This window comes from Cyrtonyx montezumae, unplaced genomic scaffold, assembly GCF_038088225.1.
Source record: "Cyrtonyx montezumae isolate F1298 unplaced genomic scaffold, pur_monq_1.0 scaffold_8, whole genome shotgun sequence".
In the NCBI taxonomy this organism is placed as follows: domain Eukaryota; kingdom Metazoa; phylum Chordata; class Aves; order Galliformes; family Odontophoridae; genus Cyrtonyx; species Cyrtonyx montezumae.
Genome location: NW_027072089.1, coordinates 28,671,964 through 28,816,142, shown reverse-complemented (window position 1 = coordinate 28,816,142; position 144,179 = coordinate 28,671,964). Strand labels below are relative to the sequence as shown.

At 37.0% G+C, this 144,179-nt stretch overlaps 1 protein-coding gene across 3 annotated transcripts; it reads left to right on the top strand.

Moving 5' to 3' along the window:
• Positions 1 to 61,423: 61,423 nt before the first annotated feature.
• HNF4G (hepatocyte nuclear factor 4 gamma) lies at positions 61,424 to 124,084 on the top strand. Of its 3 annotated transcripts, XM_065752168.1 has the most exons (11): positions 61,424 to 61,530; positions 88,604 to 88,708; positions 106,406 to 106,574; positions 108,576 to 108,670; positions 112,042 to 112,148; positions 115,719 to 115,874; positions 119,832 to 119,919; positions 121,930 to 122,082; positions 122,284 to 122,520; positions 122,997 to 123,119; positions 123,489 to 124,084. In XM_065752168.1, the coding sequence occupies exons 3-11, from the start codon at positions 106,429 to 106,431 to the stop codon at positions 123,605 to 123,607; spliced, it is 1,224 nt and encodes a 407-aa protein (XP_065608240.1). In that variant the 5' UTR covers positions 61,424 to 61,530; positions 88,604 to 88,708; positions 106,406 to 106,428; the 3' UTR covers positions 123,608 to 124,084. The 3 variants fall into 3 exon arrangements, with proteins under 3 accessions (XP_065608240.1, XP_065608239.1, XP_065608241.1); XM_065752167.1 differs by lacking the exons at positions 61,424 to 61,530; positions 88,604 to 88,708 and adding an exon at positions 103,043 to 103,500; XM_065752169.1 differs by lacking the exons at positions 61,424 to 61,530; positions 88,604 to 88,708; positions 115,719 to 115,874 and adding an exon at positions 103,043 to 103,500.
• Positions 124,085 to 144,179: the final 20,095 nt, after the last annotated feature.

The window sequence follows — 144,179 nt, the reverse complement described above, 5'->3', positions numbered from 1 at the left end:
TTCAACAAGACAATGGACAGGAACAATGGAATCTGTACTTCTGAACAAGCAGCATATAGCATGTCTCCATTCAGACTATCTACCATGGCATTATTTAAGCCACAAGATGAGGGGAAACTTGCACTATAGATAAGAGAGGAATCTGAAGAGGATTGAATTTTATAAAAGCTATTAAAATAGTCAAAAAGTGAGGTAACTTAATAGTTTAAATATGATAAATATTTTATTATTAATTAATTGCAAAGTAGAGATACCTAAAATTAATAAATGAGACTACCCTCAAATTTATCTAACAGCCTGAGATAAATGACAGTAATAGCACAACTAATAATTACCATCTCAACTGACACACAATGGATTGAAATGGGGATCTATGGAGCTTGAAACAAATTATCATTTACACCACTAAGCTCTACTCAGCTCCAAATAGAAGCCATGTTACCTCTGACACTCTTGAACATAGTGTTACATTAATTCTGATAAACTCTAAAGATTTATTAGTTTTGGGTTGTGAGACAGTATTACAGTATTGGTCACTTCAGAACAAATCCAATTCTACACTTTATATTTACCTGTGTGAGAAGTGTCCAGGGAAGTGACTTGTTAAACAAACAAGCAAAACCAAACAAAAAAACATAGTCACCATCAAAAATAAACAGCAAATAAATAAAACTCTTTCTTCCTTAAAGTGATTGGTTCTTTTGGCCAAGATTTTATAGATGTGGCACATTTCTGTCTGCATTCCAAACCCCAGTTCTCCTGTATTCAGTTTTCACATGGCATGGTGTCTACCTCCAGTTTGTAGGATGTATGGGAAGGCTTGAATGTTTTCACGGAATAGAAATGAATTCTGTTAGGACTACAGAAAAATTTCCAAAATTCAGTAGAATTTTTCTTGATCCTATTGCTGTTTTTAATATTTAATCAATGATACTGTGTAGACCTGTCCTTTTTCTGAAGGATATTGTTAAAATACAAGTAAAATAGCAAAAAGAATAAAACAAAAACTTTTCCGCAATAAACCACATTTATGTAAAACTTTGTATCTGATTATCATATGTTCCAATTTGTATTCTGTATTACAATATTGCAATATAGAACTAAATCCTTTTTGTGTGAACATTCTTGCTGTGAAATTTTTAGAAATGTTCCAATTAATATTGCATAAGTATATGAGGATGTGTCAGCAGAATCAGAATCTGTATTTGGTCTAGAATCTGTATCTCAACAAAAAGACATAGCTACCTTGTATGGATAATAAAGTCAATGCACATTCAAAAGCTTTTATATTTATTTTTCAGATTCTGTCAGCTGCAATAAATTAAAAAGAGGGAATCTGATATTTTTCTTCACCTGAACTAAAATGATGGCTTGGATTAGCAATGGCATTCACTCCAATTTTGAGTAGTTTCCCTGGCAACATTACTACTTAGTGAAGGCAGATTCAGTATAGTTTTCTTGGATTTGATATGCTTTTTTATATAAGCATGTGTACTAATCTGTCAAGTAAACACGGAGCATATGCTTGTTTGGCCAGGATCTGGCACTCTTTGAGCTTAATCCATGTCAGCCCGCTGTTTCTATTTCCATGAGACTGCTGAGAACTCAGCAAATATGTTCAAGTGCAATTTTTTTTTAAAGTTGTATTTTTCATGCTAACCTAATTAGCAGTAAGTGATGTCAGCAACCTGAGAAGATTGTAAAAGTGACTCACTTGTAATTATTCATGCTTGTAATGGAGAAAAAATAATTCTTCCAGTATGTTTTCTGGTCTCATGTGTCTGGTTCAATGTGCTCTATTCCACTATTCAATAAAGTAAAGTAGAATAATTTCCTCACTCCATTTACCCTCTTGAGAAGTCTGTGGGTCATGACTGCACTGTACATTTGGCCCAGAACCAAGTCTATGGCCTTACCTTGGAAAGCTTCTGGTCCTCATGTCTACATGCCTGAGTACTAAGGGCCTGCTGCATCCTTGTCCATACAGAAACAGCCTCAGGCTATTGAGTTCTTATATTGCTACAGGTCTTGAAACACCCTTCTCATTAGACAAAGATAACTTCACTGCATTGTCAGGCACACACTAGTAACTGCAGAATTGCCTGAGATGGCTGACCCTTCATTTTTCAGCTGATGCTTACTGTGGTTATGGAGATATCAGAGATATCGCTGGCTCAAAGAGCCAAATGCTGCCTGATTACTGTTAGCTGTGTGAAGCCACTTCCACTGAAATGGAACAAGGGGTGCTTATCCACAGCCATGATGAAACATACTACAAAAATAAATAAAGAAAAAATTAGAAAAAGTTTTGAAAATTTCAAAATCTTCTATTCTCTACCTACAGATACCTCAACATGAACGTTAGTATTTTGAATAAAGCATTGGGGAATAATAGATATTTCCTATTTACATTATTTCATGACTGTGTGAATGACAAAGATTTTGCTTTCCGAATCTGCTTGTGGAATGTTGTCCTCTACTACTGTTAACTCGACTGGAAACTGTGCAGATTCAATTCATGATTTTGAGATTGTAAATCATAATTGAATTAGTTCCCTGTTCATAGGTATATGGGACTCACAAACTAATCTAAAGTTCAGCTCTGCATTTATTCCTTACACAAGATTGCTATGTGGGTGACCTGCCAACAAGCACATTCAGTGATGAATGCCAGCTTGTGTTTGTATGAGGGCTGCTCCAAAAGTATTCTCTACCATATATTTCCATGTAAACTACAACAGATACAAAGAGCATAATAACACTATTTGATAGCACAGATTCTCAGCTAAAAATACCTATTTCTCAATGCAGTCACTGCCATTAGCTATGCTGAAACATCCCACCCACCACCTCACTGTGCTCACATCCACTGATAGGAGGAATTCCATGTCAGATACCATTTTGTCAGACTGCTCCTCTGCTGTCATCTCTCACACACCAATGAAATGCAACAAAGATCATTGGGAAGGTTCAGCCTCTACTACCATCCCACCAACATTCAGTTCTTATGCTGTAGGTCAACATAATAAAAGAGACATTATTTTTGGAGCAGCAGTTGTTCAGGAGCTAGCATTCATCACTGAATGTGCTTATTGATAGTCACACATATAAATGCATATATCCTTACATAAATATAGTGCTGAGCATTGGACATCATAATTATATTTTTACTTTTATATTTCATAGTAAATTAAGTCTCACTTGGAATATTTTGGCACATTTTATCTTACTGTCTTATAAAGTCATTGTAAAAAAGTCACTGCAGAATCATTGTGCAACTGTGTTGCATTCTACACCAGAAAAAAAGATTTATGCATTTCAAATAGGAAGTATATTTTCTACTTTCATCCAAAACTCTTATACTTTTTGACACAGTAAAAACGTTTTAGACCCCAAGAGTGGTGAGCAGTAGGTCTATATTTCCTAGAGATAATTGAAATGTGTTTGGTAAAATTTTAATTCAGTGAAATACACTATTATGTCAAAACTAAAAGTGTTTCAGAAGAAGTCATGACTTTTGAAACAGATAACACTGGGAGGGAAGAAATGAAGAGATCCATTCTCCAGCACTGAAAATGTTGGATGATCAGGCAGAAAAACCTTTGAACACTATTCCTGTGACCACCTGCCCTCCCAATTCTGAAGCAAGAATTTATGTTTCTGCTTGAAGAGTGATAATTCCACACCATCCAAGTGATAGAAAATATATCCAAAAGCTTTTGTTTTCATACCAGTATAAAACAAAATAACAATTGCATTGTGAACAGGCTGTCCACCCAATGATGTTGGTTTCTGCTCCATTCAGAGCTTCAGTGTGGTTTAACAAGGTTTTAATTAAAAAAAAAAAATTAAAGACTCTTGTGAAACATTTACTTGAAATATCATGGTGTGGCAGACAGCACTGACTTAAGATGTAAAACAGAACTGTGTGGATGCAGTGCTCTTCATGAAGGCTGTATGTTGTGGGGGGAAAAATATTACTCCTTGTAAACAACAATACTCTGCAGAGAAAAAGGAAAAGTGAAAGAGGAAATAAAAGAATGACAGAAGTGCAATAAAATTTAAAAGCTGACTTTTAATCTAGTTTAACTTCATTTTCAAAGGAGAAAATGCTGTTATCCAGGACTTAATTCGTCCTCTGGTTCATATAGGTAGGACAAATGAGCCTGTGACTGAGTTAAGTGTAATGAATCAGTGGAAGCAGAACTACATAAGTTTGCCCCAGCCAAAGATTTCTATGTGAATTCATTACACTGAAAAATTACTGAAACTCATGTACTGATTTTACTAAATGTATTAATTTTAGTATCAGTGCATATAGAGTTTTTAAACTTTGTCTGCGATAAAATCTTTGTTTTGTTTTCACTTTATATGTGCTCTGTGTAGATGTAGTAGTTTCTATGGAAGGAAAATTTGTACATGCACATAATATATTAAAAATATATAAATATTGTTTTATTTATGTATAAACAATGAATAATTATGTATAAACAAATAAATAATCTATAGAGTACAACAGCATGAGAGTAGCCTCATCATTGAGTTCACCTGCTCATAACTGTGGCCTGTGTGAGTCTGGCAAGAAAAACAATATTTCAAATTTCTATAAGAAGAAGCAGGTATAAACATAGCTAAGTGACCTGTATCATGGAGTATGTCATTCTGTCCTTTCAAGGGGAAATAGTTTACGTTTTCCTGCTCTACAATCTCATGGCAAAACTCTGGTTTTATGCTTTTTTTCTCTTTTATTTTCCTTCAAGGAATAGTTCTTTATGTGAGATACAGTTGGCTATTTACTGTTCTTTTTTCTACATTTTTTTCCTGCCAATCAACACCCCTTTGTAATGGTTCGTGTGTTCTAGTGAAACTACATGGGGCTCTTTTATCTGATTAATGTTTTTTCTGCAGATGCAGTAAAGGAAGTAAAATATAACTCACTGGATAATTAAACATCAAGGAAGAAAACCTGAGAGAAATAGAAAAATAATTTCCATTATCAGTTGAAATATAAGTTCCACATGGAAGAAAAACTATGGTGTTTATTGCCTGAACTGTGCTGACAGATCACATAGAAAGTAAGCAGAAAAGGTGATGAGAACCTCATGGTTTCGTTTTAATTTTGTTCTCCTAGGCTCAAATAACACAAGTGTTTCAGTGAAGTTTGACTTCCTCACAAAGCAAAAAAACATAGCAGTCCTAAAGATTTCTCCCTAAAAGCTACAGAGCAATGAAAGCAGGCACTAGAGAAAACTACATGAAAGAATATGATGGCATTATGGAAGAGAATTCAGAGGTAAAGCTGATTTCCCCTGTGTTCTCACTGTATTTTCACTGTAGTATTAATGTGTTTAGTACAGAAGGACAAAGTGGGAGCTGAGACAGAAAACTGCAAAAATAGTCATTATATATGTGCAGCCCAACTCATTCCTGCAACTCCCTTTCAGTGTTGCAGCACTGGAGGGAACACAAGGGCACTGCACAGCTCCAGGAGAGAGCTCACCTTGTGACTGACTACAAGGATATCTTTGCCAACCAATTATTACCTAGGCATCTATTATAGCAACACCTACTCTGTCATATCAATGATTTTCAATTAGTTTTCAGAAGTCTGTGCATTACTTTTATTAAGAAAATGTGAATATCTTAGTAGAGATTACACTGTATCATCGTTTGACAATATATAGGGTAGACCTGAGGCTGCAAACCTACTCCATGTGAAAGAGTTGATTTAGCAATGGAAAATAGTTTATGCAAAAAACAGTTTTAAAAAAAATAAAAAAAGAACTGCATCTAAACTTCATCCTGGATGAATGGAAACTACAGAACTCAGACATGGATTTACTATATTTTCTAGCAAAGATTTTAGTCTTCTGTATCAATACTATGTATGTTTGTCCACGTGAGCTACTGAAGAGCCTGTAAACATCAGCAGTGCAGAGGCTTGCAGACAAGACATATTTGTTTTCAGTCTACTGCACATCTTCCAGAAGTTACCCTGACAATTCCCTGGAAATGCATAGCTGTTTTAAGGTAAACTAGCTATATTCTGTCTTCTTTTTAGTAAAGCCATCTTAATTTCTTGATGTCCTCTCGATGATTACTTTCTGGTTTAGCCCTACAACTGATCTCACATCTAGAATCCTTGTATTGCCAAAAATGAACAGTAGCAAGTATTCAATTTGATTTCCAGCTTTTGAGATTTTATTTATTTCACATGTGGTGAAACCTTCTATGTGTTACAATACTCACAATTGCACTCCTACAAGTGAATTAAGTACAAAATTTTAAGGGAAGTTCATCACTGGATTCTTAATTGCCATAGACTTTCCATCTTCTTTTTCATATTTGAAAAACAAGTTAGAAATTGTATGAATAAAAACTGGGTAAAAAAATATATAGTATAATTGTTTGCATTTTCTATCCCCTTCAGACAAGCATGATGAGCAAAGAGAACAGTAGAGTCTTCAGCTATTGGCAGTTAGTCTCTGCCCTGCCATTTACTCTCTTGACAGAAATCCTCCAGGAGAGGGAAATATTACATCATGTAGTGGAATATGTAGAGTGAGCACCTTCTAAAAAGAAATGAGTATCACAATTATCTTTAACAGTCCTTTAGCTGACAATAGAAACTGCCTTCACCTCCCTGTTGCTGATGTATTTTTTCTATATATGTTATTATCAGTCAGGAGAAAAATAATGCTGAGTACTCTGAGGTATCAGCATTGCAGTCTGCACTTTTCACATAGATTTTGTTGCTATTTGTTTTTATTCTGAATTTCCTGTTCAATTTAGTGCTTTGGCATCTTAGCACATCGAACCCTAGGGTGCCTTCAGGCTATATCCTTAGCCCATTCTGCACAAGAAATTAAATGAAATGAAGAAAATGATTTCTCTCAGCCAGCTTGTGCTATCTGTGAAATGGGATTTCCACCACCCTGCTGGTATGAAAGATGAAAACAAAAGGTTGACCAATATGAAAGCTAAAGCTTGAATAAATTTTCAGTTCAACTCTTTTTTTGGGGGAACAAAATGTTCTTTTAAGATTTTTTCTACATATTGACTTATCTGAGTAAACAGCCCTTAGTTAATAATGCAGAACACATGGTCCTGTTTTGATAAGCACATCCCCAGGGATTTGTGCCATTCAGTTTGAACACAGCTACTACTCATATATTTTTGTACCAAAACCAGGGCAGCTGATGTTAATTTATGGTCAACAAAAGCTTTTTTTGAGCCCCTTGCTCATCACTATTGAAATAAACTGCAAAGTGAAGTGATTTTAAGTTCTATATATGATCTGCTCTATCAGATAATGTCTAAATCTGTCATTCAGATTTGGGAATAGAAATAAGAAAGTCACAAGAGCAATGTTTTTGATCACATTTAGGTAGGAGGACAGAGAGTACTGCATTCATTTCAATTTCATGCTCTTTTGCACCAAGATACAGATCGGTGTGTCTCAGTCTTGAGAGTCACTATTTCTTTGAACACAAAAAGAGATGGTAGCTATACAACAAATCTTGGACTGGTAAAAAGTGGAAATAAAGGGTGTGGCTGTAGTGAAATACCCAACAATGTTAAAAAAGCAATAGCATATATTAACATGTGAAATGAGTTGTAGCTAATTCAGTCTATTATGTGTACCTACCTGAAATCATCCAAGATTTCACAGCTGATAGGCAGTGCACGGCCACTGTGTCATTGCAAATTATGGCCTTGGAGGTGTGATTAAAGGTTTGTTTGTTTGTTTGTTTGTTTGTTTTTAATAAAAATGAAAATTCTAAGAGAAAATGTTAGAGATGAAGTATTCTAAGCCAAATAAATATTAAAATTGCTTCTGCTGGCCAAGGACGTAAGAGTACACATGCTGTATCACAGTGTGTCAGCACACTACTACACATTTCAATATGAACTGCTTTCTTTATGCAAGCTTTTGTCTAAGTGACACTAAAGAAAATAGGAATATGAATTTGTCTAGCTTGACTTTTCGTTCTGACAATTCTTTTTCTTCATTCTGATAAATGAGAACAGAAAACAAAACAAACAAACAAACAAACAAAAAAACTCCATGAGCTGGTGATGAAATTGAGTGAAATTGAGTGGAGGTGTCAATTTAAAAATAAAAATAAAATGGGACCATGTGGAGAGCGACAAAGGCAACAATTATTCATAAAACAGAGCTTATATATCTTGCTGTGCAGGAATATGAGGTTTCAGAATCTTTCCATCAAGAGAGGAAAACCTCACATGAGTGTAATTTTAATGGTCATCATTGTTAAATTAAACAAAATATCATTGTCTATATATTCATTTCATTTTATTTATTTGTCATTACTTTTCTTTACTTTTTCTTATTCATAACTGACAAGTTTTTAATGAAAATATCCACTGAATTCGTAGCATTAAATTCTAAAATACTTGCTCCTGCTCATCTGGAAAAACTGAACTGTTAATAAACATCAGGAAAAATAGCAGAGCAGTTTGTAACCTTCAGATTTTCATTTGTTGTTAGTTTAGTGTAATATTAAGGGTTTTTTTTGTTTGTTTTTGTTTTTTCCCCTTATCAGTTGGATAGGGGAAAAAACAGCTTACCAACAGCTTTATTTTGAATTTTGGGGGTTTGATTAGTTCTTAGCTCTGGTAGAAGAAATGGTTTTTTAATATGCACAGAATTGTGAGAAATTTTTTTGCAGTTACTACAGCTTCATTGAATTAGAAGTAATTTGGAAGTAAAATACATCAAATTACCTGTGTTAGGAAAAAGAAATAAATTCCTATGCTTGTAACATTAATAGTAGCCAAAAAGTATAATATGATGGCAAGGACATTTCAGTTGAAGAATTCAAACTTTCACACTAGCCTCCTTGTTCTTGGTTCACAGCAGTTTTAATAAACAGTTTTCTTCCTTATGCTGTGCTCTTCTATACCTACTGTGAGAGACAATAGACATTTGGGACTAAAATGAAAACTAAGCTGCAGGTCAGCTTGTATATGCTGATTCTTAGGATTATAACAAGAACTATTCCTGAATTTCAGATTGAAATACCCACTGAGTTCTCATAAAGAACTATTTAAAGGCTCCACAATAACTTTGCAGCAAAAAAGGTCAAATAAGAATTGCAAGCAGAGAAGCTGCTGGAGATCAGCAATGAGATTGAAAGTAAGGAAACTGAAACAAGCCATACACAACAAGCATGTTATCAACCTCCCATATACTCTGAGGAACCTGATAACAACTTTGAAGGTCCTCTGGTTAGCATGTAATTCTGTCTCTTAGCTTGGATATATAGGTTGTACATGCTTATATGATCATCTTTAAGGTTAAAGCAAGCACTCTGCAAAGAAAATAGAATTGCTGTTGCTTTTGGTACACAAAATGATTTCTAACTGATAACACTAAGTTTCATAATCTCTGCTCACAGAATCACCCCACAAGCAGATTTGATTAAAAACTCAGTCTGCTTACGGAGTCTTTCACTCTCCTTCCTTCATTCTTCTAAGAATGCACCAATCTATCCTCCCTTCTGCTGCCTCTTTGTACAGACTCTGTTCTGCCTGTTCCCAAAGAAGCTGCTACTTTAACTCCATGGTAAGTGAGCTATGACACAAATGCAGACATGCAAAGGCAAACAATAAAGGCTAGTGGTCCTTATGAACAAACAAGGAGTTACTGTGAATTCTTAGGGAGATATACAAAAATCCATGCCTGAGTGCCAAGCTGATGCAGCCCTTGCTTTACAAAATTCTGTGATTCAGCAGTGGATCCATTCTCTGCTAGGATATGATTTCTTTATGAGAGATTAGTAAATTTTGCTCTAGGAAAGAGTGAAGAGCTGCCTAAGCTGCAAGGACTAGAAATCACATATATTGAATGGAAGAGTGCTATTGATGCAAAAAATAAAAATAAAAAAAATCAGACTTCTGAGCTATTATTTCTGCTTTTCAGAACTCATGCTGACATACAGCCAATTTAATTTTAGATAAAACCAAATAATAGAGATGAATTTTCCTTAGTAATTTCAGTTCCCTTAATTCATTAGTTTAGTATGTATTTGTCTGGCTTTCTTCTATCCTGTTCAGTGTATTTGTATGCGCATGATTATAATGCTTTAACTTGCCTATTAACATTTAGTGCTGAGCAAGCCTTTAACCTGGAGAGGCACAACTCATGATGTTTCTTGCAATAACCAAAAAAAAGAAAAAAGCAAATTCATCTAGATTTGATTAAGGATACAAAGAGGAGTGTTAGTAGTATCTTTAGTAACTCAATAAACAGTAATTTCTTTTTGATGTTCCATTAAGACAACATGCAAAAATTCAAAGAGGAGAAAAATACAGCGTTTCATGTAAGACTTTAACAGCAAAGCTTCTTTCAAAAGCAATAACTCTAATGCAATTTTACTAGAATCCAGTAGGCCATGCTCGTGGTCTGATTTTCCAGCTGAGATGCACCTGGTCATCATTTGCTCTCCATGCAAGCTTGTGGCTTCCTTTGTTTCAATGATTCAGACAGCTCTATTCAGCTTATCTCCACAATAGGAAACACTCACATGTCCCAGAGAACTCATTTCATAACATTTATTTCTAACAGTTCCTGACATCCATTTTCCTAGAAACAGTGACTGAAAAGTGCCGTGTCCTAGCTGAGTATTATAATGTACATAATTATTGCTGGGATACTAAAAGCAAGCTGGCTTCCTCCTTTTGGATTGTCCAAACAAGTATATTCTCCTTGGTCAGGATAATTAAATTGTCTGTCATTCTTATCACCTGAATGACAGACTCTCCTCATTTCAGTCAGTGCTTGTTAAGGGAGGTAGGAATTTCTAGGAACAGAAGCCTTGTGAGCAAATGTAGATCATAATTTATACTTCAGTGTCATTTTCTGAATAAATAGCAATCAATTTTAGTGTAAGTTCTTCTGTACAATGAGATCACTGAAGAAAATTAAAACAATTCACCTAAGGATTTTATTTTCCATGCATGCATTTTTAAATGTTTTAAATAGGATGGGGACTGATTCAAGTGAGAAGTAACTAGAAGCTGGAGAGATCTGATGACAGTTTACTTATGGATGCAAATGCTTGTGTAGTTTTAATATCTTTTAATTTAACTTCACATTACCATGCAATTTACATCAACTTCCTTGTTATCTTACTTTGCTTTCTGTCCTCATTGATAAGAAACTCAGACTCATACCCGTGAATGGGTTGGTGGAATCTCTTCCATAATGTTTTATTCTTCTGCAACAGGCTTTCAGATTACAGATATCCTAAGGGAGAAGGCAATACCTATCTGCTCTGAGAAGGGCATTTGATTGAATTTCCACCTGCCAGATTCACTCTTTACCGTCATGGGAAAGAACTAGGGAATGTCTTTCTATCAGACTTTAAAGGAAATATCAGAAATTATATTAATATGGCTATTATATTAATATGGCTATTTTATGGCTGCACAGAAGGATGAGATGGTCTTCCAGCTTATCTTCAAGCAGTTGACTGCTTAACGATTAAAGAAAATAAGAGCAAAAGCTGAAGTTTCATTAACCTTGTGCAGGACATCTTCCTTAGATGTCTTGAAGTACATAACACAAGGACACTGTTGTGATGTAAAATGCCAAACATCAGATTTACTAGATGCCATTTCTACTGCTGGACTGGTAATGCAATGCCCCAAAACATCCTGCACATCTCTCTCTGGTACCACCTTTCACCTCTGTGCTTTCTGATTACCAGAAATGGGACCAAATATGCAGTGCAACAGAAGAGGATCTGAAGGGTGAGCAATACATCCATCCTTATCCCTGTCACATCTCTTCCCACACTTACACAAGAAGCCAGAGCAGATCTCTTGTACTAGTGAAATTTGATTAAGTGTAGAGTTGTGACAGGGGATTGCACATGCCAATGGATGGAGGGGGTGTTCTAGTGTGGTTAACACTCACCTCCCAGACAGGTCCCAGCCCTCCTGTACCATTTATTTGCTTGTCTTGGCTAAGGGCCAAAACATTTGATGATAAAACAGTCTGGGACACATAACATGAAGGACACTAATGGCATTCCTTATCACTGGTTTAAAGAAGGAAAATGGAGATGGGCAAACAGCTCTGATCTCCCGATCTATGGAAGTTGAGGGGAAGTGAAGTAGGGAGGAAACAAAGGATGTGAGGTCAGTCCAACACCAGCACAAGCTTCATCTGTCACTGGTAATGATCAAATGGCAGAAGATTTTCCTCCAGGTTTGAGGAAAGTGTCAGGTGAAAGAAGAGCACACATTGGCCTTCTGGCAGAGTATCAAAGCTGAGCTCTGCAAAAGCACAGACCAGCAGCACACCTTTCCTCACATCATGAGATGACTTCATAGGGTACCTTGAAGAACTTGACTCACTAATTATTTACTGCTATGTAAAGAATAGAAAGGATTTCTGTCAGCATGTGCAGGGCTGCCTGCCACAGGTCTTAGACTGAGGCTAACCTGTGTTTATATTCCACAGGGGAACAGATCTTGGTGTGAGGGGAATTCCAACTTGTCTCGCTCCAGGGAGCTGAGACAGTCCAAAAACATTACATAATCTCTCTTGGTTGTAGTCAGCTGTAAGTACAGCACTGTCTTTGTGATGTATCTGGTTGCAGATTTATATTAAATGCATAATTTAAGGGGAAGAACAAGGCTAAATAAATGAAGAATGCACAGAAAGTTGAAGCTGAGCAAGTAGTTTCTTGAAACGCCTTCCCAATGAACCAGTAGCATGGCTCAATCAGTACCTTCCCATGCAACACTATCTAATATCTAGGTAAAAGGTTTCAAATAACAGAGTGCTGGCAGAATGCTACTGACTGTCACTGCACAAAAATCTGTGCTCATATCAGAACAAGCCACAAAACACTGAGGAAATCAATAGCTCAGTTACACATCTTCAGGGCCAGTGATATTGCAAGAGACACACTGAACTGGTAATTATTAACCAGGCTAATTTAAAAACTTACTGGAGTTCAACCCTTTTTGGTGCACCATGGGAGTGAGATAAACCTATCCAAGGAAATGAGTTTATAGCAATTTAAGGATTTGCAGTTGTCCTTTTACTTATCTGAAGCTGATGTTTCTGATAACAGGCAGAAGAAAAAAGAACCGGAGATCATTGTTAGTTTGCTTATCATAAGAAGAAATTTACAACATTTTACTGTTTGTTAATTATATTAAATGTCCTACATATTTATGGATCAGTAAAAACTAAAGATTTGTAATTAAATAAGACTATAGAAAATGAAAGAGATGACAATGCCAAAAATCTTACAGATCCAGAAGTCCTGTCTGTCACGTTTATGGAGGAGAATGGATATGAGTTCAAAGTGTTGGACTGGAATTACAAATATGTCAGTAAAATTACTGTATGTAGAAAGTTACAAGCTTCTCATCATATTTAACAAATTTATGCAAATTCTTAAGAGTGTCTCCCATACTTAATACACAGAAACACTATTCATACATTGCGACATTCAGCTCTACATCATGTTCTAATCCAGTAAACTAACTTCCTAGTTATAGCCACCCAGTAAATAATTTGTAATAAACTACCCCTCTCCAGCTGTCCAGGAACCTAAGAAGCATTAGTGCTATGACCAGAAAGAGCTGATGAACTACACTTGGGCACAATAAAAGCAATATTGATAGGCAGAGGAAAGCATTTTGGACAAGTAACCAACTCTGTAATAAAATTTTTGCTTGAGGGACAGCTGTTCTCATTTCTCATTTCTTAAGATGGCAGGCAGCTCAGCATCTTTCTGCATTTCTCATTACACCATAAGACAAAAACTGCCAAAAATATCTTTCATTTATGGCCAGCTGTAAGACTGGACCTTTTCCTGTTAGAATCTGACCTGTCCACAGTTATTAAAACTTCTGTGGCTTGCTTTGAATTCCTCTGGATTTGAATTTACTGCACTGAAATGAATGTGGTGGGCTTCAGACTACTGTATTTGGCTACATACAAAGTTCTATATGAAATCAGAGTGATACTTAAAATTACTTGGTGGTGTTTTTGTTTCATGAAATTATCCAAATGCTTCTTCAATCTGCTCCAATTTTTGGCATCCATAGTGCCTTACAGTAAGAAGTTCCACAGTTTGAATGAGTGTTATTAGAAGTCTTAACATTTTCCTTATTTCAAATCTGCCTTGTATTGTTAATTTTTAATCTCCTTGTTTTTATACTGTAAGACAGTAATCATTTGCCCGTTCACCTTTTTAACAATACTCAGGATTGTAACAGAACTGTGCCAGATCTCCTTCAAGTCTTCTCAGGCTGAAGAGATAAAATACACTTATTGACCCTTTTTATGGAAAACATTACATAATTTTTATCATCCTTTTTCCTTTTTTTTTTCTATACCTGCTCCAGTTCTACTATTTTCTTTTCCAACAGCATGACTGGAATTGTACCTGTTATTCAAGATGTGAGCACTCCATGGATTGATACACTGTTTTGATAATGTTCTGTTTTATTCTCTATTGTTTTCTCTAATAATTCTCAGCATTCTATTTGCTTCTTCACAGCTTCTGAGCACTGAACTGATGATTTCCTAGAAATATCTATTATGACCACAACATCTCTTTCCTAAATGGTAATGATCAGTGCAGAGCATATCAAAGGGAATTTGTATTTTTGTGAAGTTTTTGTTCCATATCTTTAAATGTTGGGAACAGTTGGACTGGGGACATTCATTTTTTAAATTCCACTTTTTAAGTGAAAACATCTTTGGTTTTGATTTAGTGGAAATATGTAAGTAGGATTTCTGGTCCCCTATTAAAAAAAAATAATAATCCACGGTCAAATATAAAGAAAGGAAGCCATACAAGATCTGTGAATGCAGTTTCTTCTCAGTTCAGGGGCTGTGTTTCAGAATAGTAGAACTGAAAACTGGATTTCCAACTACTCACAGAGATAAACTAAGTTGCTGGGTGAGCTGTAACAGCTACTCATCCTTGCCATGTCGGCTTGATGTTCATAGTGAAGTCTACATTATTAAGAAAAAAAAAAAAAAAAGGACAATTGTATCCTGGATTGCACCAAGAGAAGCATGACCGGAAGGTGGAAGAAGGTGATTCTGCCCATCTACTCTGCTCTTGAGAGATCGTACCTGGACTACTGAATTGAATTCTGGGAACTAGATGATCTTAAATCTTCCAACCCTCCCTTCCAACCCAAACCATTCCATGGTTCCACGATTCTAAGAAATAAGATTTCAGTGGATTAACTGTTAGCATCTACTGACCTGCTCTTCAGAAGCAAAACATCACTATGACAGTCTCTAGAGAAAACCTTTGGCTCTGGCACCACAAGGATTTCTTGAAAGAAGTCATCTTATTAACTCACAGAGGTTTTGCTCCTACTTTTGCCACTCTATTCAGACCAAGCATCATTAATCAGCTTTCCTTTAATATGGGTGGTGGTATCTTGGCAGCAACATTCAAATTACTCAGGGCTTGTAATTTAGAAATATCCTCATCACTACACTGAGTGGTGATATATCATTACTGCAAGGCAATGTTAATTAGAGTAGAACTATAGGCCTCGCAATATAATCATGTTTTAATGGGATTTTAAATCCTACTAAAAATATTTCCAAAAAATGCTTGTTGAAAGACTGATGTAATTAAACTTATGGCTCAGTTTTTCAGACTTTGAAAGGTAGCCAGTTACAAGCTACCCTTTGATTTCAAAATCAAATCTCATTTTATAACCGTCTGTAATTATGGATGAATAATGGACATCAATACAAGGAGAAGAACAGCAGAAAACGATCCTGGATAAATCATTCATTAGAATAATTTTTCATTTAGAATATAAAAACAAGCAAAAGCTAATTTTCCTTTTGCACATTTTATCAAAAGAAGCCCTTTAACGAAGCTGCAACCTGGAATATATTTTCATAACTGTGACCTGAGATACTGTATTTCTTTAAGTATATATCAATTTCAAACCCAAGCTTTCTCTGCTGGATGAATAGAGCTCTCCTAATAAATCATCCATTCTTTGCATTCATGCATGAAATCATTGTAACATGCATGACAAAAGATAACAGATTATTACACCAAGTTGAAAAAGAATAATGTATGCCTATACCTTTTCAGGCACTATACTCAAGTGATATTGCTGTGTTTGCTTAATTCCTCTCTTTCGTGTGTGCCTGATGATGAAAGTTTTATGAAATAAAACACAGTTTGAGTGAAAGTCTAACCCTTGTTGAAATGCTATTTACTCTGTCATCATAGCTGGCATAAAATAAATGCTATGGTTGCCAGTTTGCTTGTCTACCAAGTTCTGAAAAATAAGAAGGGAGAAAATGAAAGGACAACACTAATTAAAAAGAAAAAAAACAAAACCCAAAAAACAACACAGTGCTTCAAAGGCATTAGAAATAAAAGAGCATTGTACATACAGTACTGTTATTAATTAGAGTCACCCCTGTGTGTTTAATAATTCCTATTTTATGGCACCACGCTGACACCTAGTGGCCCTAGTAGGGCTGTAGTGGTTCCCTTGGGTGGACAGCCAAACAATGCTCATGTCCTCAGGAAGACAAAAGCTATAAATTTTTGAGAAATCTGCTCCAAAATCTTCATGGAAAAATCTTGAGACAGATACAATCTCCATCTGCAGTCATCAGCTGGTGAATTTTCAGAGCAAACACGAAGATGCATTTTCTTATTGAAGAAAATTCACTTGAAACTGGAAGAGAGAATGAGAAAGCTCACCTAGCAGCAAGGAAGAGTGTACACATCAAAATGGTCTCTTTCAGATGTTCATATATTCATGCAGTCAGAGCACACGGTATTTGTTTATCACACTGCTACAAAATTAAGTATCTCTCCAAGGTTCAGCATTACATCTAATAAAAATAAGGAAAAAAACAGACCAAATCCTCAGACATCCCATTAAATTTGAGGTAACTGTCACACAGTTCACTTGTGCTTGATGTGAGCAAAATCTTACTCTTCAGTCATACAAGTCTGCAGAACTTTATACACTGGAACATATCCAGGGGTTTAAATCTGGAGTGTGCTGAGACAGGTGTATTTCAGCTGCATGACAAGTTTAATAGCATCAGCCTTTAATCAGTTTCGAGCATTGAAAAAGATCCTGTGGCTTGTTCTTTCCATTAAATATTCTCAAGTGAATCAACTAATTTACAAGGCATTTTCTGACATGACTTACTGGACAATGAACATTTGGTGAAATTGATAAGTTTGAATTATGGATGGACCTAGTGAATACAAAGGTTATTTCGCCTTTGAGTTAAAGAGGGTCACCTAAACCTTCAGCCTAGCTACCGGACAGGTGCAGTGATGTTATCTGAAATACCTTCATGGAAAACACAGTGAGTCTGATTATAGTTGTTTTACAGGTCTAAATGTTTAGATGTCGAATTCTAAAATTTTGTGTGGCACTCCTCTCTGCAGTCCCCATATGTTACTCAGAATACTATATAAGTTCAGTATGCAGCTCTTATTCAGGCAGGACAGTCCTTAAGTGGACCTCTCTTGACAGTGATGTGTAGGTTTTGAAATCTTCAGTGCCATTAGGCATGCTAAAGAGGGAGGGGAACTCATATCTGCATAAAGTCTGGGTGCATATAAGTTATGCTTTTGTGAGAATTTCTGAACACATTCAGTAATTTCAGACAATTACAGAAGGACTGAGTTGTCCAGAATGCTAATTTCAATTTTTTTTTCTGAAAATTGGAATTTTTTAGTGCACCCTGCAGCTCACCTTAGAGGGAGATGCTGGAACAGTCCTTCCCTGCTTCAGTCTGTCAGACAAATGGCAGGAGGCATTTGTTCCAAAAGGCCACTACGAGGAAAAATGGAGGTAAGCTGGAAAGTATTGGGATGAAGAGGCAAGGAAAAGAGCACAGAGAAACTTCAGGAGTAGAAGTTTATGAGATTAGATACAGTTGTAGAAGTTCAAAGATCCTGAGGAAAATATCTATAAGACCTTTGGTTTATACCTTCCATTGTACCACTCCTGTCTGTTTCTGGATAAGCTTTCTGTCTGTAACTTTGGATATAGAATTTTTAAACCATTAAACAAACAAACAAACATACATACAAAAAAAAGTTAAAAGAAAAGTAACACCTGCAAATTTACTGTGACAAATTCAGCTGTTAGAACTTTTGCTGAACAGAACAGTCAATTTTTAATGGATTACAGGAAAAGAAAGCAACTACCTCATAGGAGCAGAGGTGGGAAACTTTGCGGAAGTACTTTGCTTTCACTGTAGTTAGATTTTAATGGCTGTTAATTCTTTTTTCTTAAAAAAAAAAAAAGATAAGAGATAAGAGATTCATAGGCTGAAATTTTTTAGTATACCGTATTAAGAACAGTGTTCAAATAACTCTTGCAAAATGATAGGCATTTTAGATTTATTTACTGAAAAACTGTTCTCAGTAACAAACAAGCTCTTAGTGTTGATCAAATGTAGTACAAACTTGCTGGTTTAAACTGATGAAAGTACAGTACATATGGAAGTATTTTTAAAATATAAAATGCCACATAAGATTTTAAGGTTTGGTGGTGATTTTTCTTTTTTTTTTTTTTTCTGAAAGGAAAATGTACTTTTAGGATAAAAATCACTTCAGCAGTAAAGATGATAAGAAATTATCTCTAACTGCTGGGAGGTTACAAAAGAAATTACAGAAAGATTTTGTTTTTGAGCTCACAGAGGCTACATTTTGTGAAAAAGAAAAATAGGGTAGAAAGTGAAAGATTTTGATGTAAAGTAAGAATCCTTCCTAGAACACACATTCTGCTTGTTACAGATTCATAGAAATTGTAGCAGGGGAAAAAAAAAAAAAAAAGTATGACAATATTTTCTTGGTTTCCCAATATTGAAATTGCACTTATTTTTTAGCATTTGAATAAAGTCAATAGCAGCTATGTGAATGAACTTACAGCTTGGTAGAATAAGGCTTTATAACTAAAGAATAAATGGTTGATGGTTAGACTTGATGATCTTGAAGGTCATTTTCAACCTAAATGATTCTATGACATTCTATTTGAATAGCACCTATTTTAAAAAACGCTATATTTGCCTTCAATTTTGTTCAAGGTAAATTTAGCACTGTTAATGGAAAGTTATAGCTGTCCTTTAACCAGAGAAGGGACAATTAAAAGTAGCTGTGTTTTTCTTCTGATGATTTCTCTTTTGTTATTGGTCTTTATTAGATGTGCGCGAGGTGAATAGCCTTCTACTGCTTTCATTTCACTAACCTTTGCAAAATCTCCTGAAAGACCAAAGAAGCAAATGCATTGCTTTGTTCACGTACAATTCCAACCAAATGCTCACTGAGATCAGTTGAAAAACTCAGCATTGTACCTATCAGGACAGACTCACTCACAGGTAATTCTGAGATGTGCAGAAAGCATCACCTCACTGTACTGTTTTATTCATATCAAGGTCAAGGTTCTGATATACTGTCTTAGGATATTTTGCCTCTGAAAGCATTTTCTGATTGCATGCAAAATAGCAGTCCTGAAAACCTTTACATCTCTTCAAACACTATATATTTTTTTTTCTTTTTCCCTACCTGATGTCTTTTTGTAGATGCAGCATAATGTATCAGCATGAATTAATGCTTGCCTTGATGCAATGTAGGGGAAAACTGGCATCATTTGTTTGGATGAAGAGATGCTAGAACTGCAGGCCATTCTTCTGCAGATATGGTACAGCCCAGACTCTGTTTAGATATTGAACAAGTATGCAAAGGGTCAGCTACTGTTTTGTGTTTTTCTGTGCTTTATTGTTTTATTTTCCTCAGTTTTGTTTTGCATGTCAGCTTTCTGTTACACACATTTTTACTAATGATTTGGAACTTTGGTGAACATATTAGTGTTAAATACATTGACTAGCAATGGTACTCACTGATCTATTACGGAAAGATTTCTGGTAGTATGCAGACTCATTTTCTTTCAGTTTTCTCTGCTACTTGCTAAACTCTGAATATCTGTCTCAGGCTGCCATTAACCAGTGCTCAGTCAACCTCCTGCTGGGTTTTGCATATTTTTCTGCCAGCAAAGAAGCTCCAGATTTTGTGCCTTGGGCACGAGCATCCAACTACACCACATCTCTACAGACAGCCTATGACAAATGATTTTAAGTTATACTTCAACTAAAGAGTAAATATTTTGGATCTTCTTTCAACAGTCTAGTTACTAAAGCTGAAAACAGTTTCTGAAGCAGCATTTGTAATTGCTTATGGCAATAAGCTGCAGAAACAGTCCCTTTTATGTTTCTATGAATATTTGAATTTTCAAGTGATTCTGCTTTAACTCCTTTCCTAACCCTACAAGACTCACTATTCAGCAGAACCCAAGAACGTAGTTTTACTCTTTGAAATGATAACCAAAACAGATCTTTACAATACATGTTCACAGATCCTGATGAGGCTGATTGTGAATCATTGAGAAAGTAGTAAAAAAAATTAATGCTTTGGGCTGATTTTCAAAAGCAATCAGCTCACATAATGCAAAAAATTAAACTCACAGAAGTGCTTTGTTTACAATAAGGTTCCTAAACAATTTTCAGAACTACGGGTTATTTCCAGTAATTCTTGCTACCAACACCTCTCAATATTAAGTGTAGATCACAACTTTGACACACACAAATGAGAGGTATAACAGCAAGCTATTTATGATCCTGAATAAAAATATGGAATTCCTTTAAATGTGATTTTGTGTAACCTTTCTACTCCAACAGAGAGTATCTGGAGAGCTATAAAGTACCTTTCATGAATAAAGTGTAGAAACTGTTTCAGTTACTCAAGAGAATGTCCTGTGAGAGATAACAAAACATTAATTAAATAAGTAAATAAAATTCCAAATAAAATAATTCAGCTGGGTCCATGAAAAAGTGAATTGCATTTTACAACAAAGTAACTTTATTGCAGTAATACAATGTTTTGCATTGCCAGGTTTTTTATGGTAATATTTATATTAAATGGACATAAATACCTGCAGTTCTGTGGCTCCAGTGGACTTTTTTTCTCCAGTTTCTTCATGTTCATGCTGTCTCAAATACATGACTCATAACTTCCAGGAACTTCAGATTCCTTCCATAGAGTGACTCCATTGGAGCAGGTGTTCCTGTCCTCCATTTCTAATCACATTCAAAGGCAATTTTACATAATTGCATTCAAAATCTGAGAAAAAAAAAAAGATTCTTTCTGGGTTTCCTATAGGCACAAGTTCAACTATCTCTATATTTAACTTAAATATTTAGGCAGCATAAATAAATTCCACCTATTTGTACTCTTTCTGAAACATTTGGACTACTGGTGTACGTTTTCCTTGATTTTCTTTTCTTACTATTATGGCTTGAGGTGTCTGAGAATATTCTGTCTGCATATTCTGCTTGGTGGAATGCTTTTTATGCATTTTCACATCAGATTTACTTTGTTAGACTGCTTCTCCACTGCCATCTGTTGCGCAGCAATAAAATGTAATGGAATTTTGGTGGGAAGGTTTAGCCTCTACTGCCATATCACCAACATCCTCAAATTATTCTGCAGGACCAAGATAATAAATAGGAGGTATTACTTTTGGATCAACCCTTATGTATGAATATATCTTTAAATTCCTATAAAAATCAGAAGATTGCTCAGATGTAATATTTAATCACGTTTATTTATTTTTTTTTATTTTAATTGATTCATGATCCCACATCAATAAATAAAACTTGTCTATAAAGCAGAAAATTAATTCTCCTATCTTCTACACATAAATATCAAGGAAAAAAAATTAGCTACAGAATTTGCATAAAGGACCTCATCACCTGGATGCTTCGTGCTTGGGATGCTTGATATTCTCTGAAGATCTATAGTCCTGAGGTCCTTTCAGAAGGCTGACCTGAATTACTAACTGCAACTTGAACAGCAAGGGAGAAATCGTGGGTCTTTTGAAATTAATAGCAAAACTTCCAGGGTTTCAAGGGAGGTAGGTTTTCTTATCAAATATGTCTAATGTAATAAAATCTAGATCATCAAATCCCTAGTCCTGCTCTTTATGCTCTGGACTTCCTTTTTACATTTACCACTGTCTAGTTTATAATTGTAATGAGAATATTTTTTCCCTCTTGATGTAACATCTCAGGGACCAGCAAATCTAGGTGGTCCTTCCACATTTAAAAGAGCTGAAAAAATTTAATGGAAATTGGAACATAGATGAATGAGCTAACAGCAGGGTTCAGTTTTAATGACAGCAACAAGGAATTCTGTAATTAAGCACATTAAGGCAGAACACCCTCTTTGAATTTCAGAACATCTCTAGTTCATGCTCTAACATCTGTTTTTCTTAGACTGCTTTAATCTGCATCCTCCCTTCAGGCATCTTACATTAAGGGCTTGACAGACTTTCCTAGCTGACAGTAGCTGGCATCCTTTTAATTGACAAGGGAGACCACTGTTGAAAGAGATTGGGAAGAGCATTCTCTTTTCCCTCAAGGTCTAAATGCTCTGCTTTTGCAGAACTCCTGCAGGACCTGCTAGCTACAGACTCAACCTGAAAAGGCAATTTTTGCAGAATCCAATGAAGATCTCAATGAGCTTTGCATTTGTTCCACTCTCTTTTACTTTGGATTTTTGTCAGACATCCCAAGAGAGGAAGTTTGTATTTTATTCTTCACATATATGTTATTCTAACAGAAAATGGGATAATCTCAATTTTAACAAAGTACTGATGCACGTGCTTATGTCTCATTAAAATCAGATACAAATAAGCCTATCTAAAATTATTATATATTGGCTTACAAGTCTGAAACACACTTTTTTTTTTTTTTTTTTTTTGCTGCATTAGGCTGGCTAGATGTACCTTTGTAAAAATATGAAGATGTAGAAAGGCATTACATGTTAAAAACAATAAGCTATCAAATGAAAATGATTTACACCTCATTACACCAAAGGCATTCACAATTTTGCCATCCAGTCACACTGGCTTTCTTAGAGTTTTTATGCACATGATGAGAATTAGTTCATTTAGATTATAAGCTCTTGGTTAAAGAAACTTACCTTTGATAAGTTTGGTGCTTTACGTGCCCATCAGCAAGAGCAGTGGTTTTAATCACTTGTTCTTACAATTATGTAATCCCAGATATTTCACTTGGCCTGCTGTGTATTATTTATGACTCTGAAATGTATTTGCCAAGTTTAATGACCTCTACCTGGTGACCTGCAAAGACAAATAGCATAGATTCTTCCTAAATGCTATTTTATGCGTATGGTCAACTATTGTATTTTTCATTATCTGTTCTCTCATCTGTACACATGGCTAGGTGCCACTGACTGGACCATCCATTATACTCCTACATGGCTTTCAAGAAAAGCTCAACTCCCAGTCAGTAGGCCTACTGCAGTGATGCCACAACAGTCATGATGGAAACTAAGCTGACATATCCATTTTTGCAGCCAGTGTTCCTGGTTTGTATTATTTTAATCTTGCAAAGAATGAAAATGGATTATGCAGATGATTTTTTTAAGATAAAACAATGCTCTAGGTCCATCAATCTCAGCTTTCTTCACTTCTAAAACAAACCGGCACCTCTGGATAAAATTCTAGACAAAATATAACCATCAAAAAAGCAAACTGGTAAAGTCATGCAACATAAATTCATCCTTGCTATTAGTGGATTTTTGAAAACTGAAACCTTGCTGAGAGGTTCAGAAGGCATCCATGGCACATTGTTTCTCACTACTGCCTCAACTTCTGCTTGCTACTCATTTCAAATTAAAATACCTCACTTTATCTAAGGTATGCTTTGAGCTAGGTTAAGATTAGAAATGAAAAACAAGCAAACTTCTGAAATGGCAAGTTACTATTAGTTACACTTCTTGCCTCACTTTACTTCCATGCTTTACTTGTTGGTTACATTTGATGAAAGCATTGCCAAGAAAAATGGCACTTTTCTTTGGAAGGCTATGCTCTCAGACACTGTATACTATTAAGAAGTGGAATCTCTAGGCTTAGTGCCATAGAAAAATACACAACAAACCTAAATAAACAATGCAAATCATTTTCAAGATAAGATGTACCTATCAAAGAACTTGCTCAAATGAAGCCCATTTCCCCTAGTGGCTTACACCAACACTAGCAGACTGGACCCTGAAGCATCCAGCATATGTCTGACTCACCAACCCACAGAAGAGGACTCTCCAGCACTGAGGGATGCTCTGCACTGCATCCCCATCCCCATTCGTATCCGTATCCGCATCCGCATCCGCATCCGCATCCCCATCCCCATCCCCATCCCCCCCAGCATACCCTCAGGACAATATTTATTTCATCAACCTAGAGTAAACTGAATACATAGATAAACCATGCTATTTTGCACACCTCTGTTTTGAAGGGCTGTCCAGGATAAGTAAAGTTGGCTAGTGTTATGAGAGACCCTAATTATTTTTTTCCCTCAGAAACCACATGCAAACTAGTTGGCCCTTGCTGTCTCTTGTCATCTGATGATACAAAGCAATCTACACAGTCTGTAAGCTTCAGAACACATACTGACAAAAGAAGTAGTTTCCCTGGTAACAAGGACCATATGAAAGCTCTCAGAACACTTCCTCCCCAGGAGTTAATTTGTTTCAGATGGGAAAGGTGATTACTTACAAGAAAAAAAGGAAAACAACTGAGCTATTTAAGGATGAAATAGTAAAGAGTAAGCAGTGTTACTTGTTCCCCTTCCACTATTTTCGTTTACATGCATATTTTATATATATATATATATTTATGTAAATATATATAGTTTTGTGTTTTATTAGCATTCATTGCGTAAGTGCTGATAAAATCTTGTAATGGACTTAGCTGCAAAGAACTTCTATGAGGGTTTCATTACATTTCCAAAAAAATGAAAAATAATCTCTCAAATTAAAATTTTAAATATTTCACACAGACTGCAAGCATTTGATGAGAACACTTCAATACTCATGAAAATCGGACTAGCCAAAAGATTAGGAAATGCAGTGCAATTGGGCTGCCAAAATAAATAAACTGCAGAATAAACAATGGGAAAAGTCACAACAAAATTTAAAAATAAAGCTACCTATGAGGATTTTTTATGTTATTAACATAAATATCTGTCAGGAAAAGTTAACTCTTTTTCTTCTAGAATAACCGGAAGTATCATGATGTGAGTGATCCAAACAGTCTTCAAGATGTAGAGTGTCGACTACTAACAATTTATGGCTTAACGTATTCCACAAGCAACTTCTTAGTGACTGTGATTGTAAGGGAAAGTTATCCATGCATTCATGAGCCAGAGAGTAAATGTCATCCACAAATGAGCATGGCATAAGCAAGGTACATTGCAGGAGTCATACGGTTAGATGTGATGAGTGCAATGAGTGCTTGAGGTGACTGCTGATTCGAGAAATATGTATTTCCTGATTTGTTTAATCATGGAGATCCTTTGTTATAACATTTCAGTGAAAAAGGATTCCTGTGTGCTTTAACAAGACCTATCTCTCGGAAAATAAACTAAATGAAAGGCCAAGATATCACTGGGAAAACAAACATCGAAAGATTCAAGTACTTTTAGATGAGAAATGTTGACTACCTAGATGTGATTATTAAGTTTACTTTGTTGGAACTCATAAGTTTTTCATCAGCTTGCATTTTTGTATTTTTAATTTTCATGGGTTGTTTTTTACAGATATATAGGGAAAACTAGTGTAAAGATAGAAATTTGCTTTGGCCTTCACAGTGTACAGAAACCATTAAAGCTTTGGTAAGTTATTTTAAAAAGGTTTAAGTCTCTAGCTGTTCTGGCATAACAATGAGAGACAATAGTAGTAACAGTTATTTCATATTAGTAATTTTTTGTTTTCCCTTTTAGTTCTTAACCTTGTTAATTCATACAATTTATTAAACACAATATAAGCATTCTCCATGTGAAAATTATTACCTAACTGAGAAAGATATATCTAATGTCAATAAACATATTACAAACTGTTTCACTGGAAATTAAAAAAAAGAGAGAGAAAAAGAGAGACACAACAGAGTCTCTTTAATGTCTTTAGTCCCAGAAAAGTCACAAGTCAATTATTCTTACAGTTCAGTCACATATTAAAATTGTCAGAAGGAATTCCTATAAATCTTATTCTTTGCAGTGTTCCATACCTCAATTTGGAAACTTGAACTGAGCTCCAGCAGAAGGTTGTGGTTTTCTTACTGAAGAGTTCTGCTTTCAGGCAGTATGTGTATTCCAGATTTTCCTCTTTCTTTCAAAGTGTTTCTGGTTACAAATCAAGATATTGCTTTTGTTTTTAAAAGACATGACTGACTTGGACCAAACTTCTAGGAATGTGTAAGTGCCTTCAAGGTTAAGACTTGGTTTTAAGAGTGATTTAGGCACACTATCTAAGAATGGATAAGTTCACCAAAAGATTTCCAGTGTGTTCAAGTAGCTTAGTGTTCTCTGTGGGATGGTCTATTACTGTATGGATCTATTCTCAGGATAAACTGTACTATAACCCCACTCTGCTAGATCCTAAAGTGAGTGATGAAATGTCTCAAACTCTTTCTATCACATACTGGTGGAGTCTTACCCACTTATGACTGTGCTTACTTTCATAGTGACCACTGCAGGAAATTTGAAAGTTTGAAGTATTTCCTTACTCCTTTGCTTTGTCTTTTTCCTTAATAGTATTACTTTAATAATAGACAGTAAAAATATTTAGAAAATGTATTTGCTGATGAACACAAAATGAGAGATGCTTTCAGTCTCCTTCTCAGAATCATTTTTCTAGGAAAGACAAAATTTCCCACAGCTTTGTTCTCGTCCTTTAGATTCTGTGTCATTACTAAAAGACAGTGTGTTGAGAAGCCTAGTCCCTTTTATGAAGATAAAAGCACACACTCACACTAACTGTTGAACCTTTCCCTTCAGAACATCTACTCCTTTATTGAGATGACTCTCCTAAAATAATCTGTGACTTCTTGTTTATTTTTTTCTTTTGCTGATTATATGCTAAGTATTAATTGTTATTGTTGTATTTGATAGCTTATTACATCCTATCTATGTATATTTTGGATGTGTTATGTATTTGAAAAGCAACCATATCAATGAATAAAAAGCTAATGTATGCTCTGATATGTAGTAGTAATGAACTCCTCTGGTAAAGAAAATCCTCTATATTAATATCTAAGCATAGCATTATTTATTTTTTCTAAATTGATTCAAGATGCATTTTATCTGCTTTTTTCCAAGGGACAAAACAAGAATACATGCCAGTAGAATAGCTGTTGATACCATAAAGCCATCAAATAAAGCACATAATTTCAAACTAAACACTGGAATCCTGTCACAAACTAAACACTCCATCTGGTGCCATTTAACTGAAATAACTTCTTCAAGGCACCACTCCCATGAAACATACAAACTTCAAACAACATTATTTTACTACAAATGTGGGCTATAAAACTTGATCGAAAAAAAGGAAACCATAAAGTCCTCAAGTTCCCTCTGAGCCTGAGCTAGAATCCAGATATTCCTGAATTAAGTCACTTTCAACATGTTGCAACAGATCTTCAGACGATTAGTGTCCCAGCAGATATAAGTTTTATTTTCATAATTCATCCTCAACTTGGCTAGAAATAAAGTAGCCACCTCCACATTTTTGGCAAGACAATTTTCTTTACTGGAATAAAGGTCTGCCTCTTCAGTGGGATGTTCGGCGAGTAATAAGGAAAACTTAATATCTGATTTCCTTTACACTTGCCTCCCTTTTATTTCTTTCAAGCTTTAGCAAGAAGTCTCTCTTAATTGCTCAGATCCTCCAACCAAAAATGTAACTGCTTTGTTAGCTCCTTTTTGATCCAGTCATGTAGCCAATTTTCTATATCTGCTTTACAAATACTGTATCTTTTTTAATGGCACTAAAACCTGTGAGATTTTGAAACCTCTCTCCCCTCCCCTCCCCTCCCCTCCCCTCCCCTCCCCTCCCCTCCCCTCCCCTCCCCTCCCCTCCCCTCTGTTGTCTAAAAACTCTGTTCTGTCTAAACATCTTTGTTTAGACAAGTCTGAACAAAGATGAGAAATTCTTAAGGACTCAGAGAGCAAAAATCAATAAAACATCAAGTTATTAAAAGAGATGGAAAATTAACTGAACAACAGCTGCCAATAGGCTGCTGTGGCCTCTCAATGGGTGTGTTTTGCTTTGCCTTGGTTGGCTGTGTTGTCCTTGTGTTGCAGTGAAGGCAGAGGCACCTTGATGTGAGAAAGGAGTTTGCTCGATGGGCCGCCTACTTGAAAGCATCGGGGACTCTGTCATTCCAGAAGCACCTTTCTGCCTCTCCAACCTGTAGTTTGCTGGTGGGAACCAATGGCTGGGAATTCAGCTGCTCCTTGTCCCTCTCCCCCTCCCCCTCCCCCTCTCCTCCTTTCTTCTCCTCTTCTCTTCCTTTCCTCTCTTTTCATTAACGTTACTAGAATCTGATATCCCTTTACTTCTAAGAGGATGACTATACCAACATTATAAAACTGTACTTTGTTTTTCAGCATAACCATGAGTTTTCTTCTCTTTCACAGGACTCTAAATATTCTTTTTATGATTTTTACAGGACTCTAAATACAAATAATGAGGTTCTGCTCATTATTAAACTCCTGTCTTTCAAATCTCTTTTCCTTCTACTCTATTTATATACTAATCTACACTCTGGATTTATTGGTCACATTAAACTCATTAGTGCCATCATGATATTCTTAGATGCCCAGGTATTTCTATATCAACATGAAGAAGTGCTAGAATAATTAAGCCATCATAAACTGAACTTGAATGCTAGTTCTGCACTAATCTGAAAGGAAACACTAGAGATTCTGGTGCTAGTTAATAACTAAAAATATACTCTTTGCAAGTTTGGTTTTAGACAACTCTGAACAAAGATGAGAAATTCTTAAGGACTCAGAGAGCAAAACTCACAGCTCAAGAACAAGATCTCTGTAGAATTCTATAAAAAATCATACTGCCATCTGTAACAGATTTCACCTGACACGCATAATCTGCTTAACTCTTTTCTGAAACAGGTATGGCACATAAACCTGATGGAAATTCTGTCTTAGGAGTAAACTAATGAGTTTATGGTCTGCTTGTAGTGTGGATGAAGCCATATTTTACCTGAAGTTCATGAAAGATAGCAGACTTAAGGAGGAAAAAATTACATGCTGTATTGGAAATCTACATGCTTTGGAGATAAACAAGTAGCTGCTACTTTCACATAGCACTGCTATCCATGACATTAAAGCTAGAGTGGTTATAAATATGCATTTGTTAAATACAATACAAACCATGAACTTAAATAAAAATAGCAACAAAAGTCACATAGAAAGCTGTAACCAGATGAACTGAGATTTACATTATTTTGCTGCTCAACTTTATCCCATACAACCTATAATAGAGTAAATGTGCTATTAGGCATCTCCATGGTGCTACAGGGGAATTATATATAATAAAAATCTAATAGAAATTTTAATAGTGGTGATGTACCAAGGCCAATTTTAAAATGCTTATAACTTTATTTTAAATTCCATGGTACTTTCAGGGATATATCTAAGGTTTAAGTGGAATGAGATACTGTGGTAATCTCTCAAGGGTTCCTGGAAGTGACTTGTTAAAATTCTTTCCCCAAATTGAAGGGAAGTTGAGGATAATTTTAAAGCCTCTAATGCAATTTCTACTTTCTCTGAGTAGAAAAAAACATCCTCATTTCATATGAGTGGTCCCTGGTAGTCATGAAAACAACTAACAAAGAGTAATTTATTTTGCTTTTCGAATGCACAGCACCAGTCCCAATTATATTATTAAAAAATGTCTTGGGGCAGTATAACCCAGACACCTAAAAGGTTTTTTTTCCTTTTTTTACCCCCACTCCATTTTCAATTACATGAGCTAAAGTTTGAACAGTGCTATCACTAGGCTGCATATGTTTTTGCTTCCATGGTCCTAAGACTTCTGAGTTTTTGGCTTATTTGCTTTTGATGAATAAGCATATCAATAGATTTTCTGATCTAGGAATTTTCTCAAAGTGCAAGAATGGTGGGTAATAATTTTAACATGAACTATGGGAGAAAATGTATGTTGATGCCTGAAGGCAGTTGAGAAGAATGAATGCATTATAGCATTGTCTCCTGGATGTACCTGAATACACATATGATTTTAAAGATTTTTTGATTGACTTTGAAATAACTTTGTTCTTTCATTCCATTTTATTCTGTATTCTGTTGTGCCTTTTATCAACACAGAAAGACTCGAGTCCTATAAATACACAAGCACTTATAACAGTCAAATAGTCCCATTAGTTTCTGGGGGACCATTCATTTATTTGAATTGAAGCATTCACATCCACATTTACAAGAAAGGAGTTTTCTAACTACTGTTGTATATGTAGATTATAGTTATAAAGGAATTTCTGTTTCACAAATAAGGCTGACATCCTACTCCTTCTATAGTAGTGGCTGCATCCTAAGAGGAGTGGCCAGCAGGGAGAGGGAGGTGATTGACCCTCTCTACTCTGCCCTGACGAGTCCCCAGCTGCAGTGGTGGGTTCATGTGTGGGGCCCCCAGGGAAGATGTAGAGCTTTTTGGGAGGGTCCAGAGAACAACAAAGATGATCAACGGGCTGGAGCACCTCTCCTATGAAGATAGGCTATAAGGACTGGGCTTGTTCAGATGGGGAAGGAGAGAGCAGCAGGGACACCTAATTGCGTCCTTCCAATATTTAAAGGGAGTTTATAAAATTGAGGGAAATCAACTTTTTACATAGGTAGCTAGTGCTAGAACAATAGGGAATGGTTTTAAATTAAAGGAAGGGAAATTTAGATTAGATGTCAGGGGGAAGTTTTTTAAGTTGAGGATGCCCAGAGAAGCTGTGAATGCCCTTACCCTGGAAGTGTTAAAGGCCGGGTGGGATTAGCCTCTGGGCAATCTGATCTAGTACTAATGTAATGGCTGGCTACCCTGCCTGTGGCAGAAGGGTTGGAACTTGACAATACTTGAGGTCTCTTCTGACCCAAGCCATTCTATGAATCTATGATAGGTTCAGGGATTTGGGCTTGTTGAGCTAGGAAAAGAGCAGACTCAGGGAAGATCATTTTGTGGGCCTTCCAGTACTTGAAGGGAGCTTGTAAACAGAAGGGAGATCAACTTTTTACAGTGATAGGACAAGGTGGAATGTCTTTAAACTAAAAGAGGGGAGATTTAGGTTAGATGTTATGACATTTAGATGTTAGATGTTAAGACAATTTTTACTCAGAGGATGATGAGAATCAAGAGAGATTGTTGATGCCCCAACTCTGGGGGCATTCAAGGACAGGTTGCCTGGAGCCCTGGGCAAACTCACCTAGTGGCTGGCAGCCTTGTCCATGGCAGGGGGACTGAAACTAGATGATCTTTAAGGTCCCCTCCAACCTAAGATATTCTATGATTTTATGATATGATATGATCAAAACATGCTTTTAACTTTGCTTGCCATTTATTCTCAGTAGCCATATAACAAATTCTAGCTATTGGAAGGCCTCCTACAACCCCTAGGATACCCTAGGATACCTCCGAAGATACATATGACACAACTTATTGACTACAAAAGGAAGGCAAACTTTTTGAATTAATACTTTCAGATGAAACAACATTTTTTTCTCTGCAAGGAATACACAGAAATACTTCACATAGAATTTCAGTGGCGACATATTTCAATACATGCACTTTGTGAAGGAACTCTTTCAATTTGGGTAATTTTCACACAGATGTTGTAAATTATCAGATTTACTTCAAAGTTCAGTTTTCTCCACATTGAATATCAATAATAATCTTGATGTTGGTTTTAATAGCATCTAATCAAACATAGAGTCATAGAATTATAGAATGTTTTGAATTGAAAGTGGCCTTTAAAGACCATCTAGTCCAACTCCCCTGCAATGAAAGCTGGCCAGCCTTAAAGCTCTATAATTATGTATCTGCATTAAAATGTTCTGTACATAACTAATTTGTACATAAAACTGAAATTTCCAAAAGCCAGGTCTAAATTTGCAGACATTAAAATCAGTAAGACCTCTATAACTGTAGATTTAAATGGAAAATGTTATGTATTTTTCACTATCCCACCTCTAGTTCTGCAAGTATTTTAGTTGCACAGCTGATGCGTTATGTCTCAGTGAATTCACATTTCTTTTAAGCATTCTTTTCATGCTCGAAAGGATTGACATCATTCTTTCCAAATAAAATAACATGTAGAAGGGAATGAAATTGTAGGAAGTTTTATTCAGTTACGTTTTCAACTGATAGCATGGTGCCATGAATGACCACAATATCTCTCTGTCTCTCCTGGTTTAAAGAAAGCTAAATTGTATAATCAGAGTTCAGATGTTCACCATATGTAAAAAGCACTTCAAGGTGATGTCACTCCTAAAGAAAACATAATTTGTAAACATCAGTTGGAAAGAACAAGTTTTAATTTTACCGCTTAAGGTAGCTATGACAACAGAAACACAAGACAGTGTTTGTTGTGCATACTCTCTACAGGCTTCAAAATCATAAAATAAAATAAAATAAAACCTCTTGGAGTTATATTTTTGACAGACATACAGAGGTATCCTTGCCTTTGGCTGGCAAAAAAAAAAAAAAAGTCAATTTCTTTTTTATATCTTCACATTTAATTACAAAACAGGCCACAAGTTTATAACCTTCTTAAGGAAATTTCACATTAGGAAAGTATTTCATCAACTAGACCGATGGACTGATACAACTGGTTTTACGAGCAGTTGATAAACACTACTAGACTGCAAATATATATCTTGCTACAAGCTACAGTGAAATGCAGTTTTCTACATAACATCTATGCTATTTGACCACAGATCACATCAAGGAGCCTGATTTATGGCAACAAAGTTGTAAGATATAAACATGCTTTCTCCAAAAGCAGAGGTAGAATACTGGTGCACTGAAAAAGCCAACTTAACAATCTTAGTAATAGTCATTCTCAATAAGAAAAATAAAAATGAGCTTACCATAGGAAAGTACTAAAACTACCCTAGTATCCTGTAGTTTAAAACTCTTGAAGAGTGATCTGATAAAAAAAAAATGAAAATCTGGACTAGCTCCTTTGATTCTATTTGGCTCAGAAATCATGCCTGATTCATCATAACATAACTAAGGTTATTTCCTTCATCTGAAAATTTAAGGCTGTTCTACAGCTGAAGTTATGAAAGTACTAGAAATTAGCCTCAAAATTGGAATGTAAATTTAGAATTACAAAATTAATATCTCTTTTACATTTAAAATTTATGTCTTTATACAATTGAGATTCAAAATAGTTGTTTGACAAATCGTGGACAAAAATATGATTCTGTTGGATACTGATGGTAAGATGCTTTTGATCTTTAGAATTGACAAAATACACTTTGATTTACCCTTTGGAACATATGTGATGGTGTTAGTCCATGTGGCCCCAAGCAACCACTGAGAGATTTGTTATTTCACTTTAGGTTATATTTATTTATTTGCTTATTTATGTGGAGATTGAATTTTAAAAATGAAAATATAATAGTTTAAGGACAAAGGTTCAATGTGAACATCCGGTTTCTTTGTGGGTTTCAGTTAAATTGCTTTTGAGATCTTGATCCTAAAAATGAAATGGATTGTAACACAGCAGGCTTTGGGTAATAAAATACTGACATTCAAAAACAATTCAAGTGGCCCCAACTCTATTAATATCCAGGGAATATTCTGTTTTCTAAAACAGATGCTTTAGTTATACCACAGAAATTTAATACAACAGTTGCTATAGAATTGAGCCATAAAGTTCAATAGAGTTATCGATCATTAATTCTCTTAAATAAATTTGATTTGACCATTCAGTCACAATACTTTAAAAACTAGGTAAATTATTTAAGCCAGACATGTGTGATAATAACTAATATAAATAATAACTAAATAGTGCCCCCAGCATGGGAAAGACACAGAGCTTTTGGAACAGGTCCAGAAAAGGGCCACTCACGTAGGAGAGGCTAGAGCATCTCTCCTATGAATAATGGATGAGGGTACTGTACTTGTTTAGCTTGGGAAGAGAAGGCTCCAGGGAGACCTCATTGTGGCCTTCCAGTCCTTGAAGGGAGCATATAAACAGGAGGAGGAATGACTGTTTACATGGGTTGATAGCGATAGGACAAGCAGGAATGGTATTAAACTAAGACAGGATTTAGGTTAGATGTTAGGAGGAAGTTTTTCACTCAGACGGTAATGATACACTGGAACAGGTTGGCCAGAGAGGTTGTGGATGCTCCATCCCAGAAAGCATTCAAGGCAAGGCTGGATGTGGCTCTGGGCAGCCTGGTATAGAAGTTGGTGGCCCTGCTCATGGCAGAGGAGTTTTAAACTAAATGATCTTAATGGTCATTTTTAACCCAGGCCATTCTGTGATTCTATGATTCTACGATACTTATTGGTACAAGTCTGATAAATAAATATTTTAATTGGAAGAGTAGTTTTATCTCATGTACCAAAATGATAAATGAACTTACACTAGTTTAAGGCACAACTGTCAAGACATCTGGGGATAGAACACATCACACACCAGGACAACATTATGTGATGGGAGCCTACAAAAAGAAATAAACAAAACAAAACAAAATTCCTTTTTTTTAATTTTTATATTGTTTAAGCAAGATGTGGTTGGAAGTTAGAATTCCTGGCATGTTTCCCTAGATACATTCTGCAAATATATTTCTACTTTGCTGAAAGCCCATTTCACCTACTAACTTAACCATAACTACATTCTATTGTGCTGTCATGCTTCCTTAGAACATTTGGTATTTTCAAGAGATAATCAAAAAGTTCTGGTAGTTCTGCTAGCACTTTATTTAAAATATCTCCTTGACAATCTGTGCAGAAGTTTAAGTTGCACAAAATCTGATCCCCTCCCCTCCCGATTGTCTTTTTGTCTTTCAAATCAAGACTGACCTTAAGTCCTTGAATTCTTTTTTGTCATCTCATTATTGCCTGTGTCAGCTTTTAGGTTCTTTCTGCATAGCTTTTAAATATCTGCTTGTTGGGATGATGATTGCCATTTGTATTAATTAAAATACATTTAAATTGATTTCTTCTGTTCATTAATGTCAATTTTTTTCAATAAGGATATTATCTACTCAAATAAAAACATTGCAACATACTCCTGCATGTTTCTGACACAGAACTTCCTATGCATTTTGGGATGGATTTATCTAGTCTGTATATTTAGACGAATATCATTAGATAATAATATATCATTACAATAACATTGTAATATCATTACAATAACAGCGAGATTCTTCCTCCTTGATACTTGGGCTTTTTTATTGCTTAGGGCTGTTCAAGATAATAAATATAATTACAACTACAAGTATTTGGAAAATTTATATGCAATTTTTTAATTTATTCTACAGCATATGATGATTTTTCAGCACTTCAGCACTGAGACACTTTTTTTCAACCTAATTCTCTGTGGATATCTATATTAAAAAACATTAATTCTTTTCCCTATTTCAGTATTAATGCATGATATAACTCAATCTTTTAAGACTTGCCCTGAAAAATATTCCTTGTACCAGCACAGTAAACGCACAATATCTGAGGATAAGTTGCTTGTCTGGCATTTCAGCTTTGTACTTTGTGAGGGAGATTTTGCTGTTTCCCTCTGACAGGACTCAAGGTCCTTTGTGGCAGCCCAGAATCTGCTTAGCAGAGAATCCACACTGTGAGGCATGTGCTGGGACACTTCTCATGTGAATGATGCCATTTGTTGGAAGAGGTTAGACTGCCATCACCAAAAGTAGTGGTAAAATAAAACACTACTTTGACTGTTGTACCAAGGATTTTGTCAACATTCATTTTGCTTTTTTAAAATGATGGTTGGTGAAACAGCATGCTAAAAGTTCCTTCCTAAATATTCTACATTATTGCTCCAGATGATAGTAATAATCACAAAAAGCCTAGAGCTATCAACCACCATTATTATCATCTCAGTATTTCATTAAGTTTCATTATGAGTGATTTAATAAAATGAAGTCTCTCAGAAGTATTTTTTTAAGGAAAAATTTGTCCAGACACTTCTTTCCAGATATTTTGTTCAATATACATACACACTGTTCCTACTTGATCATAAAAGGATTTTTTTGTACAATTAAATTGCTAGAGTTAGCTGCTATAGTTATTTGTATATATTTTATCTTTCATACATATGTATTTATATATTTATAAATGTATATTTGATAGATTTGAAGCATAAACTGATAAATATTTCTGCTCACTGAGGAAGGAAAATAATTTACACAGGAAGCTGTGCAGTATTAATTAAAGCACTAAAATAAGAGTACCTGGGCTTATTCACAAATATGTGAAGGATGGTCCTGAAAATTCAACTTATTAAGTGGAACTACTAAAGGCATTGAAAATTCTGTTCATTTTTTGCTGTGCTTTTCACAGTATCTTTAACTATTCAAACACTTTATTCTAAGACCAATAATGAAATAATTACAATAAAATGCATGCTTTAGTTTTTTACACTGAGTTAATAGACTGATATGTGACTAAGTAAAAAAAGAATTATTCAGAATGGCTTACTAAACATTTCTAAGCTGTGATCGTTTCTTCTGTTTATATCCAAAATTGCATACCTCTAATCACTCCCAGTGCTGGAACCTGATTATGAACATTAAGGATATCCAATGGATTTTTGATCAGGCCTGACAACCAAATCAATATTCAGAGAACTGACACACAGACCACGTTAAATTATTATTTGTCATAATTCCTTGTATTAAAATACTGAATAAGTATCTTAAAACACTGACTTATTTATCTGAAGTTCTAACTGTTGGCCTATTACCGAGACTTCTGACATCCAAGTCAAGAAGCCAAAACAAGGGTGAGTAAAATGATATGGGCTGTCAAGTACAGATTGGACTAGCCAGCATTCTAATCTTTCTGACCTTAGATTACACAGGCACTTTAAAAACAGAAGGTGTACTGCCTTGTTCCTGAGTGTTCTGAGGGGAGTCAAGTTCTATACAAAGAAAATGGAACAGCTCCAGTATTGAAAGATTTTGTTTTTGCAAATATTACTAATTTCAGTGGAAATCTCATGTAGAGAGAGGCTACATCAGGCCTTGAATGAGGTGAAACAGTGAGAAATTAGAAATGGAAGATTATGAGATTATGAGAATTAGAAATAGAAGAGAATGAATGGAAAGAGCAGAAAGAAAAGACTGAAGTTAAAAAACGAGTGGAGAAAGATATGTTAGGAAGAACACAATTTGCAAAATATTACTTTTTTAAAAAATCATACTCAGCAAATTAAAGGATTTGTCACTACAGGATGAAAGGTAATAAGCAGGACTTTTGAGAAGTGAGCTGATATTGCAGGAGTTTGAATGACGCCCTAAGGGAAAATCGACCTCTGCTTAGTAGAAGGTAATGCAAGCCAAACATAAAATCACAGAATCATAGGAGTTGTAAGGGACCTTTGGAAATCATCAAGTCCAACCCCCCTGCTAATGTAGGTTCTTCTACCTCATGTTTGCATAGAACTTCCTATGTACAAATTTTTCCCCATTGCCCTTAGACCTGTTGCTGGACACTCCTGAAAAATGAGGTGAACAGAGTCCAAATCATAAAAAAAGAGAAGTAACAGAAAGGAAGAATGAAAGTGTTACAAGAATGGTTTGAACACAGTGTATGAGGACACGGATCCACTAATCTGCCTTCTGAGGGGAAAAAGTGGGCACCTGATACAGCAAGAATAACTGATACTGAAGTGGTATGCCTAAAAGGGAGAGAAAAATACAGATCTGAAGCTAAAAGGAAATGGAAGGGAGAGCCTCTTGAGAAATTTAACAGTTCAAAATCTTGCTAATAATTTTGCTTAAAATATATATGTTGTTTTTCAGATATTTAGTTGGGTGGGCTGCTCTACAAACACTATGTGTATTAAAAAACTATCTTCCCTCAAAGTTGCTTAAGTGAAGCCTTTTTTCCATTCTTTATAATGAACAAAACAAAGATTGCCCAAACAAAAATTTATATTAAAAGAAAAAAACCGCTCCAAAATAAAAGATTTTATCAAGCAATAGTTCACAAAATAATAATCCCAGAAAATAACAATTGTTTTGGAACATATAAAAATGAAGAAAAAAAGCAAACAAAAAAAAAAAAACACCTCAAATGAGAGTTACAATTAATTATTTTTCTAAGAAAGACTTCCTTTAAAATAAAATGAAACCAAACAAATTACAGAAAGAAAATCTTGTCATTATGTCATTAATAACTCAAGCTTTTAGAATGTTATATGAGCGTATCACTCATGCTATCAGTTTCTTTTTGTAACCCAGGAAAGCCAGGTGTTTGCATTAAGTTTTACAAAAAGGAATATATTTCATGGTTGGAATGTAACTTGTGAGCACCAAATCAAAAAATTAGCACTGCCACAGACTTCAATCTTATTTCCTCCTTCTGTAAAATAAGGTTAGATTATTTTTGTCCTCCATCATCATCTATCTCTATTACTCAGACTGCAAGTTCCTGGCAGAAGGGAGTCTATCTTGCTATTTTTGGTGTGCCAAGCAGAGTACAAATTTAGCCTCACCTGCAGCTTTTAAAATAAATAATTATTGAGAAGTAAACCATGAAGCTGGTCTTCAAAGCCGTCCACACATGCCATATTCAGAAAAGCTGTGAATAGTAACTGTTTTCTCAATGTATTCCAGATAAAGCAGAATAAATCCATTGTGCTATGCGACATTAGAACCAAAAATACCTTATACTGAGAATGAGTTCACAGAAAAAAATAAATACACATTATTTTTCTTCACTGTCATAGTCTGGAATAATTCCTAGCCCAAAATCGTAAACTTTTATTATTGTCATATTTTTAGACATTAGCCACCTCAGCATATTTTCAATGTAATTATGAGTTGTGAGATTTGTATTTTAACAAGCAGTATAACTTTATAATTGCAATCTATATCTCAGAGCTCACATTTCAATGGTTAAATTGAACTACAAATCTCTGTGGTATTGTTTATGGAAAATTCCATATGCTTTTTTGGACTTTTGACATAGATATTTTAATGTTTTCTGAACAAGAATTTCCCATACTTTACCAGGAGTCTTGTTAGGGAAAGCACACAAGAAATGAAAAAAACCAAAAACATTTCATTGTTTTATTTTCTGGAGTTAAAGATGTCATAACACTAAAGGAAAAACAATTTCTGCCAAAATATTTCCACTGTACAGAATAGATGTCTGGAAGCTGATAGATGTCAGTTATCATATTGTTAAAATGCAACACATGAAATCAAAAAGCAGCAATCACAGCTGAGGAAAATGATGAGATCACTGATGAATGAACTGAGCTATATAAATAATTTTATAAAGCAATGGTTGTAAAGCAGTGCACTCACAAAGATGACCTAACGGCTTGGAGAACTTATTTTCTTTATCTCACTGAAATGTTCAAGATAATTTTTCTGTAGAGGACAAGGACAAAGATAAAACCAAACTTCTGGTATAAGAAATGCATATTACTTTCCAATGTGCTCCTTGATGTTTTTAGCCAATGGTAACAGCAGGGTGTAAAGCCCTTGAACTGTAATAAAAAATGGTTAGCTTTTCTGCTGTAAATGTGAATGAATATGCAGTGGTAGAAAGTTGAATAAAAATCTGGAAGTCTCTGATCTCAGGTTACTAGAGTTCTTTTCTTTAAAGACTTACTTGACCTTACAAAGGAGTGTCAGCTAATTAGATTTAAGCAATACTGTTCCCAAGAGCTCCAATTATGGCTCATATGTATACTCTGCAATTCATTAAAAAAACATGCATTATAACAGCCTTACTGTATATTGCTTTGCATACACATCAAAATAGAACTTCAATAACCAGAATTTACAAAAGGATTTTAATTTTTCTGAAACATTCAGATGTTTCATAAATACCCATAACTATTATTCACAGTTGACATGCATTTCTTGAACAGTCTGAGCAAGGGTAATTTACATTTGTTTTTGGAAGTGGCCACCCCAGATAACTGCTCTGCTCAAGAACATCTACTAAAAAAAAGGAACAGATTACCTGGGATTGACTTCTAAAGAAAATAATGAGGATACAGTAATAAAAATGGCTTATGTTTAATCCTCATTCACACTGCAAACTTGTCAATAAAACTGATGATGTACAGCTCTGCACTGTTTTTTCAGTTCCTGACTTGTCATGGTAATAAGACGTCAGAAGTTTAATGTTTAATATATCCTGTGAAATACAATAGCATAAAAAAAGATTTGTGGATATAAATATGCTTGCTTCCTCAACTATTTCCTTTTTGCTGTGTATCTACTGTGTTGACAAATCCACTTGTGCTTCTACCTACTGCTTTCTAGTTTCCAGTTGTCATGGCTTTATGATTTTTGTTATCAGTATTCCACGCCATAACATAATGTAAAGCACTGGTAGTGAAAGTTAATGCTCCAGTTCTGTGGACTACTGAACTTCTGAATACCTGGTTCTCAGAAGAGAAGAAGGACTACATATCCCAGTGGACTTTGTGTTCCTGTTTTCTGTTCAGAGGGAAAGATAAAACTGCACATGAGTCCTGAGACTTCCTCTTTTTTGCTGCACAGTTTGCAGTCGGCACTTCCTAGCCATCTCACCTTCAACTTTAGAGTAAGGCCTTTGGTTTTAGACACTCTCTCTTTTTATTTATTAGCTTCAATTCTAATTCTATTGTATTATATTGTGTTATTTTGCATTCCAATATCTTATTTAGTAAATTAGGTTTCCTCCTCAGATCATTGCCACTGTTTTTTTTTCAGGCCCATCACCCTAACATTTCCCTTCTCCCCTTCCCCTTTCCTGGGGTGTGGGTCCATGGGTCCCCCATCCCATTAGTCATGGAACCGGGCTGAACTGGCCCATAAACCACTGACGCTGATAATGATATTACATACTATCAACATCTTCCATCATACATGAAAAAGCCCCTCAGAAGGCAGTGGCAGTAGACATTTTGGGCTGCTTGCAGCCCATAGTTTTAGGGTTACCTAGCTGACACTGGTAGCATGTTCTCCTACTAGTGGCCTAGCCATGCTTCACCTTTATTAACTCAAGACAGAAATGTACAAGCTGATGGAGTGTCCTGAAAGGTGATGTCAGTTTAGGGTTTCTAGTGACCACAAGGAGACCCTCACCAATATGGAGGAGACCCTTGTCAAGATGATATTTTATATTAAGATGATTTGGTAGGAGAAGGGTCAATATGCAGGACTTAACCCAATCAAACCAAGCAATTTGAAGATACCAACATTCAAGAGACAAATAGTGCCATTACATCTTAACTCACATGGATTTAGACTTGATGGACCATACTATAACAGACACTTCAAAACTGATAGAAAGGACTGATGGACTTTTAAGTCAAGAAGGTAAATATTTGTGTAGGGAAACCCTGTATGTATTACCTGTTTAAAGCTATACCTGATCAATATTTGCAAGTTACGGTGCTATGGCTTCACTCCCCTTTAGTGTGAAATCTTTGAGTGCTCTAATAAAGATAGTACTGTTTATGAACTGATGCTACACTTCCTTGAAAGGGGCACTGGAGACTGAATTAATGAATAAAATGTTAGCAAGAGAGGAACTAAGCCCATAGCTAGCAGCATCTACATTTCATGTTTCTTCAATACATGCTATAGTTAGCTTCAGAGAACATCAGTACAAATGTAACTAGCCTGAGAAACCTCAAACTTAAAATAATAATAATAAATTAATAAGAAAAAGAGAAATGAGAATAAAGTCAAGAAAGTCTGACCAAAGGGAGTTTTCTGTGGCAGTTAAAACAAAAGCAGCAGAAATGTATGTTAATAATAGAAGTCCCACAGCCTTATCCTATAGAACCATTGCCCTAATGTAAGCATGTGTGTAATCCTTCTAAAAATGTCATTAAAAGAAAATTTGTCACTCCAAACTGTAGTTACATTTACAGTAGAATATTTATACAAGCTAGTTGCTGAAATACATCTGTTTTGATTCCTCAGTAAAGAGAGGAAAGGCAAGAAGCTCTAAGCTATATTTACCATGGCACACACTCAAGATAAGCCTTAAAATTGCTTTTTGGTGTCCAAACAGTGTGGTTTCCCCATCAAAAGGTTATTTGTTATAAAAGAGCTTTATTTGGCAAAACACTGGGAACGTTCACTTTTTAATTAGAGAAGCAAACTTCTGAGCTGTCTGAGGCCAAAATTATGGCATTTTATGATGCTTCTCCTGACTATGAAAGAAAAAACAAGTGCAGCAGAATCTATTTCATCCCCTGGGAATTCCCTATAGGTCAGTTATGCTATGAAAAAAATAAATCAGAAACTGTAGCACTGAGTATGCTTCCTTATCTCTTGAGGACTTATTTAAACCCTGTGGAGTAGGAGCTTAAGTCCTGGTGTTTTTAGTTTGTTTACCCTTGCAGTGCTTGAAATGTTAAAACCATATTTAATTAATTTCCTTCTCTTGTGTATGCATATCATATTTTTAGCTCCATTTTTATTCTGAACGTTTCTGCATTTAATGTTATTAGTTAAGTGTAAGAGGGTCAAATTGTAGCTTACGTGTCTCTTTTTATCCTTTGTCCTTGAAGGAATGGGAGCTTTTGTTTCACTGGATATTTCTTGTTGCTCCCAACTGGATATTGTGCTGTGATTGCAAGTCTCCAGGTAAAACAAATTTAAATCTATCTGATTGATTGTGAAAATTTTATCCAAATTTCTCCAAAATGATAAATAATTACATTAAACAGTTGATACATTTGAATAAATACTAGATCAAGCTAGAAACATTTTTTTCTTAAAAAGTGAGGTACAAATTACATTCAGATTTTAGACTCAACAAGTTACATTCTACCTGCTGTTTCACGTGATAAGGCCTATTAAATCCATTAAGTAAAATAACCATAGTGCATCTGCAGCAGTTTTGAATGAATGCACAGTCAATATTGCCTGTCTTTATGTGTTATGATTTTCGTGAGAAGGTCAGAGGAGATCGTTACCTGTTCCAGGAGCTCTCTACCTCAGGAGTTGGCTACTGCAGAGTGAGATTAGAAGCAATACTAGTTGTCCATATTGTATTTAGCTTTAGAGTGTCACAAAAGTTTGGTTTTAACTATCCCCTCACTGAGAGTATAACATCTTGGAGACTGTGTAGGAAAGGTTCAGTTGTAATGTTTCAATATTTGTGAGAGGCACATTTGTCTAAAAAATTACTGTAGAACACAGCAGATAGAGCTGCTGGGGAAGATTTTTTTTGTCTGAATGAGAAGAGAGTTAGAGGGCCATCATACAGAGACAAAAGAATCTTTATCTCAGCTTTTCTATTAACAGATTTATAAGTGATATTTGTAGCTCTGGGCATTTCTGGAATAAAATACTGTAAAAGTACCAAAAAACTAACTTGTTTTGCAGTATGAGAAAAACACTGAAGTTGCTTGAAGTTCATTTTGAGCAGCATGAAAGAAATTAAAAGACAAAATCCCATGAAAAACCTGCCACATCTGTTTACTAGAACAATGAAATAGAACTAAATTTAAAGGGGGGCTTTAAAATAAAATAGACTATTTCCCATAGAATCGTCCATCATGCCTACCCAGTTTGGTTTATTAAATTGAAAGTGAGTTTTGTAGAAGGCACCAAAAGTTCCATTTGAGCAGAGACAATAGAATTAATCAAGGCAGTTTTCACGGGAATGAACCAGAAACAATCTGAAGGGAAAAACAGATCTGTGTGTTCCTCAGCTGAAGAGACTTTTAAGCCTCTCTTATCAGTAAAGATGTGTAACTGGTCTCTTCATCAACTCTTAAAATCGTAAATCTAACAAGGAATATTCTTGTACCACTCTTTAGGTCTGCAGTGGATTAACATCTTGAATAGTATTTGTGAGCAGCTTCCAGAAGTAAGAAGGAAGCAAGTGAGTGAGGATAATAAGTACTATGGACCAGCAAAAAAGAAATGATGCAAAGCAGGACTCTTCATCTGGGAAAAGACAGTTGAGGAAGGCTTTTTGTAGAGATCTATAAAAATGAATGATGACTAATACATTTTACAGACAAAGAGGAAACAACATGCAAAGAAATTATTTTACAAACAAAAGGAGATGCTTTCGTAAAGGAGAGGATTAAAGTATGAAACTCAGTACCACAGAATGTTGTGGAGGCAAAATTACAAATGATTTCAAAAAGGACCAGACAACTTTCATGAAAGTTCAGCCTGTTGGTAATTATTAAGCATGATGCTCTGTGTCCATCCCCTGACACAGAATATCTTTAAACAACCAACTGCCAGTAGCTAGCAGACAGTGGTAAGTAAAGGATAATTTCAGAAAGACTGAAAGGTCGATGCAAGAATAAACTGGTCAGCTGAAGACATACAAAATCAGGATACTGTCTGGCAATATCAAATGTTCAAACAGTGAATGCTAACTTACAAATTTAGGAAGGTATGAAGACCCAAGGCAATAGATGAACAGTCATATCCTGCTACTTAACAAGAATGCATTCCTGAAAAGTGTGACAGAGGTATGAGAGGGAGGAAATTTAAATAAATGAATAAACATGCAGGGCTTATACACTACTGAAATAAGATCTTTCCTGCTTGCTTGTTTCAAATCTGACATTTTCGGAAATACTTAAACTAGCCATATCATTCTGTAAAAGTCTCATCATTCTCCATGGTAGAACACAAGTTCTCCATCTACCTCAAGTCCATAGGCTTTTAATGTTTTCCTTTCTGGAGAGCTGGCGCATTTGTATATCTCCACAAGGCTTTTCAGTCTTGGCCAAATTTGCCCCTTTGTCATGCATTTGCTTTGACAGTGTGAGTATATAGCATGGTCAAGGAACATAAACAGTGTTCCCCCTGCTGTGTCATCTAATCATAGAATCGTAGAATGGTTTCACTTCTAAGGGACCTTTAAGTTCATCTAGTACCAATCCTCCTGCTATAGGCAGGGATACCTACCACTAGACTAGGTTGCTCAAAGCCTCATCCAGCTTGCCTGTGAATGCTTCCATGTTGGGAGCATCCACAACCTTGTTGGGCAACTTGTTCCAGTGTCTCACCACCCTCACAGTAAATAATATCTTCCTAATATCTTCCAGTTTAAAGCCATTTCCCTCCATCCTGTTTCTACATGACCTTCTAAAAAGCCCCCCCTCCCAGCTTTCCTGTAGGCCCCCTTCAGGTACTGGAAATTTGCTATAAGATCCTCCTGGAGCCTTCTTTTCTCCAGGCTGAAAAGCCCCAGCTCTCTCAGCCTGTCCCCAGAGGGGAGGTGCTCAAGCCCTCTGATCATCCTCGTGGCCCTTCTCTGGACCCACCCCACAGCATGAGTCAACACTTCATGTTATGTATTGCTGCATGCGTGATCTGTTTTCTTTTCTCCTCTAGTCCACCTTTTAGTTCACAGAGCTAGAAAGACTTTCATTCTCACCTATACTGATTATTTTTAGAAGAGGCTCTATTCATCAATTTAGAACAAAGCCAATACCAAAAACTAACTCTTTGTGAGGTTACACATGCAGATTATAAGAAATGAATATTCAGAACATTTGAAAGATATCACCATAAAAAGCAAATGTATTTTGCTTTATATTTTACTTTATATTTTTATTTTTGCCTCACAAAAGATGAAAGAGTCCATCATTCTCAAGATAATCAGAATTCTTTCCTGAAGTCAACAGAAAGAGGAGTCTGAGACGAATAGGAAACTGACATTTGACTAAACTTCCTGGTAAAAAATGGTAGCAAGATATCAAAAAGGTCACCTACTTTGCAAAATCAGGATACTCTTCCATATATTGAATCTACAAATCAAGACATACAAAAACTACTGCAAGTAATTTCAAAACCTATAAACACCACAAACATTAGGATTCCAGTAAACAATTTTTGTCAGAGACAAATCCATAAACAACTTTAATAAGTTGCAGTAATAATAATAATAATAATAATAATAATAATAATAATAATAATAATAATAATAATAATGCCAAACCATCAGGCATCCTTTGTATTTTCAATACTCTTTCCAGTATAGAAGATAAAACAAGGACTTTCTGTTATTACACTGTAGAATGTTGTTGTACATGGTGATGCCAAAGACTCTTAAGAGCTTTGGACCAAGAAAAAGGATCTGAAAAATGTATTTAAAATATTCCTATCTTGGGCAAGGTACCTACAGGTTTTAAATTCGGGAAAGTTTTGATTTTGTAAGCAATCTGTCAGATCTAACGTCTGGTAGTGCATACATTTTACTATACCATCACAACATGTGATGATTTCTTCCTCAGGTAATATATACCAGTTTTGGAAACAGGTGTTCTGATAGTGCAAACAGAGATCAGACACAGTGACAATAGTTCCAGTAAAATTCTAGCACGGTCCACCTTTACTGAAGTCAGCTACTGAAATTACTTTAAGGAATGATTATGAATGATTAGCAACACTTGCAAGTAGAAAGGTCTGCCAGTTAAGCTTATTTCACCTGTTGTATCAAATATACTTAACTTCCATGCAGCTTTTATTCTGTTCAACAACATTCTTAGAAGTCCTGAATCTGCATGATTAACTCAGTAATCAAATTTCTGAATGAAGAGCTCCACAAGACCTAGTACTTTGCAATCAGTGATACTTCACCTAGCAACTCCTAAAATGAATGTTTGCAAATGGTTTTGCATTTCCAATTAAGTAAGTCTGGTGTCTGAGTTGAGGTCAGCAAACACTTCACAGTGATTCTCAGTAATCCTTGGTACTTTTCTCACAGAAAAATAAGATCAAGGATAGCTCGGCCCTGAAGAGATGTCACATCAATGAGTTCAACTCTCCATGGAAAAATCCCTTTCCCCTCCATAACATGATGGATACATCCACACTGTTTTTTGGGAATGGTCTTATGGGGATAGCCACCTGTGCAAGAATAATTAGGGATTTGTCTGTCCACTGGCAGGTCAAGTCCTAGTTGGCAGGGACTAAGCTGTGCCAATGAGTTTGCTAAAAATGAAGCAGAACGGATAGTTGCAACCCAGTACTTAATTCCATGTTCCTGTCCTGTTTTGTTTCACAGCATAAATGTAGGCTGCGAGACCAGATTCAAAGTTTGGAAATTAAAACTACTATAACTTTCTTTCAGTACAAACAGAAAATCATAGTTTTTATAAAGTAGTTGCTGGTAGGAAGTCATTAAAAGTCTCAAAAGGTTTGCTCAGGAACATAATCTAAATTCTGGAATCAGAGAATAACTCAGATTGGAAGGGACTCAATGAGGCCATCATGGCAAGCCTCCCCCTCAAAGTAGTGTCAGCAACAAATATGGACTAGGCTAGGGCTGTCCACTTGGCTGGACTCTCTTTGAAAGCCACTCACAGCTGCCAGATATGTTTTGAGAATATCAAGCAATAGACAAAAACCCAGATTTACCTATCAGAAGTGAATAGGAAATACCTGGGAAATAACCTGGGAAATGTGAATGTACTTGTTTCATTTGGGATCTGTTTAACATTTCTGTTTCTATCATAATCACAGATGCCCACTTCACTGTACTCATACTTACTCAAATTTGGAAAGGAACCTTTCAGTGCGCCCTAAAGATTTTAAAACAGGGATTTAACCTATCCACAGCAAAGGATCGCTCATCTGTTTGATATAACAGCCTTCATACATAGCTCATCCCCCCTGAAATAAATAGCTCTTTGAGAGTAATAAGCAGTGCATTAAATTCAAATCCAATTCCTTGGCTTTCAATACTATTGAGCATTCTGCCATCCAAATATTAAATGTGAAGCAGCTGCACTGTGAGAGTGCCAGAAATTTATGGTCAATAAAGATCTGCCACTCGAGGCTAACATAAACGAAGAACAAGCCATCTGCCTAAAATCCAGAAAACTGCTTCAAATATATGCCTCAGATCTTTGGGCAGGACATAAAGATCTCACATCTTAATGGCATTTAGTATAGGTAGCCAACAGTACCTTGAGTAAGAAATGTATTTTTAATCCCATGTAAGTAATGCCAGGATTTACCTTCCTTCAGCTATACTGGACTAAACATATTTGGAGCCAAAGAAGCCACAGAAAGTGTACAGATCTTCTGCATAAGCAGAGATAACTTTCTGAAGAGAACTTTGGACCAGCACCCACATTATTATACTACTCTGGAATGTGCAGTGACGCAGGAAACATCAAAGAAAATTTTCAGACTGCCCCCATGTTGACGGTAGATTTTTTTGTGAATGTGTTGATTTTTTTTAACGTGTACTATATGAAAGAAAGATAATTTTTATGCATAACTGTATATATGAACACTATTTTATCAACTACTGGGTATTTCCACTAGGCAAGGCATTTTTGTTTCTGTTTTCATTATTTTTGCATTGAAGACCTAGAAGTTCAGTAGGCAAAGGATCTATCATTTCCATGAAGGTTCCCTCTTACTCTAGAATAAACAAAAAGCAGAAGATGGAAAATTGTTATCCTTTCTACCAGAAATCCTGACAGGATGGGGAGAATAAAAAGACTGTAAGAACTGTATTAAACCTGTTGAAGTCAAAGACTGTGTTAAAAAGTTAAAAACAGAAGGAGAATTGTTTGATTCAGTTACTGCAGATTTTGGAACAATACAGCCTTTTTAATGAAAGGCTACTTTAATGCTTCAGCAGAAATATGAAGAGGGTAATAATTGCTATCAGATGCCTTTTAGTGATTCAATTTTTACCAGTAAGTATTAAGAAGGTATAGTTGCAAAAATAATAATAATAATAATAATAATAATAAAGAAAAAAAGTATACGTTACAAAAAGGGAAAAACAAACTACAGCCTAAAGCAACATGAGCAAGGCCACTGAAATCTTTGTTTAATATAATTTTTATTATCAAAGATGTCTACACTTTGTGAATTAAAATAATCATAATGTATAGATTTCTTACAGACTGCATCTGAATCTGGGGTTTAGCAATATATAGATATGTAAACATTTACAAGTAATATAATTTTCCTTCATGAAAATATTACAGCAGCAGGATGTAAGACTACTTTGGAACTGTTATCAGACTTTTTTTTTTCCCTAAATATATATTAACAACAAAAAAACCTTCACATCATGTAGGACTATGTGTAGTTCTCATGCACAGTATACAGCTGTGTAATTTAGCGCTTGCTGCAATCCGTTTAACGTGGGATAAATTTTCTGGAGAAAGTGATATTATTTATGATCATCAAGAACACCTCAGGGCCTTTTTATTTTGTAATTGTTTAAACGTGGGAAGAAGAAAAAGGCCACATGGCCATCTAGTGCTTACTGTGAGAAATGCAAGCGATCAACGGATTATTTCCCATTTGCAACCACTTCACAAGTCTCTCTTAATAGTGGGAACGCTTTCAGGGTGCATGCTATTTATGCAAAGGTTAAATATGAATTTCTGGCCTATACAAGTCTCTAGTATGGGGCTTAGTTCACAGATTCAGCTATCCCTGATAACTGTACTGTTGTCTCTAGACTTTTGCAGCACACTTATTAGTATGGAACAGAGAATATTTTAAGGCATTCTCAGGGCTTGAATGGGTAGACTGTGTTCCAGTAGAAGTGCCTAACTGCATTTGGTTACATAAATAACACCATCTGATATGCCTATATGCCTAATTTTTATTCAAAGCAAAATGAAGATTTCTTACCTTTATCCATTATAGCAGGCTTGCTGGAGCTGATGAGTAGAGCGCTGCTCTGAGAGAGGTTTTATGCCCAGAAGCTGGCAATTCTCTGCCATGCAAACACAGCAGGCATACACTGCTGTATAGGGTACAACAATGTGCTGCCACTCTCAGGTCTGGTCTTGCTTTGAGCACATAGTCAAATCTATCGCATAAAAGATAGATGTAATTGGATTCTTCAGCTTCAATATGACCTGGTGCTGAACCAGAGCAACTATTTGCAGATCTCTAAGTCAAAGAATGCTTGAATCTGTCAGTACGTGTCAGGGTGGAGTAATGACAAACAATTGTTACAGTCATATGTTAATGTTTGCCTGAGCATTTTATAATGTGTTCAGTGCAATAAATTCATGTTCTGCCATACACAGAAGTACTTTTGTTTCATTTGAAAGTGATAGGAATTTTACCACTGACCTTGGCAGCATTATATTTCTTATGAAATTAATTCATTTGTGAACACATAGATTTATGGTATTAATTGTCCTTCATGGAATTATAGAAATGATTGGAAAATGAGTTAGATTGAAGGAAGTTCCAATAAACTAGAAAGAAGGAAGAATTCCTTCTCCTGACATGAGAATATTTCCTGACATCACGTAAAAACTCAGGCTGAATCCTTTCTGAAAATGGACAGTTTTGAAAACTGGCAGTATTTTCAGTGCACACTTTCTGCTTCAGCATGCTCTGCTGCTCTACTTGGTTCCACACAGAAAGCAAAGATACTGACTGAAATCCTTCAGGAAAATGGACTACCAGTCTGGGGATGAAAAATCTATCATGAAAGGAATTTTTAATACATCCAAAGATGTGAGAGACAGAGCTAAGTGTCTCATAAGTACATGTTGATTAGGAATGGCCCTTTTGTGCTTAGAGAGTTTTAATTAGCACTACCTTTGTCGCTGCAGGGGATGCTGCCAATGACAGCTGAGTTCACTATCTTGCTGACAGTGGGTAAACACGGTGATTGCCTGCACAGACATGGATCTCTTCTGTACTCATAAATGTGGGTTCTTGTCCTACCTCTGCCTCGTTTGTTAATTATAGCCACTGAGAATTATGTCATCAAGCTTTATTTGAAGGTACTTTCAGCAAAAAGATGAAAAAAGAAATTAAATGACATTATAGTTAATAAGGGACCACCTGAGCCCTATAGCAATTTTTACAGGCATATGGGAATTGGTGGGCTATTCAAGAATGTGGAAGAAATATCTGAGGTGATTAATTCATTAAATAATTCCCTAGATTCTCACTAAGTACTACACATACACAGGTCACACTGTTCTCCTCTTTTTTTTTTTTTTTTTTCCAGTGTACAATTAATGAGATGGCACACTGAGGAGTGGTTGGATTTAAATGTAAGAAGAGATGCCATATATGTAAATGCCCTGGAGAAAGCCCAGACTGGCATTCCACAAGAAAAACACTAATGTAGAACAACAGCATTATACAGCCTAGGTAACTGGATTTACCTCACATGAAAGGATGTTAAACTAAGCCAAAGAAGAAATATCTAAAAAACTATGTCGGGGTTTAGACAGGATTTGGTGAAAGATACATGTAAGTAAGTCCCTTAATAATTTTGAAAAATCTCATCATCCTACCATACAAATATATATTCCTATCATGTTTCAAAAGACCAGACTCGGTGCTAAGAGAGCTGCAAAGAACAGTTCATTGTAAAGAAAATTGTAGAACTTAAATATTGTAGGAGTACTAAAAGCACTTCTGATGACGTGCATCACGTCCAGTAAGTACGTCCTCCAGTTCCTGTCACTTCATTGTATAGTTAAAGGATGATGCACAAAGCATAGAGTTGTCCTTGCTAAACTCAAGTACAGAGAGAAGACAAGTTCTCATCTAAATAAGGGCCCTTCTGATACACTTCATCACTAGCATAGATGTAACTATGGTTCTCCTATTCTCTTCCTCTGTACTTCAATAAGAATAGCTCCACATTCACACAGTAATATAGAAATGCATATATAAATAGATCAATCAAAGATAGTTAGCATTTTAAGTAGTTGCTCTTCAGATGTCTCCCTGCTTTTGTATTTGAGGAAGGAAAGACCCTGAAAAAATCAAAAGGTGAACTGGAATACAGCCTCACCTCAACTTCATATCTGAGTCCCTTAACGCCACTGGATATTTCTCTGTATTTTATACTACACTGTACCAGTCTGAAATAGGGAAGTATTCACAGATTTTACCTGTAGATGGAAGAGATAGGCATTTGTTGAGGTTCCTGGCAGAGAAGACTACTGAAAAAAAGATCTTTTCAGTCACAAGGCCCAGAGAGTCATTACCTTTCAAGCTTCTGATAATTGTGTTCATACTTTATTATTATTATATGGTATAAAGCACATAGATGAAAATATACATATAATTAATTTATTTAGTTCATTAAGTTATCTTCCATTTTCCTATTTACTGAATTTTCTTAATTTTCTTGGGTAAGCATAAAGCTTTCAAAGTCTTACTACTGGTTTGGCAAAAGCTTATTACATTGCATTTGACTTCCTTAGTTGATTCAAGGATTTCCTGATACCTTTTGAACTGCTACTTGATGCCATTTTGCAAATGAAATGACTTAGGGGATTGGAAACAGGATACACAGTTTTTGCTTGCTGGTCGATGATTGCCATCTACCTTCTGTCAATACTGATTACAGTAATGTGCGGTTGCTTGCTGAAAATGAATAGGAATTCCAACTCTGCTTGCTAACTGAAAATAACTGCATCAGAAACTGCCCCAACAACTGATATCTAGATTGTCATGCCTTAACAAAATGTGTAAAAAAAGTGCTGGACTCCATTTCTATCTTCCTGGGACTGGAGTGGATCTCTAGATAATCTGTGGAATTACCTACTACCATTATAGTGGCTAGTCAATGGCCAAATAAGGAACTTTGTTTTGTAGGACTGCCAATGTATCACCTTTCAGGAGCATTAAGTTCACTTAAAAAAATTTAATTTTAGCAGAATAGGATATTATTGCTTTTTCTGAGGTCACCAAAAGGGTAATGCCATTTTCAGTGATGCTAATGCAAAGGTACAGGGGTGACATGAGTTAATTGCCCAGTTACCACTCTATTATTGATTTATACTCTCTTGACATTTACAAAGAAATAAAGTAGAGTTTACAAAGACACACTCACAAAATATTAGCCCCAGAAACTACTGCAAAGAGATGGACTTCATATTGTTAAAAGTATTTCATGCAAAGTAATGTAATCAAGAAAAGGCATAATTTCTTCTCTAAGTTTCATTCTGTGAAGCACAAAGGAACTTAGTGCTTAATGATTTTGTGATGGGACACAGCAGGTCAGGTTGATTGTTGGACTTGATGATCCTGAAGGTCTCTTTCAATGTAAGTGACTCTATGAGACATTAAATTTAATGAATAATTAAAACTATATATATATATATATATATATATGGGGTTTTTTTAGTAGCTATGTGCATACAGAAATGTTCTGCTTTCCTGACTAGCACAGTTGTCATAAATAAGGCCCAAAACAGAACTGCAGAATTACATCTTAGGAATATGTTTTATTCTACATATATTCAATTGTAAAAAATAAGTGAAGTAAATATAAGAGAATTGATGAAAATTAACAATAGCTTCTAATAAGCACACACATATCTGTTCTTTTCTTGGGTTTCTTCTGCCAAGACTATTCACTCTGGTTGCAACTCATCTGAGTCTCTTTTGGTCATTCACAAGTCAGAATATGACACTTTTTGAAAGCCAGACCGCTTGAGAAACCTCATCCAAACTTTGCTTCAGTAACAGGGATTGTTTAAAATTCACATTTCTGAGTCTCCTTCCTTGTTTCATAAAACACTGTATGACTGTGCTTTATGAACGAGTCTGAAATTCATTTCATAGTACAAATCTGCAGCCGTGAGACTGAAATAAGATAACAGAAGATGAATCTAGATACTGACAGTCAAAATGCAACACAAGTCCTGAAAATGTTGGTTCCTAAAACATTCCCAAAATTGTTCTGTACTCTTATCTGAATTCCTAGGCTAGACTTGTCAAGCCTGCAACTTTGTCTCTAGCAAGCCTGGGGCCTCTTTTCATTACTGTATGAGTTTGGCTTTCTCCCAACATCGGGAACACACCATTGTACCAGGCATAAGAATCAGGAACTGGAACAAAGACTCTAAGAAACTTGGCAAAACATCACACCATTAGTCTGTTGAGAAAGCAGGGAAAGTAGTACACCTATACTAATGTAGAAATATATACAGATCATCACTCTGAGAAAAATCACCTGTTCCTTGATGACAGTAGTGTAGAAAACAGAGAAGCAACTCTTCCCAACAACATCCAATGTATTCCAGACCAGGAAATTCCCTTCCGGGTACTCTTTCCCAGCATGCTTTTCTTTTCTTTTTTTCTTTTTTTTTTTTAATTTATATCTTTTATATTACAGAGGTAAGCCAGTAAAACTCACAAATCAGTTATTTTTTGATGGGTTCGATGCATGTTTCTTCAGACCAACGTATCACCTGACAGACATTTTGTTTCATATTCTCAGGAAAAGGTGGACTGTCTCAAAAATACTAATGTTAGCACACTATCAAATGACATATACAAACTTTCAAGGAAAGAATGGAGTGTTTTATTAAAGCATCCTACTTTCAGTCTGGCAAAAACATGCATTTATTGTGAAAGAAAGTACCTATTTGTACAAATCTGTATGAGAAAAATGCACTGAAAACTGACAAGTATTATTTTATATAGTGTGATATTATTTATGGAGTGTGCTTATTTTTATGGTGACCTTGACATATTTCCTCAGATAAGTGAGTGAATTTTATGAATGATTTAATAGGTAAATGTGTTGTCTCTTAACAATCTTAAGTGATGTTTACTTTTATGCTTCTTTTATTAAGGTTTTAGTTTTACGTAAATAAATGACAAGTTTCATCATACATAATATAAGAATGCCTATGTTGTAATTAGGCTAGACTTATGGAAGACTGTATGACACAATTCTTACTGAAAATGTACATGTGGAATTTCAGATCTATCGTTGTATTAAGTTTCAGTCTTAAAATTATTAAAATGTCATTATTCTCCACTTTTGCATTTCTTTAGGAATTAAAACCATAAAAAAAAAAAAAATAATATAGTGAAGATTTGTCATGGTTTTATGATTTTTGGTACTGGTATTCCACATCATAACATCATGTAGTGCATTTGGAGTTACAGAGTTAATGCTCCAGCTCCATGGATCATCGATAGTTCCAGGTATACCTGTCCCAGAAGAGAAGAACTACGTTCCCCAGAGGACTGTGTGATGCTTTGCGTTCTTACGTGTTTACACTCAGAGGGAAAGATAAAAACTGCCTGTGGTCACGGGACACTCTCTTTCCTTTGGGATGGACTCAGCAGTGGGTGCTCGCTGCCATCCACCTTCAGCGTAAGCGTAAGGCCTTCGGTTTATCGGATACTCTCTCTTGCTCATTTTATTTGATTTATTAGCTTTAATTCCAATTATATTGTATTATATTGTGTTATTTTGCTTTCAATATCTATTTAGTAAATTAGCTTTCCTCCTCAGATAGTTGCTGCTGTTTTGTTCCTAGGCCCATCTCCCTTTTCTCTTTTCCCTTTCCCCCTTCCCCTTTCCTGGGGCGTGGGTCCGTAGGTCCCCCACACCAATCGTCACGGAACCGGGCCGAACCTGCCCGTAAACCGTTGACAAGATTAATCAATCAAAGTCTTCTGAACATGGTTGTGCTCTATGAATTGCAGTGGGAATTGCAAAATCACAAAAATAATGTCTGTGGCTGGGTTGGTACTAAGTAACTTCAGTAAATACACAAGAACACGAAAGGCTAAGCTGCATACAAAATGGGCTGCCACTCCAGGATCTGATACTTCAGAAACTGCTTATCCTCCTTTTATTTATTTATTTTAGTTACACTGGATCATTTTGATATAGTTACATCAGGAGTGATTGGTGATACATCTCAGGTATTGATAGCTTTTGTCTGAGTAGGTCTCCAGCTGCCTGCAGTTAAGAAGTCATGCTTAGAGCAAGAGGAGGAATGCCACTGCTCTTCAGCCTGATTCAGCTCCTCCTGCTTCAAAATTACACAGTTCAAGACCCAGAACTTTTTTCAAAACCTATATTTAATCTGTAAATTCAGTCCAATCACACCATGTTCTGGGATTCTGTGAGAGCAAATGGTAAACTAAACATTTTAGGAAAGTTGAACTGCTTCATCTCTGCATATACATAGGCATAAAAATAGCCAAGACAGACTGATTAGTTGAACCATCGTTATTAGACCAAACAGAAGTAATTTGTTTAAATAGTTCATTAGACTTCTGGAGTGCTATTTTTTTCCTGTGATGTTCAGCTGAAAACACTGTAGTTTTCATCAGTTGATACAATAGAGACTGAGTTATTACCAAATCTCAGCAAAAGCTCATTTTCATCTGCCATGCCTACACTGTCAATATCAATGTACACACAGTGTTTATCAGCATATGCAGTGTGAATTACACTCACTTATCGATAAAAAAGCATTTTCTTTTGCCCTGCCTTCCTTTTTTATCCAACCATCGCTATCAGAATCAATGAGGTGGAACTATTTGTGTACAAGTTTTATACCATAAGCACTGTCATCCTCTTAATCCCTGTTCTAACCTGTTTCAGAGATCTGTTCAAGCCTTTTCCAGTTTTCCTGTGTTCTCACATTGGTACCGCTTTAATCTCTTTCCACAACAATGTCCCACACTCACTTGTCCCCGAGTTTCCTAGACATTGCCTAAGACTTTTATCTCCTGCTACACAACCCAAGGTGACCACTGCATTTTCAAATCTAGCAGAAGTCTACACTTGACCAAAGAGCCTTTCAGAACAGCCCATATTGGACAAGCATGTAGACAGATACATATATATACTGAAACTGTCATGCTTGTTAACATTTGCAATCATTTTTATAAGTAAGCATGAGGTCTATATATATTATCTCATTCAAGATCAGGCTGGCTGGGGCTCTAAGCAACCTGATCTAGCTGTAGGTGTCCCTATTCATTGCAGGGGGGTAGGACTAGATGACCTTTAAAGTCCCTTCCAACTGATGATGTGATTCTATGATCCGCTGATCCTACGATTCTGTATTTTAAATGACATTGAAGACAGCAGATGGTGATGGAACACCACGTTTCCCAAGTGTGAACCAAGCAACAAACGGTTCTGCAGCTGATCAGCTGTGGCCAGCTCTTTCCATGTGGTACGTGGAAGGTCTTGCAATAACCACGGAATATTTTTATCTTTGTTTGGGCACGTATCTCTTGACTGCAATTTGGGAGGAAAAGAAACTAATCGCTATTTGCATAAGGGACACTATGAGAATGGCCTGACAAGCAACAAGATCAGAATACTATCTCTATGTATACAGTTACGGTCCTCATTCGAGGAAAAGTTTTCATCGTACTTGTTCAATATGACAACAGCAACGCTGTACGTGCTGAATCCTTACTGCTGCTTTAGCCCAGCGTGACTTTTAATCACGTACATAAACACGGTTTGCACATCTAAACACCCACTGCCGTTATCCTAACGGCAGCATCTGAGGTGACAGCGGCCGGCCCTGTGCCGTGGTCTCCCTTCGCGCCGTGGCGGCGGTGACCGCGGCCCGGCCCGGCGCGGCGCGGCGAGCTGCCCGCTAGGTGGCACGGCTGGGTCTCGCACGGCGCTACAAGCGGCTCTGCGGAGCTGCGGCCCCCCCGGCCCGGCCCGGCCCGTTAGGTGCTGAGGGAGCCCCCGCCTCACCCTGCGGCTGCCGAGTGGAGCGGCCGGGGGGGGGGGGGGTTGAGGTGGGGGTAGAGGGCCCGAATCATCTGAAACGAGAGGCGGAAAATCACCATGGGAAACCGCCACGAGGGCGGTTTTGTTTTTCCCCTTCTTGCAATAAACTCTTGTAATCTGCGATCATTAGCATAATCTTCAAAGGTCTGCGGGGGGATAAGCTTTAGGACGCCCAGGGTGCGGCTGGTGGGCTCCTGAGACACAGCAGCACCGCCGCCGCGCTCGGAGCGGTCTTTCTTCGGGTTCTGTGGGTTCCCGTCCTCCGTCTGCCTGGCGGACAATGGGGTGATCCCCGCCCCGAGGGGGCCAGGAGGGATTCGGGGTCGGAATGCTCACATCTGCTCTCTAGAGGGCTTCTAATAGACGAGGGAAAGGCGTGTATTTTCCCTCCAAGTTTACTTTTCTTCAAGGGTAATTATCTCACTTGCATTTGAACTCGTCGGGGGAGCAGAATGAGTTTCCAGTCGTTGGATTCCCCTTCCTGAAATGTATAGCTCTTTTGTGTGAGCCTTCGGAGCTCTGGCAATGAGCAGCCCAACCCGCGGTTCGCAGCAATGTTCATTGCAGCGAAGGGCGTGTTCGGGGAATACAAACAGCACCCACAGATAGTTGCCAAGGGCACCTCATACATCTCTGCATTACACCTTGAACCAGCCTTCTCGTATCTTTCGGGTTTTATAGCGCGGATCATAAATGATTGTAAAGTCTGCAAATCTTTCATGAAACCCCGGCAATTAATAGCTTAGCCAGAGAACCTTTAAAGAAAACAGAGGCTTTAATGCAGCCCTGGAAATCAGTTCCTAGCCGCGTGGTGCCGGCGTCATCTCACGATTCAGAGTTTTAAGAGGTTACAGCTTTGCGATTCCTTTTGAACAAAGCGCTTTCTCCCTCGCTCTGTTTTTCGAGGCAAGAAAACTCAAAGCCATGAGTTACCGCGGAATGCCAGGTGCTTTCTGATGCGGGGCGGGTGCTCTGCAGAACTCAGCCCGAGCGCTCCAAAGCAGAACCTGTAAAATTGGAGCAGGTTTCCCATTTATGGTCTCAGGTAACCACATAAAACTAGCTGCTTCTTTAAACCGGTTTGGTCCTGATCGTTTCCTGTATTGCGCTTTTCGAGCCAGGAGCACCCCGTGACCCGCGGTGACTGCAGTTCCCGGCAGCCGTTTAGGTTGTGTTTGAAGACGCGTTGGGGTCCTTTATCAATTACTCGGGTTCACAAAGAAAAGACGCTCGCCTGAAGATGGGAAAGTTTTTCAAGGGAAGCTCCTGCGAGGAGAGAAGCGCCCGGTTCCTATAAATGATTTACGAGGGATGGATCAGTAACAGGGAAAAAGCAGCCCTGGGAAGGGAACGAAGGCACACAGTTGCCTCACCCGCGGGTTAATGATACCGGGATGGAGAGAGGGAGGCCGGGCGGGCTGCTGATGGGGTGCACCCCCCTTCCCCCGTACTGTAGCTCTCTTCGTCCTGTCGCCAAATACACTGTGGGCGTCCGCCCTGCCGGGCTTTTTTCCCCACCGGAGCGGGTGGGGAAGGGCAGAGCCTGGCACAAATGTTCAGGGAGCGCCCAGCGGCAACGAGCCGGGCTCTGCTGCCACGGCCAAGCTCTGAGAGGGGCTTCTCCAAATTGGCACAGGAGCAGTACCGTCTGGGGCTTCCCCCTGGAGGTCAGCGCCTGGAAATATTCGTTATCTCCGCTGAGAAAAGCTGCGTGGATCCGCTGCCCGCACTGAGATCAGTTCTGTGTCCCCGCTTTGGTTCTGAGGTTGCAGAGGAACGGGGGGCAAAGGGGCAGCACCCCCACCCTGCCCCCCCACCCCCTCGGCCGGCCCCGGGGTGCCGGGGACAGGATCCCCGCCGCTGCCTTGAGCCCTCTTGCTACCCGCACCTCGCCCGAGGGTGGGACTGACGATGGCCACAGTCCTCGACCCTGGGATGTGGGGGTGGGGTGATTGGGTGGGGGAGCCCGGGGAGACTCCAGGGGCACCGAGCGGCTCCCGACTTCTTGGGGCGGCAGCGTGGTTTTAGCGTGGAGGTGACACGTGGAAGCGCTGCCTCAGAGGTAGCCCTGGAGGAGATGAAACTGGCAAGGGATTCGGTGCTGCTCCCCCTTCCTCCCCCCCTTCCTCAAAAACCCCGGTGGTAAATAAAATGTGGTAACCACTTCATAAACGGCATTTAAGAAAACGCTCGTGTCTAAATGAAAGTCACTAGTTATATTAAGGTTACATCAAACGCGGCCTTATGTGATGAGAAATAGGCGCAAATGTTGCCCTCACAGGAAAGAAACCTTATTTCCCTCCCTGCGGGCTGTTTGCTTTGGTACAAGGCAGCACCTTCCCCGCAGAGAGAAGTGCGCTGGGACACGCGGGAGAGACTGGAACCAAAGCACAGTACCCCCCCCCCCCCCACGCCCTCAACCCATCAAATTGCTCTTCGCGGTCCAGAAAAGAGGGTGGGCATAGAATCTCACATGGCTTTAGCATGTTAATTTTTATTCTAATTGTGACAGCAAAGAGGTGATGACCAACTCTTTTCATTCATTTAAGCAAAGTGCTTATGCCCACGGCGTCGGGCCGAGATTCCCCGTGCGGGTGGGGGCCGCTTTTGAGCCATTCTCTCCCGCGGAGCGCTCCGAGCCGCAGCAGCGCGTGTGTGTCGGTGCCACCGCTGCGATGGGCACAGCTCTCGGGAACAGCTTCCCCGGCGACGTTTACTGACCTCTTAAAACCCACCTCTGTGATAACACCGGAGGGCTCGGGGTGTACGTACACTTTCCTTGTGGCTATCGGGGCAATTATTTCCAGTGATTATTTAATGTTTCGTAATGGGAGGGAATTGCCAAATGAAATTCTCTTTGTCCTCTCCAAGTGACAATCGAAAGCCCCTGGAAAGCGGACCCGCATCTTCCACGGGCGAACTCTGGGATCGAGGCATTGGCCTCCGTAACGAGATCCAGCGGCACGGCGAGGGACAGCGGTGAGGACGCCGCGCTGAGCTCCTCGCTGAGAAACCCGTCAATCACAGAGGCCAGAGGAAAAGAACAGTTTTTCATCTCTTCTTTTTGTTGTCGTTGTTCGTTTGTTTTTGTTTTGTTTTCATTTTCCCAGCATCAGCGCTCCTTCGAGTGCCGCTCACCCCCCAACACTGCGCGCACTGTGGGCCGGGGGCTCCGAGGGTACTTCCTTGGCTCCTGCCCGGCACCTCCTGCTCTATTTCACACCGCAGGGACCCCCGCCTTCCTCCTACCCCCCCGTCCCCCCTCCCCTTGTGACACACACGGCCCCAGGTGCCCGCTCGCTTCCCGATGCCTCCACGGGTGTGAGCGGTGATCTCATGGTCCGAGCGTTAAAATTATTGCTTCGAGTCTGAGTGTGCCGCGGCGGGGAACAATGACAATTATTATTTTATAAACACTTCCTTGTGTCACGACCTGCACGAAGCTGAGAGGTCCACCGAGTGCCTCTAGGGCAGGGGATAGGGAGCCCGCAGCGGACGCCGGCGGGGTATGGGGGTGCGCGCAGGGCCAGCCGCGGGCTGAACAGCTTTCAGTTTTCATTGAAGCTGCTGGTTACTGTTTAACATCCCCACCCACGTTTGTTTAGTAAATCGATCTGATGCTTGGGCTGAGGCTGCTGCCCTGTCGCCATTGAGCAAAGTTAATTCTCCCTCTGCACACACACACACACACACACACGCACGCACACACAAACACACGCACGCTCCTCCGCCTCTCCCCCGCTGCAGCGTGCTTGGTTAAGCCGTTGCCGAGCTAGGCGGCAGCCCAGCGTCGGGACACGGAGGGGGGTGCGGGGAGGCGGCAACCAGGGGGATGCCACCGCCCTGAGCCGGGAGCGGGCTGCGGGGGCCGAGGGACGGCGCGGCCCCGCCGGTAAGTCCGGGGCTGGCGGCAGCGTGGAGAGGGACGGCCCGGCCGAGGAAAGGGGACAGCGGCAGGGCTGGGTGGGGGAATATCGATGATGTACGTCCAGTCACGTGTCGGTACGCGGGGCGATCCGTAGAAGCACGCAGCACGCTGCGCGCAGCCTCGGGGTCACACTCGAGGTGGAGTGTGACGGCCCGTGGGGTCGCGGACGTGGGTGCCGGTGGGGCACGGCCCCTATGAGCGCTGCTGCGGGAGGGCCCGGCCCGGCCCCGACGCTGTGCAGCCGTCTGCATAGGCTCAGCAGCCCCAGTTACAGCTTTGCGTCGGGTTTAAGTGTGTTTTCTGATTGCCTTCTTCTTTTTTCTTTATTAATTTCTCCGCCCCGCCCTCACGGTGAGCTGTGCAGCAGGTGGATTTGTTCCTGCGAGGCAGCTCCTTCTAATAGTTCTTAGCCCAGTGGTGCGCCGTGATGAGGAATCCCAAAACACTTCCTGTCTGGAAAAAAGAACAATGATTATATATGTAAACATGAAACGATTATGTATATAAACATGAAAAGGGCAAAGCAAGCTGAGGGCCGAGGAAGGGTTTTGCATGCAGATCCAGTGGTGCTGCCAGCACACTCCTACAGCACAGCAGGTGTACCATAACAGGCTGCCTTGTAAACTTTGTTGAAAGCCAACTTTCAGATGTTGCACTTCAGCCTGATTCCAACATGTTCCCATGTGCTAAAGTGGGAGACGTAGTCAAACATTTTCAGAACGCAGTAGGTTGCAATGGTAACAGTATTTTAAAGCAATATCCCTCAGTGAAGTATGGCTGTGTTGTGTCCGACCTTCCTTGTTATAGGCCACTCCTTGTACAATGAGGCATGTACTTTGGTTTATTATGGTTTCTCATCCATATTACAAAGACACTGGAATAATTCAAAGTGACATCTTTGTTACTGCTGCTGTTTTTGTTAAAACTGGCTCCCTGTATAGGACTGAACAAACTTCCCAGCTCTCCCAGACCCTCACTCTTCTGTGTGCTGGAGAGAACTATGGAATTCTCCATGTTCCTTAAGAACAGCAGTTCTCACAAACTACATAGAGGCATATATATATATACACATGTATATATATATATATATATATATATATATATATATATATATATGTAAGATATATATTCTTACATATGCAGATGGTTTTCAAATATTACGAACTGTATCAAACATTTCATTCTTCTTTCCTTTTCCTAGTCATATAGTAGGGAAAAGGAGACAAAATGCTTATAATATTCTGTTGAAACTCAATTCAGACCTCATTATCTTTCAGTTTGGACAACACTGAGAAGAGAACAGAATGTTTAAAATTTTTCTTTTCCATCATCCAGTGCTCAGCTCCCCACCCCGTCCCTGTTTCTCTTACCTGGTCAGACTGAGGGTCGCTTCATACATTGAAAAAAATATAATAAGGCCACAGTCAAGATCAGGATGCCATTACCTTGTACTTGATATTTTCTCTCATTGTAGGAGCTCAGGCATTTGGAATGTAGAACTTATGTCCCAAAACCAATTGCTTGCCACAAAGCATATCTTTCTTTGCAACTTGTATAATTAGAGGAATATCTCTTTTCTAAATGATTGTATTAGTGACGTTAATGTAAAAGCAGGACAATGCAGAGATCCAGCCTGAATTTCCAAGTACCAGTATGCAGTATACTGGCTGAAGATTTGTCTGGCATCAAGGTAGCACTGCTGTCTATCCTTTCTCCCACCAGTGAAGAACACAGGAGACAGAGTGGAGAAGATGGAATTTGTGAGACCTGGTGATATCTAATTCCTTGGATAGTCAAGGGATACTTACTGCTCTAGTAGTGCCAGACCAGCTCCCTAAAAATAGTCTTGTAGGATGAACACTTCTTTGCTGCTTTTACTCCTTTAGAGTTGGCCAAATTTGAATTACAGAATTGGATAGGATTTGATGTGTGTCTACAGAAAAACTAAGAATGTGCAAGAGCAGAATTTAGTCCTTGAGCTTGACTTGGCTTCTGTCCTCAACTTTGCTGCAGAATTTATAGCAGGTGTATTTGGACTCAGAACTGCAAGAGGTTGTTTCTATTATGTCTTCACTTTCTTTAGGATTGGGTAGGAAAAATGGGGTCCAGCACATACCACCAGTTACTTCCAAATCTGTATCACAAATATAAAGTTTCTCTGTCTTTTTGTCAGCTACAAGAATCAAAACATTACTTTAAATAATATCCTTTAAACAATATTCTTAGAGTGAAGAAGTGTTCTGGAAAAAGAATTCAAGGTCAGTGATGCCGTAGCCCAGCCTACGCTTGTAAGCTTTCTACTAGAAAGATTCCAGTAACTCCTAAAGTGATGGACGTTTTGGAAAATTAATCAAATTTTATGTTTGTTTATTTGGGAATTAGATCTACTGTAACAAAATGACAGTAATAATTCACAACTGCCTTAAGACTGAATCATTGCTATCATGTGGTTCTGAACTGAGCTGATTATGCTTTTATATCTGTTGAAGTGCAGGGGCAATGTGCTCTATTTATTAATTGATATGTGGGCACTTCCCATGCAGGGATCTCTCTGCTTCTTTTCTCAAGGATTTTGAAATTCCACCTTTGGCTTGATTAATTTCATTTTTATCTAAGTGAAGTGTTTCAGCTGTTCAGAAGTCTTTCTTTTGCTCCCTTTGTGTGTTCAAAAGTGACCAAAGTAATTCACAGTTTGATATTAAGCCTGAAAATTAGCTTGATTTGCTGCAGTTGCATCATGTTGATATGACGTACATAATACCAGATAATTGCATTATTTCAGTATTGTAGCTTGGTAAAGTAGTTTGTTTTAGAATATATATAAAGGTTTTTATTTTTGTGGTAGTTACCTGTTGTATCTGGTAATAAGTTCTGTTATAGAACTTAATTTTACAAGGAAAATATTGCTCTTAGAAATTACAGAAAGGCATGGTTCTTAGGTTTTAATGTGTCTTAATGAATAACGTGTTATTTAACATATGATGAGAAAATACAGAAAATGCATTACTTACAAATTAAGATGTTTGAGTGTCTCACGACAGCTTTGATTGAATCAAATTCTTTTCATTTCAAATTTTCAATTTTAAAACAGCGCACCCTAAAAATCAGGTCAGAATGCTGTGTGCAATGTCAGAGCTGAGATCTATCAAAGTGAAAGGCTCCAACAACATTTTCAAACCTTTCTCAATTGTCAATTTAAGTTAATTGAAAATGAAAGGTCTCGGTTTCGGGATTGGACCATTTAAATAGAAGCCTGCTGCTTTCATTTTGTAGAAGGGCAATCTCCCTCCACATACGTGTTTTAAAAGGTTCATTCATAATTCTCCCTTCACACTTATATTGGAAATGACAGAATTCATTATTTTGAGTTCTTGAACTATTTTTTTGTAACTTGGGTGATGAATTGTATGAGATCTAGTTCATAACATGGCACAGCAACACACAAGATTTAAAATTCTCATTGCTCGATCTGTCTTTTTATGGCACTTGGCTGGCAAGCGCTCAGGAAGCCTCCATGTGCATCTTCTACCTCTTATAGAGCAGTAGGTTGGGATTTTTTTACTTAATATCAACTAGGAAAGAGGCTCGCACCCCTGCTTGGTAATTTACTGGAGGTATCCAAGCAACAAGGATGTACATTACAGTAGCAGTATACAAGATGCTGTGTGAATTTTCTTTGCCTCCTGCTTATCTGTGAATCTAACCACAATAGACCTGTACAAATACTGCTGTTTTCTCTCTCTATTTCTAGCATGCCAAAGTTTGCCCCAAGATAATACCTGCCCAAACGTAGAAATTAGGAGCAGGTTGGAGGGGGTCTTCTGAGAGATGCTAATGACTTCTCAGAACTGCACCCAAAACTAAGTTTTGCATCTGTGAAATGGCAAATACAATTCAGTTTGCATTTTTAGTGCTGTCATGGTTTTATGATTTTTGGTACTGGTATTCCACATCATAACATCATGTAGTGCATTTAGAGTTAAAGAGTTAATGCTCCAGCTCTGTGGACCATCGATAGTTCCAGGTATGCCTGTCTCAGAAGAGAAGAAGAACTCCATTCCCCAGAGGACTTTGCGATGCTTTGCGTTCTTACGTGTTTACGCTCAGAGGGAAAGATAAAAACTGTCTGCAGTCACGGGACTCTCGCTTCCCTTCGGGACCGAGCTCGGCAGTGGGTGTTTGTTGCAGCCGTCCGCCTTCAGCGTTAGCGTAAGGCCTTCGGTTTATCGGACACTCTCTCTCTCGCTCATTTTATTTGATTCATTTGCCTCAATTCCAATTATATTATATTATATTGTGTTATTTTTCCTTTCTGATATCTATTTAGTAAAATAGCTTTCCTCCTCAGATCGTTGCCGCTGTTTTGTTCCTAGGCCCATCTCCCTTCTCCTTTTCCCTTTTCCCCCTTCCCCTTCCCCGGGGTGTGGGCCCGTGGGTCCCCTGCCTAAATTGTCACGGTACCGGGTCAAACTGTCCTGCAAACCGTGACAAGTGCATCTGTGGCAGTGTTGTGTTGCAATGAAAAAGGTTTCTTTGCATCGTTTTTGTATGGCGTTTCTTTGCTACACCAGCTTGGTTTGCTTTTGTCTGAGAAAAAACAGGCATCAGCACTCAGCAGTAACCAGTTGCTTGTTATCCAAAAAAAGGCAGAAATTTAGGCAGAGGTTTCAATTTCCCTCTTTCTTTGTTAAACATGGTGTTTATTCATTAGCAGCTGAAGTTTAAAGTATTGGCATCAGACAAGGAGTGAGACTAGTTTACATTCTCAGAGCTCTTCCACATGCTTGAAAACTCTTCATGGCAACCGACACATTTCCTCATGCATCTCAGGCACATATTGTGCCTCTTGCAGTTAAATTTTCTTCTTGTTGCTTCGAAATTGATGACTGTAATGACTTACTCATATCGCCTGTTTCAGAATTGCACCCGAAAGTGTCTTTCAGACAGTGTTTTCTGGTATGCTCTTCAGGATAATAGTATTTATTCCTTCTGCAAGGAAATGTCAGATTGACATTACACTGCCTGACAAAATTCCTTCTGTAGAGGTCTAGAGATGACTCAGAGAACTGAGATAGTGTCCATGCTGTGATTGCACCTTGAGAAACAATTACTCTCCTCTCTCTGCACTTGTTAGTTGCAGCCAAGTGTTCGCTTGTACCTGCAGTTAAGAGTAATTATGATATTGCAAATTGACAGAATTTCATTTACCATATTGGTAAATACCTGTTAATTACTCCCCTTCTCCAACCATTAAACAAGTTGAAAACAGTCTTCTGGTGGGCGGTTTGGTATCCACACAGTGACACATGCAGTCTGAATAGAAAGCTTGTACAGCATCAAACACATATGTAGCTTTGTATGACTTCTGGGCAGTTACCATTCAATCTGAACTTCTCTTGTCATCACAGAAATGGAAATACGGAAATTGTCTTTTTACTTATGAACTCTGAAAACAAGACGTAGGTTTTACTGCAAGGTCTGACTTTGGTTGTAGACACTATCTACGCGGTAGGTATGTATTATCCTATTATCCTTACTTAATGTCCTTCTTACCTTTTGGAAGAAAAATGACATTCCCAATTCTGATGTCCAAATCTAAAATATTAAAAAATTATGTACATTTTAATCTTTAATGTTTTCTAAGCCTTTTCTCTCAGTTCATGTTGAACATTGTCTCGTCTTATATTATTGTTTTTAACATCTTTTTTTTTCCCTAAGTATTTGTCTCTGAGTTTCTGTGACTTTTTACATTAAACATGTCATTTTAACAAGTGCTTTAGGGAGATTTAGAGACTATTCTTTATAGTTTACTTCAGTTTTGAAATGCCTGAACTTAGTCTAACAGAACTTGAGATTTGACTGTTTTAACATGAACAATTTTAGCTGTGAGAAATCAGGAAAAAAAAATAGAAAAAGAAAAAAGAAGAAAGAAAGGCCCTCAATTTGAATATGAGAATTTTCTTTCCCTGTTTCATTTCAGAATCTTCTAGATCATTAAGAGTCTAGAGTTGACACCCAAGATTATATGGAAAGCCTAATCATTATAACAGAGAAACACCATCTTAAAAAATGTAATTCCCCGAAGAGCAAATTAAGCTACAGGATTCAGGTAAATAATTTTAGTTATAAAACTGTAAAATGCACTAGGCAAATTGCAGATGTAAGATGTATTAGGCTATTTTTGTGAGTGTTTTTTGTTTCCTGATTGGTTGGTTAGGGCTATTTTGATGTAAAGTGATTAAAGAGAAAAAGAACCAAATAAAAAGCAGCTTTCAGAGCCTTAATATTAATACTCAGAACCTCCTTAATATGGTTATTTTGCATTGAAAGTAGAGTGTAACTGGGATGAGCAGAACCTCAGCTCCTAACAATTAACAGTCCATGCTATATGATAAAATAGAGATGCATTCTCTATTTTGTGAGCACAGGTTTAGTTTGAGTTTTTAGGTTGATTTGAGTCCATCTCCCCAGACAAATTTCACAAATTTCACTCAAATACCTTTGTTTGCTGTTAAATAAGATTGCAGGAAAAAAAAAAACAAACACAAGTTTTCTGATTTATGTTTTCAGACTCAAAACAACCGAGGTAGTTTAAGGTGTTAACATGATTTGCTTGTGCACCTTGTCTCCCACCTCTTTGAAATGTAATTGTCCTCATCAGTGGCAACAGAATGCAAATCTTTGTCCATAACTGAGGTGACATAGTAGCTTAAATTGTCAGATATGGGGCTGCTTGCAGCTTGATGATATACATCAGTGGCTGAGGTTCGGGTATATGCCTTCTGTAACTGTAGGAAGGAATGGTCAATTCTGAGGAGAACTGAGGCTGAAGTTGTAGAGAAACGCAATTTCCATATGTTGTTCTGTCTCAAAAACTACTCACTTCAGTTCTTGACAAGAAGAGAGAGCTGTGGTGGTGGGTATGTAACCATAGGTATATTTGCCTGCTCAAAAATTGACAGAGGGCAACTCATCTCTAGTTTTTAACATCATGTAGTGGTAAACAGGAGAACATACAACTTATTTATAGCAGTCTTTCCATAGCAAGTCTATACAGACCTTTTTAGTAATAGGGAAAATATAGGAAACTTCAAGTAAATGGGCTTATATTTCAAGGGCAAGGAAGTGATAAACAAATTTCAGTCTGGCTGAAAATGGAATTCAAATTTTAACAGAAGTTTCATTGTGAATTTTGTTATCACCAAATTTAATAGTGAAATTTTCATCGTATTTTGATCCACTAGGTCAAATAATTTATTTCCCAGTAGGTATCTGAAGCTTAAAGTAGGTAGAAAATGAAAACATTAATGTTTCTGTGAATGTTCTTAAGTTTCTGACCATATAACATGAATGGGCATTCTGAAATTAAGATACACATATGAAAAACAAATCCTTGTTGGGTAGAAAATGAACATAAATTTGACTGTCCAGAAGAACATATATATGAGACTGCAGCAAACTTTTAAACCCTTTATGATTCATTTCACAGCTTTGAATTTTAAAGCTGGCTTCTTGCTTTCCGCAAAAGGAAGGAAGGCATCGTTATAGAGCACAGCACCTCAAGCCAGCAAGGTACTTGTTAAATCCCAGATGTATGGGGAAGATCATGAAGGAAAAACATTCCTGATAAATAAATATTTCATTAGTTGTGCAAAATAACAGTTAGTTGTAGAGAAGCTGCTGTTAAGAATACATTATTCAAACCTGGAAAGCCAATGTGCTCCTGGAGATCACTGTGAATACAGCTTCTCTGTAGAAGTAATAGACTTCTTATTACTGTAGACTTCGTTATTATTCTTATTCTCAGTTTACGAGCTCTGTTCTGCCTCAGACCAGTACAACTGACAGTAGGAACTGTGGGGAGCCTTGGCTTGGGTGATGGATAATTTAAAAATCTTGAAAATGGCTGGTGAGGTACAATTCTCCAACAAGAATATATGTGCCCACAACTGCAGCTTGTGATTCTGAATTTACAGATGCTTCATTACTCTTAGCTAGATAAAGTATCCTACACATTTTGTAACCTGGGATGAGACAATATATTTTTTCAGATAGCAAGAAAAATCTGCCTCTTGCTAGTGGTTGCTGCTTGAAGGAATCCTTTTCTTTTGGGTAACACATTTTCCATATAGAATTTTGATTTGGTGTGATAAAGAACACAGACATCTTCTTAGTCTTCTTTCTCTGTCTCCTTTTCATCTTTGGACGGACCTAGTATTGGATGTTTCAGATGACCTTGACTCTAAAGTCACCGTAACAATGATGGGACTGTAAGAGATGCACAATACAAAAAGATAGAGACATACACTCAAAAATATCTTCCAGTTGATAAGTACTTACAGTGTATCTCAAGCTTTAGATACTGAATTTGGATGAATGCATATTTTCTACGGTTGGTTGTGACTCATGCAAATCTGCACCGTGTTTGCATTCTGAATTAAAACATTTAATATTAGTATATGACCAAAAGAACAAAAGCTTTTAACATCTCTATTAAACAGTTCTTAGTGCTTATAATTTTTTTTACTATATTTATCTTCTACATGCAGTCAATGTTGAGGAATTTTACTTGCTTCTATTAAGCAAGCTCTTCGCTGTTCCAAAATTAGTTTTTAAATATAAACTCCACCAAAATAAAGGCTGAAGTAATAATTTATTTATCCACCTATCTATCTTTTTATTTATTTATGAGATAGATCCCTAACAAAGTATTTGAAGTAAAAATATGATATTTAAAATAAGAAACTGACTAAACTGGGTCCTGGCAAAACATATTTCAAATTCTTTGATTTCTAGCAACTTGGCTTAGAACACCTCAGAATATCTCATGTATTTTCTATGCTAGAAAATGAAGGTTTAATTAACTATATTACAAAACAAAGTTAGTCTTCATTCATGAAAATATCCCACATTTTTATGTTTCCCAAATGATTTCTTTAAGTTTCATGCTGTCTTCTTACTGTACTTTGTGTCCCATGCTGAGATGTTTACATTTCATACATCTTCTGCTGGTGCTGATACCTGTGTTCTAAAAATTCATTTCAAATTTTCTGTGTGTCTCTAAACTAGAAGTTTGCAAATTTTTATTTAAGAAAATCTGTAAATCATTTAACCGATATGAACTTGACAAGTAGCATTTTATATTTTTCCCTTATTTTGAATGTAGCTGTCCAGTTTCTGCAGAATTGCCTTGCCCTAGATGAATCAAGATAAGTGTGTGTGAGTTTTTTATTGGCAATAGTGCTAATAAATAAGAATAGTGTGCAAAGGTACTTTTTCTGTATAACGGCTGATTATATATGTGTGGCTTCTGTATAACGGCTGATTATATATGTGTGTTTGGGAGTTTGTTTGATTTTATTTATTTGCTTGTTGGCTTTTGCTTTTCTTTTGAGTAACTTGCCAGCTTTTGCTGTAGACAGGAGTTGAACAGCTGGCTGCATATTAAATGTGGTTAGCAGTTAACAGCATGAAAAGATGTGACATACTGTGTTCTTCTTCCACTGCTGTAGATTTCTTCCATGCAATTACTTGGGTGAGAGAAAGAATGAATGCTGGAGGAAGTTTATTCTTTTTCTGTAGCTTGCTCTTGGAGGAGGAGCAGACGCATCATTCTGTGCGTTGGAGGATAGATCTGTACATCTGTAGAGCTGGAGAGCTTGGCTTTAGAGCAGGAGGTGTAACTGAATTGAAAACAGATGAGTATCAACATGAAGAATTTGGTGAGGATGGATGTAGGGCATATTTCCAAGGACTGTGCACTCCCACTTCATTGTTTGGAAGAGATGAAATGAGGTGACTGGCCTCTGGCACCTGGGGTGTCTGTGACAAGAAGACCTCGATTCAGACATCAGTCCTAGTAGCTACTGAACAAGGCAGTTGGAGACATCTTTGAAAAGGGACAAAGGATGCAAAATTCTTCATTGTAAGCTCTGGGTTTCTGAATAAGCTGTTGCCTCATGGTTTTAGGGGAAGAAAAGCCTACTCCATTTGTGTGCCAGAGAAATTTTTATATACAGAGAATGCTGCAGGAATCAGCAGGCAGTCTGCAAATGAGACGAAGAGACAGGACAGTGCTGAGATTATGAAATATGCAGACAGTTTTGAAGGAACAGATAAAAGGAGCAGATAATGAAAGAGATTATTTGTTTGGGTAAGTGTCAAGCTTTGGCCTACGAAGCCAAGAGCAAGCCTAGAACTTACTTGAATGGGGACTATAGAGAAGGAAATATGCTAGCAAGCATTAAAGTGTCTGCAGATAAGCATCACTGAAGTTCCTATAATGGTTAAGATTAGAGGGAACTGATGACCTCACATCTGATGCTCAGGAATCAGTAAGAAGAGAGCAGAACGGGGCTCAAAACTGAGCCATTCAGAACTCCACAGAAGTTGGACTCTCTGCTTACTAGAAAACAAAATTCTGAGACATGAAAAATGAGTGTTTCACAGATAAAGTAGTAACAAGAGATTTATGTTTCAATATAGCAGTGGGAATGTTGAAGGCTTTAGGGAAGTGTGTGTGCATTACAAAGATTGTATATATGTGTCTAGATGTTAGAAGGATACTTTTAATATGTTGCAGGTTGCCAAGTTCATTAAAGTCTCATTCTGTAACATATTCACACTTATGGTATCACACCACAGTAAACCTGATAGGAATGAGGTAATGCCCTGAAAAGTCATGGGGAAATACTAATAATTTTTAACTGCAGGCTAGCTTTTTAAAAGCTCAGCTGAAGAAGTCAGAACATTTTTAATAACACATCCTATTTGCAGCTGAATAAAGAATTCTAAGTATTGCTTTTCAGCAAACTGAAACTGTTTCAATAGTCGCCAGACTCTAGGAATATCTGCAACAAGTCAGAATATGCTGTTATTAATACATCACTGCTATCATGTGGCATAGGGGAATCATTAGCACTGATTCTGCACAGTGTTGCTGTTTTCACTGCCTCATGGACTTCGATTAATTGAGTTACACTGGTCTAAAATCAGTGTGAAAGAAGGAAAAAAACGAATCCCATCATTTTTACTGAATTCACAATCATTGTGCGAAACATTTTTTATTTCAGTGCTAACTTTGCATGTAATTCCGTTGAAGCAATTGCACGGCTTGTACCTCAACAATGGCACAGCATGGATATAGACAACTACTTATTCTTGATTGCAGAAATTGCAGGCACCATTATGTGACAAAGAATTTTCTTACTTTTAGAGAACCTTAATAAATTTCTCTGCTCAACCCTTTTAACTTGAAAGTTCATGTGTAGGGGCTAAATTCCAGCATTTATAAATGTTTGCTACATAAGTGTTTTATTTTTGGTGTTTTCCAGATTTTCTTTTGAAAGAAAAGCTTCACAATCTAGTCCTATGAGTTACAGCTATTACAGCTCTCTTGGGGAGGCTTTAGCAGGTGGGGCTCTCTACAAAGCTGTTGAAGGCATATAAAGTAGAGAAAAAGCACATGCATAGAACTGAGGAAAGAAATTACAAAGCTTTTAAAAGGCAGTATGAGAAAGTGTAATAAATATCCTAAATTTTGTAACAAAAATAAATTATTTGCTATCTAAAGGTTCTTTAAATGGAGACCCTCCACAGGTCAGTGCTTTGTGCAGAGTATGACAATATAAATGTAAAGGTTTCCCTTGTCATCCTGCTTACTGGGGCTGTTAAAAGTCTCAGAAAAGACCCAAATCAACACAAATGATTTGTAGGAGTTACCACTACATACATAATTACTATTTATTGTAATCACAGTTTAGCAACAGTAATTCCACAGACGTGTGACGAGTCTGCTTTTCCATTTATTCAAACACAATTTCAGCTGTTTGTCTTTCATCTGGAAATCACTTTTTGAGATCAAGTAGTGTACTTCAGCGAAATCGGTGATTAACATTGACACACCAGTGTCCCCATAAGGAGGTCTTGTTTTTATTAACACATTCTCACTCGACAGTGAGAGAAGTGATAGCACCTTCCCGTAGTTCAGGTTTACTTGATGAAGCAAAATAACTCGCAGACCTTGAGAGAATAGGACCCGTAGGATTGTTTGTGGTCCACTTTCTCATTTGTGATTTTCTCTTTTTCATTTTGTTTGAGATTGAATTTGAGAGAGAGCTTTGTTCCGGACAGTAGTTTATGGCACTGGGCTGAGGAGATGAGATTTCATTGAATCAAAGAACTAATACACAAAGAGAAAATATGTGAAAATTGAAATGACAAGGTAGAGTAGCTTGGTTGTTGAAGTAGACAAAATAACTAGGTTCTCAGGGAAATGAGGTGGGGATTTTTTCCTGAACTAGATTTAGTTTGAACAAGAACAGTTGAGATGGAAAACCTAGACATTAAAAAAAACTTGATAAAAATAGAAAAAAATTATTTGTCTCTCTTTTTCTTGTTACTTTATGTTGAAAGATCTGTAATGGTGCGATCCCACAACCTAAAGGAATCAAAGTGGGGTTCATTTTTGTCAAGGTAACAGAAGAACTGTAAGTCTAAGGAATTATAAGTTTATCTGATTAGAATGGCTTTTTTTTTTTACTTTATTTGCTATGCAGAATTACTGTTGGAGCAGTTTGTGATATAGGATTGAAAAAGAAAAATCAGTAGTACTTAAAAAAAAACAACAAAAGAAAACAACTGTGTTTTCTGTCAGTTGTTTCTTTGTTTTTAAATCTGGAATAATAGTATATTTATTTTCCCTCCTTTTTCCTTTAGAATCACTGGGGCAAGCTGTGACTGATCTCAAAGACATGTGAGCTACTTCTTTGTGAATAGAAATATAAAGTCGGGTTGGTACACCTGTGCTGCAACATTGACAGAGCTGTACTCTTTCGAGCTAGAAGAGCTGGGTGGGCTGCCACTGCTCTCCACTTCCCAGATAACTGTCTGCCCACTCTCTGATGTGACAGTAGAGAGAGAATTATTTTGCCTTTAATTAATAAGGTGTTAATTTCAATAGAGCTTCCTTTGTCTCTTTTACAGTGCTCAGGGAGAGAACAGTTGCACAGCTTTGGCGGCACTCATGGGAGTGTGTCCTACCCAGTGTGGAGCTTGAAGCAAAAGGGAGGAACAAGCCTGAGCCGAACCCCAAGCAGAATAATATTTTGTGTGCTCTTGCTTTTATTACCTGAACAAATGTCCATTACAGTCAGATCACATCAATTTAGAACATAGGATAACTAACAAATTTGACATTTTCTGTCATTTGCTAAGACTTTCTACAGAAGTCTGTTTTATTCATATTAGGTTTTTGATTGCTTTTAAATTTCTGCATTACTTCTACTAAGTTCATATGCAGTATTCTTTACAGCTATCCTGGATCATGGTTGTTTCTTTTTCCCACTCTATTAAAATTATTAACATGGCACAAAATAACCACATTTTTATTGAACCACTTTCATCTCTCAGTTCCTTCACCAACGGGGAACATTGCGCACAGAGTGGCCGCACCTCTCTCTTACTTCTCTACCTCTCATAAGCAAATGGTGACATTTTACACTGCAGTTTCACTCTTCCATTTTGCTGCTGGCTAAAGTCTTCTGCTGACAGCTGCCTTAATTTAGAAATATCTACGGAACTGTACAAAAATATTCAAAAGTCAGTAATTTAATTTGACTACTCACTTTCCTTATGTCCGATGTTCAGAGCAGACCCCCAACTAGTCTGAGCCCCCACTTGGTTTTTCATATATTACAGTGATGCTTGTAAGCCTCATGAGGCTAAATGCTGTTTGCTGGCATAATAAAAGGTAGCCTTTGCTCTAGGACCGTTACTGCTTTTAAAAGCATTATCAGCAAAGTTAATATTTCTACTGCAGAACTGAGACCCGACTTTCACAGCCCCTTCCCTTCTTTATTTGCCAAAATAAAGCAGCTTCATTTTCAATCTGTGGAGAAGGGGAGTTTACTTGCTCCATTTGTTTTTTTCAGGCTATCAAAATGCAAAGGAGGGAGAACTTCTAATTCTTTGAAACTTCTTTTTTGTTGGTCACAAAATATCACACTCATTTATTTGGCATAAAAAAGAACCTGAGCAATGGCGTGGAGCTAGGTCAGGGGAAGTTCAAGTAGGATATCAGGAAAAAGTTCTTTTTCAGAAGGTGGTAGGCATGAAATGGACTCCTCAGGGCAATGGCCACAAAACCAACACAAGTTCAAGAAGCATCTGGACAACTCTCTCAGTCATATAATCTGATTTTTGTGTGATCCTGTGTGGAGCCAGAAGTTGGACTCAGTGATTCTTGTGGATGTTTTCCGACTCAGGATATTCTATGATTCTATGATCCCAGGATTCTATGATTCTAAGAAATGAATTATCTCGTTCTCTTTGAGAAGAAGTACCAGTGCCTCTGTTTTGGGAAAGCAGATACCTGGATGCTTTTCAGGTGTTATTCTAAGAGGCAGAAGCTTAACTTTGAAGAAACATATACTGTAAACAGGGCCTAGAGTGTTCAGTGTAACCATCACAGTAACTATAATAAACTGAACAGAACAAAATAATGTAAAAATCAATTTTTCATTTTCTGATCTAATTTTACTAGTTCTTTCCTCCCCCGTTACTTCTTGCTGCAACCTATTATTATTTATACATGGCCAAAAAAATTAAAACTTGGTTGGAAGTGATTCTTCAGAATCCTCTGAGGCTAGCTGGTTATTTGTTAAACCCCATGGGGCTGCAAGGTTCCTTTCTTAAAAAACATGAAGTTAATTAGTCACCGTGTTTAGAGAGTGGTGAAGGGTATTTAATAAGAGTGAGAAAAGAGATCATCATAAAAGATAAGATTATTAGGACAATATTTCATAAAGTTCCCTTTCTCATTCTATGAGAATCTCTTATATCTCTTACAAACAGCAGAGAAACAAAGAGTTATGATAACTTCCTAATTTTTACTGCCTTTACAGGAGCGCTGCTGCGGTTTTGGTTATGTTGCAGAAGCTAGAAGTAACTGCCATGATACCTTGAAAGAAGGACTATATGTGATTACTGGGAGGTACTAATGAAGTAGTATAACACTCCCAGTAAATCTGCCCTTAGTTTCACCCCAGATAGGAGGTAATAAACTAGACTGAATGGTATTTTCAGGCCTCAACCAGTGCACTTCTGTATCAGCTTTTTTCTTTTAGTGCAGAACCTTTTGTTGTGTTTGTCAATTAAATCTTGCAAAAGTAGAATTTTACTCCTTTGCTCAATAACAAGTCTTCAGTTTTTTAATTTTACATGTGTATAAATACGTATACACACATCACAGATTCACAGAATCATAAGGGTTGAGAGGGACCTCTGGGGATCATCCAGTCCAATTTCTCTGCTAGAGCAGGTTCCCTACTGTAGCTTACACAGGAAAGCATCCAGGTGGGTCTTGAATACCTCCAGAGACGGAGACTCCACAACCTCTCTGGGCAGCCCATTCCAGTGCTCTATCACCCTCACAGTAAATACATATATATAACACATATTTTATGTGTTTATATAAGTTTTGCTTATATATTTTGCAGTGAGATTGAAAATGCAGTGATCACTGTCCAATAATGGAAGAAGACACTGTTCTTTCCCACCAAACATTTGGTGAATATTTTCAGCTAACTTAAGAAACGAAGTTATTTTCTACAGTTAGCTTGTCTTTATTCTTATCAAAACTGTGGGGCTTTCCAATGTCAGGATACTTGATGGGCAGATACTTCTTAGGAGAATAGAGGACTTATCAGTGTTTGCTTAGGATCTATTACATTCTTAGCCATAAAAGTAGCTATGCTGTCTATAGCACCCATAAATCTTAACCTAGTCAAGGCTACTGTCTCTTCATGTGAATTTGCATTTAAAATCATGGGCATAAAACAGTGGCAAATAGCTAATTTCTTCACTGCTGTTTTTGAGAATTGGTAACATAACTCGGTTTGCAAAATTGTCAAAATTACTTACCAGCCCTACCACAATTCTTTTCTCTTTGCCCTCATAATGAAAGAATATTCCTTGGGCCCATAATCACCAGAGGGCACTCTTACACATATTCTTACCGATGATTCTTTGGGTGAAGTTGGTGAAACTAAGTCTTGGAAGAAATTGCATTAGTTTTGATGTATACTTTTCATAGGAAAGCTGCTGCTAACAATGTAGTTTCAGTTTTGCTTTAATCTGTGTATGAATAAAGTACATTCTTCTCACTGAGACGCTGACATTGCTATCATAGCTGACAGTTCTTCAGAGCTCTTATTTGTGTGAATTTACTAATTTTTGTCGAGCTCCATGTATCTTCTATGAAGTGAAACTAAAAGCTCTGAACCTGTAGATTTCCACTGAAGCCACTTAAAGTAGCAGAACGATACTACTTCTCTTCTTTTTATTTATTTTTTGATGAAGGGAATGAACAGGTAATATAAAATCAGTAAATCAACTTTAGATAGTTATTATGTCTGAATTTTATTTATTAAAAAGTATATATTTAGGCACTGAGGCAACAATAGAGTTATGGAGGAAATCTTTATATGTACACAGTTACACAGATGTGTATTGCTATTTGGTAAATAAAGATAGATGAGAAAACATAATTATGATAAAGTAAATACTTTGGATATGTTTTGTTTTGGAAATAGGCTACATTTGATAGTTTTCTTATGACAAACCTTACTCCAATGCCTTCTGGGCCTGATCATGTACTTAGAGACCTTTTATTTGATTTTTCATAGCCAAATATACATATATATTATTTCTATAGGATATGTTTGGTCTTCTGTATGTGTATTTCTATTTCAATTTGTTTTAGTATTTCTGACACCACCAAAATGAAGCAAGACATTCCACGTAAAAAATGGACCTTCCTGCACAAATGAGCATTGCTAGTTGTTAAGGCTTAGACACGTTTCTAGTCTTTTATTGACCATGCTCTGGCATCTATTATCTGTGAATGTCAGTGACTTTTTGATCATAGAGTGGATTTCTCAGTTTTGAAGAAGTTTGTTACCACTGATCTGGTTGTCAATGGTTGCAGAGAGAGAGCTGCCATCTAGAGCCTAAGCTGGCTGCACTGACTTCCATGTTTCTAGCAGCAAGGAGAATGGCTTCGTTGCCCTTGGGGAATGTCAGCAGTAGAAGCTGGAAACTCACTGTTCTAGCCCTACTTTAAATATGTTTTCTGTTTCACCTGTTTTAGAGTTTTCCACAGAAGATTGTCAGATATTATCATGGTAAAAATAGTGTTTATTCTTAGCACACTGTTCACAAGTAGAAATGTACTTGAAGTTGTTATTATTTCAATGATCTTTTTACTGAATGATGAATATTTAATGATCTGTCTCTCTAGCCTGTGTTTGTGATGCCCTTGCATCAAAATACCAGAATGTCACAGAAAATGGTAATACCACACCATTTTTAATTTTATTTTTCTCTATAAATAGCAGCTGAAGAAATCTGAAGTACAGTGTGAGCTTCGCACAGAAAAAAATCTTTAGATCTATAATAGAAAGCTTTTTTGCAGTAGAAGCACTCACTGCACAAAATTGCAGGTCTTTCAAGTATTCAGTAGAAAGAGAGAAAAGGAGATGTTACTGGCCTCAGTGTGTCCCATCTGCCCTCTTGATGCTGTGTGCTCCCTGCCTCCTTGTCCTTGACTGTCCCATCCTGAGAGCAAGCAAATACCATAGCTCCTGTTCTGTTCTGGTGAGCGGGAAGCAAGGATCTGCTGCCTTTCCAGGCCTCATCCCAGTGCAATTTGCAGCAAAAAAGCTCAAAAGCTTTGAAGTGCTCTCTGGTCAGGATTTTAGACCGTTACAGTATAGTTAACTTTCTAAAAATACTTGGGAAAATTTCCACTAAAAGGTTCTGAAAGAAACAAAACTATCATGAGTTAAAATGGAAGGATTTTTCCTGGATTAATGATTGTTTAATAGAAAACAAAGGGTAGGGCTAGGATTAGGTTTAAGCTTGGCTTTCACAATGAAAAGAGATTACTAACAAAGTCATACCTAGACCCATCTAGATAGATAAATAGCATCCCTTGTACTTCTGCTACTCAATACATTCACCAGGTCTTCTTGAAAGGGCTTGATTCATAATGTAGTGTAGTTTTATGCTGCTGCAAATCTATTAGGTATCTCCATAGTGCACCCAAATCTCGAGTACTGGATGTGGATCTTGTAAGCCAGTTGGAAAGACGTAACAGGATTTGCAAAGGTACCCTTTACATGTCATTTTGGAGTCAGTCAGGATGGCAGCCATGACAGTGATATCGGTCAGGTTTTTTTAAGTACTTCAAAAGCTTTGGGTAAGGAGAAGGATAATTGGGAGCGTGACACTTGAGTGCTTCTCTCCACAAACTCTGCATGGGAAAGACTAATAGAACAGATGTGTTAAAACAGACAAGACAGTACTGATTCCATGGGACTTCTAAGTATGTCACTTTCTTTTCTATTAAGTGTTTTGTAATTTCTGCCGATTTTTTTTTCTGCAAGCCCATTTGATTATACTTAGTGCAGCCTTGATGCAGTGCGCTTGAATTGCTGTATCAGTGAGATTTGCTAAAATAAGTCACACATGAATTGTAGGCCATTATCTATCATTAACTCATCTAGAATTTCATGGTGAACTAAGTGCTATGTATAATGTGTTTCTCAATTGCTACTGGCTATGTTGTCTTAGTGTAGCAGAATGTGACTGATACACAGTTGCAAGCAGTTCAGATAGATGGAAAACATTTTAAAAGATGAGCCTTGGTTAATAATAGAAAATATTTAAAATTATTTCAGCTATTTCAATTAATGAAGAGACATTTACATTAAAATTTAGCTTATATTTATTCTAGACATTAGTTGCATACATTTCTCATGAAATTCATATCTGTGCAGAAGAAAGAAAAGCAAATGAGTTCTTTTATTCAGGATATGTTTATAAAAAGATAAAAATTAAGAGAAGCAGTTGTTTGTAGTTTAAAAGAGCCTATTTCATAAAACAAATTTCATTTACTGCTGAAACTGAGCTCTACAAATTGACCACAAGCACTGATGATTGCCGTAGTCATTTACAGTTAATTGACAACTGATGAGCTCAAGACAAAAATGAGCTAGCAGATACAAACTTTCACCATCACCTTATCTATGGAATACTTAGGATTATGGTCAGATTTTCAAAGGGGTTTGTGCATCAAAAGATTCTAACAGACTTCTAGTGAAATACAGGATCCCTATCGTAAGCTGTCTCTGCAAAATTCCAGTCTGCCAGCAAAAAGGAACAGGACAAAACCACCATAAAAATAATGGTTCATTGTTCTCTTTCATGTTTAAAGTGAAGTTTCACTGAGCACTGCAGCTGTGTGTGCATGTGTAGTCACTGTACAAGATTCTTGCTCTTTCTCACCCTCTTCTGAAGGTTAGCAATCTCATCCTTCTCTCATTCAGTATTTCAGCTGAGAGTCACGCATTTTACCTTGCTAGTTCCTGGAAGGATGATGCCAGCCAAGAGTCATGGGTTTTCCTGCAGTGCATACATACATCTCACGGTGCCTGAATATTACTGAGAAGTCTCTGTGTATCTTTATTATGGGTCTACTCAATCTTCTCCTGGTCTGTTGTTTGCATATGCTTCTCATGTTGGTTTGTTCAAGATGATTTTCCAAAAGGATTGAGATCTCTGTCCTTGTCTGCTTCTTTACTGTTCAAAACTGCCTAGGACAGAACATTCTCTATGGGAAAAACACTGCTAGGCTGGTATATTGCAGTCTTTTTGTATCTATTCATTTCATCTAATCTTACCTAATTTTATGTAATTTCCTGTAGACTTGCTAGTGCACAATGTTTTGTGTGTCTTCCAATAGTAAATGGAATGTTTCAGCTAAAATCAATGGTAGCCTATAAGTGCATTAATAAATATTTTTATGACATAAAACAATTCCAGACTTTTCCTTTAAGGGCATTAAAAATTGCATAATTTTATTTTCTTGGTGTGAATGCAATTTAATTATCTTCCATCAGACTTGCCATTGAGCTATTATCTGAAGATCATTCTCACAGTCGTGAGCTTCTATTTCTAAATGTACTTCTAGACTCAATTGTCTTTTCTAATTGCACTTACTAACAGTTTTATATAGCTTTCTTCACAGTCTTTTTTGAAATAAGTACCCTAGTTCATTTTCTTTATGTAAAACTGAAAAAAATTGTCCTTTGTCCCTCAGTACCTTCTAGAAGATAATGCATATTGCTATTGTTGCAGATGTAGTGCTGTTTTGTAATAATTTGTACACTTTGTGTGGATTTGGTTACTGATTGGTATATTTTATGACTGCATTCAGTTAAATATTGGAAGTTTACTGTGTGAAAATATTTGTTTAGCTTAGTACAGGCATGTTGGAAAATCAAGAAGAGTAGTTTGAGAAAACTAATCTAACGCAGCTTGTGCTACAAGCAGTAGCATTCACTTTTGCATGCCTCTGACCAGCAGTGGTTTCACTGATGAACTCATCAAAGTGAGTGGCAAAAATCTGTGCTCACTGACATAGAAAAATAAAAGTCTAGTAAGATTGAAAAGGATAAGAAACAAGAAGATAGACATGAAAGGGTAATGATAAAAAAAAAAATTCAGGAGCTTGAGTGAAATCTGGTCGATCGTTTTGCTTCTCACTGGTCACAAGATGCCCATGAGAAAAAAAGTCACTGGCTAGCTGGGCATGTGGGCTGGACTGTACTGTAACTTGGGACGTTCTGCAGGTCAGTAATCGTGTAACTTCATAGAAGAGGTGAAGAATTGGTGAAAATAGGTGTAAATGTCAGTCTGGGTTCAGTGTTGCACATACTGTTAGAGCTAGTTAAAAATGTAATTTTATTTGCTAAAGTTTGAAAGGTTTTATTTTTAACTTAGATTAATTATTTGGATTAACTAAGATTTTATTTATTTTGATGATCAACTTGTTTATAGTTTCTTTTTAACTGCCATTATTTTACATAAACTTCTTCAGAAAAATTGTTTTATATATGAACCACATTTTGATTTTCATAATAGCATTCTTGTCAAGTATCTCTGATGATACACATTTTCAACTACTTCACTTATCAACACATTTCATTAAAGATGATTAAGATTTGTTTAGAGATGATTGTTTCGTAGAATTGTAATTAAATTGCACAGCCCTCTCTTGTTGTATATACATGCAAATGCACTATATGCATGATGAAACCAAATTGTCTGTAGAAATTTATATTTCTGCATATTTTTAATAGATTTACAATATCTAGTTAAATTGATGTAGAATTTTCTGGAAGCAAAATTGTAACTATTAATGTGAATATATTTGTTTATCCAACTTCAGCGTCAGTTTTTCCTGTTAAGATTAAGTACATGTTGGCCACATTTTAAGTGTGAGTTCTTATAATAGTTTAAATGTGTAAATAAATGAGGCACAGTACATATAGGCAATGCCATTTAAAAAAAAAAAGAAAGAAAACATAATCTATAGAAGTTGGCTACAGATCACTTTTTTTCTTATGACAGTGAAGTTTCATTGCCACTATGTATGTTATGAATGTTTTATTTAAATATACTAAAAGTAATTATAGGTTTTTTTTTACTGCTGTATAATTCAGAATTCATTATTGACATTGTTTTCTGATTTATTTGTAGTTTCCCTATTCAGAAAAATATTCTAAATTTAGGGAGGCATAAAGTTGATAAAAAGCTGCATATGTTTTCCCAGTCCTTTTCCAACTGTGTGACACTTTGTCAAGAGTATAAAATTATGTAGCAGAGAGTAAAATATGGATTGCACAAAAATCAATCATCCTGAAAGGGGCACTATTTTTATTTTTCTTCCAATATTTTCTTTTTCTTTCCTTTTTCTTTTATCTGTCTATGTTTTATTCTCTCCCACTTTTTAAGTAAAATGATGTGATTTATACACAGAACTCTACTTTGGATCCTGACTCAATGGAATAATTCAACATGTAGATCTTCTTTATTGTGTTTTTATTCCAGCAAGGCATTTTTTCACTGTAACATACTGTTGGATCACTTGAAGTTTCAAATACAAAAGGAAATTTCTTCTCAGTAGTTTTTGACCAACTTTCCTATTTATAGTGTGCTCTTTGGAGAATGTTTCCAAGCCATAAGCCTTTTCTCTGTATAATGTGCACTTACTTCTGTATACACAACCTGTTGTAGCTTTTTGCTTACAATATTAATACAACATATCACATGCTACATGGGTCAGGTAATTTATTTGTTCTAAGCAATTGCTAGTTTATGACTGGGCTTCCACATTTGTGAAGCTCATCTCAGTTTGAAAGGGGCCAGGTTATCTGAGCATGATGGAGTAGAACAAAGAACTGCTGAAATATGCAGAAAATATTCTCTGATGAAATATCTCTAAAAACGTCTAGGAGAAATGGGGACAGAGGAGTATTGCAAAAAGTGTAAAGTGTAGCAGACAAAATGTAGTTTAAAATCCCAGAAATTACTTAAAAAGAATTTCTGATTTTTCAATTAAATAGTGATTCAGAGACCAGGCCTGATAAAGTTGCCACAGAAAATGTGTAACTGCATTTTCACAGACATTTTATAAGCATTTGTTATGAATATTTTAAAGAAGAAAGGGAATCTGCTCACATCTTGTTATGATGTAGTAAATAATTAAACAGAAGTCTTCTCCAGGTTCTGGAAATTTTTTTATCCTGAAAAATGGCTCTATGAAAGAATTTCTCTTATTTCAATACAAATCTAAAGACATGTTGACTTCATGACATGCAATACTGTTGCTTTTAATGCATAGGGAATTACTGAAATAAAATGATATAATCAAGGAGAGAAGAGATTAATTGAAAATAAACAATAGGGGCAGGGGAAGAAGAAAGAGGGAAATGTTGGAAAGGAAATACGCATGAGTGAGGTGAATCTAAAGTGATTATGAAGACATTATTCATGAAAAAGTGGCAACTCCAAAATGATAAGATGGAGCAATTTATGTAGATAAGTAGGTAGATGTGTATATAGATAGATAAATAAACAAGCTAGGGATGATTAAAAGGTAAAACTAGAAATATCCATGGGGGAAATATCTTTTTATTGAGAGCACATTTGTGATTGTGACTGTGATGGTTCATTGGACTTATTTGCAGATTGTTGATCATTCTAAAATCAAAATGAGTTCTCCTGAACTACTAGCACATGCTTCCTGTTAAGAATAACTGGATTAATTTGTTCTTTTCAGTGCCAGCCAGAAATTGGTGTAGATTATCTCAATGTCCCTTCTGGCAATAATGTTCCTTAACATTTCATAGGTTCATAGGTAGACTAGGTTGGAAAGGACCTACAAGATCATCTAGTCCAACCATCCTCCTATCACTATCCCTACCCAACTACTAAATCAAATCCCTTAGCACCTCATCTAAACGCTTCTTGAACAGCGCTAGGGATCGAGCCCCAACCACCTCCCTAGGCAGGTCATTCCAGTGCCTGACCACTCTTTCAGAGAAAAAATGTTTCCTCAGGTCTAATCTAAATCTTCCCCGAAGCAACTTGTGGCCATTCCCTCTCGTCCTGTCATTACTTATCAGGGAGAAGAGGCCCACCCCCTCCTCACCACAACCCCCCTTCAGGAAGTGGTAGAGTGCAATAAGGTCTCCTCTGAGCCTCCTCTTCTCCAGACTAAACAATCCCAGCTCCCTCAGCCGCTCCTCATAAGACTTGTGCTCCAGACCCCTCACCAGTTTTGTTGCCCTTCTCTGAACACACTCCAGGGCCTCAATGTCCTTCTTGTAGTGAGGGGCCCAAAACTGAACACAGTACTCGAGGTGCGGCCGTACCAGAGCTGAGTATAAGGGGATGATCACCTCCCTGCTCCTGCTGGCTACACTATTTCTAATGCAGGCCAGGATGCCGTTGGCCTTCTTGGCCACCTGGGCACACTGCCGGCTCATGTTAAGCCGAGCATCAACCAACACCCCCAGGTCCTTTTCCTCTCTACATTCTTCAAGCCATTCTGCCCCAAGCCCGTAGCATTGCATGGGGTTATTGTGGCCAAAGTGCAGGACCCGGCACTTGGTCTTATTGAACCTCATCCCATTGAGCTCAGCCCAGCTGTTCAGCCTATCCAGATCCCTCTGAAGGGCCTCCCTACCCTCAGGCAGATCGACACATCCTCCCAACTTGGTGTCATCTGCAAACTTACTGAGGGTACACTCAATCCCCTCATCTAGGTCATCAATAAAGATATTAAACAAGATGGGCCCCAATACCGACCCTTGAGGGACACCACTCGTAACATGACTCCAGCTGGACTTAACTCCATTAACCACTACCCTCTGGGCACAGCCCTCCAGCCAGTTCTCCACCCAGAGAAGAGTGAACCTGTCCACACCACGGGCTGCCAGTTTCCTCAGGAGAGGAAGACTGTGGGAGACCGTGTCAAAGGCCTTGCTGAAAAGACCTTCTTTATTTCTTAAAGAATACTCTAAATTGCAAAGAGAGGAAACTTGTCTTAAATAGTTAATAGATAACTATAGCTCTCGAAGGACTGTAGTATTTTAATAGGAATGGATTTTAGATTGACATAGCACTGACTGTAAAGTAATCACAATATACTGTAGCTAGTACAGCTTAAATTTGCCTACTTGTCGAAGTCAAGTATTTTGAGGAGAAGAAAGCCTGACTGGTCATCAGATTCACAAGTAACTAGGTTTAAAATATGTTTCTTACTGCTAAGAATGTTTCTGCAGTCTAGTAACATCCACCAAGCTCTATTTTAGTCTTTTTCTGTCCCTAATTTGAACAATATATTCAAAGGCTGAGGCCTACCTTAACACATTTTAACACAATCTCAGTGCAGCTATACAATTGTGTCTAGCTCAGATCCAGTCTGCTCAAAGTGTGGAGAGCAGAAGTGCTGCCTGAACCCACTTGGTGTCCACTTGGAGACTGACGTTTTACATGGTAGATAGCGATAAGACAAGAGTGAATGGTTTTAAAATAAAAGGGATATTTAGATTAGATGAAAAGAAGTTATTTACTCAGAAGATGGTGAGACTCTAGAACAGGCTGCCAAGAAAAGTTGTAGATGCCCCATCCCGGGAGGTGTTCAAGACCAAGCTGGATGGGGCTCTGGGCAGCCTGATCTGGTGGGTGGAAACACCCTCCAAGCAGGGGGATGGGAACTAGATATTCTTTAAGGTGCCTTCCAAACCAAGTCATTCTGTGATGCTGTAATTCTTTCTTCCTATTCTTTGAGCATTGCTTCAAAACAAAATGAATTAAAAAAAAATTCTTTTTGAAGATCTGATCTGCCTTTCTGTGAAGTGGTTTTCTAATTGTTTGTTTTGTTTTCTTTTCATGGTTTGTGTGAGGCAGGCTTTTAATGCATTGAGCATATCCGATGATAATCCTAACTAGGGATTTGAGTCAGAGGAAATTTAGTAGCAGCTCCAGGTATCACTGGGTACAAAGGTCTCAGTCATTAAGGACCACAACTAAATAAACATGCTGGGATGTGATTATTTTATTGCTCTTTGTTCATTTTATATCATTTCATTGCCTTACTAATGGCTATAGGATTAAGTGTGTAAGGGAGTTCTGAAAAAATAGAACTGAAAGAGGTATATAAAGAAGTGTCTGCTTCCCATAGAGATTCTATCTTTTCCTAATCATGAATGATAGAGAGACCAATTTACCTTGCTTAGATAAGCAAGGGTAGGGAGAGGCACAGAGGGACTTCAAGAAGAGATCCATTTCTAGGTTTCATCCTCACTTTAGTACAGCTGATGATTTTTATGTGCCTTTATAGTGGCCCCAGTGGGAGAGGCTGTGCCATTGCACATGCTGCATTTTTCCTACACAATTAGCCAAATGGTTCATTTCTGATCCATGTTTCACACATGAAAATATGCATATGAGAATTACTTTTATATATATGTAAATACTAAATAAAACACTCATTTCTGATACTGTGAAAATCAATCTTGTATACTGGTGCAGCAGTATCACTTATGAGGACAAAAAGTACTGATGGGCTAATAATTTTACTGCTTTCTATTTTGCATGCACTGCAGTTTATAAGATCAATAAAGAATATAATGCCTCAGCAGACCTACAATTTAGACTGTAAGAACCTCTGGTCTTGACTAAAGTCCTGCTGTATCTAAATAAGGGGAGCTATTTTCATCCCAGGTGTCTAGAAGTGATTTTCTGTGTTGTCATTTTCTTCCACGAGGAAGCACAATGTATGACCCATAAAGTTTCTAGTAAAGTAAAAAGCAAAGCAAAGAATGATGTCTTAGGTGAAGCTGCTTTTCTTTTTCATTTTCTTCATTAGTTTTATTTTAACAGGAGAACCTGAAAATGGCATGTACTTACCTGTAATTTACTAACAAGGAGTTATATTTGGGATGTAGAAAAAAATATTTCAGAACTTCATCACTGTATAAATAGCAACATAAAATTGCTTTGAATTTATGGGTAGAATGGATGAAAACATATGTAAAACAAAAAAGGTACCACTGCCCAGATAAGCTTAACATTTAAAAATGCAAGTCATCCTAGAAAAATCAGCAAGGCAGCATGGGATATAAGGTACTTCTCAAGGTTACTGCAAAATATCCCTTGTTTTCCTTCATCTGTCTTGAAATCCTCTGCACATAGTGAAATTAAACTTATTTTTCTTTTAGATTTTTCTACTACAAATCCTGTTTTACTATGTAGTTTACGCAGTACCTAAATACTAGGGTCATCCAAAGAGCAGGGAATCTTTTATTCATATGCTTCTGTGTCAACAGTTCCACAGTTTTAAAAGCTTTCTGTCTCTTCTTCCCTATATATGATCCTCCCAGATAGTATTTCAAGACATTGTATAAATTCTATGGTTTTATATTCTGCAAATGGAAGAAAATCTGGCAACGTTGTCTGATGACTTAATCTTTTCTCAAAGTTTTTTTAATTTTCAATAATACCTTTGTACATTGACTAAAAGCACTGTATTCTCAGTCTTTGTACTCAAAATAATTTTCTTTAGAAGCATGACTGGTTTACATTACAAGTAGTTTTACATTTATTTTACTCTTATTGCCTGCAGGTGTTACCTATAGTTGAGAATGGAAACACAGACCAGGAAGTGCACCTTCCCTCATCTGTACATGGAGAACTGAATCTTTTGTACTCTGTTGCTTTGTCCTTGAATGTAAGTAAAGTTTTGCTGTATGCTTCACTAACATAATTGCTTGCTAGAGACTATATAGATAGTTCTCTTTTTACACGTCACTTGCTCGGAAAAAATGATTTCTATTTGAAGACGCAACTATCTGAATGACTGTGTGCACCTGAAAGCCACATAAATAACTGTGACACTGGAGAAATTGGTGGAAGGTTGGTGGAAGGTATACACAGCACTAAGAATTTTACTGGTATGGTGTATTATCAATTATGTGTAATCAATACATTGCTCTACCAAGGCTGTGCGTACTACTTTTGAGGCAACTGCTCCTTCGTCATACAATATTACTTCAGCTGTACAGGTTCTCTGATATTCTGAGTAAGGTGATCAGACCAGAGAACCACTAGCTTCTTTATTTTGCAATTGCAACAAGTATTGCCCCTGAAGATCTAGTTCTGAAAGGTTATGATTTTTTATAATGATTTCATCAGATATTCTTTGGTTCTGGGGTTTAAATATACAACATTAAAAATATATATTGTTTTTCCTTTTCCAATTCCTTAAAAGAATTCCACTGTGAACCCTGTCCCCAGTGAATTCCATATTCCTTGTTCTTTCCTATCCAGCAGCAACTTATATGTTTTGAATTCAGTCCAACTTGGTTTTGCACATTTTTTTCGGTTTAATTATGTAACACTTCTTTTGCTCAATTTGTGCAGACATCCTTTGGACTTGTTACAGTTTGATTTTCTGTTTAGGGTAGTTGCAAAGAAAAGAAAATGACATTCAGAGAAAATAATGCTAGAATTTAACTTATTTGCAATTCCGATAACAACTTTGTGAATTTTAACATTTTAGTAAAGAGCATTTCATTCAAGTGTACATTACCAAGAACTTGTGAGAAATGTCTGAGAATAAAGCTACCCCAGTCTAGGCAAATTAGATGGATAATGTCATTTGCATCACTTGTTTATTATGTGTCAGCTGCTGTTACATTATAGTTTTGTTGTTTATCACACTGCGGTTAACTTTCTGTCATTTATATTTGCTTAAGTCATATATGGAATAGCAGACTTGATATTGCTCAGTGCCTACTTAAAAACAACAAAAAAAGTAACTATGCAAATGTTGAGCTACATAAAACTAGAAGAGATCTTCTGAGCCATCAATTTGGCTGATATAATCAGTAATACTATTCATAAATCTGTCTCTTAAAACCAGCTAAGTTTCTTGCCTCTGATATGTAAGTGGAAGCTTGTCACAGTGCCCTAATCCTTCCGCATTTAGAAGCTTTCTATTTGCTAACGTAAAATTTATTCCTTTGTTCTTATGACAGTGCTGTTTCATTATCTAAATAGTTTTTTTTTCTCCTATATTAATCATGCATGATTTATTTGTATAAAACAATCCCTCTCATTGTTTACTTCCCTGAGGTGGGTAAACTGACTTCCCTCAGTCCTCTTCTATGATCTGTAAATTCTCCTGTGCTGAACATGGATGGAAAGCCATTAGTGCTCCTTAATTCCAGCTGTAATGGCAGCTTTTAAGCCCTTTCTCTCATATAGATGGAAGCAGAAATACTGCATACTCTCAGGTGAATGACAACAGGACGTGTAGATGAGTTCTGATGATTCTATGAAATGTGTCCAGAAGTACTGGCGGAAGTGACTGGTTGACTTCTTGTTCTGACTAAGGAAACAGATGCTCCAGTATTTTAGTTACAGTTCTTTGAGACAGCTAAGCCAATCTTTTCATGGAAAAATAATTTATGCATTTATCTTAAAATTAGACCATACTGTAGTAATTTAACCTGGAAAGATATTATGATTCTTAATAACTGGGGAGTAATCTTATACTGGTGGAAGAATGAGGGGGTTGGCTGTGGAGCAACTCTGCTGAAATGATCCAGGGGGACAAGATGTGGAGCATGAACCAGCAGTGTGTTCCAGGAACAGAGAAGGCCAACAGCATCCTGGGCTGTATTAATAAACTGATTTCAAGTGGGATCAAAAACAGCAATTTTTTTCCCCTTTATTCATCACGTATTAGACAGTATCACTTATCTGACTTCAGTATCTCTTCTTTCTTGTCTCTATTTTATATTCAGTTCGCCTTTAGGAATTAATATCAAGCTAGGTTTTTATTTTAATTTTAATTTTTATTAATTCTTCTCTTCAAAACAACACATCACAACAGTCAGCTGCAATACTACTTCAGTCGAATTCTTTTCAAATTGGCAGACAAGTGGCAGACAAGTGAAATACTTAACTTATATAAAATAAAACTTAGGTTACAGCATGGTTTTTGTCTTCATGCCTTTTTAGGATTCAGTGATCTTGAAGACTGCTGGTCCCAGAGTAATTATTTTAGCCAAATTTCCTAAGAATCGTTGGATTTCTGCTTTTTTTTCTTAAACTGTGTTTCTAAGACAACAGTGCTGCAGTTTTATTTATTTATTTACTTTTCCCAAGAGTGGTATCCAGGTCATATTAGATACACCACATCAAAATACATCCTTAGATTTTCAGTTAAAAAATACATATTGTGTTTCCTATCCCTAGTATTTATAATATGTCCAAAATAGCATAATAAAGAAGTTGCGCTGTTTCAGTTGTACTTACTCAAAGGGCCAGGCAAGACAAGGTTTTAGCAAGAGACTACATTACATATTAGATGAAGCAGAATATCCACTTCAAACTGTCTGCTCTGGTACAGCAATTCTGTTACTGCTAGGTATAACTGTCAGTCTAGTATAACACTGGCTACAAGTCTAGACCTTACATTCTATAAGAAAGGAGTCACTCCTATTTCTCCCACTCACCTGCAGTATTTCAAGTTTTTCAAATAATTAATTTATTTTTAATAAAACCTTACCATAAATGATTGGATACACCCATTAATGACCTTTCTGTCATCTGTCTACATGAAGTCATCTTAGTTTGCTTACACACCAACTCTTCTGACTCAGCCTTCCTGATTCTTAAACAAATATGTTCTGTGGTTCATTCTGATAAGGAGATACTTTTCTAAGGGCCTTTTGCTTACTTTACAAGTTGAAAGACTGACTTCTCACAGGAAGTTACTTCTACCATGCTCCTGAATCAGTTAGGGGTAGGGTATTCAAACACTAATGTGTCTTAAATGCTGATGTATTTACAGAACTTAATGATCAAGTGGACTGTTACCTTGGATATTTTCTCACATGTGTAATTAAAGCAATATTATTACCTGGATAATGAATCAGTTTTAGATAGGGAGGGTTGCCAGGGCATTTTATCAGTAAAGACTACCGTTTATAGCTACTTTTTTTCTGTTGAACCAGAGGAAAAGTTGTATGCCTTTACAGCACTGTTTTAAAAAATCACCAAAACTTTGGAGTGAAATTGTTGTGTGATATAGTTAATAAGTCTGTGGTGATTTCTTCTTTTATTCAACACAGTTTTGATAAGGCTGCTTAACCTCTCATGGAAAGCTGTTCCTGTGACTGTAGTGTCCCAGCAGAATGGGGAATTGACATGTGTCCACTGCATGCTTTGTATTTCTGATTCCCAAGACCCAAGGAAGAACTGACAAGGCTCTGAGCTCTTTATGTGTGCTTCTTCTGAAGGAAACTAAAGAAAAGAGAGTTGCCATCCCTAGATGTATTTCTAGTGGAGTCGACGTCTTTGATGGTATTTAGGAGGTATGCGTATGTGACGTTAAGGAGCTTGGTTTAGTGGTAGATTTGGTGTCAACAGCTTATGGGCTGGTTTGGCCCGGACCAGTGACAACTGAGGAAGGGGGACACACATACCCATGCCCTAGGAAAGGGGAAGGGGGGAAAAACGAAAAGGGCAGGGGGATGGGCCTAAAAACCCCCCAGCAGGTTACTAAATAAGATATCAGAATGCAAAACAACACAATGTAATACAATATAATTGAAATTGAAGCTAATAAATAAAATAAAATGAGAGAGAGACAGTGTCCAAAACCTAAGGCCACACTCCAAAGTGGAAGGTTAGACAGCTAGGGAGCACACACTGCCAAAATGAGCAGCAAAAATAAACACTAAGTCTCAGGACTTGCAAGCAGTTTTATCTTTCCCTCTGAATGGAAAATGGGAATGAAAAGTCTTTTGGGGTATGTAGTTCTTCTCAGCAGTCCATAGAACTGAAGCATTAACTCTAATTCCCAGTGCCTTATATGATGTTATGATGTGGAATACTGATAACAAAAATTGTAAAACCATGACATTTGATGTTAGATTAATGGTAAAACTTGATCATTTCGAGGGTCTTTTGCAACCTAAATGATCTATGATTCTATACATTCATATCCTCCAGTTACAGGAAATTTGAGTACATGTCCACAATTGGAATTTCAGGCAAGACCATGCAGTAAAGATGTTCCACATCTAGGTATGGGAAACTCACCATTTTTCTGTCTCTTTCTTTTACGAGGAGTTTTCTTCACCTGGCTTATTTTTGGATTTTAATACATGTAGCCCTGGCTGGGTGGATGAGGGGAGAGCAGTGGATGTAGTCTACCTTGTTTTCAGCAAGGCATTTGACAATGTCTCCCACAGCATCCTTAGAACAAAGCTGAGGAAGTGCGGAATAGATGAGTGGACACTGAGGTGGGTTGAGAACTGACTGACTGGCAGAGCTCAGAGGGTTGTGACTGGTTGTGCAGAGTCCTTTTGGAGGCCTGTACTTAGTGGTGTTCCTCAGAGGTTGGTGATGGATTTAGTCCTGTTCAGCATCTTCATCAATTAACTTGAAGGGACAGAGCCAACCCTCAGCAAGTTTGCTGATTATACAAAGCTGGGAGGAATAGCTGACACGCCGGAAGGCTGTGCTGCCATTTAGCAAGACCTGGACAGGCTGGAGAGTAGGACAACAAGAAACCAGATGAGGTTTAACAAGAACAAGTGTAGTCTTTCACCTAGGAAGGAATAAATGTCTCTAAGCAGAGGGACCTGGTCTATGACAGATTGGGCATGAGCAAGCATTCATAGGTTCATAGGTTCATAAGGTTGGAAAGGACCTACAAGATCATCTAGTCCAACCATCCTCCTATCACTATCCCTACCCAACTACTAAATCATTGTGCCCTGGTAGCCAAGAAGGCCAATATCATCCTGGGGTGTATTAAAAAGAATGTGGCAAGCAAGTCAAGGGAGGTGATGCTCTCCCTCTACTCTGCCCTGGTGAGGCCTCACCTAGAGTATTGTGTCCAGTTTTGGTCTCCCCAGTACAAAAGAGACAGGGATCTTGTTGAAAGAGTCAAGCGAAGGGCCACAAAAATGATAAGGGGCCTGGAACACCTCTCTTATGAGAAAAGGCTGAGAGACCTGAGACTGTTTAGCCTTGAAAAAAGAAGACTCAGAGAGGATCTGATCCATGTCTATAAATATCTAAGGAGTGGGAGGCAAAGGGACGAGGTCAGACTCTTTTCAGAAGTGCATGGTGATAGGATGAGGGGAAATGGCCACAAACTGATGCATAGGAAGTTCCGCACAAACGTGTATGGAAACTTCTTCACAGTGCAGGTGACGGAGCACTGGCACAGGCTGCCCAGGGGAATTGTGAAGTCTCTTTCTCTGGAGATGTTCAAGACCCACCTGGTTGCCTACCTGAGCAACCTGGGCTAGAGAGCCTGCTTTGTCAGGGGGGTCAGACTAAGATGATCTCTAGAGGTCCCTTCCAACCCCTACAGTTCTGTGATTCTGTGATACCTGGTTACAGTACTCATCATTTTATGATAAACACATTTCCATGCATGTTAGGTTGTCTGACTCTCTTTCTAAAGCTCAGGAATTCTGAAACATTTTGTAAGCTGAACCAAACATTCATTATATGAAGTAGGATCATAATGGTACTTGAATTTTTTTAAAATTTGATAAAGGATGTAATTTCTCTGGTGTTATATAACTTGTAGCAGGTAGGACATATGATATACTTGCAGTTTATCAGACTCAGGTTTTTCAGTGCTCAGGTGAATAGAGCAGAAAGTAGGTTTCCATCTGGGGTCTCCATATTCTCTGACTTTCAGGAGTCACCAGTGGATGTTTTGAGGGATGGTACAATTCAACCCAAAGTCACATATATGTTTGATTAATCTTTTTAGAGGTTCTTTTTTCTTTCATCATACAAAAAGGCTATTAGACTTCTAGTGTGCATATGGATGACTGTGCTGTAGGCACATGGACTCAAGTGTCATAAGCACTATAAACTCTCCTTTGCTCCAGTTGTCTGTTCATAACAAGGGAAATACACTTTTACCCTCTCTCACAGATACAGAGATAATTTTACTGAATACAAGACTCTTGGATAAAGTGATGGGGCCTACATGGGTACACAAAAAACAAACTATGTGACCATGTGAATATTGCCTATGTCCAGAAAACCCATCCTGACACAGATATTATCTATTGTATTTAATGTAGAATTGATCATGCAACTTACATTGCTATAGCTACACATAATGATTCAGACTGATTCTTAATGATTTGCATTGTGGTTTTGGTAATAATTGCACCTCAACTGCTTCTCAAAGATTCTTCTTACGTAGACTTAAGATTAAGCCAAGTACAACTTTGCAGTATTACTTCCCTCACAGTTTCCATGCCAGCAGTTTTTTCCTGCTTAGCTTGATCAGTGTTCTGCCTTTGTCCTTCAGACAGATAAGTCAATCTTCGCTCTCGTAAGATTAATCATTTTTTTAAAAGGGATTTTTGCTAATTTTGAAGTTATTAAAACTTATTAATAATTTATTTAAATTTAAATTACTGTCGAAAATGGAAATGGATTTATTTGTATCTCTTAGAAGTTACAGGAGTTAATGTTTTATCCCTATCTGGGAACGCACCTAGCATTAATTTCCTTCTGCAGACAATTCTCTTTTATATGTGCTGGGATGTGAATTTATTGCATGCACAATGAAGATACTTCTGCCCATAAACATATCAAGTGTCCAGGTCCTTCCTAATTCTTAGAAAAGCTCTTTTTGTATTTTCAAGGAGATACTGTCATCATTTAGCATTTGCTGGAAGAATTGCTTTGTTCTCTTAAGGAAAATAATGTAATAATTTGAATGTGAAATTTCTTGGCTTCTGACCCAGTGTAATGGTTTTATTGGTCCAATTTCAGAATTTTAGAAGCTTTGGATTATCAGTTTTGATATGGTTTAGAAGCTAGATTTTTAGCAGTACTCAATCTGTTCATGTATTACTGTTCTCAGAGGAAAAAGAATCCCTTTGAAAGTCAGTATTTTTTACATACATGCCTCCCCAGGAGATGAGATGTTCTAAAAATCTTCATGTTTATTTACTGCATAAAATTGAGTTATTTTAATTCTTTAAAAGACTGGTCCAAAATATAACTGAAACAGAATATATGTCCTTATACTTTCCTGTTGTATGTTCAGGTAGTATTTTCAATTTTCTGTCTCTGCTGTACTTTAAGTTTAAATTCATAGTTTTTAGCACACTGAACTTCTCATTAACTGATTTTCATGACAATAAAAATGAGAGAAGTTGTCAAGCCAAGCATAACCATACCAGTGGTTTGGAAGAGTTAAGCTGATTGTGTTGACACAAAGTTCTTTCAGCAGGAATGTGATGAGTCAGTTCAGTCACTAGTTAAAAATTTTAATTCTAGATAGAGTAACTGGAAATAATGGGACTTGTCTGACTATTTAGTTATTTAAGTAGTTTTTTTTACGTAGGACTGGGAGTTATATAGTCACTAACTTGGGCAGAAGTGTACCGAGTTCATCCTGAAAAACTGTGTAGAATATATTACTCATTCAGCAAGGAATAGGATTTAGAAGGTAGAAGACTTGCTATAATTAATTCATCACAGAGAAGATTAAAAAACAAAACAGAACAAACTGTGTTCAGATAGTGGTTAACCTTTTTTGAACTTTTATTGCTTACGACAAAGACAAGGGTGTTTATCGGTGGAGTAAAAAGGAAAAATATGTATTAGTATGTAGTATTTCTCAATATAACAGGGATAAATTGTAAGCTATCTAACTCACTATATAAAACATTGTTTATGAGTAAGTTTGAATATAAAGCTGCCAAGGAGGCTTGTTGTGAAATTACTAATCACATGAGTATGATTGAACTAAGAACTTTTAATCTTGCTTATCAATATCATGATGTTTTGGTTTTATCTTACACTTGAACTCTTTCTTATTTTCTTCTCAGTTCATTCTGCTCTCCAAGACAAATCTCTGATTAATTACCCTGTGTATCAGAAAATAATAAAAGTTATCTGTTCTAAGCAAATAATTAACAAGTCACTCCAGTCATTTAACTAACTCTGCAAGTCTCACCATAAAACTGTATCCTACAAAAATCCTTTAAGCCCTCTAAACTGGCAAAACTTCATGGCTATTGTGAGTTTTCAAAAATAAAACGAACTGAAGAATATTCAGTTAATATTAAAGTCTACCTAGCAGTAATCCATATGTATCTAACAGTAAATCTTATCTGTTGCAGTGTAAAAAGCAAAAGTGTCAATTATTTTTTTTTATCCTTCCACTCTATGGAAGCAAATTCATTGTTAATCTGTTCACAAAGCAAGCACAGAAATGTACTGAAGTGGAAAAACACAGATTTACTACTAGCTCATGGAGAAAATCTGCATGCAGATGGTATAACTTCAAGAATTACTAGAATCCACTGTTTAGGACTGAGACATTTTTGAACAGGATAGAGAGCTTCACCTGCTAAATATATTTTTGTACGCACACTTGATAATAATTCAGGAGTCAATCCAACTGTTAGAAAAACATGGAGTAGAAATTCATATGTGCATGTACACTTACTTGTATGCATGTACATTTTATATAAGGCAATATACTTGTATCTATCTACATTTGTCTCAAGGTCTACTGTGATCAGGTGCCTCCTGAAGCTTCTAGGTAAGGGAATATAACTACTCTGTGTCCTCAGTCTTTTAAGTCCTAATTGCTAGTCTCCTAACCAGGAATTCAATGTCGTGACTGTTGCTTCTCCATTAGGCGTCCCTCTAAATCTTTCCAGAAAAATGTCCTGCTTCAAGAGGGACAATCCTAACTTTGAGTTCTGCACCACCCAGACATACTGCTCTCCATCAGTGCAGTTGCATAGCTGCTAGATGATGCTTCATGGTGACCTATATGTAGTGGTCGATGTGCCACCTCTAGACTATGAGGTGGCTCTTCCTGGACTGTTTCTGCTCTTAAGCAGTGTTTTAAGGCTGTCCAAAATTCCTCTGCTAAGGTGAGCACTGAGTGATGTCAAAAGAAAGTTTTTAAGTATTAGCTGTTGACATACAATTATTATAGGAGCAATTTAACTCTCCTTAGTTGAAGAAATTCATTGTAATATGAATGATAAAGTGAAATAATAGCAGAAGCAAAAATATTGCTGATACCAGTAGTTAATCAAAGACAGAAGATCACCTCTGCAGGAACAACACACACAAATCCAATGCTGGTTTTGCCTGGACCATTGACAGAAAGTAGCACAGCACATCGAAAAAATGCAGAAGATATTACCTAAATCACTGTAATCTGTTCAGATTATGAGTGAATAGAATGTAAGAGTCATCCTTAAAAAAACGTCTTGATATTAAAAAGAGAAAGTGATTATAGATTTGCGATCTGAAATATTTTGTACTTTGCAAGATGCTACCTAGGAATCACACTGATATTCTGCAAACTGATGTATGTGCATGTGAGAAATAAAATCAGATAAACCAGATAACTTTGTTTACCTTGACCTTACAAAATGGGTGTAACATCTTTCCTTTGCATATGGCACCATTATATTAGTGTTGCTATGCTAGCAGCCTATTTTGTCAATGACAGTGTAGAATATAAAATGAATAAATCATGTATCCTTTTAGAATGAACTGCAAAGAATGAATTTGGAATATGGAACAAGGATCTGAAAGTGGTCTATATTCTCAACCTGCGTAAATTAACTTCAGATGCTGTGGCGACTATTTATCAGGCTTTGAAATATTTTACAGCTTTCATATTTCTTTGATATTTCCCCTTAAGTGCAGACAGGGCAGAGACCTCAGTGGCTGCAAGGTTAAAACTGTAAATTGCACTTCAAAGAATTTGGAGTGTTAAATCTGCTTCTCACCTTTGAAATTCTGGTGTAGACTAGACATTGACATCTTCATAACTCCTGGGCAATATTTCCAGCCTGCAAAGCACACTAAATAAAGTGGGTCCATAGTGTTCAACCAGTCACAAGCCATCCATGTTCTTTGTTTTTTCAGCAGATTCGTAGCTGTTGAAATAGGTGAGTGTTCCACTAGATGAATAGTTTTTGAAGCCAAAATCATAAAAACAGTTCACACTAGCAATGATCTGTTCTTGTTATTCTAAAATTAAAACCTAAATAAAACAAAACACCTCTTGTCGTAACTTATTAAAGAAATATATATATTTTTGCTGTATGATGATGTGGAGCTTAGTGTAATGAATAATCAAATGAAAAAAGGCAGATTCAATATGTGAAAGTATCTCAATTTTATAGATTGCATGTGGTGGTCTAAGTGACTAAAAATGTGTGCAATGGGAACAGGCTTAACCTAGATTTCCCAGAAAGATTTGTGCTTGTTTCACTGGGAATGATTTGTTGCAGGTAATCTTACTACCTTGCCTAATATGCATGCCACAAAAATCTGATGTTGGTTCTGTTTCTTACTTCATTTTCCTAGTGTTTTATTCAATCACTAAACTTTCAGGACAAAGTCAAAATGAAGATGCAAAATGGAAAAGATGAAAAAACATCTAAGTGCTATAAATTTATGTGGTAAAGTAGAACGGTAATGCTGGGTTTTAGAAGTATGTATTAGATTATTCTTTTGATCAGCTTCTTGGAAGTAGTAGCTGTGCTGTGCATTTGCACTCATGATACACAAATTTTTCTGAAAATTATTTTAATCAACTCAAAGGCAACGTTGGCCTTTTTTAGTTTGGAATTGTGTTGCTTACATGGGGCACAGGGCAGGGAGTGGCCAGGGTACCACAATCTTAGACACCTGCTTTGATGCTTTAGATCTGCATATGACTGTAGGCATGTTTCCATCATGATATTTAGGTTTAAGTACAACAGGTAATTTATTTTCCAAGACGTCTAAGAATTGGGTAACACACTTAGACGTATCAATCATTTTTTGATATGATTTCACCTCTGACATTTTTATTTTTTTAAAAAGCCAATGATCTTCATCATGTAAAGTAATACTGCAACATTATGAATTTTCATATCAAACATGCTCATAAAATTATATGTATTATAATACAAGCAAACATTTCTGAGCTCCTGCTCATGATTCATTTATGAAATGTTTTGGAGTGGGCAGTGGTAGAGCTGATGCAGCCTTCCTGTGACGGTGCTTGTTGAGGGTGCATTACAGGGACAGAACACTCAGTCTCTACTGCAATATGGAGGTGTGTCTTTATAAGTCAAAGGTGAAATTCCTCACTGACATGAGGAAATTTGCACACAGCTTCCTGTGTACCAAGCTTTTGGCAAGTAATCTCTCTAGTGTGGAGATCTTTGGCCATGTTGATGGTTGCAAGGTGATACTATGGCATGAGTTCATGTGGCTTCATTAGGCATGGTTAGTGCAGGCTCCCTGTGTACTGTCTTATGTGCCAGCAAACGACAGAAGAGACATATGAAAGTGTCTGTTCTATGAGCATACTTATAAATATTACAGTTTATTAACATAAATAGGATTCCTTTGCAGTATGTCCATTACAACTCTCTACACTCACAAAACAAAGAGATACTGTGATTTCCTATGTGTATTCCTTATTCAGAATGCATGAGAAACAAACAAACACAAAAACCCTTTAAATAAAGATCTTGTTGCAAGCACCTTACTAAGCTAGAGTAATAAGGGAAAGCATTGCTACTAAAAAAAATATTCAGTAGTGGTAGTAACCTGAGAGCTGTTTTCATTTACAGGAAGATTTTATGGAAATAACCTTGATTTTATTAGCTTGTGTACTATTTTATACCAGAAAGAATGATTACATTTATTATGGAGAACTAAACAATTAACAGGGTTAATAGTCCTAAAGATAAGATTGGAATGCTTTCTGTATGTGACTATGAGGTCAGATTTAAAGCAAGAAAAAACAAAACCCACAACAAAACCTCATGAACAAGTACATTATAATGCTGCTTTCTATTTCTTCAGAATTAGTGAAAAACTAATTTTGAAAAATCATTTCTTACTAAAGTGTACATTATCACTAGTCTGAAAACTATTTTGTAGCCTGACTAACAATACAGTTTTAAAACTTCTTCTTATCTAAGGCTAATATTTGTTGGCCTTAATTCTGGGGCTGCATTGTTATTCACCTAAGACAGAAAGGAAGCATATAAATATTTTACAGTAGTAATTTAGAATACATTAATTGTTCATGATTTGCTTTGTGATGCAAAAAACTCCCCCCAAATACAGGTTTTTATGAATGCAAGATGTAACTGTAAGAAATTGCCTTATGAAAACATGAAAAAATAGTATAGCCTCCCTATAGTGTGCGATTTTCCATATTAAAAAATCAATTGGAATGAGTTCTTATATGATGCAATCACAAAGGGTCAATTAATTCACTCTCTTTAGTTGTCACTGAGGGGCTTGTTTTGGCAGCACTGAAGAAGTGCTTTAAACAATGGAGGGTATAACAGGATTTGATCAGTTCATACAATTCAGCTAGCTTAAGATGTGTTTGAGCTCAAGCAATATATAGTTTTGACATAAAACGTCATAGATTGTTTATAGGATATCTTATCAAAACATATGCAGTAAGGAAAATAGGATAATTATAGTTAGCATGAAACACTTGTATATCATTATAAGTATCATATGTAATGCAATAAATTATTTTATTCTTATAAGTAGAACTAGTTTTGTAGCAAATACTTCATTACAACAAATTCTGCTATTGAAGAAACTTTGCAAGCTGAAAGATCACACGAGTATAATAGGAGTCTATCTCACAATGAAACTACTGTGATTTCCTAAACAAAAAAAGGCTTTCAAGAACAAACGGCTTTTCATCAATCTTAATTTACAAAGGCACTTTGCATGCTCATTTAAAAAGTGGGAAAAAAATAATAAGGATAAAATACAGTGAAGCTTTTTACAAGTCTGTTACTGGGAAATGCTACTTACCGAGTAAAATTTCTTTCATGTTTGTAGACATTAAATATTCTAACACTTCAGTTGTAATCCTAAGATTCCCAAATATTGTTTTCTGTTGAGTACAGGAAATATAGCAGTAGATTAAAAAGGGCACCCTACAAAATACACAAGAGAACTTGTGCAAGAAGGAATACGATCACTCTTACGTTTGGAGATAGGTATGGGATCATAGAATCATAGAATGGCCAGGGTTGAAAAGGATGAAAAGAGTTGCAACCCACCTGCCATGTGCTGGACCACCAGCCACTAGAGCCGGCTGCCCAGAGCCACATCCAGCCTGGCTTTGAATTCCTCCAGGGATGGGGCATCCACAACCCCTATGGGCAACCTGTTCCAATAGTCACCACCCTCTGAGTGAAAAACTCCCTCCTAACATCTAACCTAAATCTCTCCTGTCTTAATTTAAAACCATTCCCCCTTGTCCTGTCACTATCAACCTGTCATTCCCCCTCCTGTGATAGCAGTTTCCATTCAAATAAACATTTCAGTACTGTGCATATAGTTATTTGTTCTTGTTGGTTAAACAAGAAAGTTTTCCTATACATATAATCTTTAGTGTAACTGTTGTTTAGCAGTGTAAAGATTAGTTCTCTGTATAGAATCACTCGCAAAACAAGTACATTTGAAATTCTGCTATGCAGCATTTAAAAACACATGGCTTGCAAGCAAAGTTCAGCAATCCCATGCAGAGATTCAAGTGAATTCTTAGGTGGGGTTTGTCTGGATTTGTACATGTTGTGTATACTAGCAATACACTTAACCTAAATCTCTGCCGTCCATTCAGAGAAGGACATCATCACACTCTGAATGAAGAAATGCTAGAGCAGGAAGCCATCTTCTGAGCGCATGTGAGATCCACTGCTGCCACTGAAGCAATGCAGTATGTGATGTGGAGGAACTGTAAAGAGGAGGGAGGGACTCTTGCTTTAGTGTTTATGTTGCTTCGGGTCTTTGTTAATCATGCCTGCACAACCTTGCTGTCACTGTTGAAAAACATGAATAGTTGTAAAAATAGACATAATAAGGCTAGACATCTGGGAACTGAGGATAGTCCAAAATTGTATTGCACTTCTACTCTTCAGAACAGAGAAAGCAAGATGGTGTATGAATCTAGTCTCTTTACACAAAACAATGGTTTTGTTTAGAACCTTTTACACCACTACTTGACAGCAAAACGTGTAGAAGCTGTCAGGAGACAGGACGCTTCCTGGATGTACCTGAATTCATGCGAGAACTGGAGTCAGTGTAATTTTGATAAAGTAATTCCGTAACGCATTCCAAGATTATCAGAAGGGTTGCACAGTATCATAAAAGAAAAAAAAAAAAAAAAGAAGCAGGCAGAATATAGCATGCAGAAGCAGTTTTACAGCTCCTCCCATTGTAGCACGCAAGAGACACGGTTATAGTTAACTTTGGATAATCAACCACTGTGAAACAGAATGGAAAGGCTGTACACTTGAGCAGTTTTTTCACTGTTTTTGCTCTCAATGATGAGGGTCTCAGAACCAATATTAGACATGGAAATGGCAAACTACAGTGAAGTCTTAGATCCAGCATACACCGCACTGGAGTTTGAAACTATGCAGATTCTGTACAATGGCAGTGGTGAGTTCTGCTCCATGATGCAAAATCATGCCAATTTGTGGGAAATGTGAAGATTATTAATGTTATAAGATGTTAACAAAATGTTTTATTAATGGAACATTTGGGACTTGTTTTCAAACTGCAAATCTCTTGCACACTTCACAGTTAATTCTAAGTTAATAACATTATAATTCTTTAACATTAAAAAAAGTATGAGAGGTTATCTGGAATAAAATAACTGAACTGTACTGTCATCAGTCAGTTAATCAAAGGAAGAAAATGGTGTATTCAGCAGTTGTTTTATTTACTGTAAGACAAATGAATAACTAGTATTGACAGTTGGGACATGAAAGTATATTTCATATATAACATTGAGAAAGACAGAAAAAAATTATCCAAACGTTTATGAAAAAAAAAATTAGCTACTGCTTCTCAATGCCTGGTTACAGATTGTTGGACTAATATTTTATTGACTGAAATATTAAACTAGTCATTGTAGATATGTGTATATATGAACGAGGGTGATTTTTTAAAAATCATGTTAGTTCTCTACAGGCTTATATTTAGCTGAGGAAAACTATAGGTATTTAGCTAATGTAGTGTTTTAACACCAGGTAGAATATTTTGATGCTTTTTTTTTTTTCCTCAAGAAATTGTAACAATAAATTATGCTTGAAATAGGAAGCACACTGTTTCCTTCTGCCATCTTTTAGCACTTCACAAAACGAGGTAATTTCAGTCTATTAGCATGAAGAAAAGTATCAAGTGAATTAAACTCCCTTTAAGTGTCTTTCCAAATCTAATGTATTTGAGAATTTGTTTTAGTTGTTTTTTCTAATACAGATGTAGTATTTATGAAATATAGTATATGTTGAAATGCAGAACAAATACTTAACGATTTGCAGGAAAAATACTCAGCACCTGCAATTCCCATATCTAGATATCCATTCCATATAGGATCCAAATTAGTTTTTATTATTGGGCTCGAATTTTTATTTGAATTTCTAGTGTTACTTTACAACCAGCTTAGTAAACAGAAAAGTAGATTTTATTATTGATTTAGGAAGAAAAACAGACCTTCTCTGCCTAAATGATTTTGAAGCTATCAGCAATGATTATGTAAGTTTTAGAGCATTTATCTGAATTTCCTTTTACTATGGGTGATTTCATTGGTCTTTTTTTTTTTTTTTTTTTTTTGCTGAATCTCACCCTTTCTGATCTGTTAATGTTACACAGAATGTGAAAGCTGATTAGGGAGGTTATTCTGTGTTGTGTGTTAGTGATCAGGTTAGTTAAATTATTCACTGTAAATGATTACTTTGACAACTATTATTTACTAAGTGTAGCCCTTTTCAGAGTTTGCTTTGAGGTTAGCCTAAGTATTTTCTGATAGAATTTATAAAAAAGGTTGACTTTCTTCTACAATGCTAGTGAGGAACTGAGAGCTACTTCTGAATTTTCATATGTGCATTTTCAAAACTTAATTAGAACTCTTTAGAGAAATTTAACTATATGCATTCAGACAGGTTCTACATTTCTGCTGAACAACCTTTGCAACATCAGGTCAATATCTGAGACATTTTCTTTCAGAATAATACCCAAAGAAAACAGGTATATCCATATATATATATATGTATGCACATATACATGAACACAGACGGAAGGAGATACAATTCATATTGCTACAAAATATTTCATTATTAAGTTTAAAGATTTAAACTATTCAGATATGTACTGATTCAAAATCAATAAACTCTAAAGTAAAGTTTTAATATTTTCTAAATATTTACCCTGTAAACTATTTTTAAAAATAATTTTTTGGTCATAACAAACCCAATTTTACAACAATAAACTCCTCAGGGAAATGAATTCTTACCTATTTAATTTTTATTTGAACATTTTAAAATGTGATTCTAATCAACTATGTCACTGGAAAACAGAAAAAGCTGATTGTAATTTTCTCTTTGTCTAAAGAATTTTATTTGCATTGTAAATTCCTTGGGACGTAAACAAAATTTTGCTGTATTTTTGCATGAAACACTTCAGATGGCTCTACTACAGTATAAGCAACATCTATCAACATTAACAGCTCTGCTTTTCAATGTGTTCACTCTTCACAAACTCATGTACTTCTTAATGCAGGCTTGAATATCTAAGTAATGTGACCCTCTTTTATTAACTACAAAAGTTTAATGGATAATACAACTTTCCTCCCATACGAACAGAAGCATACTCAGAAAAAAATCTTTACTCAGAAAATATGTATGTTAAGCCTTGTGACTCAAGGGATGATAAATATAACTGTTCTTATTTTAGGTTAATTCAGTATTGTTTACCATGTTCAGTGACTAAGTGTTAAACATATTTAGATAACATGCGCTCACACAACTTTTTAGTCAGTCTTTCTTTAAAAAACTTGTTCAAGATAGTAAAACTAAGTCCTCTTAGCATTCTTTCCTTAAGTCTACTGTATGTTTTTTTAATACAACTGATTCTTTCAATGGTAGTCACAATTACTGCCATCTCCTATTAGAAATGATATACATCTTTGCCAGCTATGTAAGTAATGCTGCTTTATGCCAAAGTTCCTCTTCTTGTTAGTTAGAATATGTGTGTAATTAGATCTACAAAGTTACATTTACTTTGTAACCCCTTTCAATTTGAAACAGTTTGGAATTAAAATTATTATTTGTTGAGAACCTCATAAATTCTGCTAACCTGACTCTGTAGATTTGATTGTGTTCATCAGAATGACTCAGATAAAATCAGATATGTGCTGAATAAATAGTAACAACAAAAAAGAAAAACAACAAAAGCAACAAAAAACAACCAGATGAAACCCTTATTTTTTAAGTATAAATTTTCCATGTGTTACTTTTTCAAAGCTTTGTTCATAACTGTATATGTTGTTCTTGCATCTTTTCAGACAGTTCAGGAGAACCTCTCAACATGAATGCTACTGACGGTGGGATCAGCAGTCTCTGTGCAATATGTGGAGACCGAGCAACTGGAAAACATTATGGTGCTTCCAGTTGTGATGGATGCAAAGGATTTTTTAGACGCAGTATACGGAAAAATCACGTTTATACATGCAGGTATTTAAAAAGTTAATCTAGAGGCACTAAATTAATGAATGCATGCAAACATTATTTTCAGACATTTTCAGAATTTTCAGACTTGCATAGGGGTATTTTCAGCTTCTTCTGAAGGAATTCTAAACAGCACTTTTGATGGAAGTGTGCGGATGATGTTATGTTTTTACAATGTGGAAAAAAATCCCTTTCATTTAGGAGTAATGAACTGAATCACCTATAAATGGCTTCTCTGATGAGGAATCTTTGTAGCACTATACATGCTCCTAAAGGCAACCTGTTAAGTTAGCATTTAAGGCTTCCCGAGTGTTACATTCATTGATGATTTTTTTTTTTCAACTGTTGGACTTGCAAACAAAAGTTACCGGCAATTTAATGTGCATTAGTGCAGCACTTTTTGGATGTCTAACTGAATGATCAAAGCCAGGATGCATTTTTCATATTAGCTTTTTAAAATTATTTTTTTATTTTTTCCTGTGAATTAACTTGTTGTTATCACTACTAGAGCAAAAAATGTTTATACAAGCACAGATGTTCAGGAATGGGGAAGATCTGTTCTATCAGTTTCGACATGTCCCTTAATGTTGTTGACATCGCTGCATTACTGAAGTGCAGTCTCAGTCTTTTATTTATGATTACAAAGAACTGCAGAAATACAGAACAGCTGAGGTTGGAAAAGACCTCTGGAGGTTATCTGGTCTAACCTCTTTGCTCCAGCAGGGACACCCAGACTAGAGTGCCTAGGACAAAGACTAAAATGGCATCCCCTGTAAAGAAAATAAAAAAAAAAAAAAAAAGAAAATGAGAAAAAAAATCAATGTAGAAAGTGTGATTATTAACTGATTTTTTAGTCTTAAAATTGTTCTCCTCAGTTTCTGAGGAGAAAAACTAAAACTTATGAGTCTTTTTTTAGACAGGTCAAGTACATATGCACCTTCCCCCTTCAGTGATGTACTGCTCCTTTTAGTGACCATTACCCTCCTTGTCAATCTGAACGGCAACCTGCTAATTGCTGTGTGCCTAGCTGCCCAAATTGTCATTCTGCAGGTATGTGTACCATGTTTGAGGAATTGCTCTGTGCGTGCCTGAGTCCTTAAGATGTCAGTTAAGAGCCATGCACAGAATATATTTGTGAGTTTAGACAGATAGATGAAACTGAAAACTTTCTTTTTAGCCTTGTTGCTGGAAATGTTGCTTGTTCCACTCTTCCTTAGATACTTAATATTCTTGTAGTGGATGTATAAGGCTCGCTGATCTGCCATAGTCATAGACATGCTTCTAGAATGGTGTAAGAAGAGCTGATATAACTGACTCCAAGTAGAACTGTGAAGAAGGTAGATCTATTTATTTAATGCATGCACACACAAAAAAAGGCAAAAGCGAATGGTGAGGAGGGGATGCCTCACAAACATATTCCTTAGGAACATCTGTGAATGTGCATGAGGCCTAGGAAAGCTTTCTTGCAGTGTCACACTCTTTGTGTTTCTGCGTCTTTATTTTATTGTGGTATTCAGTTGTTTTATTTCCTCCTGTTTCAAGTTTAATTTGTCATCAGTAATGATATTACAGATAACTTAATCATTTGTTAGCTCCTAGAAGTAAACTGCCGACCAAAGATACTAGTTTTGCAGGAATGGGTTGGCTGCTTTATGCTGGTGACAGTTGACATTTTCATCAATTATCCTGTCCTTTTCCTATTTGTAGCACTTCATTCCACCCCTTTCTGTGTAGGCAATTACTTTTGTATCTCACAATAAAGCATAACTCAAAAATATTCCGTCCATACTCATTCTAATACATATTTTATACATACATGAACACATGTGCCTGCAAAATAAGGAGGTATGAAATCTTTCAAGTCTGACTGACAGGGAGAAAAACAACAGAAAAAATTCTTTGGTTATAGAAATAATTCTGAGAGCACACATTAGTTAGTTTTTCTCTTCATAACCAAGTGGTGTTTTATTAATGCTTCGTATGTTTACCCTTTTCTGTCTCTGATAGATTCAACCGGCAATGTGTTGTTGACAAGGACAAAAGGAATCAATGCAGATATTGTCGTTTAAAAAAATGTTTTCGAGCAGGAATGAAAAAAGAAGGTAATAGAGTCATTTATTATTTGATATGCTGAGAGAATTAATCTAAAAATGTAATCAACATTCCAAAAAAATTAACAGCAGAGTAATTAAATGGAAAATCTGCTGTAGTGCCCACATAATGGAGAATTACTTTTATACTGAGGTGAAGTATTTATCATCTAATTTTCAGGTGGGTAAACAGTTTTGACACTTCGGACATTATCAAACCTGACAGGTTAAAAGTGAATCTCAACTGCTTAATCCATGCATCTGGCTCCAAAATTCATTGCTTTCTAAATACTGAGACATATGCCTGAAAAATTTCAAAGCACAGGACTTCAATTCTAATTTATGTGTTTTTTTTTTCTAAATTTGAGTCATAAAATATGCACTTATCATTGTGTTTCTACCCTACCTAAGCTACAGGGCTGACTTGCTTATTATTTCCTCAATTTTATATGTTTGAAACTCTTAAAGAAGATGAGTGAGTTAACTGCAGTAGCTGTTAGTGAAGTGTCAGCAATCAGAAATAGTTCTAATCTCACTGGGATTTAATACCAGTATGTGAGATACACTTATGTGTATGTGAGAAAAGATACTTATGTATCCACCTGACAAATGTGACCTAGCATGGATATGGAAATGGAAGGATCAGACAACTGTGTTAGCAGAGCAATAGCAAAAGAACGGCAGTAGGAATATCAGAGAATTTTTGTACCAACTTGCTGGCTTGTTGCTTCGCTTTCATTTATAATGTAGTGGCAAAAAGTGTCCTGGTCTGGTTCAAATAAGCAGTCAGAAAGGATTCTCTCATTGCAAAATTTCTGTTTTCTGTGTTTCTTTGCAACCTGTTTTATTTGGAGCATGATATGTCTTCTGGAAAGCCAGTCTACAATGGGAGTGCATGACTGTCCTGTACTGTAACTAGTCTGTATCAGTTTTAGTCTAGACATAGCTTTCCTAAGATGAAGGAAGCTGTTTCTTTATGCTTTTAAGTATCTGTACCATCATACTGCTATGCTATTGTTCAAGTTGTAGAATAACAGGATTTTTTTACCTTGCAACTACAGATGGATATTCTCACTAAATAGGTAGTACTGTGGTTGTATGAAATAGGTTTGATGTTTTTGTGGAACACAGTTGAATCTTCTGGAATTTTAATTAAAATCAGCAACATGTTGGGTATGTATTATTAATCTGATCTGAAAAAAAGGGAAGACCTTCATATACACAGCAGCCCTGTAACTTCTGCAAAAAGCAAAGCTTTGTAGACTTTCAAAAATGGGAAATAAAGAACATTTTATCTCAGAAGGGACATCTGGAAGTCATCTGGCCAATGCCCCCATTTAAAACAGAGATAACTTCTAGTTCAGTCAGGTTGCTGAGAACTCTGTCCAGCCAGGTTTAGATAGTCCCTATGAGTGGGCATTTCTCAACATTTGTCAGCAACTTCTTCCATTGTTTGACAGCCCTCATTGTGAAGATTTTCTTTGTAATATCTAACTGGAATGTTTCATTTTGCAAATAGTGTTGTTTCTACTGCCTTGGCCTTTCACTGTGCGTGTGAGAAGAATCTGGGTCTTCTGAAATTAGACCACCTCCAACTTGGTCCTCTCTTTCCTATAAAAACAACAACTCTGCCTTACCTTTGACATCATGTGGGTTACAGCACCATAGCCCTCCACTAGTCCCAGTTTTCCAGTGTCTCTTGCATATTGGGAAGCCCAGTGCATAGTTAGCTAATATGACCAAAGGGCATAATGCTGACTCATGTTTATAAATGAAAATATACATTCTGTTCAGAATTTTAATCTCATTTACGCTGTTCTGCCTCTTTCAGTTCCACTACCTATAAAGCTTTCATTTTTCCCTATACCCTAGTCATGTTTATTCAAGGCTTCCCAGCAGTAAAATAATTCAAGAGACTGAACTGTAGATTTCACTGCTCATATGCTGATATAGACTTCTCTACACTATAAGGCTATCTCTTATAGCTGAAGTGTAGCATAGTCTGTATGACATATTCTCACTGTTTCCAGGCAAATCACTTTCTTTCCTTCAGGGCAAAGGCTAAAAGGGCTTCAGCTGGTAGAGGCTATACAAGCCCTCTTTGAGCAAATATTCCCCCTTCCTTATGGAGTCTGAATAAAGGCTCTAGAAACATAGACAATTCAGTCTATCTGAAATTATGCATTCTCAAAAGAATAGAGGCATTTGCCTATGATTCTCAAGTGTGCTGCTAGTGACTTTCACTAGCAATTGGCAGAATAGCTTACTATTTTATTAATATTACTTAGTACTGACATTATTTTAATTAGCTATGTGACACTAAGCTTCTGAGATAAAAGTGTTTATTCTCCATTCTTTTTAAAAAAGGTTATATTTTTTGTCTCACCTCTTCATGCATATTTAGTACTTTGTGTTTATCACTACACAACATTTCTTATTGTGACTTTAATAAAAGGCCCATCATGGATTGTCCTTGGCAAAAAGTTACTACACCTCAACTACGTGCATTGTTCCAATAAACCCTGAAAACTATTCAGTTCTTTATTTATTTATTTTCTTTTTTTATTGAAGCCTTTGGAACTACTCACAGTGTTTCTCACAAAGCAGCAACATATCTTTGGAAATAAAGTTGCTGCTCTTAAAAGATGATGAGATTCCTTGCACAGTAAAGAATATTTTGATCAGTATAATTTTTTTTTTTTTCTTTCTTGGCCGAACCTTGGACATGCTCTAGGTTTTAGAAATATTTGTTTGATAGTTTTATTTTTCATTCTTCCTTGAATTCAGAAGTAATCCTTGTTGCTTCATAAGCCTTGCATGTACTGATTAAGGATTCCATATTTGCAGTCCTTTCAACTACCTTTTCTTCCCCCCTATGGGACGAAAGCTACCTGTCTGGAACCTTTTTGGCTCCTTTTTTTCATTAATTATTTTACTTATTAATGTTCTGTAAAACTAGCTAGGAATTCATTGTCATAGAGGAGCATTGGATTTAAATCCTAAAATTATTTTACTACAGTATTTAGTTCATTATTCATATTCATCAAGGTTTCTCACAGGAGACTACCTTTCACTCAGACATTTTTCATCTGTACATCTTGACCTAATCAGCAGTACAGAGATGTCCATTTCTACCATTATCAAAAAGGCTCATTTACTGAAGATCAGTTTCTAGCTACAATTAGTTTATTTAGTTTTATAGGCAAACATCATTATGTGGATAAGGACCATGAATGTGTATTGTCATTCCTTCGCGTTACTCAGAGCTGAAAGCACAAGGTTTTTTGAATGTCATACTTCTCATAATTATCTAGCAAACCTCTGTAATGATATTGTGTGGCAGTGTTTACAAGTCAATAAATGAGACAATTATTCTCTTCCAGCTGTACAAAATGAACGGGACAGGATAAGTACAAGAAGAAATACTTTTGATGGCTGCAACATTCCCTCTATTAGCACACTGTCACAAGCTGAGACACTTTCCCGTCAGGTACTGATATCTTCCATAAAATTCTTTAATGACTTCAAGAAAATATTTTCTGTTGTTAAACACTTACAGATTCTCTTTTGTATTCAATATAATTTTAGAGATCACTTTTTTCCTACTTCAAAAATATACCCAGTTTCTTCTTTCCAATAAAGAATCAGTAACAGAACTCATTCTTAAAGCAAATTCAATATAAAATTTCTAATTTGCCCTGGACAATATGTCTGAGGCACCTTTCTTAATAAAGCTTTATGGTTCTTACTGCTTTTAAATCAGTTGCTCTCTCAGGCAGCTGGTGGCACCTATCTATTCTTGAGGCTTGCCTTCCTCTGAAACATTAGTGAAAAAATTGCCCAAACCCATTACATTTCCAATGGATGTGGACACTCATTTCCTTACATTCTTTTGAAAACCCCATTTTCAATATCCTTATGTATTAAAAGTAAAGCAAACAGAAGTGTTCCAACTGCAAAATCTATTTACAGCTTTCTTTTAAATTTTCTTTGTCTCATCTGAACTTCATTTTCTTTTTTTCTCTTTTTCCTTTTTTTCCCTATTAAATCAATTGCTGAATGGAATAGTCTCCAGTCCTTTTCTGCAACTCAGATAAATCATGGTCATTGATTCTGCATTCTTGCACCTCTTGCTAACTTAGAATTTAACTGCCACCTTTATGATTTCATGTTGACTGATTTATACATCCCCAAATGTTTTGTAATCTCATCCTTTAGTAGTATCTCTCTTAGGGTGGAACTGCCTGTAAAGAATTGATGCAGGAATTACTGGGTGATAGTCTTTGGCAGATACTGCGTGCCTGGGCACATGAACATAATAGCCTTCCTACCTTTCATATCTATGCACTATGAAAAATATACCTATCTTACCTCCTTAGTAATTTTTTGAACTTGCTTATTATGCTTTTTAGTGTGCGTGTGTGTGTGTCAGTCCCTTAATCATTTCCAACTGCAGCACACAATTCAGGAATAAGAGCTTTCTTAAACAGAATCACATCCTCAGTCTTTTCTGACACAAAGTTCTTGACAGTTGGTAGACTCCTGTTCTAAAACACAACCTTGTTCATTCACACAAAAATTTATTATTCCTATTGTCTAGTATGTTGTAGTAAAAGAGAATTGCTTCCAATGTGCCAAACCTTAAAGGCCAAGGGATGATATTAATGTGATGGAAAAGTCAAGTTCTAGAGGTCCTTGTTGTTGCCTCAGTTGAATGGGCCTGTAATAGGAGTTCAGTCCTGAGAAGAAATTTCAAGAGGTTGGTAGTGTCACACATCATATCATAGAAGGGCTTGGGTTGGAAGGCACTCCAAGACAATCTCGTTCCAAACCCCTTGCCATGGGCAGGGTTGCCACCCACCATATCAAGCTGCCCAGAGCCCCATCCAACCTGGCTTTGAACACCTTCAGGGATGAGGCTTCCACAGCTTCACTGGGCAACCTGTTCCACTGCCTTACCATGTTCAAAGAAGTTTCCTCCTGCCACCGAACCTAAATCTCCCTTCTTTTAGTTAAATCTGTTCCCCATTTTCCTGTCACTGTGTAAAAAAATGTTTTCCCTCCTGTTAATAATCTCCCTTTAAATACTGGAAGGCCTCAATGAGGTCTCCCTGGAGCCCTTTCTTCTTCAAGCTAGACAAGCCCAGCTCCCTCAGCCTTTCTCCATAAAAGGTGCTCCAGCTCTCTCATCATCTCATCATGGCCCTCCTCTGGACCCACAACAGCTTCACATCTTTCTTGTGCTAGGGGCCCCAGGCTTGGATGCAGTACTCCAGACGGGCTCACAAGGGCTGAGTAGAGGGGGTCAGTCACCTCTCTTGCCCTGCTGGCCACTACTATTTTGATGCAGCCCAGGATACTGCTGGCCTTTTGGTCTGCAGGTGCACAGTGCTGGCTTGTGTCTAGGGTTTTGTCCAGAAACACCAAGTTCAGTACTGGGTAAGTACTTGAGCTTTGAAAATGAGGAAGAAGGTGGCATTCTTTCATCTTTCAATTTTTGTACTAAAATTGGGAAAATAATTTATTTCATCCCTGAGGATTACTTGTGAGGAGAAAATTGTGCAAGTAAAATTCTTCTCCCACAGTTAAAAGTTCTTGGATCATGTAAATGTGAGAGGGACATGATATACTCTCAAATAAGATATGTCACTGACTCGATGATCTCTTGAGGTCCCTTCCAACCCCTATGATTCTATGATTCTGTGATTGTCAGGATGATAGGAATATAACGTTATGTTGTTTTGTTCATCAAGCTGATGACACATTTCTGCAACTCAGAATGGAGGAGCAATGGAGAAAGAGGAAAGTTCTCTACTTCATGTCTGTGTTAAGAGATGCAGTCTAAGGAGTTCATAATGAAATCCCAACAGAAGTTCACCAAGTGATTTCAGCACACAGTCCAAAATCTTGTAATTTATAAAGTTTTATAGCTTAGGATATTAAAGGATGGAGTGTGTTTCAGGTTCATGAGTTACTTTTCTGTAAAGAATGAAATATGTTGAGTTTTGTTAGTCTCTTTTGGTATTTGGTTTTTCTAGACTAAATTATTCTTATGTGAACGATACTCAGTATTTTCAACTTTGTTTTTGTAGAAGAGATGTCAGATAGACTCATAGACTCATGTTTACAACAAGGATTTAATAAATGGTCTGCCTACAAAGAGACAATAACTCTCTTTTCCTACATCACAGCCTTTGAATTATGTCTAAAGACTTTTTTTCATCTGATTGGCTGCTGAATTCTCCTGAGAACTGATGTTCAGATGGTTAAGTGCCATTACTATCTAAGCTGTTTTCAGTGTTTTAGGCTACTGAATTATGTAGGAAGTGCTGGACTTTAGTTCAGAAGTGCAACTCCCTTTGATCATCCAAGGATAATGGGATTTCACCATGGTTCCCAATGGGTGATTTAACATAGATCTGAGATTGAGGGAGATATGGTAGGAGTCAACCTAAATAGTATCCACAATCCTGAAATTTGAAGCTAAAAAACAATCAAAGTTTATTGTTATTTTTTTTTAGGGGCTGGAGTGGGGAAATAGAAGAGGGGTCGCAGGCGTAATCAAATCATTGGATTTCTTGAGTGTCCCTTCTTAAATAAGATGTAAAGTGAAACTGTTTCACTGGTCTTGTACATTATGTTGTTCTGTCCCTATTTTAATTTCTGGAGTTATTGATACTTTTCACTAGAAAAACATGCTACCCATTTATCTCTTTCTTTCTTTGCCCTTCATTTTATTGCACATGAACTCTTCCTTTTTTTTTTTTTCCTGAAATAAGTGATGGCCATTTTAAAGGGAAAAAATAAAAACCCAACCTAAAGAAAACAAAACCATCCCAAATGAAGACTTCAGAATCTTTACAAATAATATTTTTGAATGAGGAGCGATTGTACCATGGTATGAATATGAATTTATGTACAGACAATTATATCTATACTATCTGAATGGTCAAGGAATTTCTTATGTGATAACTGCTGTCATTTTTTTTTCTTAGTTTGCTCTGAAAATGCAATTATATGAAATTCAACATTATTAATTTTTTTCTTTCAATATGTCCAGATCTCAATCTCCAGTCCTGGTGCAAGCACAGACATAAATGCTAAGAAAATTGCTGGTATTAGTGATGTCTGTGAATCTATGAAGCAACAACTTTTGGTCCTGGTGGAATGGGCTAAATATATTCCTGGGTTCTGTGAATTACCACTGGATGACCAGGTACAAGATGAGACCAAGGAGAGAACATTAATAAGCATCTTTTTATTTCTGTGATATTTTAGTTTTAAGAGAAAACAATAATGCAATGCCTGATCAAATACAGCTGGACACTAGATGCCCGATTTTAGACCATTTTCTTTTTTTGATTTTGAAGTAACACCACCATAGAAAAATTGAGGGATTTGATATGGCTCTAGCCTGTTAAAAGAAGGAATAGTATCTTCAGCAAACCAGCAGTCATTAGTATTTTGTGTTTTCTGTATTCTTTTGGAAGCAGAAATACCAAGTTGAATGCGGAAATGAAAAAAATCTTGTAAAACATAAATTTTTTTTCTGCTTTTTTATTTTATGTCCATCTTTCATTATAATTTAGTTTAAGACAGCCTGTTGTTTAATTTGAAGCAGATTTTCTCTGCTTGCAAAAAATAAAAGCCATAAGAATCTTCAGCAAATACCAAACACATGCTGATGTTACTCTATAGTAATACTTCATACGATATAATGTACTGAATTATATTGTAAATGACAAAAGCGTAGAGAAAAAAAATTATCAAAATTTGAACAGTTCTTCAGGGCTTTTATTACAGAGGTCTGACTTATCATCACATTTGTAATACACCTAACGTTTAGTGGATTTCAGAGCCAGCTGTGTTGGAGCACTTAGAATCAGTGTCTTAACATTGTGGTAGAATGTCTTGACATCAGCTGCCCAGATAGAAGGTTAATTCATGGCTCAGTATCTTCTGATTCTAATCCAGTGACATCTGATTCAGCTTGAAAATTACTTTGAGAAGTGAAATTGAGTAATTCCTCTTTTTTTTTTTTCCTCTCTTTAGTCCTTCAGTTTTTAACAAAGAAGGTTAGATAAACTTTGAGTTTGAAATTAAAACTGTGTCTGTTCCCTTTTATACTCTTTCTTAGGAATATGCAGTTGATTCTGACACAGGAGATACTCCCACATTAATACCTTGATATCTTTGCAGACCCACGGAATATGGTACATGTGCACAAACTCAGCAGGCAAATCAAAAATCTGTTCATGTAAAAGGAGAAAAGTAGTGTGAGATCTTTAAATGCAGCGTTCCACAAAGACAGTGAAAGCAATTTGCTAAGATAACATGAAAATATGGAAAGGATCAGATATCATTAAGAAGTTACTGTCTTTATTTAAATTTAAACAAACAAAAAGCATCAGTACAGATAGATAAGAGATAAGGCTGAAAACACTTGAGCACTACTTGAAAAGTGCATATGCAGAGACCAGCTTCAAGGCAGGTAAGACTGCACTGGGCACAGGATCTAAAGTAAAAATGCCAAAAAAGCTCTTTTTATGGCTTTTTTGGAGTCTGCAATAAGACTACACCTGTGCTGGGGGCTGGCAGTTTGTGGGCAAGCTGCTGAGCTAGCAGAGGTGGAGCTGGCGCTGCCCACCCCTTGACCTTGACCAGGCTGCTAGGCTATAAGCAGCTCTCATTGTGAAGCAGTGGGGAGGGTTTCAGTTTTCTTTCAGAGGTCTGAGGAAGGGCTCTTCTAGAAAGATATTTTGCTAGAAAGCTCAGCTGAAGTGTCTTTATGTTAATGCATGCAGTATGGGAAATAAGTAGAAGGAGTTGGAAACTGATGTGCTTGGAAAATTATGATCTGGTTGCCATCACAGAAATGTGGTGGGACAAATCTCATGACTGGCACACTGTGTTGAGGGCTACAGGCTCTTCAGAAAGGACAAGCGGGGTAGGAGGGGAGGGGGTTTGCTCTTTACATTAGGAAGTAGATAGATTGTAAAGAATTGTCTGAGTGATAGCTATGACCGGGTTGAGAGCTTATGGGTTAAAATCAGAGATCAGTCTAGTAAAGGATGTGAAGTCGTTGGAGTCTACAGGCCACCTGATCAGGAGGTGCCTGTTGATGAGGCCTTCAGCTGGGATGTGTCATGCTCACAGGCTCTTGTCATGATGGGGGATTTCAACCATTCAGATATCTGCTGAGATAACAGCATGGTGGGTGGCAGACAATCTAGGAGATTCCTGGAGTCTGTTTGAGACCCAGGTAACTAGTTGAACTGACCCAAGGTGAAGCCTTACTGGACTTGATGCTCACTAATACAGAGAAGAGCATTGAGGCAGCCTGGACTGTAGTGATTATGCCCCGGTGGAATTAGTAACCTGAAGGAATGCAGGCCTTGCAAAAAAATAGAGTCAGGACCCTGAACTCCAGGATACCAAGATTCTGGCTGCTCAAGGAACTGCTGGATGGGGTCTCCTGGGAAACTGTTCTTAAGGGTGTAGGAACAGAACAGAGCTGGCAGCTCTTTAAGGACATTTTTCTTCAAGCACATGAGCTTTCCATCCCTCAGCAAAGAAATTGAGCACAGGAGGTGGGAAACCAGTGTGGCTGAGCAAGGACCTGCAGCTTAAGCTGAGGGTGGCGTACAGGAAGTGAAAGCAGGGTTGTGTTAGCCTGGGAAGAATTCAGAAATGTCCTCATGTACAGGGATAAGATCAGGAAAGCCAAGGTGCAGATGGAGCTGATCTTGGCAAGGGATGTGAAAAGTAACAAAGGGTTCTACGGTTACAGGGGCAGGAAAATACAGACCAAGGAGAGTGTTCTCCTCCAGTTAATGGGGATGGGGAGCTGGCTTCCTCAGACGTGGAAAAAGCTGAGTTGCTCATAAGTCATTTGCCTTGGTTTTCACTGGTGGCCAGGCTCCCCATGTCTGCCAGGACCCTAATCCTCTAGTTGTGGGTGAGAGGAATGGATTTCATCCCACTCTATCAGTGGGATGGAGACCTCCTCATGAAACTGAATGTATGTAAGTCCATGGGTATGATATGCCTCCCAGGGTTCTGAGAGGGATTGCCGATGTGGTTGTTGAGCCTCTCTCCATCATATTTGAAAAATCATGGCTGTCAGGTGAACTCCCAGTGACTGCAAAAAGGGAAACATTACTCCCATTTTTAAGAAAGAGAGAAAGGATGACCCTGAGGAACTGCAGGCCATTGAGTCTCATTCTGTGCCTGGGAAGATCATGGAGCAGATCCTCATGGTTATCAAGTTAAGGCACATGTGAGACAAAGAGGTGACCTGAGACAGCCAGCAGTTAAAAGGAGTTAAAATAAATACCTATTTACTTATTTATTTATTCTTTCTAATGGGCATTGTGTGTTTTTAATCGCATAAATTATCTCATTTGGGACAAACAGTTCCTGATTTTGGAATCAGACCATGGAGTAAGCCAGTGTTCATTAAGTTACCTCTACTGAGAGTCTGATGACTCTTAATACGTTAAGTATTCCTAGATACTGCGTTCCTTTACATCACCCACAAAGAATGGGTTTGGCTTAGTAAGAAAATAATTGCTTGCAAAGAGAAATTTTGTGAATAGAGGTCAGCGCTGAAGCTTCAAGCATATTTTAAAAAGAAAAGTAAATAGATGACAAAGAGTAAACTAATGATCACATTTTAAATTAACCTTTAACCCTCATTAAACCTAAATTAACCCTCATTGTTTATCACAATGTATATTTTAGCATATCTGACTGTGTTGGGGAAAGAAGCTATTTTATGTAATGCATACAGTTTTGTTGCCAAAAATGAAGGAGTGACAGTGAAGAATTTACCACTATGGTTCATTCTAGCCCACTCGAGTCTTTGGCACCAACCTAAAATTTCAGAGCAAAATTTGTAAATGAAGGGAATAAATACAAGAATTTTACTGATTGAGAAGTGGTTAATAGATTTTTATACCTGCTGAAACTGAAGAAGTACAATAATTTTATAATAATATTATAATACAATGCTGTACAATTGAAGGTTTTTATATTTACTTTACATTTTAACATATGATCTTAACAGTATGTATAGCTGAAGGTACTCATGTTAATATGCATGCTCATTTATTGTGCTTTATTTTCTAATGAGCCTGTTTTGTTTGTTTGTTTGTTTTTTGTTTTTTCTAAGGTTGCACTGCTAAGAGCACATGCTGGGGAACACCTGTTGCTTGGAGCAGCAAAACGATCCATGGCATATAAGGACATTTTACTTTTAGGTAAATATTGGCTTTATCTCAATTAATAATGATGTTATAGTACTCTAGCAACTATATATAGTCATTTAAGTGGGACAACTGTTCTGGTATAATTAAAACATTCTATGAATGCTATATAGCCATTAAAGGCATCATGTTATGAGTCCTGTTCCAGAAAAAGCAGGATCCCAGGGACCACAATTTAGAGATTTGCTAGCAACTAGTTTCCTTACATTAGCATAATTTTTGGTATCTTTGTCCCATGCAGAAAAACAAACAAACAAACAAAACCCACAATGCAATAACAAGAAAAACCACCACCAGTACCAAAATCACATAAGAAACCTTCATTTAAGAGGGGAGATTCATTTAATAATTTCAGTCATCATGAAAACCATTAGTTGCTTCTTTCCTAAGAGCTCTTCAGACATGGTTATAGAAGATCCTATAGGCTACAAAAGTGGACAGTGGCGTGTTCCCTGCAACTCCCTTTCCCAGCATCTCTTTCACTGCTGTTTTGACAGCTGCAATGTGTGATAATGCAAAGAGCCATCCTGTTTTCCCCTGCCATGTTGGATATAGGTACATCTATGGAACAATGTGAGTGTTGTGTAACAAATCACACAACAAGCATATTCTTGATCATAACCTTTGTTCGTTCATATAGAGACCACAGCTGTTAGCAGAGGGAACGTTGTCCCACTGTGGAAGCAAGTCTTCCCTTAAGTCACACAACAGAGAGGCACAGTCATGATGAGATGTGTGCCTATGTGCATAATGGTCTGATGAGATTTGCTAGCAATCTCTGATGCTGTGGTCTGCAAGTCTAAAGGGCACCCTACAAAAAATATTCTCATTTAGTATGTTAAGTTCTCTGGCTATTTTGTAAGAAAGTTATTACATCTTTTTGGACAGCTGATGTGAGTCAAGACTATGCAGAACATTAACTCAAACTTGTTTATTCATTAGTGTTGTAGTACGAGGGAGTTTTCTGCTACTTCTTTGGGTTTGCCTTTCTATAGCTGTGATTCAGCTTGAACTTCCTCTCACACATAGCAGAAAGTGAAAGGGACAGAATGGGCTTGCTCTGAAGATATTACTGGCATCAGCAATATTTTCAAATTAGAAACTATAGAGATGACTTCTTTGATCTAGTTCTTTCTATGTCTGTCATTTTACTGACAAAATTAACATAAATAATGCAGTTTTATCGGGATTGATAAGAAAAAATAATGAGAAAATAAAAAGCAGAAAATTATAGTCAGCATTGCCAGAATCAGCATACATATTGAAAAGAGAAACTGTCTGAGGCTATGCTTATTTCTGATATTTCAAGGTAGATATCTGTATAGTTTGAGTAATTTTGAAATAGATCTCTTGTGATATGATCGTCAACTTTTCTTTCAAAAATGACTTTATGGCTTCTGGGAGCTATGTGGTCTTCCCACCGTTCTCTCCACTTATGTTAGATGCTTTCTTGTACAGTAGTTGAATTAATATATGATGATGATTTTCCCAAAATGGAAATTTCAAATGAAAAGAAGAGGCAAAATTGATTGTTTACTGATGGTTTTCTGATGCTTCTACTGGAGCACCTGTTGGGTAGAGAAGCATTCCTGGTGATTTCTCTGAGAAAAAGGCTTTTTGTCCATTGACAAATCCTCATTATTCATCTTGGGATATAATGAGGGAGAAAAAAAGTTAGATCAGTTTACTATTTCTTTTGTGTTAAGGCTTGCTTATTCCATGCTTGTGCATTCAGATGTCCATCTCAGTGCTGTGGACTAATAAGTAACTACACATGATGGCATATTCAACCACACAGTTTATTCAGTAGGTGAGAGCTGTATTTGGTACATATAAGTTTGTTTGCATCAGGAGAGTTTTGTATGCTATAAATGAGATCTATTGAATGAAAAAATATTAATTTGATTAAGCAAAATAAAATATATTTTTGAAAACAATCTTCATCATATCGTATAATGCATCTAAATCTTTATATCAGTATACATGTTATTCTTTCTCTCCAAGGTAACAACTACATAATCCATCGTAACAGTACTGAAGTGGAGATCAGCCGAGTGGCAAATCGAATCCTAGATGAACTTGTTCGACCCTTCCAGGAAATTCAGATAGATGACAATGAGTATGCTTGCTTGAAAGCAATTGTGTTCTTTGATCCAGGTACATTCCTAAAAATATACCTCAGAATTATTTTTAATTATTAATTTTGTTCAGATTACATCGATACTGAGTTCTTGTTGATATAGCACCTGCTCAATGATACTTAGTTGGAAGGAAAAGAACAAAATGAAAAAAAAAAAAAGTATGATGCTCCTCCAAAATCAAAATTTATGTTGACTGTATGCTTTTGTCATTTTTCAGATGCAAAAGGCCTGAGTAATCCAATGAAGATTAAGAACATGCGATACCAAGTCCAAATCAGTTTAGAAGATTATATCAATGACCGTCAATATGACTCCCGAGGAAGATTTGGAGAGCTTTTGCTTTTGCTGCCTACACTCCAGAGTATCACTTGGCAAATGATTGAGCAAATACAACTGGTTAAACTATTTGGAATTGTTAAAATTGACAGTTTGCTTCAGGAAATGTTACTGGGAGGTAAGTTAACAACATCTCAAATTGAGCACATTATATTCAGTTGAATTTAGCGTACTGAGATTCATGATATAAGCAAACACTTTGACCAGTGTCATGCTGGCTGAGCTTCGAGTCATATAATTGTTAGCAAGATACTTCTCCTGTCTGCTCATGTTGTTACCTCAGTCATATAACCTCAGATTGTGCTGTGTACTTCTCACTCTTTGCTGGGTATCTAGACATAGAATTCCTGTGGCAGATTACAGAATTCTTACAAATATTTCAAGAAATCCACTGTTAATGTAGTCAAAACAGTGCAAATAAACACAGTGCTTAATGTGGTTGAAATCTGCTTAAATTGTTTAATGAATACCCAGAGGCAATTATTCAAATTGCCAATCAAAATATTTGCTCTGCAGAATTGTAATTATTGCAGTATAAATTGCTGGCAACAACCTGCTCTTCTGAATTGATATGTTCTCATGTTATTTTTGCAGGTACTTCTAATGATGCCAGTCATTTACATCATCCAGTACATCCTCACTTAGCCCAAGATCCATTAACTGGCCAAACTATCCTCATAAGTTCTATGTCTGCTCCTGTACATTCAGAACAGATTTGTAAGTAATTGCAAGTTAGCCTTCCATCATAACATTTCAGTGTTACAGTTAAAAATATTAATTAGAATGGTGACCTGTCAGTGCTAATTATTCCATGAAGAATAAAATAATTTTGCATGAAAAGCACATTTGTAAACAGTGATAAGGAAGAGTCTTTGACTTGAATTTAATCTAATTTCAAGAATTTGCATCATTGGTTTTACATGCACAGTTTCTAATAAGCTGAAATCTCCAGTAATGTCCTGTTTGCTTGGCAGGATAAACATAGAACAACTTTAGTTGGGGTCAATAGTATGTATATATGCATGCAGAACAAGACAGAATTAAAAAAAAAAAAAAAAGTGCAATTCTTTCTGAATTCTTTTTCAGCAACACCAGAAACTCCATTACCTTCCCCTCCTCAAGGCTCTGGACAAGAATACAAAATGTCTTCAAATCAGGCTTCAGTAATTGCACAGCAGTCTATTTTGAAACAAAAATCATTGTGATATTTCTCTCCTTTGTCGTGTTCTTCCTACCTTCCTTATTTCCCCCATTCTTGCCATCCAGTTCTCCCTCCTTCCATTCCTCCTTCCTTTTTATGCACTAGATAATTTTGTAGGAAACTTGCACATTTAAAATCTCAGGATGATAAAGGAGATTATTTCCTCACCAGCCACTACTGTGGGTGTTTCTTAAAACCCTTTATGATTTGGAAATTAATACTCACTGTTCTGACTGCTAGGCAGAGCTGTAACTGTGGATACTGTAGTCTGACAAAAATGTATAAAGATTGATATTATTTTTAGATCTCTTAACTGCACAGATTCATTTTTTATTTTCTGTTTTAGTTGTCATCTTAATATTATTGTTTCATTTGTGTATATAACTTTTTTTTTCTTCATTATGACTGTACTGGCTAGGGCTTGTTTAGCTGTGAATTGTAGATATGGAAAAGCGGGTTAGTCAAACCAAAGCCAAGATTCCACAAACAAAGCACATGTACTAAAGAAAAATGAGGAAATACTGAATAGATAGAAATATTCAATAACTTTTAAGAATTACTTTTTTGAAAGAATCATCTCTCTCAAGTAAAATTTTAACAAAAGAGTTGAATCCTCCCTGCTAACCAATCTGTATGAATCAGAGGGAGGGCTTGCCACGTGCAAAGATGTTTGAGAACTTTTTGAAATCTACATACACAGTAATGTCTATACTACTCAATGAGACAGTGCCTAGGCATGGATGCAGACACCAGAGTGCTACCATTTATATTACTAAAAAAGTTAGAAAGGAGTCTGGATTATTTTTAATGGTCAGGACTATTTCTCATGCAATTTATTGGGACTTTTCACTATGCACTTTGAATACTGCCATCTTTCTTTACGGAGAGTAACTATAGGAGCATGGCTAGGCCATGTCAGTTGACCTCAAGATTGGAGTATATAGACTTTGTACTCTTTAGCTTACTAATGTAAATGTAGCCATTGTATTATTTGTCTAACTGGCTGGTGAATGCACTAGCAATCACTCTAATATTTTCTTACAGAATAATTGTATCAGGGCTGCTCTGAAAGTAATACCTCCTATTTTATTATGTTGGCCCGCAATGGCAGAGTTGGATGTGGGTGGTATAGCAGAAGAGATCAAACCTTATCACCAGTATTTCATTATGTTTTATTGTGTGAAAGATGGCCGCAGAGGGGGAGTCTGACAAAATGATATCTGACATGGAAGTGTGTATAAAGCAAAAATATGGAATTGAATTCCGCCATGTGGAAAAAATTGCACTTATTGATATTCATCAACACTTTCTAATGTTTATGGAGGCCAAACAGTGGGTGTGAGCACAGTGATGTGTAGTGCATTGCAGCAGTGGTGACAGCAACATGAAAGACAAGACACATTACAGGCAGCGATACACAGCTGTAACACTACAAAATAAAGAGCAACTCAGATCATCTGTGTGAATTGATAGAATACAACTGGGAAGCTGTATGTGGAGCTGAGTATCAGCTTCAATATGTTGGAAATGGTGGCAACATTGGAACATTGCAAAGTTTATGGCAGGTGGGTCCCAAAAATGCTTACACAGGAACTGGGAAAAAAAAAACTAAATACCATACACAAGTATGTTGGGTTCTATTGAACAAGTACAGGCTGAAGGTGACAGTTTCCTGGATCACATTATTGCCAGTGACAAGACATGGTGTCACCACTGTGAGCCTGAGTCAAAATGGCAGTCCATGGAGTGAAGATGTGAATTCTCTACTGAAGAAAATGTTCAAGATGCAACCCTCAGCAGGAAAAGTGATGTGCACTGTCTTTTGGGACAGAGAAAGGGTGATCCTTCTGGATAAACCATTAGCTCTGACCAGTACATCGTGATGCTGATTAAGCCAAAGACTCAAACTGCTGGAGTCAGACCAGAGAACAATAATGCCAGGTCCCATACCAGTTTGAAGATCACAGAACACACTACCAATCTTAGCTGGACTGTCTTCTCACACCCACCATTATAGTCCAGATTTGGTGCCTTTTGACTTCCACCTGTTTGGGCTGATGAAAGATGGACTGCATAGCCACCATTTTCTATCAGCACTGCCATAGCAGCTATGAAACAGTGGTTCACCTTCACTGGTGCAGATATTTATGAGTGCAGAATGCAGGCTCTTGTTCATCATTGGCAAAAATGCATAGCTAATGATGGTGATCGTTGAGAAATAGCATTTTGTAGCTGAGAATTTGCTCTATCAAATAGTAGTTCTGTTGTAGTTTCCATGCAATAAATAAGAGACATTGCCTTCAGAGCAACCTATATATTTATATTGTAGATCTGTGTTTGCAGAGAGATGTCTTGCTAACTCAAGTGATAGACATGCCTGAATTTAACTCCAGATGTTCCTATTTGAGTCATGGTATTTCAAGCTATGAACATAGCTAGCACACCATGTGCTTTCTGTTTGGATTTCCAATTCACAATTGTCAGGTATTTGGTGAGAAGACTAATTGCAATGAGTCCCCTTTGGCTCCTCTTTCTCCCTTCCCAGTTTTGAAGGATCCAGAATTGATTGAAATTTTCCTTCTCGAGTCTATATTAACCAATCTGGATATGGACCCTCTGTCTGTTTGCACAAATGGGATGTTGTGACACACGCTTATGTGGGCATAAATTCATGAAGAATTTTTGAAAACTATCTAACACATTAAGTGATTATTTTGTTCATACAATAGTGATATCATAAGAAAATTGCCACTTTGCACATTTTATTTATTCCAGACAACAATGCTTTTCTTTTAATACTTTAAAGTAGTTTTTTTGAGGTATTTTTTTTCCCAGAAGCTATATAATAAATAAACAGAAAAAATATTTGTAGTTTGCTGAACCATGGCAAAGATGAAACACAATGGAGTCAGAAATTCTGCAAGGTGAGGTATTGATCATCATGAATCAGACATTTGCCTTAATCACAGCATCCTAAGATGGCATAATTAAACCTCTGGCTTTTCAAGTTACTCAACAAAATATATATGATTCTTCAAATACATTTTTTTTTTGAGGTAGAAAATACACAGTAAATACTGAGCTGACCTAAGCATTTAAAGGGCTTTAATTAAAATACGTTTACCATGAGGTAGATGCTGTGGGTTTTTGTTATTTTGAAGTAGTTGCTTTTGTACTTAGGTTTCCATATGATAGCTCTTAAAGTTTACCTTTTGCTTTATAGAATGTGTTTTTGCTGGTTACTGTTTATTTCTTTTTTTTAACAATTCATTGCTCTTTTTACTAGACACTTTTAGTAAGACTTTTTTATGGCAGAATAAAGTTCCAAAGTTTTGCCATTAATGTTAGGGGGATCAGGACAGTGCTGTTTCTCCAAGCAGTTGAGCAGCACTTTGTGAGAAAACAGATAAAACATGCATGAGACACCTGAATGTTGACTGTCTGAGTTCACTTTTGTGATACTGTCACAGAAAGTGAATGTTTGGCTCTGGGTGGATATGCATGACTTTACTGGCTGAGATTAATTAAGCTGGTTTTGTGAATTTGACAGGATTGGACTGACAAAATAAAAGTAATATGAAATAGAAAAACGGCCCCCAAGTTGAGTACCCCTGACTGCTAAAAGCAATTAAAGTAATAACATAATGAAGTTTAGTTTTCATACTGTTTTTTAGATATCAAATGTACAATAACATAGTTTCACACACTGCCAAAATGTACTGGATAAAAAACATACATTAGTATTTTATCTTACTAAAAGATGTTATCTATTTTGTACAATATATTACATTTTTGAATAAGAGGAACACCACTGTAATTTATTGGGAAAAGCTGATTTATTTTATAAATGTAACATTATTTTTGTAAGCTTAATTATTCAAAATCAAAAATGATTAGCTTTTTTAGATATTAAATTATATTAAGATGTAACTTTATACGTTTGAACTCTGATACCAAGTATTTGTGTTGAGCGTTTAGAATTGAAATGGTTTCTGGAAATATTTCAAATGGACTGTTTTTCATCAAAATTCAATAAAGAAAAATGAATGATCCAAATGACACATTTGCCTTTGTTAATTTCTTTTTTTTTTTTTTTTACTTTTTACATAAACACTGATGGCACTTTATATTGCTTATCATATGAATAGATATAAAACTGTAACATGTTTTCATCTGTACAATATTCATATAATCACAAATGGTTGAGATTGGAAGGGAACTCTGGAAGTCATATGGTCCAACTCTTTTGCTCAGGCAGGATATTGAAATCATATGAAAGAATATAATTGCAACATTTTAGTTGATTCTCCTATAACATGACTAAGTCTTACATAACCATGGTTTTCAGTTTTCAGTCCTGCCTCAGAAAAAAATTGAAGTGTGTGCTTAATGCCATCAGTGTTTAAAATGAAGCATATGTTCAACAGCATTTTTTTTTTCTGGGCAGGGATAACTTCAGAAATCACTCCGTTTTGTTGCTCTAGTACATTGCTGCTTAGGCTAATTTAGTTACAACTACATTACTTTATAGGCAAGGACTTTTAAAACTTTAAACTGATTTTTAAAGATAAAACTCTTATGCAAGCAGTTCCTAAGTTTTGGAAAGTGTTTCTCCCATGAATAAACTTTTAATTGAAGTAGATTGGAGAATTTTTGAAGGGTGGAAAAGAAGGGAAATAACACAGTGAATTGGAGAATTGCTTTGGCTCAAATACCCTCTACTTTGAAGTGCAGAGCTTCAGGACACGTGCAGAGCTTCTGCCACGAGAGGCAGAAGAGACTGCACTTCTGAATACTGGAGATCTCCAGGTACAATTGAGAATTCTGTGTGTCTGGATGATTACTCTAGATTAAGGATTCATCTGCTTTACTTGTAAATGCTAACTTGAATGAAAGAATTTTATGATTTTAAAGAGTAGAAGAAATTGTCTTTCAGCCTACAATGGAGCCAAAATCTTCAATGACATGAAGTGCTGATAGACAGACTATTTAAGGATTTCCATAAATCAAGTTTAGAACAACTTTAAGAGATGAATCAGGAGCATATATTTTGCAGAAAGAGATGAACGTGTTAGCTTTCAGGTTAGATCACTGTATAAAATTTCTCCCAGTTAAGGAGTTCTGAGTATGGGTGAGGGTATTCACTGATTTACAGGAACCTTCTGTGACAGAAAATCTGATGTTTTCAGAATAAAAAAATAAAATCAATTACAGCTTGTTTAATATTTTTGCACTTAGCATTCCTGTTTTCATTTGAATGATTTGTGTCAGTCTGTGACTGTCTAAAATGTGTCTTTCCAACAGACTATTTCTAATTATGCATCTCCAGTATTTGTGTTATTTAGAGAATTATAAAATGGCTTGGTCTGGTGCCAGTTCCCCTGCTGTGGGCAGGGCTGACACCCACTCCCACTAGATCAGGCTGCCCAGAGCCCCATCGAACCTGGCCTTGAACAGCTACAGGCACAGGGCATCCACAGCTTCTCTGGGCAAACTTTCAGTGCCTCACCGCTTTTGTAGTAGTGAATTTCTTCCTGATACATAACCTAAACCTACCCTCTTTTGGTTTAAAACTTTTACCTCTTTTCTTATCACTCAAATCCCTGATAAAGGGTGTCTCCCCATCTTTTCTGGAAGTTTCCTTCAAATATTTGAAGGCTACAAGAGGTCTCCCAGAACCTCATCTACTTTAAACTAAATAACCCCAGCTCTCACAATCTTTCTTCATAGGAGAGATATTCCTCTGATCATCTTTTTATCCCTCCTCTAGACCTGCTCTAACAAGTCCGTGTCTTATATTGCAGACCCAGAACTGACTACAGTACTTGAGATGTTTTCTCACAGAATATACTTTATGCTAACATAACATACTTTATGCTAACAGAATATACTTTATGCTAAAGTATATATGGAAAGCAAATTTTTAAAGCCACATTTTCTATTAATTCTTCCATAAATCTCGTGTACTGTTTTGCAAATGTCTATATTTTTCACATTTTCCCTTATGTAGAGCCAGTAGATTTCTTCTTTCCCTTTATACTCCAAAGAGAATAGAGTCAATGATTTTTCCTATACATTTAAGTCATTGTGTCACTGTTATGACTAGAAGTCATATTAGTAGTCAAGTATTTCAATTAGTCATAAAGTCTACTTGGAGACCTCCAGAAACTCAAAATCTAAGCTTGATTACAAACAAGAGAAAGGAAAAATACTTTCAAAAATCTCTTCCATACAAAAGAATATTAAAATACATACTTGATTTCTAGTCAAAATTATAAATATTTATGAAAGAGTAGAAAATTAAAGACAGAAGTGTAATATAAAGCTATGCAATGAAAGGAATTTACAGTCTTCTCTCACAAGATGGAAAGAGGTAAACCATTCCCATTGGATGTCATCATATCTAAATAGCCTCTAAACAGGATGGGCAAAATCTCATTAAGATGAGAGAATGAAAGTTATACCTAAAAAACATTGTGACAATGATTACCTCTGTTCCTTAAAGTTGTTGTCAAGCTATAATTGCTACTGACATTATATGGCAGTTCATCCCTATTAAGGATCAGTCAAAGATAGCACTAGATTTACTGGCTGTGCTGACAGAGTTGTCAGCTCCTCACTCACACTGCCGTACAGGTCACAACACAGCAGTACAGCCTAGCACCAGCACATCACTTCATTGTAACCACTGATAATTCTCGGCCTTTCCACTTGCAGCAGTGATTGTCACTGGCATCTTAATACAGAAAGGTGTTCTCCAGGGGGAAAACAGTAGCAAGTGCTACTGAAGATTTCACTTTAACCAGTCTGATCAAGGAGTGGTTTCATCTGAAGCATGGACACTGCTCTGAGATTATAGAAGAAAGCATAGATATCCACATTTTTAAAAAACTTTTCAACTTTTGTCTCAATAACCCTGGTTTGTCTCTGTAATAACTTTTATTATAACAAGAAAGCACTCTGAACAGTTGAGAACATCGTGTCTTATTAGGCCCAGAAGCACTGTAGGATTTGGCTTCACTACTTCTGCTGTTTTGTTAGCGAGTAGCCCAAAGAAGCAGTTGCTGTTTCAGATTTAGAATCATGTATGTCTTCACTCAAACTCAGTGAAATAATGATTGGTTGGAGAAAAATATTTTATTAGAATACATAAAGTAAACTACAGTTTTTCAAGGGAATTAAGAAAAACAAGGAAGGTATAAGGCCTGCATAAGTCTGGCATCATCATCAATTCCATTAAGACATTATGAGAACCTTTTTGCATTTGTTAAACTGACCTAGAGGCATCTGCTGCAGACAACCTTGCTCAAGAAAGTTTGTTTATGATCTAGGCTATTGCTTGTTCATTGCAAACATTGGCTTAAGCTGGAATAGCTGAATTGTTCACATTTATTTTTATTGAGCAGCTCCTGGAGCTTATTCTCGCAGCTTGGCATGTCTGCTGGTGCACTCAGACAGAAAGTTTGCTCTTAGTTAAAGTAAGAACTAACTAACTAGTTAAAGTAATAACTAACTCTTAGTTAAAGTAATAACTTAGTTAGATGGGGCTGCTGTGCCAGGGAGGCCTGAGTTCATTCTGCATCCCTGATCAATCATCCTGCCTCTAGGCATTATTTAAACACAATTCTTGTCACTGTACACTAGCACCATGGAACTGAAATGGCACCCTTCATATTGTCCATGGCAGTGTTTTCTGTCACCATACCATTTTATCACAGGGGCACAACACTGGTACAGTTGAAACTGCCAGATGCATCATCTGATCACTTATCCTGGAACAGCTCTACAAGCTCCCCCATTTTGGGAACATCACAAGACAGGAAACACAGTGCAGATGCTTAACTAGGAGTCACAGTCACACGATAATGACAGCAGCTAATTGAGCATGTTAACTCATACTTGATTTTATGCTTCTCACAGACCAACTGATGCGAGATAAAAGCATGGTCAAATTGCAGTTTAGTTGTGTACAAAGTCAGCATTTGAATTTGATACAAATGTGGAGAAAAGAGGTGTTGAAACTAGTGATGTATCCACCTGTTACACCTATAAGTGGTGCTGGCCGTAGTCAAAGCCCTTGTGTCTCCTCATAGAACGATATCTATTTCCTGTTTGTTTGGAATAAAGCCCAACTTGCTGGGTTACAGCTGCCATCTAGCTATATGTGTGTCAAATTCAGAAAAACCTGATTTTGAGAGCACGTAAAAAAAATGTTTTTTTCCACTTGTGCATTTTGCTGCTTAAATGAACCGATGCAGCTTTGTTATACTTTGAACAGCAATAGGATTTTTTTTCCCCACATTTTTTTGACCCCCTCACAATTGAATGAATTTTCAAGAATATGACTGCCCAACAAAGCATCCCATTTTTCAGTTGCCTTCCTTTTGTAATTTAAATAATGCAAGGATAGGAACATAGAGATTTTGCATTAAGAGGCAAAGGCAATCTCACCAACAATTTATTCAATACATTTCCAACACCATATGTTCCAAGATATAATTAAGATTACCATGGCCCAAGACTAATTTTCTGTGGTTTCCAAAAAAAAAAAAAAAAAAAGGAGGAGATAGTCATAACAGAAGACAAGAATTATCCATATACATTTTTTCACTGTCATATTAGATTTTATAATGAGCATTAGTCTTGATCAGAAATGTAATAATAGGATACAGTACTGTAAAAAAATGCTGACAGATGTATTCTAGAATAACAAACTTTATTTCCTGTGAAGTACACTATTCCTTCACAACACAAACACTTATATTGATTTTTGTCTCAACAGCAAAATCACAATTTAGCTGTAGAATGATCTGTCATATTTTAGCTCAATTTTTGCAGGTTGATTAATATTGCATCATATGAGTAAATACATAGAGGCAGATATTCCATCCCTGTGACATTGTGCTTGTTCAGAGACTGACAGCCTGAGGTGATGCTCATTAACCAACAAGTAATTTGAAAATGAAAATAGGAATGGAGTCCTTCTGGAGGGCAGAAGAGGAATCCACATCTCTGAGTGTGAGGAAAGCACTGATGGAGATTTCAGCTTTAGACTTGCAGAAGGAAACACCTATTTAAAGAGAAATTTGCGCTTAAAAAAATAAGGGGAATGGTGGGAAAAAAATCACTTAGAAAAATGTAGCACTGTTAGTCTCAGGGGAACTCAGAGAAAATAGACACAAGAAAGCTTGAAGAGCACAGAAGGAGATTCAGAGAAGGAACTAAGACAGAACTGTTGCCTTTTTCTATGTACGTCTTCTTGAAGTATATGAAATCACAGAATCGTAGTCTCGTAGAAAGGTTTGGGTTGGAAAGGACCTTTAAGTTCATCTTGCTTCAACCACCCTGCTATAGGCAGGGACAGCTCATACAAGCCCAGGTTGCTCAAAGTCCCATGGAGCCTGGCCTTGAATGCCTCCAGGGAGGGGGCATCCACAACCTCACTGGCCAACCGGTTCCAGTGTCTCACCACCCTCACAATAAATAATTTCTTGCTAATATCTAGTCTAAAGACTTAATCTACCCTCTTCCAGTTTAAAACCATTTCCCCTTGTCACTACAAGACATTATAAAAATTCCCTCCTCAGCTTTCCTGTAGGATCCCTTCAGGTAGTAGAAATCTGCTATAAGGTCCCCCCATCGCCTTTTCTTCTCCAGGCTGAAGAGCCCCAGCTCTCTTAGCCTGCCCCTACAGGGAAGGTGTTCCAGCCCTCTATCGTCTTTGTGGCCCTCCTCTGGACCTGCTCCAACAGCTCCATGTCCTTGTGCTGGGGGCCCCAGAACTGGGTGCAGTACTCCAGGTGGGGTCTCATGAGAGCAGAATAGAGGGGCACAGCCACCTCCCTGGACCTGCTGGTCACACTTTTATCGAGGCAACCCACAATACAGTTGGCCTTCTGGGCTGCAAGAGCACATTGCTGGCTTATGTTAAGACTTTCATCAAGTGATACGCCCAAATCCTTCTCCTAAGGGCTGCTCTCAAGCAATTCTTTTTCCAGCTTGTATCTATGTTTGAGATTGCCCTGACGCAGGTGCATGACCTTGCACCTGTAATATGTGAAAAAAGAATCTTTATTCTTTGTAGCCAGCAAGAATTTCAAGCTATTGTGGTTACAGAGAACCTCCTCAAACCTACCTACAGGAAAAGCAGAAAGGAAGTTATTTTGATCTCCAAAAAATTGCATAAAAAAAATTAAAAAATTAAATATTTCTTATAATTATTACACTGTTTCCATATTTTGAATACTTGGAATTAACCACTGTAGCTGCCTTCATGTTCTGCTCAGTGAGAGTGTGAGGGATGAAGACATTAGCAAAAAAGTCCCAACAAAATAATGAGAACTCTGAGTCCTAAAGAAAACACTTCCAACAGCACACTGAATAGACTCTTGGGATCTACTTCAACTAAAGCATGTTAATAGAACTATTTGCTCAAACTACTGTCTTCAGCCCTAATAACATCATTTGCTAGTGATAAAGGTTCTTTAGTGTAATAACTATTAATTGCATTACTGTGTTCTCTCTCACCTGAATCTTATCTTTCCCAGAGTAAGAGTCCTTATTTACAGCTTAATTTATATTGAATTTTGTACCTGAGTATCCTTGAAACCATCAAGCTTACAGCACTTATATTGTAAAACTGCTAGTCTGGTTTGCTGTGAGTTGAGATTGAGTTTCCTTGTGCAAAAAAAGCGCTTACTAGAATAACTAGGAAAGGCAAGAAAAAGCAGCAGATTTAGAGGGATGCAACATATCTTGTCATTTCTGTTACTCACTGCTGCTGAACTCACTGCCTACTATTTATGACCACTGAACAAGTTAGCAGCTGCATGGTAGTTCTTCATGTCACAGGAAGACATAAGGTGACACAAAGGTCTGTGTACCGCCACTCTTTTCTCTGTTCAATCTGCACTGGTACGGGGAGTGTTTGGAAGGATATGAGCAGTGAAGTTATTTAATAAATTCCTTTGCTTAAAGAGTGAATGCATGAGTCATTCTTTACCTCTTTGCACTTTATCTCATTCATAAGCACTAAAAAAAAAAGTAATGTTTGGATGAGATCCTTCATTTGTACATTTCACTTTCTCTACTACATCCCTTACTAAAATCAGTTTTCAGTAGTGCTTATTTTCTAACACTAATCAATTTTATTACAATTAGTTTAAGGTTTTAATCCAAAATGTTTACATGACCGACTAAAGGTAATGAGAAATACCTATATTTCTGTAAACAAGATATCAAAACAATCAGTGTGTGTGCTAAAATGCTTTAAAGCTGCTCTTCTCTGAAAGTTTGTAATTTGGGTGCAGTGTGCATTATAGGTTAATCCTCAGAACACATAAACCAATTCACCAATTTAAACCTCATTATTTCCTGTCACTTCGCTTTAAGCTACAACCAGCACGTGAAACAAAGCTGTGCCCGTTGTCCACTGTCATTTGCTTTATATATGGAGGCACTGAGAATTATATGTTGACCTTTGAAATAGAATGTCAAGCTCCTTTAATATTCTTTCATTTCATATGATGAGAAGTACAACTGAGATTGCCCAGTCAGTGCCACGTGACTTTTATCCTCTGTGGTAATGAGGCTAAGTGGTGCAGATGACCCCAAATGCAAGAAGGAAGAAGCATTGTGCCTGCTCCAGCATCTGTAAGGCTGCTGTACCCCATAACTAGAGAGGAGTCACATTCTGCTTCTTTTTCTGTGGAGTAAAGGCAGCTCAGCCTCCACTAAAACCGCTACTCCACTGAAGCAATCCTTATTTATGAATAAGCTATTTTGCTTTTTCATATGAAAAATATTACAAAGCAATATTATGATACAATACAAAACATTACCAAAGAAAAAAAAAGCTTAGCAAATCTGACTTGAAGTTTGATTGCACTTTGTTATAGAAGTAAGTAACTTTAGAAAAGAGCAAGGGTCCAATTGTATCTGTTCATGAAGAAACATAAGTACCTGGGTATCACTACTAATGTATACCACTCTATATGAGGATGCATCCACCCTCAGGGCATGAGCTAGAGTTTTTCAGACTGCTAAGATATTTGAGATACAATCTGGGATAATGCTTAACATTCTGACCCCATGCAACACAGCAGTTAGGTAATGCTTAACCTCAGAAATATGTCTGACTTCACTGGAGCTGCTCATGGGCTTAAATTGGTCCCTGCTGCATAGGGTCAGGCTGCATGCTATTGCATACCACCCTGCAGAATAGGCAGCATTGCAGGGCCATCATGCCAATTGCTTCTGTTTCAGCTGCAGTATTATAAATAAATAAATGCATTCAGCAAAACAGCTGCTGTCTTCCATCCACAGGAAGTGATGTAGGAAGATGCAGGCTGAGCTAAGTGCCTTGTATAAATGGAAAAGAATGCCCCATTTGAATACAAAATAGTGTTCAGATGGAAAATTACAATTTTTATCTCTGGACATCAGTGATAGACTTTTGAAGGAAGCAAGTTCTTTTTGGCTGTTTAGAAAGTGTTAGTGGAACTTACTGCAACTGACTGCTCAGCCATCAGCTGGATGAAAACATTTCTCCTGCCTCTAAGCTAGAATTGCAAGCAGAGCAGAAGCACAGCCTCACAGCAGGTTTGGTGACTGAACTGACAATAAAAGGCTGCTCTGGCTTGTAGACAATACCTCTCAAAGTGAATCTAATGAAGCGAACTTTGTGCTAAAACTAATAACAGAATATGAACTCTGGCACTGATATTCAAAAATACTTTGGCACCCAACTACTACTGAAATCAGTGGAAGTCGGATACCTAAATTGTAATTATGTGCCAATGTATCTCTGAGGATCTGTGCCTTTGATCTCTAAAGATGTCAGTCCAGCTCATTATGAGCTCTACATTTCCTTTAAAAAATACACAAGGAATGAATTAAGGCTAAGATTAATTAATAGTGGCATTAACTGTAGCAAAGCAAGGAGACAGATTGCACTGACAGAGAAACTAGAAAGCATAATGGATTTAATGGCATGTGTTCTAATGGGAAAAAATAACCTACTGCACGAGACTGTCATATCTGAAAAAAAATGTGGCTGCCATTTACAGTTCATATAGGAACAAAAAGGTTTATACACTGGCAGTATATAAATCACTGAAAAGAATAAGCTGAGATCTTTATAGTACTAGTGATATATGTTTCCTTGTGGAAGACCTAGCCCAGTTTTTATGTCTACACAGTCTCTTTCTGGCTTAAGGGGCTGGTCTATGTCAAAAATCCATCACTGGGGAAGGATACATCCTGAATGGAGACAGTCCCTCTGAGGAAAGATCCACTGAAGAACAGTCATGAAGATTTTTTCTTTCATTTTCTACTGACTAATGCAAGGAACTTGCCATACAACCTACTATCTGCCTTGGTTATCATTTAAGTTATGTCCCCTAACAGACTAGAGGCAGAGCCCCTAGAACAAGATTGAGAATTTGACCTGTGGACAATGAGCTGTAAAGTTAAATATTTCTGCTCCAAATACCTCCCATGTAGAAGTTTGCATGAGTGCTAACCACTGCAAATAAACAAAAGGCAGAAAAATATGTTGTGTCTTTTCCTTGACCAAGCTGTGAATCTCCATAAAGAAACTGGTCAAGGCCTACACTCTACTTAGGCTATGACGCTTATGGGTGTGCACACAAATATTCTGAAGGAGAATTCTAGGGGACTTTGGCTGTTGGAAGAGCAGAATTTTAGAGATTACAGTTGGGACCTGAGTCCCTCCATAATTTTGTACCATTACCATGAAGCATAATAATGTTGCCTCTGAACCACCTCTGGCCTCCCACTGACATGCCAGCAGTCACATTTCAAACATTATACATGTATCAGTATAACATTAAGCTCAAAGATGTAATTAGCTGTCACTGCCAAACCGTCCTCAGAGACAGCATTCCAAGATATTTCTGTGCTAACTTGGTATTCTTTACGTGTGCTCCAATGTGCAGGGCAGACATGGATTTCTATTGAATCTCTTTGCAGACCTAGTTTTCAATGACTTCTTCAGAGGATTCTTTGCTATTTCTCTGAGCTTGAATTCTTAAATGATTCAAGTGATTGCAGAAGCAGACATGAACGTGGAAGCACGTACACCTACAAATTATCTTTGAATGAATATGATGACTGATATACCGATTCAAAGGCAAGATGATAAAGAATGCCAAATGTGATGCCATTAGTGTCTACCTGGGAATGATGTGGTAAAACCTGTGAGAATTAAGAGGGCAGAGGGTTTCATCCTAAGTACTGATAAGTGGCCAGTAGGTGCCTGTAAGACTAATTTCAAAGTCTAATGTCTGCTGTCTGACCCAGCTTGCTGCTGACATTCAAATTGCAGTTATTCTGCTTGTCCAAGGGTTCAGGGGAACAGGTGGGAGAGCAAGCAAGCAAACAAACAAGCAAGGAAGCCTTTGTAACAATATTAGGATGAACAATTCTACATTCCATGGCAGCTGGATGACAACGGAGTGGCTGAGGAACAAAGTGTTGATACATGGACTGGATCTCTGGGAATGGCACAATGCAATTTCATAGAATCACAATATCCCGAGTTGGAAGAGACCCAGAAGGATCACTGAGTTCAACTGCTGGCTGCACATAGGACCATCTGAAAATCTGACCATATGGCTGAACGTTGTCCAAGTGCTCCTTGAACTCCGGAAGCTGGAGGAAGTGACCATTGCCACGGGGAGCCTGTTCCAGTGCCCAACCACCCTCTGGTGTAGAACGCTTTGGGGAGGGAGGGAGAAAATACAAAGGAAGAGGAACTCTCATCAAAGCCCTCTCCTCATTCTGAGACTGCAGTGTGCAGGGCCAACTCTCTGGCACAGGTTAGAGAATCCCTGAGGCTACCTCGCTAAGTAGACACATCCCACTGTGAGTACAACATTACTTCCAAAAGAATGTTATCTACTGCTGTGTTCAATCTGATTTTAAATGATTCATGTACTAATTGAACTTTTAGTACCTACCAGCTGAAATATATTTTGACCTCCCTGTTAGGGAATACAGTCTTGTTCCAGTATCCTGTTAGTTGTCATCGCACAGTTGAAACCCACCACCAAAAGATATGTGGCTTCAGAATGAATTCATCTGATCGAATTTGCTATAAGAAACTAATATAGTGCTGCAGTTGATTTTTTTTCAAGCAGAAGACCTAGGAAATGCTTCAGGGCACTAATGCAAATAGGCAGAAACAGGAACATAACGTAAGCTGGAAACAATTCTTCCCAGCTTGTAACTTGTTCAAATGCTCTAGATCAATCTAGTAACAGAAAAATAGCAGACAGTAGCATATAATCTTCAAAAGAATTTTCTGAACCTCAGAATACTTGAAAGATGAGGTAGCAAAGGGACCATAAGATAATTTAAAGGCTCCACATCTAAATTTCTCTTGAAAGATTCCATTGATTTGTTGGGCTATGTATATTCTGCCTGAAAAAAAAAAAAAAAACAAAACGCCCTCTTCCCTGACATATTCTGTTTTCTTTTTCTTCTTTCCTAGTGGTAGCTAATGCATCTTTAAAGCACTTTTTTAAATTTGAGTGTTACTACTTTACAAGTATTTATCTGTGCCATAAAAGCGTTTGCCATAGATCATTTCCTTTCCAGTACTTATTTATTTATCCCATAGGATAGGTTTGTATTGGTGCCCCAGTAGTGATGAAGTGTGGTACAACTAAACTAGTCAGAGGGTAGCATTGAGTGTCACAAAGACTAGTTGGAAGTCAGTAATGTGCAAAGTACCATATGGGCCAATACTGGGTCTAGTCCTGTGTAATACCTTCACTGATGATCTGGACAACAGAATAGAGTGCACCCTCACTCAATTCACAGGTGGCAAAGAACTGAGGGGGAAAAACTGACTTATCAGAGGTTCATGCTGCCATCCAGAGGCAACTTGAAAGGCTGGGTGGGCAGATGAGAACCCCATGAAGGTCAGCAAAAAGAAGTGCAAAGTCCTGCACCTGGGGAGGAACAACCTCAGGCACCAGGACATTCTGGGCGCCTCCCAGCTAAAAATCAGGTCCTAAAAATGACTTGGGTGTCCTGTTGGATTCCAAGCTGAACGTGAACCAGCAATATGCCCTTGCCACTACAAAACCTAGCACTGTTCTTGGCTGTTATACAGTATCACCAGCAACTCAAGAGACACTATCATTTCCCTCTTCCCAGCCCTGGTGAGCCCACACCTGTAGGTCACCCGTGTTTTCTCAAGATAAAAGAGAAATATGGGCACACTACAAGAGTCCAATGGAAGGCTACCAGGATGATCAAGAAATAAGAACACGTTTCCTATGAGGCTGAGAGAACTGGGATTGTTCAAACTGAAGAAGTGAAGGCTGTGGAAGGATCTCATCAATGATGATAAATGCCTGTAGGAAGGGTGTAAAGATGATGGAGACAGGCTCTGTCAATAGCACAAGAAGCGATGGAGACAAGTTGAAACTCAAGAGGACCTACCATCAGGAAATACTTATTTACTGTTGTAGAGCAGATAATTCGAAAGGATGGAATTCAGAGGAGGTATCATGGAGGATGGTATATTACTGTAAGGCTTTATATAGATAGTACACAGACTACTGGTAAATAAAGGGTGGCTCACCTTTTACGATGGTTGAGGCTTGGTGATGATTCCACATAGGAGGGATCTCCAACAAGAGATTCTTCCCTGGTGGTGGTCAGCCCTTAAATGGGGTCTGGGAGAGGTGGAGCCAGACTCCACCCCTTCCAATCATACAGGTACATTGCCTTCACCTGTGCCCCTGTGGCTGACTCAGTGCTCGCCTCAGGTGATCAATCAGTGGTTCAGGCCATGATTCAACAGTTCCCATACAACCGTGTAGGCAGCAAAGCATTGGTACAGGCTGCCGAGAGGCTACGGAGTCTCATTGGGGAAATTCAAAAATCACTTGGACATGGCCCTGGCCTCCCTGCTCTGAGTGTCTCTGCTTGAGAAGAGTCTGGAAGAGGTGGACTCAGAGATCCCTGGTAACCTCAGCCATTCTGTGATCCTGTGAAACTCTATGAAAACAATACTGAGGCTCACAGACTTATTAATCTTGTAAGTCATAGTGAAAACAGATTAAACCAAAACAAATATACTCACAATACATCAATTAAATGCAGAATTTTGAACCAATTTGAAGTCTCATCATTTTATTATAAAGTGCATTACTTTCACAAAAGAAAATCATGGAATAGACTGTAGAATCTAATTGCATGATTCAAAAAGATTTAAAGGTGGAATTAAGTGATCCAATGATCAGAAATTTATCTGTTACAGTTCTCCAGAACATGCAAACAAAACACTGGAAAGGTAGAAATATATTTTGTCTCTGAAAAATTCTTTAGTTTATTAACTCAAAAGTTGTAAGTTGAAGATAAAGCCTTTCAGTAAGAGACATTAGAAGAGAAACAGGACAAGTGACTTTCCACATAGTTAGATGAAAAAGCAAAATACCCTGAAATTTTTGGGGGGTTGGACTCAGTGACCTCTAGAGGTCCCTTCCAACCCCTATGATTCTGTGATTCTGTGAAATTATGTGACGTATTCATGTTTCTTGGTGATTTGAAAATGAGAACAGAGAGAAGAAAAATGCCATCTGTGGTAATAAAACTAAACCCCATGTGATAGCTACTTTTCAAATCTAGGACTCGGGATGCTCTTCAGCCACCAGCCTAGCTGGCTGTCACCAGGAAGAAACTGTGAAACTGTGGCAATGTAGTGGCCAAGGAGTGCTGGACCAAGCTGAAGCCCAGCACTCAGAGGAGCCCTAATGCTAGGCACAATCTTCCCTCCTTGAAACTTTACTTAATATATTCCTAAAATGTGCTTGCAATGGTAATTATGAAAGTCCAGGACCTGCAGAACACATACAGCCTGTGCTGCGAGTCAGAGCTCTTTTTCTCTGACTTTGCTCATAAGTTTAGTATCACCTTTGACAGTATCTACTTTTTTTTTTTCCTGATATCGTCTCCCAGACCAAAGATAAAATGGAGGTTTTTATTTGCTGCTTTGATCTTTGACTTATTCATAAGAGAATGTCAGGTGGATATTAATAACTTTTTTTTTTTTTATGTTACAATACAAGCATATTATGAGAACTCCACTGGCCAGAGAATTGTATAGGAGATGAATAAGAAATCAAGATGCCATATTTCTAATACATAACCCTCATACACACCGGTACACAATATAACCCACAGCTCCAATTCATTTTAGTGGGACAAAAGCAATTTAAAATAGAAATAAAAACAAATTCATATTACTTGAAAGAATTGAACTCTGATGTATGTTGATATTCAGAGTGTTCAGAATTATTATTTCTTTGATAGAAAAGGTGCAGCTGCAACATTTTTAGACATTTATTTATCTTAAATGTGGATATTTGTGAGTTTATTTAAAGAAAGTATGTGTACATGCACATATGAATTATATTTGTATGTATTTTTATATTACATTAATCAATTGTAAAGACTGGCACAATATCTTAGAAATTCTTAGAAGATTCAACCTCTTCTCTATCAACTAACCAATAAATATCGAACTATTTCAGCTGAGTCAGGAACTGATTCTTCCCTGTTTGGATTCAGTATTACTTCCTATCTTAAGTACACTCGAACTTAGAAATCCAAAATATAACAAGTATCTCTTTTCTCATGAAAACTCCAGCTCACGGTAACACATGAAGACACAGGTACTTTCCTCCTCCTAGTTATAAAATTTTAGCACTTTGGAGAATATCACTTTATTTAGAAACTGAATTATACTCAATCTTGTGAGAACAATCCTAGAGGAAATCAAGAGGTAATTAATTGAAAGCTCTCTTCAATACACAGAAGGTTACTTCCAGCCTAGTCATTTTGCAAAAGGACAACTTATATTTCCTTGATGCTGTTTATTGTAGACACAGATATAAAAGAACACTCTTGGTATTCAAGAGGGCATACTAAAATGCAAAAACTTTTCTATTGTTTATCAGTTCTTGCTTACTATAAACAGAATGGTCACATTATCTAAGTGACCATTTTACACTTAAGTATCTCATTTAAAAAACAATAGAAAATTATCAAATCAGGAAGGCTTTCTGATATGGTCTAATTCCACATTTTGCAAACACTAGTTCTTACTGGAACAGGTTGCCCAGGGAAGTTGTGGTTGTCCCATCCCTGGAGGCATTCAAGGCAAGGCTGGATGTGGCTCTGGGCAGCCTGGTCTGGTGGTTGGCAACTCTGCCCATGGCAGGAGAGTAGAAACTCGACAATCTTTGAGGTCCTTTACAACCCAGGCCATTCTATGATTCAATGATTCTATATTACTGGTATTATTTAAATAAGTGCAGCAAAATAAATGTTTTCTGCTGTTCTAGTTCTGGAGAATTTTTCTTATTATCCAGATAAGTATAGTCAAATTTGACTATGGCCAGTATTTTTCCATGAATTTTTACTTAGGCTCTTCTGTCTGCAAAATATGATTAATTTTAAATTAAAGAATGACCCAAACAGCACTTGAGACTAAACTGAAATGTTTTATAAAATATGCATATGGATTTTAACCAAATGAAAGCTTTTTAGTTAAAAAGACTCTTTGATCCATATTCAGTACACCAAAAACTAACTTTCTTGACTTTGATCATACAAAGGCATAGAGAAGATCTTGTCAGAGATGAAATATAGAAGTAAAAAGAGGTGAAAAATGAATAAAATGACCTAACATTGGTTGAGCTTTGTTGTCCTTACTGTACTATACTAGAACAGGCACTTCTTGCTAACATGATAGAACAGAACATCTCAACAATTTTCAGGCACATAGAATACTTGAGGGAAAATTCAATAAGTAAGTTAAGAACTCCAAACCATAATCAGGCCTTGGGGATGAAGTGGTATTGAAACACTTTTTTTTTGACAGTTTTGAGTGTAGCTCTGGTGGTCTGTTTCAAAATCTGTCAAAATGATGATAAGTGGTCTTAGGAGGCTAGTTTGATTTTTAAACCAAATAATTTGTCTGCCTTCTTGATATTACTACCGTTAGCAATTTTAAAAATCTGCTTTTTAAAAGAGAAGAAATGTTAAAGTAGAAAAATGACTACACTGAAAGCAGAGTAATTACTTTTCATGACATCCTCATCAAAATCAATAGGATTGAATAATTAAGATATCTAAGCTGAAATCAATGGGATCTGACAGCTAACACCTCCCTGCAGAAATAAGCCAACATCAACAATTTTGCATTTATACCGATGTGAAAATTAGACATTCCAATTTGTATTATTCAGAAATTAACATTTTCCCTAACAACAAAGCCATTTAATATGTAGTATTCTCTCCATGTCCCAAAATAATAGCTGATGAAATTGATATATCTGCCCCAATGCTTGGGTTCTCTTTCCTAAGGTGCCAAAAGACTGTAAACAGATAATTAAAATGCATGTGATAGCCAGTAGTGTGAAATGGAAAGCAGCAGTCCAGAATGAGATAAAATAAAATAAAATAAAATAAAATAAAATAAAATAAAATAAAATAAAATAAAATAAAATAAAATAAAATAAAATAAAATAAAATAA

Bases quoted from the DNA above. Each gene is read 5' to 3' on its own strand.
- HNF4G (XM_065752167.1), top strand. From the start codon at position 103,383: ATGATGAGGGTCTCAGAACCAATATTAGACATGGAAATGGCAAACTAC. The intron at 122,083-122,283 runs GTACATTCCTAA...GTCATTTTTCAG, and splicing joins AATTGTGTTCTTTGATCCAG to ATGCAAAAGGCCTGAGTAAT. The intron at 122,521-122,996 runs GTAAGTTAACAA...TTATTTTTGCAG, and splicing joins TCAGGAAATGTTACTGGGAG to GTACTTCTAATGATGCCAGT.